Source organism: Schistocerca cancellata, chromosome 4 (assembly GCF_023864275.1).
Source record: "Schistocerca cancellata isolate TAMUIC-IGC-003103 chromosome 4, iqSchCanc2.1, whole genome shotgun sequence".
Classification (NCBI taxonomy): Eukaryota; Metazoa; Arthropoda; class Insecta; order Orthoptera; family Acrididae; genus Schistocerca; species Schistocerca cancellata.
The window spans coordinates 655899898-656044076 of record NC_064629.1 but is presented as its reverse complement, the minus strand read 5'-3'; the positions used below and the strand labels follow the sequence as shown (position 1 = coordinate 656044076).

Below are 144179 nucleotides of genomic sequence, written 5' to 3'. Positions count from 1 at the left end.
GCGATACCTGGGGATGATGCAAAGAGTGATGGCAATGGACAGTAAATGACCGGAAAAAATGATGAATCACGCTGTACCCCATGGCAATTCGATGGAAGGGTTTGGGTTTGGCGAATGCCTGGAGACGGCTACCTGCCATCACGTATAGTCCCAACAATGAGGTATGGAGGAGATGGTGTTAGGTTATAGGGGTATTTTTTGTGGTTAGGCTGTGATCCCCCTATTGAATTTAAGAAAACTCTAGATGATGAAGGTTACGAATACATTTTACGGCACTCTGTACTGAATATTGTAGAGGAACAGTTCGGAGACGATGACTATTTGTATCAGCCTAACAATGCACCATGCCATAAAATAGCATGTGTGAGGCCATGGTTGGTGGACAATAACAGTCTTGAAAGGTACTGGCTGTCCTAAGTCCCAATCTGAGCCCAGTGGAACACTTTTGGGATGAGTCAGAATGTCAACTTCAATCCACAACCCAGCGTCCAAAAATAAAACGTTCTCTGGTTCGGCTCTTGAGGATGAATGGTCTGTCATTTCTCCACAGAAATTCAGAAGCTTCATTGAAACTATACCTAGCAGAGTTCAAGCCATAATGAAGGCGAAGGGTTGACTTAGCTCACACTAATGTCCAAATGCTTTCGATCAGATGGAATGTAATCGTGTCTTGGAGGGATACAACCTGACGTGTGTGCCGGCGGAAGAGAATGATTTTTTCTCAAATACTTCTCAGATGCAGAGTTCCTGTGGAGAACATCTGCTGTTTATAATACCCTATGGTGGACTGATAAGAAGACATCACGTGATCTGCCGAGTTGGTGATGACGTCTGGACGCGATGCAGTATGGGGAGCGTGAGGAAGACCATGAAACCATATACAGGGTGTAAATTTTAAGTTGGCAGACCAGAATAACTCGAAAAATAAGCTTCACACGAAGAAATGTGTAGAATCAAAAGTTGATTATTTTCGAGGGGGACATCTGCTGGTGCTAAAGTTATCCCGCCACCCCAGCCCCCTGGGGGCGAGGCGGGAGGCAAATATTTGGGTCAACGTTTGTAGAACTCTAATTCCTCCTCCAGATATTTGGGTCAACATTTGTAAAACGCTAATTCCTCTCTCTCAAATCCCACCCTATGCGGTGAGAGGGAGAGTTTTAGTTTTAGTGAATCAAAATATACGAAGTAAATAAATATTTTTTATTTATCCGTAACCATTTTCCACACAAAAATGAGAACATGGATTTTCTTGAATTGCAGCGCCAACTACCAAGAACCAAAACAAATGTTTAAGACAAAATGTACGTAGTTTTTTATGTAGAATCTGATTCTGCAATAATAAATGGGGGTTCCCCATTGAAATTTTAAAGTTGCCTCCCACCCCATCCAACAGGGGCTGGGGTGCCGAGATAATTTTAGCACCAGCAGATGTACCCTTGAAAATAATCAACTTTTGATTTTACACATTTTTTCGTGTGAAGCATATTTTTCAAGTTATTTTTGTTTGTCAACTTAAAATTTACACCCTGTATAACCATATAACCAAGGGTGGCTCATAGGTAAAAGTTCTGAGGCAGAGCTGACGCAAAAGGTATGTTAAAATATATTATTCAATAATGTATAACAGAGTTTAAATGAAGGGCTTATTTCAATAGTGGTACAAGTCCATTTTTGTTCATTTTGAGATACAGTGTCCTAAAGTTAAATGAGCGCTGAAAAATCTGCAGTTGAGATACCAGAAATATTCAAGCACATGGCTTCTTGCTAGAGATGAACGTTTCTTTCCGTTTTTTTTGGATCATTAATTTTAGAAGCATTATAGGCAGAAAAGTGGAGGTAATGGACTTGTACCACTACTGAAATAAGCCCTTCAAATCATCAGGGATATTTCGAATATTTTTAAAACGGATTGAAACGACAGTCAACTATTTTAACACTGTAGGGACTGAGTGACATTTTCCAAACTTGTAGTAGGTAGAGGTGCGGTTTCTACGCAGTAGGGGAATGCATGCTCTGCAACGTTCTCTACCGTTGGCCATAAGGTTGATTGCGGTAGATAGTTCCATTTCTCCACCAGCTCAGTTGACAACTACTGGATGGTCATTGGTGCATGTTGTAACCACTCAGGGGTCTACTCGCATTAAGCACTGAAAATGCACGACCGCGCCATCTGTCTTCCATATTAGACAACACGCAGACGAGCGTGAGTAACGGTAGAACCTACGCCAATGACGGGAGATGCACGTTTATGCCATCTGGTAGCCGAATAATCAAACGGCAAATTTATTTACATCTAGGTACCACTAAGCAGCAGTGTGTACTTAGAATCGTAACAAGAAAGGGGGATATTTATCAAAGATGGGCAAATGAGATATATTTGTGTTAATTTATTTAATGTATTTTGTGATGTTGTAACGCGAATTTCTTTGGAAAAATATTATAATTATCTAACAATGTTGCAAACCATATGGAATATGAGAGACAGAGTTTAGTTAAGAATATCACCGTGTAAACGTTTCGGTATTTTTTCTATCACTACGTTTACATGCGACATATCTTCCGGAAGATGAAAACCGAATTTCGGAAACAGTTTTTCCTATATAGAAAGAATCACCTAAAACTTGCACCGTAAACATTGCAGACATTGAAAGTACTATTGATGTGCGGTTTTCACAAAATGGTTTGGTAGTCAGTGGCTCGTACTATTAGTCAATCAACAGATTGTAAGGGACCGATGACCGTAGCAGTCTGGTCCCTTTAATCCCACAAACCAACCAACCAACAGATTGTAATAACACTTGTAAAATGTATTTTTTGTGTAAACATACACTTCTTTAAATGTAACAGCGCCTACTGAGATTAACAAACAATAAGAAGGGCAAATTAGAATATCAGTGATGTTTGCTGCAGGATTCTAGTACTTTACGAGATATTGTGTTCTGAAAGGATCCCACACTGACACATGTACAATACTTGTGGCAGCACACACTAAAGAACAACAAAAGTGCATACGCTGTTTATGAGGATTCTGACCAGTAACGAGACACTTGACCAACACAGGTTGTGTTCAAAATAACCAGCAGGTATGTCCGATCAGGCTGCAGTAATACGTCGTTGCATATCATTGGGTGTAGTTGGTATGTCCTTGCAGACAGCGTCTTTCAGCTTTCCCCATAGAAGAAATTCTACAGGAGTCAACACCGGGAAGCGGCTGGTCAAGGTCCAGTTCCTCTGCGTCCAATCCAACGATTTGGAAAGAATTCGTCAAGACATGCGCAGTGCGCTGACAGCCATCGTGTTGGTACCACAGGTTCCTCCTAGTCTGCAGAAGAACGTCTTGTAGCATCAATGGAAAATGGGCTGTTAGGAGTATTCGATACTTATACACGTTCAGTGTTCTGTTATGAACAACAGGTCTATGAGCTGATGGTTCACTATCCCACACCACACGTTTACACTCCATGGACACTGACGTTCCACCTGACGAAGCCAGCGGAGATTGTCAACAGACCAACAATGCATGTTTCGACCGTTCACCTGGCCGTGGTTGGTAAATGTGGCTTCATCACGAACAAGATACATGGTACGACTGGAGTGCTCTGTCTTAATACAGTACCCATGTACATAAGTTAACACGATTCTCATGAGCGGTTCCCTGCAGCTCTTGACGAAGAGAGATGTCATAGGAATGGGACATATGTCGATGGAGAATGCGTAAGACACTTGCCTGGCTCATGCCACTTCCTTTCTGCATTGGTAAATCCTATTTTATACTCATACCTACTGCTTGGACTGTCACACACTAACTGACTAGCAAGTCGCAAGTCACATCTTGTAAACGACTCGCATTAGAACCCTGCAACAAATGCCAGTGACAATCTAATTTACCCTAATTTTAGTCTGTTAATCTCGAAAGGCATTCTCCCATCTAACAACGTGTATGTTTACATAAGAAATACACCTTATACTGGGCATCGTTGTGATAACCTCCGTCACATATGCGTCTAGTCAAGAGGAGGATTGAGAAGCGTTTAGGGCGGGGGGAGGGGGATGGGGAGGGGGAGATGAAAGACGACAGTCTCATCGTGTGACACGTCCACGGTAGCATTGTAGTGAAAGTTGATGCCAATGTGACATAATACATCTGCCTCACACCTCATATGAACTATGAGTTCCGGTTTGTTTTTCGCATCTACATCTACATGGATACTCTGCAAATCACATTTAAGTGCCTGACAGAGGGTTCATCGGACCACCTTCACAATTCTCTGTTATTCCAATCTCGTATAGGGCGCGGAAAGAACGAACACCTATATCTTTCCGTATGAGCTCTGATTTCCCTTATTTTATCGTGGTGAACGTTTCTCCCTATGTGGGTCGGTGTCAAGAAAATATTTTCGCATTCGGAGGAGAAAGTTGGTGATTGGAATTTCGTGAGAATATTCCGTCGCGAAGAAAAACGCCTTTCTTTTAATGATGTCCAGCCCAAATCCTGTAATATTTCCGTGACACTCTCTTCCATATTTCGCGATAATACAAAAAGTGCTGCCCTTCTTTGAAACTGTTCGATGTATTCCGTCAATCCTATCTGGTAAAGATCCCACACCGCGCAGCACTATTCTAAAAGAGGACGGACAAGCGTAGTGTAGGCAGTCTCCTTAGCAGACCTGTTACATTTTCCAAGTGTCCTGCCAATAAAAAACAGTCTTTGGTTAGCCTTCCCCACAACATTTCTTAAGTGTTCCTTCCAATTTAAGTTGTTCGTAATTGTAATACCTAGGTATTTAGTTGAATTTAGGCTTTTAGATTAGACTGATTTATCGTGTAACCGAAGTTTAACGAATTCCTTTTAGCACTCATGTGGATGACCTCACACTTTTGGTTATTTAGGGTCAACTGCCGATTTTCGCACCATTCAGATATCTTTCCAGAATCGTTTTGCAATTTGTTCTGATCTTCTGATGACTTTATTAGTCGATAAACGACAGCGTCATCTGCAAACAACGTAAGACGGCTTCTCAGATTGTCTCCCAAATCGTTCATATAGAAAAGGACACTAGAGGGCCTATAACACTACCTTGGGGAACGCCAGAAATCACTTATGTTTTAGTCGATGACTTTCCGTCAGTTACTACGAACTGTGACGTCTCTGACAGGAAATCACAAATCCAGTCACATAACTGAGACGATATTTCACAAGCACGCAATTTCTCTACAAGCCGCTTGTGTGGTACAGCGTCAAAAGCCTTCCGGAAATCCAGAAATGTCTCGACACCTTGCTGTTTGAAGCATCGTCCAACCCATGGTTGACGTTGCAGGGTGCCGCGTTTTTGCAACATTACAGAGGAAGGCTGTAGGCACCTTTTAACAAATTTTCACACTTCTGCGTCGGAATGGGGGGAAACGACGGAGTTTCAAAGACGTGACCCTATAATTCTTTTGCACAGTATATATTAGGGTGGTTGTTTGTTAATAAATTGCTCCTATTTCTGAAGGCTTATTCAGTCACTGAAACTCTTCTTTTAATATACATTGTACTTCTTCTGGCGTCTGTTATTTGTACTTTCCTAGTAGCAAAATCCATTTACTTAAACTAGTAATGTGTTTCTCACCTTAATGTCTGTCCTTACTTGTCTGTTCGATTTATCTAACATCATTACTTTAATCTTACTCATGTTTGTTTTTAAGTTTGTGGTTGTCAAAGGCAACAACCAAATTTTTAACACATCCAGTGATAACCCTAAATATTATGGCTACCTACTTAACAGCGGTCGGTCCACCTTTGGAACGGAGTGCAGCAGTGACTGAGCGTCACATGGATTCCTTGGTATTTGTCCGGATGTACGAGGGCTATTCGGAAAGTGAGGAACGATCTGTCGCGAAATGGAAACCACTGTGAAAATCCGGCGAGAATTTTCACAGACGTTTTGGGCAGTGTCTCTAGTATGCCCGTCGATCGCATCAAGACGTTGTTTTCAGTTGTGAGAGCACTGTGATCTAATATAGGTACCTAGAACAACAATGTCTCCCGCCAAGTAGGAGGACATGCTGAGAGGCTTCGCCTTAATGAATGCAGCCCACCTAACACAACTGCCACGCACTTCCTTCTTCATGGAAATTGTCAGCCGCACTCTGCAGGGGCAGTGAAGAAGCTCCTGCAGCCTTTTCGATGGGAAGTGTTCGATCACTCACAACACAGCCCTAATTGGCACGTCCTGAGTATTAACTCTGTTCACATGAAACGCTGGATACGATGACAACACTTGGGCGCAGGCTACGTGCTATAGACCAGCGTAGAGAATTATCAGAAAGCACAGGCGGCTGCCTTCTATGACGATGATGTTGGAAATTTGGTGTAACACTCAGGCAAATGTCGAAGTCGGAGCGGCGACTATGTAGAGAAGTATCTGGAAGGTGTACCTAAATGTGCAAAGAAAACAGTTTTGATTTTCACTGTGGTTTCCATTTCGCGACCTATGGTTCCTTACTTTCCGAACAACCCTCGCATATGGCACCAGTGTTTCGGACAGATCAAGCAGTTCCCGTAATTCACGGGCTCTTCGTTTACTGGTGCGGAGCTGGCACACGATAGTGTCCCAGATGAGTTTCATCGAGTTCATATCAGTCTATTTTTATGGCCAACACATCAGTGTGTGTTCATTATCATTCCCCTCAAGGTTGTCAATGTGCTGCATGAAAGTTATCCTACTGCTAGCTGCTATCGCTGTCGAGGAGGACATCAAGCGTGAAGGGATGGAGGTGGTCACAGAGTCCACACCTGCCATTGTGACTTCGATTAGTACGATAGATCCCACGGAAGCCCAGGTGAATAACCCTATAGCATAGTATAGGCCCCATCAGCGTGCGCCTGTGACCCAGTGGTGCAACAAGAAATGTGAATCATACGACCAGGCGCAATTTTTCCATTCATCCTCAGTCCAATCTCGATTAACCTGTACACAGTGCCATCGTAATTGATAATGTCAGTGGGTCGACATGGGAACATGTGGTTATCATCTGCATTTGAGTCCCATGGACAACAACGTGCGCTGAACGGTATACTCTGGTATACTCTGAAACACTCGTGCGTGCACCAGGACTGTAATCTGTCGGCATATCTGCGACAGGTCGCTGCCTATCCTGCATTACAGAGGGCCTCCGACCTCCACGTTTCGTTGTAGCGATGCAAGGGGTACCAAATTTGTCATAAAAGTCCGTAAATTACTCAACTGATAGCATTTTTCAGTTCAGGTATTTCGTTCATTCCAAGCAAGTATCAATTCGCGACGTCATCGTCCAGACACGAGTTGACAGTAATCTGAATCCGTTTTAGCAGACTAATAGTTTCTTTCATGGGACAAAATTCTATTGATTATGAAATACAAGTTCTTGAAGTTTATTTAGAATAGGAAATGTTTAATTAGTAAGTGTATGCCATAATTTATCTGTTTAATATAAAAGTGTTTTGATTTTTGTATGCACGTAAAAAGTGTGAACTTATGAGCGGCTTTTACTCTTAGACGAGTTACCTCTTAGAGTGCTAAAAGTGCGCGTATACAGTTCGCTGACCAGTGCGGTGAATTTCGTTTTGTGATTTTGAGCCGAATAGAGACAAATCCAGTTTCATTTAGACTTTATGCGAGATGGACACATCACGTTATTACAAAAAGTCGTTTAGCCCATCAGGTAAAATTGAAACCTGCGCCCTCGATTTGAAACACCTTACACGTAAGCGCGTGATTGAGTTTTCCATTAAATCGCGTATAATAATTGCAAACGTGCTTGGACTTAATGCACGAAGTTTGAAATTACTTTTCGAAACAAATACTAATTTTTGATAAAAATGAACCGACAATTTATTCTAAATATCGAGGTTCTGTCTTAATTAGGACACATGTCACCTTGTTGATCACGTTGCTGAGCAACAGTGTAATGCAAATTAAAAAAAAATGGTTCAAATGGCTCTGAGCACTATGGGACTTAACATATATGGTCATCACTCCCCTAGAACTTAGAACTACTTAAACCTAACTAACCTAAGGACATCACACAACGCCCAGTCATTACGAGGCAGAGAAAATCCCTGACCCCGCCGGGAATCGAACCCGGGAACCCGGGCGTGGGAAACGAGAACGCTACCGCACGACCACGAGCTGCGGACAGTGTAATGCAAATCAATTCATTCATTAGAACGATTTGCGACGTAATAAGTCCCATTACACATACAAACTGTTACACGGAATTTGCTGATCGAGTGAGAGTACGACAGTGTTCTTTTTCAGAAATGCAAATAAACCAGAGGTTTTAAAACTTAAATTATGAACTGTTGTGTAACTTTATTATATTGCATTTCACTGACGAACACTATTCTTATTGGTAAATGAACATTAATTGCAAGTAGATTTTGAATACTCACCAACACTGCCAAGCAGCAGTTCACACCACAACCAGTAATAAATGCCAAATAACTGAAAGTGCATTACTTCATTAAAACAGAGCAATCAGCTTCCAATTCTAGGGTAAACGGTACCAGGTGGAATTATTAAAATCTTGTGGAAGTGTAATAAGGTTTATGTGAATACTTCTATCATACATCATTATTTCACATTAACTGGACAGATTATTAGTCGGAAACGAATTCACCCACAATAGATTGTCCCACGCCACTACTAAACTTTTATCGTGACTCTTCACAAGAGATCTCAAGAAGCCGGGATCAAGAAACAAGAAAAGAAGATACATAGGTATATCGTGATGAGGCTTTTATGTCTAACACCTCGTCGCACACTCGTTGTTTCACTGTCCTTCAACCGCTTTTCATAAATGAAAAATTGGAAAATTGTGGTAAGGTCTTATGGGACCGCCGGCTGGTGTGGCCGTGCGGTTAAAGGCCCTTCAGTCTGGAACCGCGTGTTCACTACGGTCGCAGGTTCGAATCCTGCCTCCGGCATGGATGTGAGTGATGTCCTTAGGTTAGTTAGGTTTAATTAGTTCTAAGTTCTAGGCGACTGATGACCTCAGAAGTTGAGTCGCATAGTGCTCAGAGCCATCTTATGGGACCAAACTGCTGAGGTCATCGGTCACTAAGCCTACACACAACTTAATCTAGCTTAAACTAACTTTCGCTGTGGACAACATACACACACACACCCATGCCCTAGGGAAGGTGCAAGGCACCTCAGACCGCGCGGCTACACCGAGCTGCTTTTCATAGATGCTTAAGACTGTAGCACACTAGCAGCCGACCAGGTTCATCCTTTCCGAAACGCCCGTTCTCAGGCACCGTGTCACAACAATCTTCCGTTTGTCATAGTTGCTTATGTTAGTGGATTTCTTCCTTTGCTAGAATGAATCTCCATAGGTCTCTGCTCGGCTCACTTATACCGGAGCGAGCAGTACTACATGCAGTGTGGTTCAGCGTATCGTGTCGCTGGCTGGTGTGATGCGAGTCACCAGTTCGCACTGGAGCACCTGCAATTATTTGTCATTTAATATTTATCACTTCTGAAAGGTTTTCGAAATTTTTGTGTTGGTTATGTTGCATATTCTGAAATATTCGATGTTTTGGGCACATACTTGTTATTTAGTGTTTGGTTTTTCTATATCGGTTAGAATTATATTTTTCTCAACCTAATTGGTTCTTTTATGAGATTGAGTATTGTTCACGTCATCCATGATTTCGTCCGCCTTACTTCCTTCTTCCATATTCCGTTCTCCTTCACTCACATGTCTTCTTATTTCCCCCAGTTTACAGCTCCCTGAAGTATCTTGTCTGTTTCCGTTCTAAATTTCTCAGCTGTGTCTTCATTCTTTAGACCTTCTGTACACCACTTCGACCCAGTTGTACTCTGTTGCTTTTTAAAATTAGTATCTACTTGAGTATCACTATTATGTGACCATTGTCAGTGTTAGACCTGTGTAGAGATTACTATAATTTATTTGATTTCTTTATCTTTGCCTGAGAAGTATATAATCTATTTGTCATCTAGTGGCGTCTCCTGGTGCTTTCCATGTTGTATTAAGAGCTTTAAACCATGTATTAGTTTGTACCATTTCATAGTGTTCCGTAGCGGAGCGAGCCAAAAAAGGAACCATTGCCTTAAACGCGCTGCTTGCCATAACTAGCTGGCGCTGCGTTTCGGCAACCAGCCTGCCTCAGTACACTTAGCACAACCGTTTGGTCAATGAGCAACAGCATTATCGTAGTCTGAGATGGCTCGGAGGCGTTGCAGCAAATGGTGAGTGTGAGAGACACCTAGGGACCCGCTCATCAACAAGCCAGCCCGTACACTTATAGCCAGAGTGAGGATCGAATCAGAGAGTCATCGAGTCGGTGTCCTCTGTAGGGTGGTCTTCCGCCGTTAGGCCACCATCGCACAACCGCCATCCTGACTGGATCACCTGTCTGAGGCTCCAACTGCAGCACCGATGGGACAGCCACTGAACACCGGGCGTCTGCTGACACCAGACGTCGCTAGCCAGGCGCCGAGGCCGGATTTGCATCCCAGATACTCTTCTGTCACTCACCACAACTGGGCAGGTCCACCAGACACCTTGCTAGCAGGATAGCCGGCCGAGATTACCACGCCATCACCTGACACAATGCAGAAACCACCGCCCTGGAATGCATATACCGCGAGCTCCCTCCGCTCCCGAACCGCACTGGGCGTAGCACCTGCAGACGTCTTCACGAGTATACATCGGGAACTGTGTTCCATGGGTTCGACGACGACCACCATATGCCCGCCTGATTTGGACACGAGTGTGCTGTAATACGGTAAACTGTTGGGAAATAAATGAAGGTTTCAAATGTCTTCGAGCTAACTTAGCCTGCCCACCTCACCATTAAAAGTGGTGTCAAAAGTACAATGGTGATCTGATGCACTCAGCAACGAAAGAAAACAATGGCAACAGCAGTCAAACAGTCGTGTTCAACACAGTGATACAAGTGCGTGCCGAATTTAAACTTATGTGTTGGCCTGTATGGTATTTCCTTTCCTTTTTCTATACTTGGTGATATTTTTATTTTGTGCTCCTTGGAACTGGTTGAAAAGATGTCACCTAAGGATATAATGCAACACTTTTCTTGATCAGATTGCACAAATGCTAGAATTAGATAGGGAACTGGAAAGGTAGCGTGAAGAGAGAAGGGAAAGTTGCTCTTCTAACTTGTCCCTACCTGTCCTAGATACCAGCAGAGCCTGGTTAGTAGCTCCTTGGGATGATATTTCGACTTTTGTATATAATTTACTTACAGTTGTAAAGTTGGAGGGATGGAATGACGATCGGTTATTAAGTATGATTCGGTTAAATTGACAAGGAATGCGAGGGTATATGTCATGTGCCATGATAAGTCATGAAATGCTCGATCACTCAAGGACCAGCAGGAAGGACTGGTGAAACGGTATAGGAGAAAAGGTACCTCTAGGAATTATAGAGAGCAGCTCAGTAGTTTAACTCAAAGGGAAGGACACTCCGCGGAAAGTTTCGTTGTCCGAATTAGGAAGTTAAACATTAATGATTTTGAGTTGGCGGATAACGACAACGTCAACAAGGCCATTCTTCAAGACGTAGAGCAGAGGGTTCCAGACGCATTCTTGCGGGGTTTGCCGGCTTAAGTTTCTCCTAAAGTACCACTAGAATTTACAGAGTCTTTAAACGAAGCTGTGGCGACTTTGACAGTTTTAGTAGGAATAGATGTGGTAACCGGAACAAGGGAAAATAAGGTAGATTTAGTGTAGAAATCGTATGCTATCGATGTCGCTATCCTGGCCACATTCGGCAAAACTGTAGAAAACATCATTGTGAAAGGTATAAGCGAAGTGGGCTGTCAGTACAGATTTCCACAGGCACAGGCAGGGTGGTCGAAAAAAATGGCTCTGAGCACTATGGGACTCAACTGCTGTGGTCATAAGTCCCCTAGAACTTAGAACTACGTAAACCTAACTAACCTAAGGACAGCACACAACACCCAGCCTCACGAGGCAGAGAAAATCCCTGACCCCGCCGGGAATCGAACCCGGGAACCCGGGCGTGGGAAGCGAGAACGCAACCGCACGACCACGAGATGCGGTCAAGGGTGGTCGCTGGTTGGACCCCGCACCCAGGCGGTAAGTAAGAAAGGGAATGTCGTGACCATTGTGCAGTGTTCCTAATAAATGTGAGCACTGGTTCCTGTGTGCGGAACCAGTGACAGATTCGTTTTTGACTGGCTATGTAAGAGGTAGAGTGCATAAATTTTTTACTGGATACTGGATTGCTGGTATTCGTAGCAAGTCAGGGGTAATTGGTTTAAGGTATTTAAGCCTGCCTCAGTGTAGATGAAGTGGCATAGATGCGGTAGTATTCATTCGCCCGATTTGTCATACATTAACTTTAGAGTGGGAGGCAAAAACTACCGGACTGGCTTGGAAGTACTTTCTTTAGTTAACAATAGCTACGTTTCATACTTGTAATAAATTTTCTGAGTAAACATCACGCCAAAATCGATCTGGAACGGCGCATAGGAACGCGGGACGGGGGTTTTTAATGCCGGAAAAACCGAAATGCCACAAGGTATACCAGATGTCGGTGAAACCACCTAAACTGCATGAACGGTCTCTTATAACCTCTTCTATAATGCCGCAAGTGGCAGGAGAGCTAGCTTGAGTATATGCAAGAACAGGTTGTCAGTTAATGCATTTCCGGAAAAAATGAGAGTCACCCAGACGGAGTGGTAGAAATGAAATTAAATTTCATGCGTTGGGAGATGTGTCCGCCGCCGCCGCCGACAGTGGCAGCACAGGAAAAATACCCAGGTATAAAATGAAAATGAAGTGTATTGTAACACACACATAAACATTCTTCTCTGACAAAAGTTAGTTTGAACACAATAATTGGGAACAAGTCACATCTTGAATATTGAGAGAAGTAATTATATCTGAATCCCGAAGGCCTGAAAATGTCACAGGAAATTGAAATCCAAAGTCCAAACACTCAGAGTGCTTCAATCAAGAACGAGCAGAAGTTAAAGTACCGAGAGAACGAGAAAAAGTTGAATCCCGAAGGGACACCTAAAAGTTCAAGTCCCGCATATTGCAGATAAAAAACGAAGACAAATATTACAAAGTCCAGTTGCTGGTCAGAGAGTCTCAGGTTGCGAAACTTCGTTGTAGAGGCTATGAACGGTGCAGATCCATAGCTGAAAGCTCCTGGAGGCTAAAGTCGTAGTGGAGGGCGTCATCATCGTAACAGCGGCTCCGGAATGATATGCTGATTGTGGGGATGCTTTCGTAATTGGTGTCTGGCCCAGGAAACTCAGTTGTAATGAATTGCCAACGGTCTAATCATTATGGTTAGATAAGAACATATGTTCAATGAACTGTGATTTCGAAACTGAAAAAAAACCACTTTCAGTCGAAAGTGAGCACTTTGTAATACTTTATTACATTAATGATTCTGTTTATTTAGTTATTTATATTCCAGTTAACCCTTATTTGTATGACACCTTGTCATGGAACATGGCCTTACATATCCGGGAGTGATTAAACGAGAAGTTTCTTGATCTGTGCAGTGAAAAATTTCCAAATGTTCATTACTAAGATTCCCACACTTAATACAAAATTTTCACTGCCTACACAATGAGCAAGACGTATTTGGGGGAAGTAATATGCTGCCCGACTCTTCTTGGAACGACTCTGTTATAATGCCTGCTACTTGAGTTTGTTGAGAATGTCCGTAACACTTTTTGCGTTTTTTGAACTAACTCGAGGCGAAACCACCGGTCTTCGTCGTATCTTCTCACACTCTTCTATTAATAGAACCCGATAAGGATCCTCGACTGACAAACAGTATTCGTGACTCCATAGAACGAATGTTTTGTTAGCCACTTATCTAGTGGACGAATTGCATTTCTTTACGATTCTCTCAATGAACTTCAGCCTGGCATCGGTTTTTCGCGCTACTCGGTTTCTATGGGGTTTCCACTTTAGGTAGCTCTAGACGGTTATATCTAGATGTTTTACCACTGTTATCGTTTTCATTGATTTATCCAGAATAGTTTAATATAACAATAATTTGTCTTTCCGGCTATTAAAGCACTATATGTTAAATTTATTTACGTTGAGGGACAACTGCCATTCCGTACATCAAGTCTCGATGCTCTACAGAAATTCCTGCATTTCGCTACAATTTCCTGGAATTGCAATTTTGTTATGGACAACAGGATCGTCCCTGAATATCCACATGGATTTTCCGATGCTGCCCAGCAGGTCGTTTGTATATGACTGGAGCCGTAACGACCCTAACAACACTCTCTTGTGGTACCCGAAAGTTACTTTTACATGTTTCGTTTTTATTCTTATAGAATTTAAGAGTTACGTTCTATACGTTAAGAGGTGTTGAATCTAGTCACAAAGATGGTCCGATAACACTTAAGCCCGTATTTTGTTCACGAAGTGCCAGCGCGAAACAGTATCGAATGCCTTCAGAAAGGCAAGGAACACAATGTCAACCTTGACGCCGCTATCTACTGACCTCTGGATCTCATAGATGTAAAGAGATAGATGAATTCCACGAGATCTCTGTTTGAAAATCCAATTCTCCTACAGAGGAGAACTTCGTTCTCCAAAAGGATCATAATACTCGAGCATAAAACCTGTTCCATAATGGCGCAACAGATCAACGTCAGTGATATAGGTCTACAATTATATGCCATAAAAGATAATCTACAGGACTACTTCGACCACGGTGCACTGCAGCGGACGCTGAGATGCCCGCAGTGTCTATTTGATGTCATCCGCAGCGGGCGGGATTTGTAGTAAGGAAAGCATTACGTCAGCTTCCATTGTCCGGAAATCACAATTATCGCAGACTGCTGCGGACACTGAACGACTTCGCTGATATGTTGAATGGTAAAATATTATCCCATTTCATCCTGTCACACAATGATGGCAGCGTACGTGTTAGACGCCACCGTACTGACAGCAGTGCAGAACACAGGATCGCTGAGCGGATGGAGTGCTTTGGGGTACCATTAAAACGAAAATACGATCTGGATTTCTATATATTGATAACGAACTGAACGCAAGCCACTGCATCAGAGGGCTTTAGAGCTAAAAATTGCTGTACTACGTTTCAGCGGGACACTGCCCACCCATATGTCATTATGGATGTGCACTTTCACCTGACATTTGGCCCCATGTTCCGAATGTGGTTGACGGCAACCTGTTGGTTGTTGTTTCCTCATGGACTCGCATACAATCCGCTTGGATAAAGAGTCTCCATAACCATATCCGTATCCTCTTCAGTTATTCCTCATGAAGCTTAGAGACGATAATAGTAACACGTGGAGCCTTTATAAACTATCTGATCAATAGTATCCAGACACAAAATAGTGTACATTAATATGGAGTCGACTTTACACTGAAATGAACTATTACGAAATGCAAGCAAATTACTGCAATTATCTTTTCAGCAGAAAGTTAAGTGCAAAACTGAGTGATAGGTCAACATTTTAGTGATGACTTACGCGTTTATTACTTTTCTTTAAGACGAAAATAGTTTTCATTGTGGTAAGAATAACAGCAGACGCTCATCGACTACCATGTTGTTGACAAACATTACAGAATAGTAGCAGCTCTAAGTTACGAAAACTGACAGTGGTTGGGAGAGCTGCTTGCTGACCCCACGTCCCTTCACACTGCATCCAGTGACTATGGGAGGAGGATGACACGGTGGTCGGTCGGTGTCGATGGGCCCGCCAAGGCCTGTGGACGGAATTTACGTTTAGGTTCACGTAATGAACGGCACCTTGCTCTAAATATAGAAAAATGTAAGTTAATACAGATGAGTTGGAAGAACAACCCTGTTATGTTCGAATACAATATTAGTGGTGTGCTGCCCGACACAGTCACCCCGATTAAATATCTAGGCCAGGGGCGGGCAAACGTTGCACGCGGCTCACGAGCGCACAGCGCTGCACGTGTGCTGCTCGCGTGCAGGCGTCGACCGGGGCTGTAGTGACAGCCGACAGGTTGCGGCAGTGTAGTGCCAGGCTAAGCTGCGGACGTTGATGCGAAGCGAGCACTATGTAGTGAACGTTGTATTTCAAGAAACGGAGAAGTGGAGATTTGCTATCTTTTAAAAAGTAATGGGAGAATCATTTTTTCTTTGTGCAAACACGTGAAAATTCGAAATGTTTAATATGTGGCAGTATTCTCGCTGGTCAACGGAAGTTTAATATTGGAGGCCATTATAATAAATTTCACAAGGACGAGTACAATTTATTGTCGGATTCTGAGCGGATGGGGAACTGACTGAGCTTAAGAAGAGCGATCTGACGATACCAGATGAATCTGTCGTAGTTGGCCGGCCGGAGTGGCCGAGCGGTTCTAGGCACTACAGTCTGGAACCGCGCGACCGATATGGTCGCAGGTTCGAATCCTGCCTCGGGTATGGATGTGTGTGATGTCCTTAGGTTAGTTAGGTTTAAGTAGTTCTAAGTTCTAGGGGACTGAACGACCACAGCAGTTAAGTCCCATAGTGCTCAGAGCCATTTGAATTTGTCGTAGTTGCTGTTGTCACGAGAGATCTGCGACATTCTCTCGTCATGTCTCCCATCTAATTGATTTAACATTCTATGGAGCACTGTTTCCAAGTTTTCAGGAGGACAACAATAATAGCCCAGCGGTATGTGCAAGTTATAAGACTGCGCTTAATATAGCGAGAGCTGGAAAACCATTTGCTGAATTAATAAGTCTCGGTTAAGAGCAAACATCAGTGATGAAAATTTACGTAACTGTTTGTGTTTGTCTGTATGTAGAAATTTTGTTCCAGATATTAAACGTATTGTAAACTCCACCTGTGATAATTAAATAAAACGTATCGTGGGTAATAGGTACTCTTTCAAACCATGATTTCTTTCAAGCACTCCTACTAACCTTATTCATTCACTCAATAAAGCAAGCTAGGAAACAAAACGCATTACAGAGGAAGGAGCGAACAGAAGGTATGGTGGGGATGGGAGATAAGCGGGTGGCCAGCTTGCCCCTGTGTGCACGCGGAACACCTGTTAACTGCACGCGTGCAAGTGCACCGCACATGTGCAGGATTCCTGCCCGCCCCTGATCTAGGCGATATCAAATTGAACGAGTACGTAAAGGCGATAGTCGAGAAGGTGAATGATCGAATTCGGTTTATTGGGAGAGTTTTAGGAAAGTGTAACTCATATGCAAAGGAGACGGCGCGTAGAACACTTGTACGACCCATTTTGTACTACTGCTTGTGTATTCTGAATCCCCACCAGGTCGGGATAAAGAAAGACATCGAAGCAATTAGAGACATGCTGCTAGATTTGTTAGCAGTAGGTTCGACCAATACGCGAGTGTTACGGAGATGCTTTGTTAATTCAGATGGGAATTCCTAGAGGGAATACTACGTTTTTTTCACGAAACACTATTGAGAAAATTAGGCATTTGCTACTGACGGAAGAAGAATTATGCTGACGCCAATGTAAATTTCGCAGAAACAGCGAAGAGAAGGTAACAGAAATTAGGCTTCGTTCGAAGTCATATAGACATTTGTTTCTCCTTCGCTCCATTTGATACTGGAACAGGAAAGGAAACGACTAGTAGTAGTAACAAGGTACCCTCTGCCATACATGACCTCAGATGTTAAGTCTAATAGTGCTCAGAGCCATTTGAACCATTTTTTGATATCTTGTTATTGGTTAAGCTTTGTATCTGCAAATCTTTAGTTCATTGCATTTTATCACAGTGAAAGACATTCAGATTTAAAGAAAAGGATAGCTCTGTGGCTATGTGGTAAAGTGCCAATCTGCAGACGTGAATGTCTAGTGTACAGTCGCTAGTTAATTATAACGCTTTTATTTGTCACTTATCACTTTCTTCGTCTCCGGCAGTGTTTGTTAATGTGAAAAATTCCGACTTAATCGTGATTCGGTGTTAATTTTTACCTGTAGGTCTGCCTATAATTTTCAAGGCAAGTAGTTTCATAGGTCGAAGGAAGGCAAGGACATGTAATCTCCAACAGGACCATGTCTAGTAAGGCACTGTGGTGTTCAAACCAACCTTCGGGTTTTTGCGAGTTCTTTGTCAGATAATCATTGTGTTATTTCCGTTAGTCCAGTTTTAGAATTCTTCGAATGGCTCTAAGCACTGTGGCACTTGACATCTGAGGTTATCAGTCCGCTAGATTTAGACCTAGATTTAGAACTACTTGAACCTAACTAACCTAAGGACATCACACACATCCATGCCCGAGGCAGGATTCGAACCTGCAGCCGTAGCAGCCGCGTGGTTCCGGACTGAAGGGCCTAGAACCACTCGACCACAGCGGCCGGCTTTAGAATTCTTTTAATTCATTGTGGTATTCCTGCTATCGAATTTGTTATATAATGATCATTGTTTATTTATTTCTCTTTACCCTTTTACTTCATTAACTAGCTAATTCAGGATAAGATTTTTTCGGAAAGTCTTAATTTTAGAAGTTTTTCCATAATCTATTGTTTGAACAAAACTTATGTGTCAGGGCCTCTCGGTTTCTCGTCCCACTTGTTATAATTTTCCACCGAAATTATCTTTAGTTCTTTCATATTTTATAATAGAGGCTTCGTGCCTATTATACACATGTTGCGACAAATGAAAATCTTGGTTACATGAGAACTGCGTACACCGGGTTACACCTCATTACGTTGCCATGGGAACTGCGGACCGAGCAGGCTTATCGGCTCATCGACTAATCCGACGATCGCCCCTCGACTCTCGCTGTCGAAAATAGCGAACTGCGGAGAGTCATGGAAGCAACCATAGATTCCCTGGATAGCGAACAATTCCATCGGCTACTTGTAGTGGATGAAGAGTGGCGATATCGAAACTCCCACACAGGAAGACGAAAGCCGCATTCGGTACAATATACGAGGCTATTCGGAAAGTATGTTCCGATCGATCGCGAAATGGAAACTACTGTGAAAGTCAAAAATGTTTTATTTGCAATAGTAAGCTACACCTTACAGCTACTTTTCTACACTCCGCCGCTCCGACATAGACCTTTGTCGTAGTGATGTACCAACTTCCCGATACCCTCGTCATAGAAGGCAGCTGCTTGTGCTTTCCACCAATTCTCTACGCCCGTCTACAGTTCGTTGTCTGTGCCAAGACGTTGCCTTCATAGCCTTCGGTTCGTGTGAGCAGAGATGAAACTCAGGACGAGCCAATTACGGCTGTGTTGTGGGTGATAAAACACTTCCCATCGAAAAGGCTGCAGCAGCATCTTCACTGCCCCTGCAGAGTGCAGCCGATAACTGTCCTGAAGAACGAAACGCATGACAGTTATGTTATATGGGCTGCATAATATCAGGCGAAATCTCCCACTAGGCCCTCATACTTGGAGGGAGACGCTATTGTTCTCGGCATCTTTATGTTCTCGCTGAGGGTCAGAACCGAAAAATGCGACGTACCGCGATCGACGCGCGTAGTGCAGACGCGTTTGTGCAAAACTTCATTGGATTTTCGCAGTGGTTTCCATTTCGCGACCGATCGAAACTTATTTTCCGAATAGGCCTTGTACATTGTGTACGATATGCAGTCCACCCAAAATTTTCCCGTAGCAAAAAAGAAACGCACGACAATATTAAGCTCCACACCCTGAAGACGAGTCGCGACAAACACCTTTTGATGACGAACGTCGATGTGAACAACTTATTCTGTTTTCAACACCTACTAATTTGAAGGTACTGAGTGAGGTGTCGCAGATACACTCCTGGAAATTGAAATAAGAACACCGTGAATTCATTGTCCCAGGAAGGGGAAACTTTATTGACACATTCCTGGGGTCGGATACATCACATGATCACACTGACAGAACCACAGGCACATAGACACAGGCAACAGAGCATGCACAATGTCGGCACTAGTACAGTGTATATCCACCTTTCGCAGCAATGCAGGCTGCTATTCTCCCATGGAGACGATCGTAGAGATGCTGGATGTAGTCCTGTGGAACGGCTTGCCATGCCATTTCCACCTGGCGCCTCAGTTGGACCAGCGTTCGTGCTGGACGTGCAGACCGCGTGAGACGACGCTTCATCCAGTCCCAAACATGCTCAATGGGGGACAGATCCGGAGATCTTGCTGGCCAGGGTAGTTGACTTACACCTTCTAGAGCACGTTGGGTGGCACGGGACACATGCGGACGTGCATTGTCCTATTGGAACAGCAAGTTCCCTTGCCGGTCTAGGAATGGTAGAACGATGGGTTCGATGACGGTTTGGATGTACCGTGCACTATTCAGTGTCCCCTCGACGATCACCAGTGGTGTACGGCCAGTGTAGGAGATCGCTCCCCACACCATGATGCCGGGTGTTGGCCCTGTGTGCCTCGGTCGTATGCAGTCCTGATTGTGGCGCTCACCTGCACGGCGCCAAACACGCATACGACCATCATTGGCACCAAGGCAGAAGCGACTCTCATCGCTGAAGACGACACGTCTCCATTCGTCCCTCCATTCACGCCTGTCGCGACACCACTGGAGGCGGGCTGCACGATGTTGGGGCGTGAGCGGAAGACGGCCTAACGGTGTGCGGGACCGTAGCCCAGCTTCATGGAGACGGTTGCGAATGGTCCTCGCCGATACCCCAGGAGCAACAGTGTCCCTAATTTGCTGGGAAGTGGCGGTGCGGTCCCCTACGGCACTGCGTAGGATCCTACGGTCTTGGCGTGCATCCGTGCGTCGCTGCGGTCCGGTCCCAGGTCGACGGGCACGTGCACCTTCCGCCGCCCACTGGCGACAACATCGATGTACTGTGGAGACCTCACGCCCCACGTGTTGAGCAATTCGGCGGTACGTCCACCCGGCCTCCCGCATGCCCACTATACGCCCTCGCTCAAAGTCCGTCAACTGCACATACGGTTCACGTCCACGCTGTCGCGGCATGCTACCAGTGTTGAAGACTGCGATGGAGCTCCGTATGCCACGGCAAACTGGCTGACACTGACGACGGTGGTGCACAAATGCTGCGCAGCTAGTGCTATTCGACGGCCAACACCGCGGTTCCTGGTGTGTCCGCTGTGCCGTGCGTGTGATCATTGCTTGTACAGCCCTCTCGCAGTGTCCGGAGCAAGTATGGTGGGTCTGACACACCGGTGTCAATGTGTTCTTTTTTCCATTTCCAGGAGTGTATATGTGGATGGTACGTTCAAGATTGCCCACGGTATTCCTCACAACTGTTCACCATTCGCGGTTTCAAAGGCAGTGTCTAGTAACACTTGTATTCGTCGACGTGCCTGATAAACGTACATGTTCATACACGACAGCGTTACAGTATGTCAAAATTCTCATGGCTACGACATCCAGCCGAAAGAGGTTTTCATCGATTTGGACATTGCCATTCATGGAGCAGTGAACAGCAGTGAACAGATTTACGTAAGAGGGACTGTCAGTTGCACCTTGCTCATTCTTACATTAAATGTATTCGCAATTGCGAATATGGACAACCATCAGCTGCAGGATGGAATGACGACAGTGGAAATTTGTGCCGGACCGGGACTCGAACCCGGATTTCTCGCTTATGGTGAGCTTTCGCCTTACCATATGGCTATCCTTGCACGACTCACGGCCAGTTCCAAACTTCTATATGTCGCTAACCATGTGTGTTCAATCTGTATTCCTATATCCATACCGTAAATACAAAAATTTTGATTGTTTTTTCGAAATATTGAAATCAATTTTCAATATTTTGACACAGACAGCAAGCTGCAGTCCGGTTCATGGCTCCGTATTTCATCCCGTCTTTAGGATTACGTTTAGACAACGTGTTGAACGGAAAAAATTGTTTGTTTTAGTTGTGCTTTCCATAACTTCAGTTTCATTTGGAACACTTTTACTGTTTGAAACAATGTAATGATAAGTAGATTTCTACCTAGAAGACGTCTGTTTAAGCCAGCTAAATGAGCAGTAAAATCTAGCAAATAACCGAAACGTTCCACCCAGCTGGCATCGTCAAGTTCTGACATAAATTTTGTTTTTGATATCACGAACGATTTGATTTCATTGATTATGCATTAAAATCTTTTTAACATCTGGCCTCGACTGAGCCACGTTACTGCTGTAAAATATACAATATCACCATACTTAGTACCCAAACTTCTGAGGAATTCCTAGAACTGACGATGATTCAATTCCATAGGAAGCTGGCCCGTGGGGTTTCGAATGAAGAAACTGAATTGCGTTAAAGCTCGTCCCTCTGTACCGATCATCTACAGTGGTAGAAATTGCATATGAAATTAAGGAGATTTTTATGAAAGCCCATTATAAAGAGTTTCATGTTCAAATGTGGTTCTTATTTGTAGCAGAAGATATGATATCAAGTTAAATCTGTTACGAGGGTTATTCAGAAAGTAAGGAACGATAGGTCGCGAAATGGAAACCACAGTGAAAATCAAAACTGTTTTATATGCAACAGTTAGCTACACCTTTCAGCCACTTCTCCACACAGTCGCCGCTCAGACTTAGACATCTGTCGTAGCGTTGTACCAACTATTCAAATCCCTCGTTATAAAAGACAGCTGCCAGTGCTGTTTGACAATTTTCTACTCTGGAATGCAGCTTATTGTCTGCGTCAAAATATTGTCTTCATAGCCAGCGGTTCATTTGAGCAGAGATGAACCTCAGGGGTAGCCAATTAAGGGGTCTATTGTGGGTGATCAAACACTTCCCATCGCAAACACTGCAGGAGCATCTTTCGCCAGGCCCTCACACTTGGCGGGAGACGCTAATTTCTAATCCATCTTTACGTTCGCACTGTGAGCTCAGAATTGAAAAGAGCGACGTGATGCGATCGACGGGCGTCCTAGACACAGTGCCCAACGCGCCTGTGCAAAGCTTCATCAAATTTTCACTGTATTTTGCATTTCGCGACCGATCGTTCCTTGCTTTCCGAATAACCCTCGTATAACAGAATTATGGTACTGTTAGATAGCAGACATTGGTAATAGTTGCAATCCACATGAAGATTTTTAACTTCTGCCGACTCATAGCGATCTGAACTATGATGGAAAAGGTTGTTTATCACAATTGTACAGAAATAACACAGAATTTTCTTGTATTTCCCCCAAATTAATTTCATGATACGCCTCTAAAGCTCTAGTTTCGCATTTGCAACTGAAATAGCAGTAAGATAACAGACCAGCGCCTCTGAGAGATTAGCCGTTTATAAGAACGAGATTCTGGGGGTTGAAGTATAGCACTGGTGGCTTTTCTTTTACTTTTTTTTTACCCGTCGTGTGATGGACTCTTACTTCTCGGGCCTCTCTCACTCTTGCTATTGGGCCGCTGGTTGGACATCCTTGCTCTAACGTCTTGATAAATAATGTACAATATGGGTCGTCATCTTTAGACACAATCTGCTACATTATTACTCTTCATAATTTTATGCACGCACTTGGTGGTCCTTAGACAAAGCACACGCGGTACGATCAAGGACGCTAAGGGTAGACCCAGAGGAAAGCTGAGGTATTGATGCTGAATCAGCTTTACGCCTCCAGTCCAGCGGAAAGATGAGACATGACAGATCGCCACTATAGGCGGGCACGACGCGTGGAGGTCTCCATCTTTCACTTCTGGCCCTCTTAGAGACCGGGGTCCTTACTTGTCCCTTGCGGATTTTGAAACACATCCCTGCTGGGATTCTGTCACCCTCGTCCATATGCCGCAGCACCAATAGCTGCTGAATATTCTCCCTCTCCTACCGTTTTCCCTCGTCTGGCTGACGCCTGGGGTAGGCAGATTCTAGAGTGTCTTTGGACGAGTTTGCTTCTACTTCATTTTAATCTCGGGAAATTGATTTAATTCTTGAAACTTCCTGGCAGATTGGAACTGTGTGCCGGACCGAGACTCGAACTCGGGACCTTTGCATTTCGCGGGCAAGTGCTCTACCAACTGAGCTACCCAAGCACGACCCACGCCCCCTCCTCACAGCTTTATTTCTGGCAGTGCCTCGTCTCCTACCTTCCAAACTTAACAGAAGCTCTCCTGCGAACCTTGCAGAACTAGCACTCCTGAAATAAAGGATATTGCGGACACATGGCTTAGCCACAGCGCGGGGGATGTTTCCAGAATGAGATTTTCACTCTGCAGCGGAGTGTGCGCTGATATGAAACTTCCTGGCAGATTAAAACTGTGTGCCGGACCGAGACTCGAACTCGGGACCTTTGCCTTTCGCGGGCAAGTGCTCTACCAACTGATTTACCCAAGCACGACCCACGTCCCCTCCTCACAGCTTTACTTCTGCCAGTACCTCGTCTCCTACCTTCCAAACTTAACAGAAGCTCTCCTGCGAACCTTGCAGAACTAGCACTCCTGAAAGAAAGGATATAGCGGAGATATGGCTTAGCCACAGCCTGGGGGATGTTTCCGGAATGAGATTTTGACTCTGCAGCGGAGTGTGCGCTGATATGAAACTTCATGGCAGAGGTCCCGAGTTCGAGTCTCGGTCCGGCACGCAGTTTTAATCTGCCAGGAAGTTTCATATCAGCGCACACTCCGCTGCAGAGTGAAAATCTCATTCTGATTTAACTCTTCCCAAATCTTTATAACTCACATGGTCTCTTTCATGTTGCTGACGTCAAATGCTTACAAATGGTCAGTATTCTGACCAGGTAGCCTCCTATTTTCGCATTTAGTATCAGAAGTGGCATTGTGCGTATATTCGCTGCTTGTGTGTGATAGCCAGGGCAGGCAGAAGAAGAGAAGTCGCAACTTGTTAGGCAAGAGACGTGGCTACGCATCAGCAGCGACCAGCAGCGCGGACTAGAGCCTTCTTTAAAGCGTGGACTGCGCTTTCGGCGCTCTGCCCCCGTCGCTTCTTTCCGCCGAGCGGCTGAGCGTTGGAGTCCGTTCCGTAACGCCCTCACCAAAATCTCTAGAGGAGGTTGCTGTACGGGGTTTCCCTCTGACAGCCTTCGCACTCGAGGTGCATTATTGCACTGCAAAGTCAGCTTACCACGTGCAGTGTATTTTGATGTTTTCGGATACCAATGGCGATGTGTTTTATTGTTAATTTTACTATTCTTATTTCAGTTTGAATGCTTTGTTTTGCCGTTTTCTTTTACGTTTTAATGCGAGTTTCCTTTGAGAATTTTTAATTATGGTAAATGCCTCACAGACACTCCCATATAGTAAACATTTAGGAAGCGTTGAGTATATTTTACATTTCCGCACAATCAGATAGGCGCATTCTCTGTACAAAACCTTCAACTGCAGGAACCACTACTAGATGCGAACGACAAACTTCTGCCGAAAAGTCCGGTTTAACCATCCAATCAACTGAGACAGTCAATGTGTCCATATCTTATCTCATACAGAATGAACGAGTTCTGCTTTCAGTAGATTTGGGTGCTGCGTATGATTTTTTCCTGGGTTGCTTTATTCCGTAATTTGTGCTAAAACAGAAAAATGTAGAAAGATTTCTGCCGAACACTAGCGACGTGAGTAAGACGTGGTCCTGATTTGATCAGTTTCAGATAAAGATTGTCCGCTGCTCGTGGTCTCGCGGTAGCGTTCTGGCTTACCGAGCACGCGGTCCTGGGTTCGATTCCCCAAGGGGTTAGGGATTTTTCCCTCCCTCAAGCTGACTGGGTGTTGTTGTGTCGTCTTCATCAACATCATTCATCCCTATTACGGTCGGTGGAAGGCAATGGCAAACCACCTCCACTAGGACCTTGCCTAGTACGGCGGTGCAGGTCTCCCGCATCGCTCACCTACGTTTTGTTACGGAGTATGGGACTTCATCATCAATTAAATATTGCACTCCTGAAATATACAGATGATGTAAAAGGACTTCTGGGTTCCATCCTATCCTTCAGGCACGCTCCGACGTCATGGGTGCTTGCCAGAAGGCAAGGGGAACGATACGTTGATAAAAAAGGTACGATATCCACACTGAAGCAAAAATCAGCTGAAGAGTCCTATAATTTTTCAGATTAAGTAACTTGTCTGTCTTATATTCTGAGACCAATAAATAACAATACGGAGTTGTAGGCCTACTCAACGATATGAAAGCTCGCGAGTTTAGCGTTTTCGTTAATCAGACTCACTAGTATATATGCAGTACGCTGTAGATTAGCGCTCAAACGTGAAGAAGTGAACCAGTTTGTATTGGTCCCTGAGGGAGACTCTATATTCGCTTCGTGTTTTCATTTTAGGAGCTCATAAAGCGATTCCTGGCCTAAAAGCCAGCGTGTGCACGAATGTTGCACTAGAACTTGTGGCTGTTGCAAGACGCTCAGTAACCAGAAGACTTTTGGCAACAATGTGAAACTGGAAGAAAAATTTCGGAGTCCCTTAGTGTATAAGGAATAAATGTGATGAACTTCTCTGTCGTTAAAATCATGGAAAATGGGGTGCAGCCCGTTTATCAACTTTTCCGAACTTCCAAAGAAGTAGGCGAACTCGATTACATTCAGATGCTTGGTTAAAGTGTCTAATGCAATTTTCTGACAAAGCCGAATGATAAACTAGTGAATCTACTAGAAGATGGTCAACAAGAGCCGTTTTATGTCAACAGTTGTGTAAAATATTCATTTAGACTTTTTCATACATTATGTCATTTAGATAAATGTATCCATGTCGCTTCTGTTTGTCGTCAACACACTTCCCGTTAGGTCGAAGTCTCGATCTTGTTTTATCTCTCCAGGCAAGAACTTCCGACTACTATCCATTCGCCACGCTACATGTCCCACCAGCCTCCATTTTAATTGCGCTCATAACTACGTCTTACAATCAGTCTGTCCCCTGATACGTTTGTTCCTTGTCCTGTGCCTCCTACTAATTCCAAATATAAATCTCAACATCGTTCATTGAACATCTCTCAGTTTTTGAACGGTTTTCGCATGAAAAGTCCCTGACTCACTGTCGTAAGTCAGGCGCGTAAAACACACAAATTGTAAACATGAAAGTAGTCTACTCTAAACGCTTTATATGTTAAGCATCACAGTGCTAGTTGTGAATGACTCACATGACTGAAAGACTCTATAATTCATATTTTCGCTGCTAGAGAAGCCTTACCTTTGGTTCAGTTGTGAAAAAGCATGTCTTCAAGCTGTACTTTGAGTGCAGAGCCTAGTCGGCCAATCAGGTTGCTTGGTATGGAGTTTCAAGTTCAAATAGAGCTATGTGGAGACACTCTTCCTCTTCCCCTGATCATCACCTGGAACTGTTAACATCGTCCTGCTTGCCGAAGATTTGTCAATTTCAGACATTTTGTCTTTTTTATTACTTATATGCTAATTTCTAATCTGATGTTTTCACAGTTTGCATATCCATGTGAGCAAGGTTAGCTTTCTTCAAATCACGTCTTTGTTTTGAAAGTGCAAGGATTAATACTGGTTTTTCCTTGAGTCATCTGAAGTTGAGGTCACCCTCCTACTATCTAAATAGCACAACGGGGATTGAAAAACATATGGGATCAATTTCCTGCTTTTGTAAATAAGTGGTATTGTACAACCACGTGGTTCGTTTGGAGACGTTTATATACACTGAAGCGCCAAAGAATCTGGTATAGGCATGCGTATTCAAACACAGATATATGTAAATAGGCAGAATACGGCGCTGCGGTCGGCAACGCCTATATAAGACAAAAAGTGTCTGGCGCAGTTTTTACATCGGTTACTGCTGCTACAATGGCAGGTTATCAAGATTTAAGTGAGTCTGAACGTGGTGTTATAGCCGGCGCCGACCGATGGGACACAGCATCGAGGTAGCGATGAAGTGGGAATTTTCCCGTACGACCATTTCAGCAGTGTACCGTGAATATCAGGAATCCGGTAATACATCAAATCTCCGACATCGCTGGAGCCGGAAAAAGATCCTCCAAGAACTGGACCAACGAAGACTGAAGAGAATCGTTTAACGCGACAGGAGCGCAATCCTTCCTCATATTGTTGCAGATTTCAATGCTGGCACATCAACAAGGGTTAGCATGCGAACCATTCAACGAAAAATCATCGATATGGGCTTTCGGAGGCGCAGGCTCACTCGTGTACCCCGACACAAAGCTTTACGCCTCGCCTGGGCCAGTCAACACCGACATTGGACTGTTGCTGACTGGGAACATGTTGCCTGGTCGGACGAGTCTCGTTTCAGATTCTATCGAGCGGATGGACGTGAACGGGTATGGAGACAACCTCATGAATCCATGCACACTGCATGTCAGTAGGGGATCGTTCAAGCAGGTGGAGGCTCTTTAATGGTGTGTGGCGTATGCTGTTGGAGTGATATGGGACCCCTGATGCGTCTAGATACGACTCTGACAGGTGATACAGACGTAAGCATCCTTTCTGATCACCTGCATCTATTCATGTCCATTGTGGATTCCGACGGACGTGGGCAATTCGAGTAGGACAATACGACACCCCATACGTCCAGAATTGCTACAGGGTGGCTCCAGGAACACTCTTCTGAGTTTTAACACGTCCAGTGGCCGCCAAACTCCCCAGACATGAACATTATTGAGGATATCCGGGATGCCTTGCAACGTGCTGTTCAGAAGAGATCTCCACCCCCTCGTACTCTTACGGATTTATGGACAGCCTTGCAGGATTCATAGTCAGTTCCCTCCAACACTACATCAGACATTTGTCGAGTCCATGCCATGTCGTGTTGCGGCACTTCTGCTTGCTCGCGAGGGTCCTACACGATATTAGGCCGGTGTACCAGCTTCTTTCGCTTTTCAGTGTATATTGTTTAGGAATTTTAGTGCCTATTTTTAGAATAATGACTGAAGTTAAGTTAAAATCTCTCACGAATTATTCTCCTTCCTAAGTCATTTTTCAATCCTACTAACTTCCACGTTCGTTTGCTCATGTGATCTCTAATCTTTTGTTAATACTCGTGGCAGGTGCGAACACAAAACGTTTAAAACGTACTGCTTTCAGAAACATTAATATTCTCATAAACTTCCTTGAGGTTTGCTTTCAAATGTAATATTCCTTATACGATAGGTGTTGGAATGTCCAGTTTGGAGTTACATCTTCATTGCACCTGATTCAAGGAGGAATGCATTTACACATAAAGGTGTCAGGAGAGATGAAAATCTTGGTTACAATTTATCTTCATTTACTTTATGTTCAAGGCTTTTTTATTGTTCCGCTGCACTATGAGAGTTTGTTCACCACCTTGTATTTCATTAACTACAGTCACATAGCGTTGTTGTTCATTTAAGGGTCAAATTTCACACAAAGGGAAATAATTTCAGGGCATTAATATCGTAGTCAAAATTTACTACGTACTCGGGTTAAATTCTAACATGTAATAGCGCTTCCAAACTTTTTTTTCAGACTCATCGGTGCTTGGTTTTGAAAATTCTGTTTACCTTACCAAAAGCACCTCAGACCCTTTAAACTCTTCTGCTTATTTCTTTCATTGTCCATCCAGCCATTGTCTTCAACTGACGTAAATGTAAACACTAATCCGCTTCATTGTTAATTTGTAATATTTTATTTTCGATGTCTTAATCACACATTATTTACTCTTATTGTAAAGATTTTCAGGTTAACTTCGATCTAACTCTTCCATTAAATATTGAAGTTTATTTGCACTGTGTAATATCACCAGCAAAACGAAGGCGTGTGAGCGTGGACTACGGCTCCGTCGCCTTCAGTTTATCTTTTCTGGGTATGTAACCGGTCGCTATATTTTTATATAGAGCAAAACTGTAAGTGGACCACATCAGAGTAGTGCGTAACTACGAAATGTTACTGAAGGGCCGGCCGGTGTGGCCGAGCGGTTCTAGGCGCTTCAGTCTGGAACCGCGCGACCGCTACGGTCGCAGGTTAGAATCCTGCCTCGGGTATGGATGTGTGTGATGTCCTTAGGTTAGTTAGGTTTAAGTAGTTCTAAGTTCTAGAGGACTGGTGACCTCAGCAGTTAAGTCCCATAGTGCTCAGAGCCATTTGAACCATTTTTTTTTTTTTACTGAAGGAAATCATCTTGGCTCAGATATTTGGAATCTTCGTATACTCAGTTGAAGGCTTTTAAAAATTCCCCTAGGGCTAATCAAAATGCTTTTGGTGATAAAGGATCTCCTTGCCTGACTACGCCGAAAGTGTATTATTGAAGTATATGTTTTTGAATGGTTCAAATGGCTCTAAGCACTATGGGAATTAACATTTGAGGTCATCAGTCCACTAGACTTAGAACTACTTAAACCTAACTAATTTAAAGAACATCAAACACAGCCATGCCGCCGGCCGCGGTGGTCTAGTGGTTCTAGGCGCGCAGTCCGGAGCCGCGGGACTGCTACGGTCGCAGGTTCGAATCCTGCCTCGGGCATGGATGTGTGTGATGTCCTTAGGTTAGTTAGGTTTAAGTAGTTCTAAGTTCTAGGGGACTGATGACCACAGAAGTTAAGTCCCATAGTGCTCAGAGCCATTTTTTGAACAGCCATGCCCGAGGCAAGATTCGAACCTGCGACCGTAGCAGCTGCGCGGTTCCGTACTGAAGCGCCTAGAACCGATCGGCCACAACGGCCGGCGAAGTATATGTTCTTTAGTGCGTTAACATAAGTTGACTCATTGTCTTGATTCTCAAGAAGTGGCATTATAGATTTTGTTGAAACGGAGTTAAAATTATCTTCAAAAACTACACTGTCTGATAAAAAAAGTGAACCACTCAGAAGAGGGGGGGAGGGAGGGGGAGGGTAGGAAACGAAATGAAACTTTACGAGTTGAGAGAGTTCGTGATGTTATTTCAGTGATTACAATATCGAGTCAAATTTGCAAAGAACTTAGCAGTATGAGCCCACTTACCGGTATGACGTTACTCCCAGTCTGGCGTGGATGTATGCACTGAGTCAGCTGGAAGAGTGTCACAAACCCGTTGTATTCTCTCCTAAAGCAAGGTGGCCCACAACTTTTGTAAGTGATCCGTGATATCCTGGGTACTGGTACTGGCACAGAGTTGCATCTGAGGTTGTCCCATACATTTTCTATGGGGGACAGATGTGGCGATCTTGGTGGCCACGCGAGTACCTCAACATCATGTAGACAGTTCATAGATACACGTACCATGTGAGAACGAGAATTTTATTGTGGAAAAATGGAACCATTCTACACTGTCCAGTCAGATTAATGTGACCACCTTTCAATAACCTGAATAACCACCTTTTGCAGCGTGAGACGTGGAGGAAGAGAGTCAATGAGGTTCTGGAAGGTACCGGCAGGGATGTGGAACCATGTTGATTCCAGTAGTCCAGGTGGGATAGGTTTCCTGGTTGGGGACTCATGGCACGAACAGCCTGGTCGATGTGGCCCCACATATTCTCGAGTGGGTTTTAATCCGTGGAGTTTGGTGGCTAGGGGGAACGGTACACCTGGTGCTTTTCGAATCGCCCGTGTGCACTGCGAGATGTGTGACACGTTGCGTTGTCCTGCTGGGAAATACTATCGTGCCGAGGAGAAAACAAAACATATGTACGAGTGGACATGGTCTCCAAGGATAGATGCATACGTTCGTTGATTCATTGTGCCATACAGAATGACTATATCAACCAGGGAATGCCCTCCGAATTGGTCCTTTCCGAAAATTCTTGCAGGATGTTTTCATTCAGGTGTTTCACACCTTACATGCCAACGACCATCTCTCTGATGGAGCATAGAACGTGATTCATCTAAAAGACTAACTGTCGCTACCAAGTAGACTTCCAGTTGAGATATTGGAGTGCAAATTACAGCCTTCGACGCCGATGAACAGCAGTCAGATGGGTGCATGAACCAGGCACCTACTATGGAGACCCATCACAGCAACGTTCGCTGAACAGTAGTTGAGGAGACACTGCTGGTAGCCTCTTGTTTCATCTAGGTGGTCAGTAGCTCAACAGTTGCAAGTCTCTTCATTCGTACACATCTTCGCAGCCGTCATCCACCCCTGCCATCTAGAGCCCATGGTGTATCACAGTTGGCTCGGCACTAGTTTTGGATAGCGTCAGTTTGCAATGCAGAGTGTATTTTAACTCCGGTGGTCCAAGAACACGTTGTGAACTTAGCTGTTTCAGAAATTCTCTCGCCCTTGGCCTGGAAACCAATGATCATACCCCTTGGATGTCAGATAAACCGCTCAACTTCACATTATGACAATGACTGCACTGAAACTTCCTGGCAGATTAAAACTGTGTACCGGACCGAGACTCGAACTCGGGACCTTTGCCTTTCGCGGGCAAGTGCTCTACCAACTGAGCTACCCAAACACGACTCACGCCCCGTCCTCACAGCTTTACTTCTGCCAGTACCTCGTCTCCTACCTTCCAAACTTTACAGAAGCTCTCCTGCGAGTTTTCTGTAAAGTTTGGAAGGTAGGAGACGAGGTACTGGCAGAAGCAAAGCTGTGAGGACGGGGCGTGAGTCGTGCTTGGGTAGCTCAGTTGGTAGAGAACTTGCCCGCGAAAGGCAAAGGTCCCGAGTTCGAGTCTCGGTCCGGTACACAGTTTTAATCTGCCAGGAAGTTTCATATCAGCGCACATTCCGCTGCAGAATCAAAATCTCATTCTAATGACTGCACTGTTTTCTGTGTCCCCTCGACACGCGTTATATACCCTCCACTTGCCATCCGTGTGTGGTTGCTGCATATTGACATCGAAAATAGGTGGTAGTCACATTAATGTGACTGGACCGTGTACTATTGCATGAGATACAATACATGAGGACACAAAATGTCCGTGATGTACTGTCGTGCCATCGGAGTTCCCTCAGTCACTACCAACTCTGATATGGAGCTACACCCGAGACTCCCCCAAACATGGCCACACGAGTAACACTGATTTGCCTCTCCCGAAAACATTGGAAGAATGGGACCTCTCAAAGGTCGCTGCCATACTTCCCGACGATAGTCATCTGGGGTCGAGCAAATTAGCGATTCATCACTGACCACAGTCTGACACCATTCATTCATTAACATTCTGATCACAGTACCACTCCAATCACAGCCGTTCTGACCAATAGTGCAGGTTGATACAGAATGTTGCACAGAGTCCACTACTTGTTCTCGGATGGTGGACACCGACATCAAGGGGTTACCGTGTGCTTGGTGCACAATATGACAATCCTCCCTTGTCGTGGTCAGATGTGTTCCGCTGGAACTTTGAAGAGTATGCGTGCCCACATATTCCCATGCAGCCAACATCGGGCCATTGTCACATTTGAATGAGCCACAAATATGGATACTGCATTATTCGACCACTGAGTCAGGTACCTCAGTGGTTAGCACAATGGAATATCTTTTGGCAGAACGATGGTTCAAACCTACGTTCGTCAATCCTGATTTATGTTTTTTGTGATTTCCATAAATCGCTTCAGGCAAATGCCAAGATGGTTCCTCTGAAAGGGCTCGGCCGATTTGCTTTCCCATCCTTCCCTAATCTGAGCTTGTGCTGTGTCTCTAATGACTTCGTTGTCGACGGGACGTTAGATACTAATCTCCTCCTCCATGATTTGATTAGCTGGCCAAATGGAGACTCTCAGTGAGACTCCCTTCAAACTCTGCCATGTGCTCATAACGCTTTCAAGACACTAGCGCACACAGCACCGTTGTGTCCTTCACAGTGATCACTCAGCATCTGATGCTGTCCACGCCCCTTATACAGGGTGATTCAGTTCTGCAACACACAATGCCTTCAAAAACCACACACAAGATTTTCATATTCTCCCGCTCGCTACGTGAAAACTGTTAGTGCTAAAGATAAAATAATGATATTTATGCAGGAAATTTAATGTAGTTACATTCTGTACTAGGGTACGTTTCCGCTGGAGGCCACGGCTTTAAAGTTACTGAAGAAAAACTTCTGTTCGTTCTTCTTGAGTAATTCGAAAACTACGGCCTCTAGCGAACATGTACCCTGTAAAAAATTTACCTACATTAAATTCTTCTGCGAAAGGGTCCCATTTAGTTTTTCTGCCGCACTAATACTGAAACTTCCCCCTTTTATGTAAAGAATGACAGTGCTGGAAAAACTCTTACGTTATTTGATACAGAGACAGCTGAGCAAAACTGAACGTACTCAGACATTTCGCTCTTGACTTATTCTGATCATCACTAAAATGACACACAATATTTTTAGCGCAACGCAGTCTGACTTTCAATAACCCCTACAAAAGAATGGCCTTCACTATCAATAACCTATACCTTTCATGAATCACTTACCTCACAGAAATATTTGTTACTCGAACTACTGCAATACAGCGAGCGCCAATACTAAATAAAAGATTCTAACTCCTCAAGGCACTACCTACTGATAGGCATATTTGGCAAATGAAAGATTTTGATAGAGAACAAACATTGTACCGGGTGATCAAAAAGTCAGTATAAATTTGAAAACTGAATAAATCACGGAATAATGTACATAGAGAGGTACAATTTGACACACATGCTTGGGTTTTTATTAGAACCAAAAGAATTCAGAAGATCAAAAAATGTCCGACAGATGGCGCTTCATCTGACCAGAATAGCAATAATTAGCATAACAAAGTACGACAAAGCAAAGATGATGTTCTTTACAGGAAATGCTCAGTATGTCCACCATCATTCCTCAACAATAGCTGTAGTCGAGGAATAGTGTTGTGAACAGCACTGTAAAGCATGTCCGGAGTTATGGTGAGACATTGGTGTCGGATGTTGTCTCTCAGCATCCCTAGAGATGTCGGTCGACCACAATACACTTGCGACTTCAGGTAACTCCAAAGCCAATAATCGCACGGACTGAGGTCTGGGGACCTGGGAGGCCACGCATGACGAAAGTGGCGGCTGAGCACTCGATCATCACGCAAGAGATCTTTCAAGCGTCTAACAACATGGGGTGGAGCGCCATCCTGCATAAACATCGTACGTTCCAGCAGGTGTTTATCAGCCAGGCTGGGGATGATGCGATTCTGTAACATATCGGCGTACCTCTCACCCGTTACAAAACCAGAATCACGCAGTTCCTCGAAGAAAAAAGGCCCGATAACGGTAGATGTGATAAATCCAACCCATACCGTGACTTTCTCGTCGTGCAATGGAGTTTCCACGACAGTTCTACGATTTTCGGTGCCCAAATTCTGCAGTTGTGGGCGTTGACAGACCCTCGGAGCGTGAAATGAGCTTCGTCGGTCCACAACACCTTACTCAACCAATCGTCATCTTCCGCCATCTTTTGAAACGCTAATGCCCTCCGCTTCACTAAATCGCCAGGTAACAGTTCATGATGCCGATAGATTTCGTACGGATAGCATCAGGAGGGTACGCCTAAGTGCCAACCAAACAGTAGTGTATGGAATGTCGGTGCGACGTGCGACTGCACGAGCGCTGACTTCCCCGTGCATAGACGAACCCGCTACAGTCTCCATTTCTTCCTGAACTGTCTCAGCAGCTTTACGCCTTGTGCTTGGTTGGCCACTACGGGGTCTATCGTCTAAACAACCCGTGGCTTCGAACTTCGAAATCATTCTCGCCACAGCTGCATTTGTCAAAGGATCTTTACCCGTTCGAATCCCCTTCCTATGGCGATAGGATCGTAACGCTGAACTAGCACGTTCCCCATTCTTATATTATTGTATTATCATACAGCTTCACTAAAAGCGCCTTTTCAGGTAACGTCAACATGCTGAGACTGCTGGCGCATCGGATTCTCTCTCTCATTACAGCTCCTTTTATACACGATTCTCATGCTCAGTTTTTGCTGTCCATCGCCATCTGTCGGACATTTTGTGAACTTCGTTTTTTTTTTTTTTTGGTTCTAATAAAACCACTTGTCATTCCAAGCATGTGTGTCAGTTTTTACCTCTCTATCTACATTATTCCGTTGTTTATTAAGTTTTCAAATTTATACTGACTTTTTGATCACCCAGTATTTACCTTAATAATGTTCAAAAGTCATCATATATATATCTATCAATTCATGACAACCATCTTTACAAACTTCCTTTTTCTGGCGGACACACGTCCAGATCGTTCGCTTATAGTAACTTCACAAAACTCTGGCATCTCTGTCTCCACATCCACCACTGCTGGAGGCTCACCTCCAACTGCGCAACGCTACGCGCTGTTCCCATCCAACTGCCCAACACTACACAAGCGAATAGTCCAACAATGAGTCCAACCAGCCACTGTCTGCACACAGCGCAGTCAGCGATTTTCATACAAAGCACTACATAGCATTACCAACATAAAACCTAAACAGTCTACTTACAATACTTTGCTTGTACCGAGTGAAAGAATATGAAAATCGTGCACCTATTATTTGAAGGTGTTGCAAGTTACATAAAACCAAGTGTAGGAGCAGCTGTGTGCCCTATCAGAACTGGTCACAACACTAAACACGAACGACGCTAATGCACTCTGTAGCCTTTCTACCAGTCACAGAGAAATGTCACTCTAATTATTTACATATCCGCTAATGGTGTGTTCGTGTACAAAGTTACATTGACATCCGACGGTGTCTTCTTTGTATTTCAATTTTTTTTCAGACAGTACATGGATCGCAGACATAGTGGTAGTTCGTATTCGTTGCTCTGATGCATAATTTCGTTTAGGAAATGGTCTTTGTACTATATTTGTGGTATCCCGCCCACTCGTCTGTTACAGTATACCTAAAGGGTAGTGCTTTCTCAGATAGCTATACAACAAATCAAGCAAATCACATTAATAGTTCTTATTATTACACTAAAGTAGATTGACAATACTTAGCTTTGATTTACAAGAACGTGTCGCAAGCAATTGGCGATATGCAAACAATCAATGTCCTTCGCTGTATACACTATTAATTGCTACACCAAGAAGAGATGCAGATGATAAACGGGTATTCATTGGACAAATATATTATACTAGAACTGACATGTGATTACATTTTCACGCAATTTGGGTGCATAGATCCTGAGAAATCAGTACCCAGAACTACCACCTCTGGCCGTAATAACGGCCTTGATACACCTGGGCATTGAGTCAAAGAGAGCTTGGATGGCGTGTACAGGTACAGCTGCCCATGCAGCTTCAACACGATACCACAATTCATCAAGAGTAGTGACTGGCGTATTGTGACGAGCCAGTTGCTCTGCCACCATTGACCAGACGTTTTCAATTGGTGAGAGATCTGGAGAATGTGCTGGCCAGGGCAGCAGTCGAACATTTTCTGTATCCAGAGAGGCCCGTACAGGAACAGCAACATGCGGTCGTGCATTATCCTCCTGAAATGTAGGGTTTCGCAGGGATCGAATGAAGGGTAGAGCCACATCTGAAATGTAACGTCCACTGTTCAAAGTGCCGTCAATGCCAACAAGAGGTGACCGAGACGTGTAACCAATGGCACCCCATACCATCACGCCGGGTGATACGCCAGTATGGCGATGACGAATACACGCTTCCAATATGCGTTCACCGCGATGTCGCCAAACACGAATGCGACCATCATGATGCTGTAAACAGAACCTGGAATCATCCTAAAAATGACGTTTTGCCATTCGTGCACCTAGATTCGTCGTTGAGTACACCATCGCAGGCGCTCCTGTTTGTGATGCAGCGTCAAGGGTAACCGCAGCCGTGGTCTCCCAGCTGATAGTCCATGCTGCTACAAACGTCGTCGAACTGTTCGTGCAGATGATTGTTATCTTGCAAACGTCCCCATCTGTTGACTCAGGGATAGAGACGTGGGTGCACGATCCGTTACAGCCATGCAGATAAGATGCCTGTCATCTCGACTGCTAGTGATACGAGACCGTTGGGATCCAGCACGGCGTTCCGTATTACCCTCCTGAACCCACCGATTGCATATTCTGCTAACAGTCATTGGATCTCGACCAACGCGAGCAGCAATATCGCGATACGATAAACCGCAATCGCGATAGGCTACAATCCGACCTTTATCAAAGTCGGAAACGTGATGGTACGCATTTCTCCTCCTTACACGAGGCATCACAACAACATTTCACCGGGAAACGCCGGTCAACTGCTGTTTGTGTATGAGAAATCGGTTGGAAACTTTCCTCACGTCAACACGTTGTAGGTGTCGCCACCGTCGCCAGCCTTGTGTGAATGCTCCAATCATTTGCATATCACAGCATTTTCTTCCTGTCGGTTAAATTTAGCGTCTGTAGCACATCATCTTCGTGGTGTAGCTATTTTAATGGCCAGTAGTGTATTTGGTTTTTCTTTTCTGATTTTTTGCTGAAATATTGGATTTAAGAAAGATGGGCACTTATAATTCCCACTGTAGGCCATAGTTAACTTTTAAGTCAATATTGGTAATGACAGGGATGAATGTATTATTCACAGCTTTTCTATGGAAAGATAGACCAACTTCATCTGATTCTAGTATTTTTTATGTTTCAGGTAATATGTTACATATTTGTTTATACAACTGATACTAATACCTGTTCATTTATTGCAGAGATAGGTATATAATATTGTGTTACAGCTCCTAAAATGTGCATAGACAGTACAGTGTTACGTAACATTAGTTGAACTTGATAATTAGCTGTAATATTCATGCCATACATCTCCAAGATGTTTTTATTGTATTGCTATTTACTTATTTTAAATCATTTCTATATTAAAGAGTTTTTGATAAACTTTTGATCGGTGTACAAATATCTTTCCTTTCATTCTCTTTTATTTATGTTGCCATGTTTTAGTTAAACACATCTATTTTACGTTTTTAAGAGGAATATTTAATTGTTGTTAAGTACCACAACAACATGTTCATGTTTTCAGTTAAGATCATATTGAAATCTACAGCATTCGAGATACACCATGTGATCAAAAGTGTCCGGACACCTTTAAAAACATACGTTTTTAATATTATGTGCATTGTGCTGCTACCTAATGCCAGGTACTTCATATCAGCAACCTCAGTAGTCATTAGACATCGTGAGATAGCAGAATGGGGCGCTCCGCGGAACTCACGGACTTCGAACGTGGTCAGGTGATTGGGTGTCACTTGTGTCATACGTCTGTACGCGAGATCTCCACTCTCCTAAACATCCGTAGGTCCACCATTTCCGAGGTGATTGTGAAGTGGAAACGTGAAGGGACACGTACAGCACAAAAGCGTACAGGGTGACCTCGTCTGTTGACTGACAGAGACCGCCGGCAGTTGAAGAGAGTCGTACTGTGTAATAGGCAGACATCTATACAGACCATCACACTGGAATTCCAAACTGCATCAGTATCCACTGCAAGTACTATGAAAGTTAGTTGCGAGGTGAGAAAACTTGGATTTCATGGTCGAGCGGCTGCTCATAAGCCACACATCACGCCGGTAAATGCCAGACGACGCCTCGCTTGGTGTAAGAAGCGTAAACACTGGACGATTGAACAGTGGAAAAACATTGTGTGGAGTGACGAATCACGGTACACAATGTGGCAACCCAATGGCAGAGTGCGAGTATGGCGAGTGCCCGGTGAACATCATCTGCCTGTGTGTGGTGCCAATAGTAAAATTCGGAGGCGGTGGTGTTATGGTGTGCTCGTGTTTTTCATGGAGGGTTCTTGCACCCCTTGTTGTGTTGTGTGGCACTATCACAGCACAGGTCTTCATTGACGTTTTAAGGACCTTCTTGCTTCCCACTGTTGAAGAGCGATTCCGGGATGGCGATTGCATCTTTCACCACGATCGAGCACATGTTCATAATGCACGGCCCGTGGCGGAGTGGTTACACGACAATAACATCCTTGTAACGGACTGGCCTGCACAGAGTCCTGACCTGAATCTTGTAGAACACCTTTGGGATGTTTTGGAATGCCGACTTCGTGTCAGGCCTCATCGACCGACTTCGATATCTCTCCTTAGTGCAGCACTCTGTGAAGAATAGGTTGCCATTCCCCAAGAAACCTTCCAGCACCTGATTGCACGTATGCCTGCGAGCGTGGAAGCTATCATCAGGGCTAAGAGTGGGCCAACATCATATTAAAATCCAGTATAACCGATGGAGGGCACCACGAACTTATAAGTCATTTTCAGCCAGATGTCCGGATACTTTTGATCACATTGTGTACTTGTCAGAACATTATATAGTCACGAATAACAGTATTATTATTATTTTTGACACTTACTTATTCGGTGGCTTCCTAGTCTGTCTGTCTGCTCGGTATAGTTTTCCCAACTGATTTTAAATTAATTTCCCGACGAGCTTGAGACTTGAAATTTTAAACATAACTCAGAACTGGATGACAATGTAGTACTGACTCGTTTTCTTGTCTCTCTGATCTTCCTAGCTCTCAGAGCAAGACTACGACGTCAACGTGAACCCTATACTCAGTAGGTAGCTGACGAGGGAGATTTTCACTTATCCATAAACAATTTTTGTGACTAAAAAGCAGAAAATAATTATTTAAATATAAATAAATTTTAAATATAGCATGTTTTTAAATTGGACGGGAAAATATAAAATAATTTCTCCTACCCCCACACAGGTTCCTGACTGCCACACAAATAGTTTTGAAAATTTGTGATTGTTAATTTTTAATAATTATGAAAATCCTTGTAAGGTTTAAAACGAAAAACCTGGGGTGCATGCAATACATAGCTGATGCAAGAGTAGTTTACCACCTCAGCGTTACCTATCTCATGCACCCCACGTTTGTTGTTTTCAGTTTCAAAGTATTTTTAAGTTTATGAACTCTCTGTATGGGGTTAGGGATTTGCATTGGGATAGGAGAAATTATATTGTAATTTTTAGTCCGACTGAAAAATGTGTTATATTAAAATGTATTTTTAGTTAAATAATTATTCAAAAATTTAATCTACACTGTTGCCTCTCAGACGAGATAGACGCTCAGCAGTCAAGGGTGTTGGATGTACAATCAGACGCCTATGCTGCTGAATAAGCTTTTCGGCACGTTTGCCAGCTGCTAATCCACCGGAAACATTTTATCTACTCTGGTTTCTCCTTTATGCCCTTTAATTAAAAACACAGAGAAAGTAATTTAAATCTGACTTTTCTTTTGTTCCCTGGCCTTATCCTTTGTCTTCACGGGGCCGCCTTGCTAAACTGGATTTGGCAATGTTTGTGGTTGAGGGTGGCCGGGTGGCCTTCCTGCCGCCACCACCCCTCTGTCAGTACCAGTTTCCCCAAACGTATAACATCGCCAGTACACTCTGTGTTTGTGAAAAACATATTCACCATATTATTGGCAGATATTTGATTTGATCTTCCTGCACATATGTGACTCCAGCATCGTGGACCCTCAGTTCACTTTGCTCATCTTACTCGTGAACATCTGCATCAGACATTGCTTGACAGGTGGATAGGATTGAGGAAGTCGTATTTCATGACTAGCTCGTTCACTTGATCTGACATCATTTGATTTCTTCCTGTGAAGTCATGTGACAAGTCTTGTGTATGATGCACCTGTAGATGCTACAGAGCATCTGCTAGCAAGAACTGTCGTTATTTGTGACGTTGTTCGACCTTCATCGGGGTTGTTTTACCGAATACGACAGAACTTTACGCGACGTCATACGGGCAACGTCATTGGGAACACCACTTTGAACAATTATAGTGAATGTAACACGTTGTGCAGACAAACAAACTTATCATACAGTGATGTGTACTTCGACTTTTATCGTCGTCGGAATATCGACGATAAATTTGAATTTTCACATTTTCGTTTATAATTTTTTACTTAATCGTTTCCAGCCCTGGTTTCCGATCTCAGAATGATCCATGGAAGTTTGTTTCATCATATCTGAAAAACCTCATATTTTTTCGTTTCTGATTTTTAAATAATTTCGAAAAAAATACGATTTCAATGTAAATATTAGGCTGGTGCGTAAGTTCGTGGAATTTTTGTTTTGTATGTTGGTATTCCGGTTGTCACTGGTTCGTCTGTCGGTTGTTTGTAGTTCCCTATCGCTATCTGAGTTTACATACTGTCATTTGGAGATAGTGAATGGAGCTGTGGACTAAAGAAAATAGGGCGCCAAGTATAGAAATCGGATCATTTTCGATATATTCTTACGATTTCTTACGGATTTCAGTAGAGGGGTGGGAGCCACGGAGGCAGCCAGAAATATTCGTCCCGTTTATGAGGGTAATGCCATAGGACAGAGGGCGGCAAGAAAAAGAAAAAAAAAAGTTCAAATGTGTGAAATCTTATGGGACTTAACTGCTAAGGTCATCAGTCCCTAAGTTTACACACTACTTAATCTAAATTATCTATGGGCCGTGCGGTTAAAGGCGCTGCAGGCTGGAACCGCAAGACCGCAACGGTCGCAGGTTCGAATCCTGCCTCGGGCATGGATGTTTGTGATGTCCTTAGGTTAGTTCTAAGTTATAGGGGACTAATGACCTCAGAAGTTGAGTCCCATAGTGCTGAGAGCCATTTAAATTATCTATGGACAAACACACACACCCATGCCCGAGTGAGGACTCGAACCTCCGCCGGGACCAGCCGCACAGTCCATGACTGCTGCGCCCTAGACCGCTCGGCTAATCCCGCGAGGCGGCAAGAAAAAGGTTTTCTCGTTTTAAGGAGGGTCGTTTTACATCAGTGACTCTCCAAGTTCGGGAAGACCTTCGGGGTTTGATGAAAATCATTTAAACGCATTAATCCGCAGCGATTCACGTAATTCTAGTCGACAACTGGCAATGTGATAAAATGCGATCCTTCCACTTTTGTGCGACATTTGCGTGCAGAGGGGAGGGGGGTGTTTCAGAACTCGGATGTGTACCGCAAGCGCGTGGCGTATGTGCATCTCTGCTGGCTCGTCATCTACTGGCTCTTGAACAACACCGGCATTCCTGTCCTGTATCGTTACAGGTGACGAAGTGAAATGGTGTCTTTATGCTAACACAAGGAAAAGAAAGGTATGGTTGAGCACAAAAAAAGCAGCAACACCCCTTACAAAGACTTGCGTGCATCCACAAAAGATGTCATGCATCTGGTGGAACAGCGACGGTGTGATGTACTACGAACTGCTTTCCCGGGGTGAAACCATCACTACTCAATTTACTGTCAACGCCTAAGATATCTTGCAGACGCATTCCAAGAACGACGACCAGAAAGACTGAGTGAAGTGATGCTGTTCCACGATAACGCCCGCACGCATTCTGCTAGACTGACAAAAAACACTATACGGGAATTGGGGTGGGAAGTCATTCCGCACACGCCATACGCATTTGATCTTGTGCCCTCAGATTTTCACCTCTTCCGCTCTCTCTCAAACAGCCTTTAAGGAACTTCCTTTCCGGATGAAAATGCGCTCCAAACACGGCTCGACGAGTTTTTCACCTCAAAACTAAGTGATTTCTACAGTCACGGAATCGAAAAGTTATCCCAGCGTTTGCATACTATTTTGAATAGTGAAGCAGAATATATTATTGATGTCTGAAGTCTCTGTTATGTGTATCTGTCATGCTTAGGCACCAACCCAATACTTAAGTCACGCCTTTATTTCTGGGTATTTACCTTGTGAATAACAATGAGCTTCAGTTTCCTTATTAGCTTTTATTTATTTATTTTCTTCATATGGGGAACACAAAAGCAGAAACAAAAAACAGACAAGTACGATTGGGACTCGCACACTGAAAAGTTCTCATGAGTGAGGTTGCAGGTATCAAAATATGTGACGTAAATGGCCGTGTTTCATCTACATCTACATCTACATGTACATGGATACTCTGCAAATCACATTCAATGTCTGGCAGAGGGTTCATCGAACCACCTTCACAATTCTCTATTATTCCAATCTCGTATAGCGCGCGGAAAGAATGATCACCTACATCTTTCCATACGCTCTGATTTCGCTTGTTTTATCGTGGTGATCGTTCCTTTCTATGATGGTCGGTGTCAACAAAATATTTTCGCATTCGGAGGAGAAAGTTGGTGATTGGAATTTCGTGAGAAGATTCCGCCGCAACGAAAAACGCATTTCTTTTAATGATTTCCAGCGCAAATCCTGTATTATTTCTGTGTCACTCTCTCTCATATTCCGCGATAATACAAATCGTGCTGCCTTTCTTTGAACTTTTTCGATGCAGCAGTATTTCGATGCAGCAGTATTCTAAAAGAGGACGGACAAGCGTAGTGTAGGCAGTCTCCTTAGTAGGTCTTTTACATTTTCTAAGTGTTCCTTCCAATTTAAGTTCGTAATTGTATTACCTAGGTATTTAGTTGAATTTACGGCTTTTAGATTAGACTGATTTATCGTGTAACCGAAGTTTAACGAGTTCCTTTTAGCACTCATGTGGATGACCTCACACTTTTCGTTATTTAGGGTCAACTGCCACTTTTCGCACCATTCAGATAATTTTTCGAAATCGTTCTGCAGTTTGTTTTGATCTTCAGATGGCTTTATTAGTCGATAAACGACAGCGTCATCTGCAAACAACCGAAGACGGCTGCTCAGATTGTCTCCAAAACCGTTTATATAGATAAGGAACAGCAATGGGCCTATAACACTACCTAGGGGAACGCCTGAAATCACTTCTGTTTTATTCGATGACTTTCTATCAATTACTACGAACTGTGACCTCACTGACAGGAAATCACAAATCCAGTCACATAACTGAGACGATATTCCATAAGCATGCAATTTCACTACGAGCCGCTTGTGTGGTACAGTGTCAAAAGCCTTCCGGAAATCCAGAAATACGAAATTGGTCTGAAATCCCTTGTCAATAGAACTCAACACTTAATGTGAATAAAGAGCTAGTTGTGTTTCACAGGAACGATGTTTTCTAAACCCATGTTGACTGTGTGTCAATAGACCGTTTTCTTCGAGGTAATTCATAATGTTCGAACACAATATATGTTCTAAAATCCTGCTGCATATCGACGTTAACGATATGGGCCAGTAATTTAGTGGATTACTCCTACTACCTTTCTTGAATATTGGTGTGACCCGTGCAACTTTCCAGTCTTTGGGTATGGATCTTTCGGCGAGCGAACAGTTGTATATGATTGTTAAGTATGGAACTAATGCATCAGCATACTCCGAAAGGAACCTAATTGGTATTACTGTCTGGACCAGAAGACTTGCTTTTATTAAGTGATTTAAGTTGCTTCACTACTCCGAGGATATTTACTTATACGTTACTCATGTTGACAGCTATTCTTGATTCGAATTCTGGAATATTTACTTCGTCTTCTTTTGTGAAGGCATTTCGGAAGGTTGTGTTAAGTAACTCTGCTTTGGCAGCACTGTCTTCGATAGTATCTCCATTGCTATCGCGCAGAGAAGGCGTTGATTGTTTCTTGCCGCTAACATACTTCACATACGACCAGAATCTGGGTATTGGATTTTCTGACAGGTTTCGCGACAAAGTCTCGCTGTGGAAACTGTTATAGGCATCTCGCATTGAAGTCCGCGCTAAATTTCGAGCTTCTGTAAAAGATCGTCAATGTTGGGGATTTTGCGTCTGTTTAATTTTGGCATGTTTGTTTCGTTGTTTCTGCAACAGTGTTCTAACCCGTTTTGTATAGCAAGGAGGATCACCTCCGTCGTTTGTTAATTTATTTTGTATAAATCTCTCAATTGCTGCCGATACTATTTCTTTGAATTTAAGCCACATCTGGTCTACACTTATATTTTCAATTTGGAATGAGTGGAGATTGTCTCTTAGGAAGGCGTCAAGTGAATTTTGACTTAGAAGCTTAAGTTTTTTATACCGCCAGGGGATCGTAGACCTTAGTATCCGACATACATTTCAGCGTCATACCTCTACCCGTTCGTGAGGAAAGGGTCTCTTAACAGACGGACAGGCGGACGGATAAAAATGTGATCCCATAAAGGTTCCGTTTTTACCGATCTCCCTATAAATGGACAGAAAACTGCAATGAATATTAAAATAATTAAAAAATGTATTAATTTTGTGGTTTGTAGCTGTTTTTCAAATACCTTCACATAATAACAACCACTATCGTACTCAATAATCAATTGATTGAGATCAATCTAGTTGAGTTTCTTTGAATAACACTAGGAAATCCAGTTTTAAAAATACCACATGCATCTGGAAAGTGTTATATGTTTACCTCTGTTCAGAGAATATTTCGTTAGATACTTCCAGCAACTACCACAAGACTTCAGCTTGCTTCAGCTACAACTGAGGTTCATTCAATTTGGGAGCCTTCCCATAGTTACGTTTAGTAATGTACTCTATTAGGTTTTCTACACCTCATTCAACCCAGGTCAAATCATCACGTAAGTCGTATAGGAGCTGAGGAGCCGGACCTGTGGGTTTACGTCTTTGTGGCGACACATTTTTCCCGGAAGAGACGCATTGTGTTAGTCTGCTTCGGTCTGTTTGTTATTCGACGCAGTAAAAGCAAAAACTGAAGTGTTAGCTATTTTTTCTTGCGATGGTGACACAATAGGTGAATGAAGAGACAGACTACGGCAGGGGGCTGGAGAAGGGCGGCGGTAACCGCTTTCTTGCACTTTCACTGGACCCCGAGTCACGTCTTCACGGCCGCCGCTTCCGCTCCCAGCCGCGAACAAAAGAATCGCACACAATTAACGCAGAAGTCGGCGGCCGCGCACTCCGTATTCTGCATTTGTAGAATACACGAACGTTCTCATGTTTTCTCTCTTACTCGTAGACAACGCCTGGAAAGTCCAAATTCAAAGAGATGCGCTGCATACGGGGACTTCCGGGAGGCGAATGATTGACTGGGAAATCAAGGGTCAGTTTTAGTGTTTAGACGTCTGTAAACACATCCCAAACACTCAGTGTTGCGCGTATTTGATGTTTACTTCGCCAGCGTAATCAGAAATATCAAAAAGGAAAGATTAGTTGATTTTTCTGTATTTTTTCTGTCTTTTTTGGTCAAGATTATGCCTGAAGAATCCATGACACTGGCTTTATGGAGTACGATAAGTAAACATTTTGAGAACGAACGCCTAACAGCACCAGTAATCTTAAGTTACCTACAGTTTACAATAGTGCTCAGAGAGCTCATGCGTTGAAATTTTCACGGAATGAAACAAAATGAAACAATTTTGTTGATTATTGATAAGCCATTTAGAGTCGACAAGGTGCGCTGAGGACAACTCACTGAATTCAAGGTAATTTCCTACGTTAAAACTCAATTCAGTTAGGAGCATTTCTGCTGCACACTTACTAAATCACAAGAAATGTTCCAGGTTATGGTGATACACTGTCTGACTCGCTGTAACCATGTTGATATGTTCAGGTTATGCCTAAGAATGAAAGCTTTTCGTATTGATATTTATAAATGGTCAGTTTCTACATGTCACAACGGGAGGAAGATGTAGTCCTCATTTTCAGTATAAATGTTGTTCACTTGTTGGTAAGTTTATATCCATTATTGTAATCAGGCTCCCATCGAAATGTATAAAAGTTAGTCCTAAAATCAGATTATCAACGACTGATGGTGATTTTTCGTGTTGCTGCCTATATCGGCCATCAATTAGTAATCACTGTGTCAAAAATGGCTCTGAGCACTATGGGACATAACACCTCAGGTCATCAGTTCCCGAGAATTTAGAACTACTTAAACCTAACTGACCTAAGGACATCACACACATCCACGCCCGAGGCAGGATTCGAACCTGCGCCGTAGCGGTCGCGCGGTTCCAGACTGAAGCGCCTAGAACCGCTCGGCCAATACACTGTGACACAGTCATACCCCATAAACAATAAGTTTACCAAAACATGTTTATGTATTTTAGGTATTTCAGGTATGCTCTGTCCTCTGGTTGTCAATTATGCATCACAGTTACGTGAAAAAAATATGCAAGAGGATTTCGCCAGTGTTAGACGTAGTGTAATAATTTTGCAGATTATAGATGTATCGTGTAAAGCTGACACAGTGCGATACCCACAGTCCAAGATTACACGATGATTTCTAGAAGTCTATGTTAATGAAGCACGGACTAGGATTTATTCCTTCTTTTGATGTCGTTTTTAGGCCACGTAGTATTAATATTCACCGTTTTGGTTTAGTATATCATGACCCGTTCTTTCACATTCTAATACCTGGTTTTACTATGTAACGCCATTCAGCCTCATATTAAAAAATTGGGCTCGCATAATGAAAGACGGTAGTTCAAATCCTTATCCAGTCACATAGATTTAGGTTTTGCGTTGTTTGCCTGTATTGTTAAGATAAGTGCGTAGATGATTGCTCTGAAATGGACGCGGACGATTTACAGGGTGGTTATAATTAAACGTCCGCTACTTGATAGGGCCCCCACGAAAATTGACTGATAGTAGGACAATTAAACTATGTGGAAACATTTACTAGGACATTGTTGTTGTTGTTGTTGTGGTCTTCAGTCCTGAGACTGGTTTGATGCAGCTCTCCATACTACCCTATCCTGTGCAAGTTTCGTCATCTCCCAGTACTTACTACAACCCACATCCTTCTGAATCTGCTTAGTGTATTCATCTCTTGGTCTCCCTCTACGATTTTTACCCTCCTCGCTGCCCTCCAATGCTAAATTTGTGATCCCTTGATGCCTCAGAACATGTCCTACCAACCGGCCCCTTCTCCTTGTCAAGTTGTGCCACAAATTCCTGTTCTCCCCAATTCTGTTCAATACCTCCTCATTAGTTATGTGATCTACCCATCTAATCTTCAGCATTCTTCTGTAGCACCACATTTCGAAAGCTTCTATTCTCTTCTTGTCTAAACTATTTATCGTCCATGTTTCACTTCCATACATGGCTACACTCCATACATATAATTTCAGAAACGACTTCCTGACACTTACTTCTATACTGGATGTTAACAAATTTCTCTTCTACAGAAACGCTTTCCTTGCCATTGCCAATCTACATTTTATATCTTCGACCATCATCAGTTATTTTGCTCCCCAAATAGCAAAATTCCTTTACTAAAAAAATGGCTCTGAGCACTATGGGACTCAAATTCTGAGGTCATTCGTCCCCTAGAACTTAGAACTAGTTAAACCTAACTAACCTAAGGACATCACAAACATCCATGCCCGAGGCAGGATTCGAACCTGCGACCGTAGCGGTCGTGCGGTTCCAGACTGCAGCGCCTTTAACCGCACGGCCACTTCGGCCGGCAAACTCCTTTACTACTTTAAGTGTCTCATTTCCTAGTGTAATTCCCTTGCCATCACCCGAATTAATTCGACTTCATTCCATTATCCTCGTTTTGCCTTTGTTGATGTTCATCTTATATCCCCCTTTCAAGACACTGTCCATTCCGTTCAACTGCTCTTCCAAGTCCTTTGCTGTCTCTGACAGAATTACAATGTCATCGGCGAACCTCAAAGTTTTTATTTCTACTCCGAATTTTTCTTTTGTTTCCTTTACTGCTTGCTCAATATACAGATTGAATAACATCGGGGAGAGGCTACAACCCAGTCTCACTCCCTTCCCAACCACTGCTTCCCTTTCATGCCCCTCGACAAGGACATGCGGAAGAGAAATAGCGAATAAATCATGGAATGAAACACATTTTAATTTTCATACGAGAGGGTAATATTTTGTAGTTGTTTACGTTCCAGGTTACAAACGTTGCTCAATGTGACGACCACCTGCATCCACGATGGCCTGGAATCACACTAGAGATTCCATTTCACAATTGTTCGCAGCGCTTTTCAAATGGTAAAATGTGCTAATCCCTGCTCATCTTGTCCAGACCATGTTGACGTTTGCAGCTGTAATGCACACTGATACATGTGTTTCAACCCTACGTCGCCGAACCACTACCAGTGCCTAACAGCAAGTCATGACACAAACACTACTAACAACGCAAATCCTGCAGCGCACATTCTGAACATCATTCATCAATGTTGGACACCAATGCGGTAAACAGTCTGCTGTCTACACTGGCTTAAGTAGCGAAAGTGTAATTATATGCACCCTGTGCTTCCTCATCTGAATTTGTGCTCTGTCTCTAAGAGTCTCGTCGTCGACGGGACGTTTCTTCCTTCTTTGTTCCAACTTCAAAATTAATGATCGGCTATAATTTGGTAACAACGGCAAATGGAATCTTCTTTCCTTTAGTTCACTCTTTGAGTTATACTGAGGGTCTATGGAATTATGAGAATATTTGTGTTGGGAAAGACGTCAGCTTTGAATAAGGAACAGCAACAATTCGTTTGGTGCTTAACTAGAAAGCTAAGTGCAAAGAGAAAGCGTTAAAGCTCATCTGAACAATGATTCTCTCTGTTCCGCAGGAAACATCTTTGCTTCTTAATGTCACGTTTAGCTGTTGTTAGCCACTCTTTTCATCTTCACGGTCAAACTTTATGCAGGAAGCGTAAGAAAATCCAAAGATACTACATTGAAAACCGATTTTTGTAATTTTCTAGTCATATTTTAGCAGAGTGGAATGATGTAGGGTAAGAATACATCCGACAATTACATAGTATTTTAAATAAAGAATTACGAGGACACCATAAAACTAAGATGTAGGCAAAAAGTAGAAGAATATAGAAAAATATACTATTTTGCCTTCAGATGGTGTACCTGCACTTAAATTCTCTCTTCATTTTGCTTTTTGTGCTTCCTGTTTTAAATGGAGCATTCTAGTGGCGTAGCTAAATGTAATTTCTCAAAATGTAACAATACAGAAGACCTGATACTTGAGCCGCTCATTTCAGTTTCTAAACATTTATTTTTCAAAAAGAACTGAAACATTCTCCTTGTTTTGTGATAATTACAGTAGAGTTACATTGAAGTGAATGTTTTCGATGAATTTGGGAGAGCTATCGGAATTTGAGATCTATTACTTTATTTAACGTTTCTAGCACCTTGTGTTCGTTAGAGTCTAGCAATGTATTATGTACATAGGACAAAAAATTGAGCGTGACACTGTTTAAGGAACTGTCTTGGCAATTGTTTGAGATGATTTGGGCAATGATTTATCTTGGTGACCAAAAGCAGACGTAAACTCCATCGTCTACACTAATGATGTCAGTGTCACTATTCGCATACGATACACTGAAGACAAACACCAAACTAATAATTATATCTGCATTTTGGGAAATCAATGTTAAATATGATTCAGAGCATTTTTATTGTATCCTATGTTATCGTTGGTGTACTCTTACTTGACTCTGCCGTTGTTAGCCACTCTTTTCATCTTCAAGGTCAAACTTTATGCAGGAAGCATAAGAAAATTAAAAGATACTACAATGAAAATCGATTTTTGGAATTTACTAGTCATATTTTAGCAGCATGCTCGACTATCTTCATGTGTCTTTCAGTGCCGATTTTCAGGCTCTTCGACTATGTTCATTCACGTCACGCTTCTGTGTATACGCTGGATGTTACCTATTCGGCAAACTCGTTAGCAATGCCTATTTTCCCAGAATTTTGCATGTAAGGTTATTGTAAGCAGTTTTTTTTTTCGTCCGCCATCTGCAGTGTCCCTGCATCCTAAAAATGAATCGAAACGTTTCTCATTGCTGTACTCTCAACAGACCCTAAGTATTAGTTCCATTTCATATACTTAAGATTGTTACTTCCACGTGTTTGTTTTAGTTTTACATATCTGACTACAGTTGTGACTCATTAATCTTGTGCCGAAGTTCAATAGACTAATACGTTTTGTGAAGTGAACAACTTCATATTTTTCTACAATAAGAGCAACTTACCAATCTTAGCCCCAAGTAATGAATTATTACACTTTTTATCAGACACAATTCGGCTTCATATGGGAAATTCTGACTTACAACTGACATTATTAGCGAATTTATTGAAATACACCATTACCTGAGGAAAAAAGTGAAGCACCTAGAAGATACAGTTGGTTGTCTATGTAAATTCGTTCATGTACACACCATCATCGAGTATGCAAGTGATTACGGTTCCATTTCTCTGGGACCAGAGCGCGTTAGTGTTGTTTGTGTTTAACGTTGTATCAGGCTTGCATTGCGTATAGAACCGGGTACCTAGAAAAGACGGAGAGGCTTCTTGCCCCCGTAGCACTCAGTGGTTCACAACCCCACAACAGGCTACAGCAGTCCACCCACCCCACCCCACTACCGCACCACCGCCCCACACTGAACCCAGGGTTATTGGGGTTATTGTGTGGTTCGTCATACTGGTAAGTAGGATCATACTGACAATTTTTTTTTAATTTGACTAGATTGTAATCAGTGGAGTAACATCACATATCTTCTCAAATCCTTCTGCGTGCTACACTTTTTTGTCAGCCAGTGTATAACACGGGCAGCAACTATCCTGTTGTACTTCAGTGGGGGCATTCAGAATTATGTCTGGATCTTAGGATGACACTCAAACCAGGATAGAAAACTTGCTAGATATCACATATAAATGCGTCAGTGTAGTTAATCGGAAGCTCTTCGAAAATCCAGAAAATATCGTTGTTCTTCACGAGTGTTTTGATATTACGTGTGAACAGCTAGAGCATCAGTTATTTCATTTCCAGTTACTTTGGAATCCAAGTAGCTGTCATGGACGATGCGGTGTTTTCTTCAAGTAGACAATTATTTTTTAAATTCTAAACATCGCCTAGAATAATGGGTAAAGGTATTACTACTTAATAAAACATAAAGAGTAAGTGCTGCGAAGATTAAAAATATATTTTAGCATTATGCTTTAATAAATAAACAATACAGCACTGCTAAGTATTTTACAGGAAGCAATTCTGCAGTCAATCGCTGTCACGATTGTGAAGGGAGTAGGGAGAATACAATGGATGCATCATTACAAAATATAATGAGCAGGTTAAGGAAGAAGAGAGAGCGCGGCGGAAGTGGTGAGCCAGCACTGGGGCGGCGGCGGCGGCGGCAGGCGTCACTGCGCGTAGTCCAGCTCCGGCTCGCCGGCCAATATCCAGTCCAGGCGACGCGGGGGCGCCATGCGAGCACTCGGCCGCTCGCTCTCCACCAGCTGCAACACAGCAAAGTGGCCGCTGCTCTTACACAACCTGCACTAGGGCCAATCAGCGAATTATGCCGAAAACTCAGACTGTAACACACCCTAAACAACTGAATCGATATCTGAGGAGCAACAACCAAAACATATCTCAGTGAGCTACTGTTCCGTAAAAAAAAAAAAAAAAAAAAAAAAGGAATCTTATAAATATTGTATCTTGACATTTGTTTTCAGATATATACACGGTGAGGCAGCTAAGACAGGCCACTCCATATAAGAACACTACTGGCCAATAAAACTGCTACACCACAAAGATGACGTGCTACAGACGCGAAATTTAACCAATAGGAAGAAGATGCTGCGACATGCAAATGATTACCTTTTCAGAGCATTCACGCAAGGTTGGCGCCGGTGGTGACAAGTACAACGTGCTGATATGAGGAAAGTTTCCAACCGATTTCTCATACACAAACAGCAGTTGACCGGCGTTGCCTGGTGAAACGTTGTTGTGATGCCTCGTGTAAGGAGGAGAAATGCGTACCATCACGTTTCCGACTTTGATAAAGGTCGGACTGTAGCCTATCGCGATTGCGGCTTATCGTATGGCGACATTGCTGCTCGCGTTGGTCGAGATCCAATGACTGTTAACAGAATATGGAATCGGTGGGTTCATGAGGGTAATACGGAACGCCGTGCTGGATCCAACGGCCTCGTATCACTAGCAGCCGAGATGACAGGCATCTTATCCGCATGGCTGTAACAGATCGTGCAGCCACGTCTCGATCCCTGAGTCAACAGATGGGGACGTTTGCAAGACAACAACCATCTGCACGAATAGTTCGACGACGTTTGCAGCAGCATGGACTATCAGCTCGGAGACCATGGCTGCGGTTACCCTTGACGCTGCATCACAAACAGGAGCGCCTGCAATGGTGTACTCAACGACGAACCTGGGTGCACAAATGTCAAAACATAATTTTTTCGGATGAATCCAGGTTCTGCTTACAGCATCATGATGGTCACATCCGTGTTTGTCGACATCGCGGTGAACGCACATTGGAAGCGTGTATTCGTCATCGCCATACTGGCGTATCACCCGGCGTGATGGTATGGGGTGCCATTGATTACAAGTCTCGGTCACCTCTTGTTCGTATTGACAGCACTTTGAACAGTGGACGCTACATTTCAGATGTGTTACGACCCGTGGCTCTACCCTTCATTGCCGGCCGAAATGGCCGTGCGGTTCTAGGCGCTGCAGTCTGGAACCGCGAGATCGCTACGGTCGCAGGTTCGAATCCTGCCTCGGGCATGAATGTGTGTGATGTCCTTAGGTTAGTTAGGTTTAACTAGTTCTAAGTTCTAGGGGACTAATGACCTGAGAAGTTGAGTCCCATAGTGCTCAGAGCCATTTGAACCATTTTCTACCCTTCATTCGATCCCTGCGAAACCCCGCATTTCAGCAGGATAATGCACGACCGCATGTTGTAGGTTCTGTAGGGGCCTTTCTGGATACAGAAAATGTTCGACTGCTGCCCTGGCCAGCACATTCTCCAGATCTCTCACCAATTGAAAACGTCTGGTCAATGGTGGCCGAGCAACTGGCTCGTCACAATACGCCAGTCACTACTCTTGATGAACTGTGGTATCGTGTTGAAGCTGCATGGGCAGTTGTACCTGTACACGCCATCCAAGCTCTGTTTGACTCAATGCCCAGGCGTATCAAGGCCGTTATTACGGCCAGAGGTGGTTGTTCCGGTTAGTGATTTCTCAGGATCTATGCACCCAAATTGCGTGAAAATGTAAGCACATGTCAGTTCTAGTATAATATATTTGTCCAATGAATACCCGTTATCATCTGCATTTCTTCAAGGTGCAGAAATTTTAATGGCCAGTAGTGTATATCCAGAATGAGTTAATGCATCGAGATGCTGCTTTCGCAAGTTATGGTGGACATATGACGAATTTCCCAATGTTCGCAAATAATTTTTATCCTTAACAGTCGCTGAATTATGGCACCGACTTTTTTTTTTTCTAGTTGAACCATACAGGGTGATTCAGTTCCCTCTAGCGCTGGGTTTTATGCAACCCGCAACGTCTTCAAAAACTACACACGAGAATTTCATATTCTCTTGATTGCTACACGTGAACTATTAGTCCCAGAGAAAAAAATGAACAGGGCGTTTCTGCAGGATATTTAATGTAGTTAAATTTTATACTGAAATACGTTTCCGCTGAAAGCCATGGTTTTCGAGTAATCAAGAAAAACGCGTTTGAAGGTCACTTCTGTACGTTTTTCTCGAATAATACGAAAACTACGGCCTCTAGTGAAAACTTAGCCCAGTATAAAATTGGAGTACATTAAATTTGCTACAAACAGTTCCTGTTCATTTTTATTGTAGCAACAATGGTTTGCACAGAGCGAGCGAGAGGATATGCAAATCTTGCATGTGTTATTTGGAGGCATTGCAGGTTGAATAAAATCCATCGGTACGTGCAGTTAAATCACCCTTCTGTGGAATTTGAAAGAAACTTCTAGGAGAAATTCTACGACATGACATATATGGGACTTGATCAAACAGTATCAAGATAACAGCGCCGAAAGCTATTGTCCCGCCATCAGGAGAAGACGTTCCACAAACATACTAAATAAGCAAACACCTAACTCAGGTATGGTTCTCGTTTGTACCAGTGCGCTAGAAGTCCACCAGTCTGTGTTCTGCTGTTGTAACAATCAGGTAACTTTAGACATTCACAATGTATGCGATAGTCGAAAAGGTGGATATAGTTTATGGCAAATGTCGCCAGCTGTAATTCCGAAGATATGCCGCCGCCACAGTTGTTGGAAGACAATCCACTGGACATAAAGCAATCGGTGTGGTATCAACAACACGGATGTCCCTCCCATTCCACAGATGTAGTGGCAGACCCTCTTAAGAGAACATTTAGAGAGTATCGGAACGGTCGTTCAGAAAATCCAAAATGGTCTGCACACTCAGCAAACTTAGCACTTCTATACTTTTATCTATGGCGAAAAATAAAACAAGAGGTCCATTAGAAAGCACCGACGACTTCCGAAGTAATATAATGCTTTCTAACACGGGCTTGTGCTGCCGTTAACTCCAGGTGAAATTCAACGTGCCGTATTGTCTCTCAAGAATCACCTTATCGCGCATAACAATACTCAAGATCAATATTTTGAGCACTTAAATGACTATCGTGATAATAAACAGACGAACCGTACCTTATTTACGTGTTTGTTTACATTTAGCATAAGAGGGCAGACGTTTGTAGAACCTCTTCTCCTGATGGTGGACAGTGGTTTGCGGCGTTATCATCTTAATATTATTTGATCAGTTCCGATACATGCTATGTCGTTGAAATTCTCTAAGTAGCTTGTTTCAAATGCCACAGAAAAAGTATATGGTTTCATTAGAAAATAAAGTCAGTGTCGGAATTTGGCGACTATAGACGATAAAAATTACTTGCGAAAGTTTCGCCATATTGTCTGCTATAACTTGGTGAAAACCACACCTCGAAATATTTACTGATTCTGGATATATTTGGGGGGTGTCCTGTATGACTTGGTTCACCCTGTATATGTAACACCTGTTATTAAAAAATTTGTGCTGGAAAGTGGACTCTGACCGAAATCACTTGTGCAGTTAAAAAGAAGTATACAGCAGCTTCACGTGTCACAATATGTCATTTCTAAAGAAAAGTCATTATTAGTATCATCATTGTTATTAATACTACATACACGTTTATATAGTGGTTGGACAAAAATATAGAAACACCGCGATAAATGCATGTTTGCACATAAACGAAGACACTAGCCAAGCCTGCAGGTGGCGCTGTTGTATTTCACCACGAACGGCACCTGCGCAATGCCCTCAATATGTTACATGTTACACATTGCCAGTCGTGTTCAGAACAATGTTGTGTGTAGTTGTAAGTGCATTATGTGGGAACTAAAAGAAGTCGAATGTAGACAAATTGTTGGTGCTCGTATGGTGTGTGCTTCCGAAACCAAGGAAGCCAATGTGTTTCTTGTTTCAAGAGGCAACGTATCGAACGCCTATACTGCATACAGGAAAACGGAAAAACATCATCCGATAAATCAAAACGTGGACGAAAGTGAGTATTGAGTGAATGTGACAGACGAGCACTGAATAGAGTTGTGACGATAAATAAAGAGAACGACAACAGCAAAAGCCACTGCAGAACTGACTGTCGCACTCGCGAAACCTGTCCAGCACTAATACAGCACGAAGGGAGTTTTATAGGGTGGGAATTTCAGGGCGAGCTGAAATTCTAAAACCACACATCCGCGATATAAATGCCAGTAAAAGGAAAACGTGGTGCCGAAGCAATAAAACCTGGACTATGGAACAGTAGAAAGAAGTAATTTGGTCTGATGAGTTTTATGTCACACTATTTCCAAGTTCTGGCCGAGTTAACGTCTGGTTACTTGAAATTGCCACTGTTTTGGAACACGTATTATGTTCGAGTGTAATGACTTTTCTGGAGATTAGAAATCTACTCTGTAGGAATCAGCATGGGTTTCGAAAAAGACGATCTTGTGAAGCCCAGCTCGCGCTATTCGTCCACGAGACTCAGAGGACCATAGACAAGGGTTCCCAGGTAGATGCCGTGTTTCTTGACTTTCACAAGGCGTTCGATACAGTTCCTCACAGTCGTTTAATGAACAAAGTAAGAGCATATGGACTATCAGATCAATTGTGTGATTGCATTGAAGAATTCCTAGATAACAGAACGCAGAACGCAGCATGTCATTCTCAATGGAGAGAAGTCTTCCGAAGTAAGAGTGATTTCAGGGGAGTGTCGTAGGACCGTTGCTATTCACAATATACATAAATGACCCTGTGGCTAACATCAGAAGTTCACTGAGGTTTTTTGCAGATGATGCTGTAGTATATTGAGAGGTTGTAACAATGGAAAATTGTACTGAAATGCAGGAGGATCTGCAACCAATTGACGCATGGTGCAGGGAATGGCAATTGAATCTCAATGTAGACAAGTGTAATGTGCTGCGAATACAGAGAAAGAAAGATCCTTTATCATTTAGCTACAATATAGCAGGTCAGCAATTGGAAGCAGTTAATTCCATAAATTATCTGCGAGTAGGCATTAGGAGTGATTTAAAATGGAATGATCATATAAAGTTGATCGTTGGTAAAGCAGATGCCAGACTGAGATTCATTGGAAGAATCCTAAGGAAATGCACTCCGAAAACAAGGGAAGTAGGTTACAATACACTTGCTCACCCACTGCTTGAATATTGCTCACCAGTGTGGGATCCGTACCAGATTGGGTTGATGGAAGAGCTAGAGAAGATCCAACGGAAAGCAGCGCGCTTCGATACAGGATCCTTTAGTAATCGCGAAAGCGTTACGGAGATGATAAACTCCAGTGGAAGACTCTGCAGGAGAGACGCTCAGTAGCTCGGTACGGACTTTTGTTGAAGTTTCGAGAACATACCTTCACCGAGGAGTCAAGCAGTATGTTGCTCTCTCTTATGTATATCTCGCGAAGAGACCATGAGGATAAAATCAGAAAGATTAGAGCCCACAAAGAGGCATACTGACAATCTTTCTTTCTACGAACAATACGAGACTGGTATAGAAGGGAGAACTGATAGATGTACTCAAAGTACCCTCCACCACACACCGTCAGGTGGCTTGCGGAGTATGGATGTAGATGTAGATTTTAGAGGAAGAATGGCATGAAATTCCGTTGAAAGCCATATAAGACCTGTATCACAGATTCCCAGACAACTGGAAACTGTTTTGAATACCAGCGGTCTTCCTACACCGTATTAGGCATGATAATGTGTTTTGTTTTTTGTGTTTCCATATTTCTACCCATCCCCTGTATCTGCCATACGTATCCTTACTAATTACATACCATGTAATTTTTTTGTTTATCGGGCTGTATTCTATATATTGCACATTTCATTACTTGTATTAATTACGTTTGAAGTTATTAGCTTTATACCGGAAAAGAAATACTGTGAAAGTTGGATAAATGTTTATCAATATTCTTGCCACATCAGATTTGATTATAAAGTCAATCTTCCAAGGAATTCCTCTGTCAAGAATTAAATGTTCCACTAATAGACCATACGATACTGATCTTTATGTTAGTGCGCATATTTTCATCATCCATTCCGAAAGAGAGCTGTTTTAAACACGCTGACAAACTGCCTGTTCGCTTTTGCCTCTAGTTCTTCGATCGACGGTTGTTTGATGACTTCCATGACTTTTCGAGAGCACAAGTGGCTGGCATTGTCAAAGTTTCACCCTCCACTGCTGAACACCAGAAAAATCATCAACAAACGTAGGCCAAAGAACCCAAGACTGAAGCAACAGATAATTTGTCTGTAAGTGGCCACGAATGCCTCAACGATTTTAAGCACGCTGTTATTACATAGGGCTAAAACTCTTTTGCAAATAAATTTGACACGACAAGAATACCGAGAAACATTTATCCAAGAATGTCGCCAGGAAAACTACATCCTTATTGTGAAATTATTTTTTTCTTTATTGTGATTTTATTCCCCTGCCCCATATGGGGGAGGGGAAGGGCTGGCAGTGGCACAATCCGCCACTCTTCAACCGAGTGACATGATGGCTAATAAAAGGAGAAAACTATACATATAAAGGCATTAAAAGGTGGACATAAAAACAGAGTAAGGGGAGACAATGGAGGTAAAATGTAGACTGACACGGAGATATACATAGTGGGACAGTCAAAAAGTCGACATGAAGTTAAAAAATCACAGTTGGCGATTCGTAGTGCACATAAAATACGCTGAAGTCACACGCATAGGGTAAAAGTTGGCCACAATTTTGAAACACTCCGGAACAAAGACACTTTAAAACCACTTTAAGAGATGACTATGTAATTATAATTCTGTAATGTAATTATAATTCTGTATAAGCTGATCTTGCCCAGAGGGGAAAAATATCATATCGCTAACTCGGTCTTTTATCACGAGGTACGAGACGTTCTAGCGTTCTGGCGCTTAACATCTTGGTGCGGGCAGGGAGTGCGTAGTCGGTCTATGTTTAACCACCGCTTACGTTAGTCAGCGTTGAATGGTCTTAGTCGTAGGAAGCAGTAAAATGCACCTACGAATGTTAAAAATTCCTCGAATGGAAGAATATGAATGCAAGCAAACGAGTTGATGTTCACTCCAAGGTCTGGTGGTGAATGACTGAATTATATACGGTGGAGTGGATACGACATGGAACTCATTGTAAAGTCGTGTTGAGCTGCGACACAGCTTGCTTCGGACGATATAAAGATGCTTCAATCTGTTGACTGGAAGATACATTATCTTTTTCAAGTATATTGAGGCACGATCATTTATCGTTACTTTTGGTTTCAAAAAGAGAGCTTAGTATTAGTTCTTTTTGATTATCATATTTGGTGTAAAATGTATTTTGATCACACATTCCTTTATTTTTTCATACTTAATGTCTGCGATTGTGCTCTTTGGCAAAATCTTTATTTTACAGGTTCATTTGCAGTATATTTGCATGCGTCTTCGTGTCACAGTAATACTTCAACTATCGCAGTTTCATTGTGGTGACTAAAGGAAAGTTATTTTCGCGTAGTTATTCTTCTAACATGAGAGCCACATACTACAGTAGCAGTTTCTTGAATGCTTCAAGAGAAGGAATGCTCCTATTTGTTACCACTTCATGAAGGATTTTGATAGGAACACATAGTTATGAGTTTCTTTCTTCAGACCTTTGTAGAATGTTCTTTCAATAAAAACTGAAAAACGAATGATTTTCAGACGTATATTTGTCTAGACTTTTCTCGTTTTAAACTGAAGAACGCACTTCGAAAGTTCCCAAAAGTGTATTTCCGATACTGTATTTTCTTCTAGCCAATAATGGAATACAGAATGGCAAGCCATCGACATCCTCAATCAACTACGAACAATGGGACCACTACGTTAAGGAAATCGGCCTCTTATGGCAATCGGCCTTGCAAGCTCAGATGATGGAATCAAATATATAGGGTGATTCTGCCAAATGGCGATCAGCTGCAGAAACCCATCCCTGATAGGATAAGGACTGTGGGTAGACGGGAAACTCTAGTGGATGGCACATATCCACAACTTCCCGGAAAATCTGAATGCGACCACTTTTACAATTGGAATGTCGTTCACAGTAAGTATCAGTTATACGATGAAAATGGTTTATTTCGCATACTTTTATACTTTCATGTCATTTGGTATAATACGTATAACAACGAGGACTAAATGAGGTGTCCATTCCAGAATCTCATTGAAAACTATGCAAGGAGCTGCAGATTCTTATACTCGCATCGCAGTATATCTGGTTGCTTATGAAATTTATGCACTGTACCTTGGTGGGCCCGTTCCCCAAATTTGGCGCTTTAGACTTTTTTCTGCGGGGAAATCTGAAAGACACTGTGTACAACGACATACCAACTGCACCCGATGATATGCAATGACACACTACTGCAGCCTGCTCGGATATCTCTGCTGAAACGCTAGCACGTGTGCAGCAGTCGTTCCATACCAGACTGGAAGCGTGTATTGCCGCTGACGGTGGTCATTTTTAACGCAACCTGTGATGGTCAGGTGTCTCGTTACTGGTCAGAATCCACATAACTTATGTTGTTCTTTAGCATGTGCTATCACAGGTACTGAATAAGTGTCGGTGTGAGATCTTTTCAAAATAAGATATCTCGCAAACGACTCACACTAGAAGCCTACAATAAACACCATTGACATTCTAATTTACCCTACTTTTAGTTTGTTAATGTCAGTAGGCATTCTTCTATTTAAAAAAGTGTATGTTTGCACAAAAAATACACTTCAGAAGTATTATTACAATTTTGTGATTGACTAACAATACGAGCCCGTGACTACCACTATATTCTGTGAAAACCGCACATAAGTAGCACTTTCAATTTCCGCAATATTTTCGGCGAAAGTTTTAGGTGATTCACCTGGTATAACAGTTAACGTTTTAATGTTTCCATTTCTTAAAAATAAGGTTTAGATGTGGTTCATGACCTCGTCTCGTTGGTGCCGTGGTCTAATTGAACAGACAAAAAAATAAATAAATGAAAATAAATTAATGCGAGTTTTGTAATTCGTAATTACAGTAGAAGTAGACTTTCCTTTCAAACATACAAAAAGGAGCGGCTGTTACTTTCCTGATATCTCGGTTTATCGCAGACACATGCCACTAATAACAATGCTGTATAGTTCCTTAATTATATATGTGTCTCATTCTTTCTCGGACGTAGACAATTGACCTCTTGAAGCAATACGTTCAGGTTTTTTATTCCCAAGACTTAAAAAAGAAGCACGAATTTTTTAGAAATCCGTCGTTTTAGGAGCCAGACAATTTTTAATCCTACTCAACGAATTGTCCTTCACAGAAACACAGAAACAAATTTCAGTGACTTGAGCCACATAGTGTTTCTGACACTCCGACCTTTCGCTGTAAATACAGCTGCTATTGTAGCTTGCAATCACGTGGCAGAAAGGCATCCTCTCGACTACGTAATTCCCAATACGGCTGAATAGTGATTCGTATATAACTTTAATAGGCAACCACATGTTATCAGTGAACTATGCTTTGGCGACTGTCGACCAGCTGAAAGCGGCTCACGGTTGTAATCGCTAAGTGAAAATGACTTTGCATATGCTCTTCTGTAGACAGTAAGTGTTATCACAGTTACGTTGTCATTTAACAAGTACAGGGGACACGCTATTTCTTAACAGCAGCACAGCCTTCACTCCCCCCACCCTTCAGCTAATGATTGGCACGTGTCTGCAATACTGAGTTTAGTTTTCAGCGTCTCTGTGAGTGAACGAAATGACTCGTGTCGAATATCACACACCTTTGAAGTCAAGGTCGCTAATGCACTGTACTTTGGTAACCGTCAACCTGGAGGTAGGAGGTAGACTTCCATTTGGTCATAACGGGTTTAAGATATCATCCCATAGTTCTTGATCTCTAAACTTTGTGTCAAATTGCTGGATTAAATCGTAAATAGCTCTGCAGTGTCTTATATAGAGAGTATATGAATTTGTGGTGTCTGTTCTTTCGGTCATGTCCAAAAGAACAGACAACACGCATTCATATAGCTGATTCGCCTAGATTGGCAATAGATCTGCCTTCTTCATTGCGGATGCACAAGTACGGTCGACCTTCTGCGGAAATCTCAGAGTAGTAAGCATGGACGAAATGGACTGGGGCTGCGGATAGGTGGCCCTCGGCCGTAAAGCGTGGCGAGATAGTCCGCGAAGTGGGCGCCGTAGTTAACGCACCTGCTTGATAAGCAAGAGATCCTGGGTTCGAATCCTAGTCCACTACATGTTTTCGCTGTCGCCGCTGATTCCGCATAATGTCCTGGTGCAGCTGACATCAGTAATGCCTTTCCTCTCTTTTATTCCCCCCTCTACCCTCAATTTACATTATATAGAGAGGGTCTATGTCATTATCGATGGCGAACCCTCCGGCGGACGGAGACTCTTGGTGCTTTCAAGCGAATGAGCACGAAGGAATGATGAGTGTAGTTTAACGTCCCGTCGACAGCGTGGTTGTTAGAGACGGAACATAAGCTCTGATCACGAAAGGAAGGGGTAAGAAATCGACCATGACCTTTTTGAAGGAAACATCCATGCATTTGCATGGAGCGATTTGGTGGAACCACGGAAAACCTAAATGTGTAGGACCGGACGGGGATTTGAGCCGACTTCCTTCCGAATACGAGCCCAGTGTGCTCTCCACCCCATTCGGTTTGGAACAAATGGGCTACGAGCTAGCGACGAGTAGCAACCTTACTCCGCATCATTAAAATAACAAGACAAAGAATACAATATATTTCGCAAGCGAGGGGCACTGAAAGAGCACCTACATGTTCTCGGACGTTCCCTGTGCAAAATCAAGACCAACACTAACTATAAGGGCCAGTCAAATGAAAAACGAACACCCGCCATAACGGGATCCTGGAATGGTTCCATTCAAAGGTAATCACCACATGCATTAAGGTATTTTTCCCTCTGGGGGACGATACGATCAATTCCTGTCTCATAGAAGGCGGTCGGCCGATGAGGATCCACAATCGCACTCACTCTTGCACTTCCTCGTCCGACTGACACCGACATCTACGCATATCTTTCTTCAGGTTATCAATGACATAAAAATTACATAGTGAAAGATCCGGGCTATAGGTTGGATGTTGCAGTGTTTCCAAAAAAATCATGTAAGTGCAGTGGTATCGTCCTCTGCACACGGGATATGTCTAAACCATCGCAGACGGCTTTCTGGCATTTTCTTCTGGCTCGGTGCGACCGCGAAACGTTTCCCTGCAAATTTCTGAGTTGATATAATTAATTAAACTTCAGAGATGCAGTACACTGCTGTCCAAAATTAAAACAACAAACCACTGTTTCCCCGTCCTGTGTCTAATTCACGATATAATCATACAAAGTGTCGATAAATGTCCGTACTATCGTGTTCTGCACGGAAGATGGCATTCTGCCCAACGGACAACCACGCCAACGATGACGTCAGGGCATCTGTCAAACGGGGTAGTATTTGCCGGGTAGTCTCACATCCACAATCGCTACCTACACAGTCACAGATGGTGCAGTATGACACATTTAAGACTCCTACCAGGCTGTCTGCGGTGGAGGGCTATGTAAGAATGGAAGCAAGACAGTCGGAAACTAATGTGGTCCTGTGGCTTGTTTTTCGGATGTGGCGACAGTTTATAGAGATCGAAACTGTATCCCGAAGACCAGGGCGGGCCGACCACGTGTAACATCAGAAAGAGAGAACTGTTACTGGGCTGTAAGGGAAAGACGGTACCGTCTTAGTACTGCACGGCAACTGGCATCTGGCCTCGCAGCATCCAATGCACGTGTTGTAGCGAGGCAAACGGTATACAGAAGGCTTCGGCAGAGTGGACTTTACTGTCGGAGACCTGCTGTATGTGTAGTTCTGACGCGTCTTCACAGAAGGGAAAGTCTAGATTGGAGCCGTCAAAATGACAACTGGATGGTAGAACAGTGGGTCAGTGTTTTTTTCACAGATGAGTCCCGATTTGGTGTGGAGACTGGTTCTCGAGGTATTCACATCTGGAGGGAACATGGAACACAATGTCGGGACCCAAACATTGTGGAAAGAGACTGATATCGAGGATGATCCCTAATGGTGTGCGCAGGGATTATATTGACCACTCGAACACCTCTTCTTGAAACTGTACGGTTAAATCGGCAAGGTTTAAGTGATCTCTGGTGTCGTAACGAGGTCTTGGGATCTCATGTGCGGTTTTTGCAAGTTGCTGATGGACGATAGCCGGCCGCTTTGGCCGAGCGGTTCTAGGCGCTTCAGTCCGGAACTGCGCGCCTGCTGCGGTCGCAGGTTCAAATCCTGCCTCGGGCATGGATGTGTGTGATGTCCTTAGGTTAGTTAGGTTTTAGTAGTACTAAGTCTAGGAGACTGATGACCTCAGATGTTAGGTCCCATAGTGCCTAGAACCATTTGAACCATTTTTTTTTGTGGACGATAATGCTCGACCTCATAGAGCAGGCGTGGTTGATGTTTTCTTGGAAACGGAAGATTTTGCACGCATGGCATGTCCTGCTCGCTTTCCAGATTTGAATCCCATGGAGCACGCCGGATCCACAAGGGAGACGGGTTGCATCACGTCAGCAGCCACCAACCACTCTCCAAGAGTTGCGAGCAGCACTGCAGGCAAAATTGGCGTTATTGCCTCAGAATGAGATTGCATCATTCACAGCATGCCCCGTCGTTTGTCAGGCCCGTATTGCTGCCAGAGATGATCACACCCCATACTGAACGCATTAACCAGTTGTCATAATACGTGTGTGAATCCGTCAAGTTGGAAAAAAACGAAAAACATTTTTGTCTACCGCTGTGCATACTACAGTTGTTTCGTTCTGTGTTGTTTATATTGTTGCTACTTTACTATCCTCTATTTATACAGTTTTGTGGCAAAATAAACGCAATCTTGCAAAATTTCCGTTTGTTGCGTTAATTTTGGACACCAGTGTAATACTGAGGTTTTAAATGTTAATTGTATTACTGCTGCGAACAGCTTTTCCTTAATGTAATTCTTGATGTTTTTTAAGTGCAGGGTGTTTAAATACAAATTTATCCGGTTTCACAAGACTATATCGTTACATGAATAAAGATAGAAACTCAGAATGGATTTTAACTTACGAGTCGAAACTAAAAGTTTACCTTGGGGCCAGTTGTAAACTGATAGTTTAGGCGGCTGCCGGTAGGGGTCTTCGGCTGCAGCTTGCTCGCTCGCTCATTTACTGCCCAATGTGCGAGAACGTTGAAAACTTCATTTTTCAACAGGGAATAGAAGCAACGCACTGGCACCTGCACCTGCACGTAACACGGAGCTTCCAACAACTTTGTGTAAACCCTGACACCGCTTAGTTGCACCAGTGAATGCAGTGACTGCAGAAATGCCCGCATAAGAATGGGACTGGTTTGATTATCGTCAGGACGTTTGTCGCGCGTCTGGTGACGAAAGTCTGGACATTTGGGAAAGGTTAACTTTGATACTGAACGCAATTGTAAAACGTTTCCAGCGATTTATGTACAGATATTTCCTTCTGAAACTGAATGGTTATTTTGAAAATAAGAACTTCGCAGTCGGATGCTTAATTTAAAATTGATCCCAAATTTCGATGGTCATTCATGCAGAAGAAATAGTTTTGTCCAATCGGGTGAAACAGTCCGTACTCTTGTAAACCTATAATTGATAATTGCAGTTTTCTTTTTTTCTGTCATTATATAAGTGCAATCTGTACGGATACTGCAAGCAGCGCTTTTTACACGAATTAAATAAATAAAACTGCGCAAGAACTTATGAAAGTCATCCACACAACTTTGGTTCACCACTTCACATGCTATGCTGAAAGGAAAAAACGGTTGCTACTTTATTAATTATGAAAAGCGTACATAATATCATGCAAGTGAGATATCAAGTTCGAACAAGAACTTATTATTAGCCATCGTATAGATTATTGGTCTTAATTTTAACAGTTGCTTAAAAATGTAAGTCTAAGTCATCTGTTCGACGTAACTCCTACGTTAAGCAAATAATAAGGAGGAAACTTCCTGCCATAACTGAAATGTAACAACGGCACGCCGTTAAGCCGCCAGAAAGCTTGGAACTTACAATTTCCCCATAGCCTCTCCACAAAATGCTACTCACAGTCTGAAGGTAGTCCGAACAATGGGATCTACGTTTATATAGTTAGTCAGGTAACCAGTACCATATGGTATGTACTGATATATTCATCCTTCTGTACCATATCAGTTTAAGGACGACACATATGCAATCTTTGATCATGCTTATCTGTTTGCTGCCTATTCCCTGTCCTATGCACTTTCAGAAAGAAAGGAAGGATAAGGTTTAAAGTGTTGACTGCGAGAAGATCACTAAAGACGGAGCACCACCTGGATTGTATTAATATTTGGAAAGATATCAGCCGTGTTCTTCTCTAAGGAACGATCGCGGCATTCGTTTTATTCAGTTTAAGGAAAGTACAGAAAATATAAACCTAAATGCCTGGAAGTTTGAACTCTGCCCCCTGCGAAGGCGGTAGAGTATACTAATCACTACATCAGCACATACGGAATGTGCAGTTTTATATTTCATGTTTTCTTATTCGGTATGTAAGGAGATGTAAAGTTTTATATGCAACGAAAATATTGAAAAAACAGAGATGTATCTTAAAAACCGGAGAGGTAGAATCAATTTGTAAACTACAAAACAAACGCACTGAAAGCGGAAGTGGTTCAACGTTGTGTAAGCCGATGGTAAGACATCTTGACCAGGTCGGTGCGTGGGAAGTGGTGGGGAGGGGACGAGGGGGAGGAGCCTTCGCAGTGTGAATGTGAATTTGAGAGCAGCTCTTCCACTTGATGTCGTTGTTGCTCACATCATAACGAGAATTTATCTCAGGAAGTATGTACTATGCAACTTTCACTGTCTCAGCAGTAATTTGTAATTCATATTTCCCAGGAGATGTCTACCAAACCGTACGTTGGTGCTCCGTGAGTTTCCCTTTGTTCACAGGATGATATCAAGTTCATTGTGACACTAAAGCGTTCACACACATCTGTAGGTGTAATGTGTGGTGTTGAAAATGCAGAAAGAATAAGCAGAATGCTACTGCAGGACAAAAAATATTATTTTTTTTAGTTAGTACTCATTACTGATAGAGAAATGTAATTTAATGATACATTACAGTCATTGGGGCTGTTTCTTTGATCAGTCTCTAGCATTTCCCATTTATCCACCACATATTACCTCAGTTATTCTTTTTTTTCGTCTGTGTACGACTCGCTTGTAACCGTGAGATATGAAACATTGACTAACACACTGGACCCGCATTGGAAAGGATCGGGGATTAAATCCCCGTCTGGTCGTCCTGAGTTAGATTTCCTGCTGTTTCCTGACCTGTTCTTGCCCGATGAGTGCTTGTGGCCCTTCGGTAATATCCTCGTCGTCCGCGGGACGTTAAAAACTAATCTTTGAACTTTCCTTCCTTCCGTAGGTAATACCGGTACTTATCTCATTGCTCTTCTCAGAATTTTCTCTATGTTTCCAATAAATACAACTCAGAGACAATTTCAAAATCAGGGACAGTATTCAGAAGCGTTAAACGATGTGTTTCTTAGCCACTTCCTTAATGGATGAATTACATTTCCTCAGTATTCTCACAACGAAGCTCAGTCAAGTATGTCGCTTCTCCTCGGAAAGAAATATGTGGTCATTCCCTCTGAATTCCTTCCGGATGGGTAACCCATAATGTTTGACTAGTGTGTATGTTTTAATTACTTTACCGGTGATGATGTAGTTACACAAGAGCTTCAATGGATTGGAAATAACAGCCAACTAGTTGCAAAATACAGGATTATTAAACCTTGACCATGGTTTCCACAGTTTCAAAACTGTCTTCTTCAAAAGGTATTGCAGTTAGAATCACATTAACTATATCCAATGTGGGAGTCGTTGACTCTATCTAGTACATGTGCGTGTCATGCATTTAATCACACAAGGTGGGGCCTTTTCATCCGTTTACGAGCGTTGCGTTCCGTTTGATGACAACGCCAATTAGATTACTTTTGGTTACATATAGCGACAAACTATAACCCTTAGACCATATGTTCATCATCTAGAGATGTTGCTTCATTTAGTATATATTATTATTATTTATTAAAGTGCCATCAGCCTTGCAGCAGTGGTAACACCTGTTCCCGTCAGAGTACCGAAGTTAAGCGCTGTTAGGTGTGGCTAGCACTTGGATGGGTGATCGTCCTGGCTGCCGAGCGCTGTTGGCAAACGGGGTGCACTCTGTTCTTGTCAGGCCAATTGAGGAACTACTTGATTGACAAGTAGCGGTTCCGATCACAAAAACTGGCAACGGCTGGGAGAGCAGTGTGCTGACCACATGTCTCTCCATATCCGCGCCCAGTGACGTCTATAAACTGAGGATGACATGGCGTTCGGTCGGTATCGTTGGCCCTTCCAAGGCCTGTTCGGATGAAGTTTAGCTGATGTGTTAATATAATCCTCCTGCATACTTGGTCATCTCTGAAATGCCTAAGACCCTTACTGGTATTGTTTAAGTGGTCGTTCATATATTTTGAAGACCAAATTAGGTACACAACAAATTCATGAGAATTATTTACAATACGTCAAATAAAGTGTGCACTGTAGGATACAATGGTAACAATGAACTTACAATAAAATTGTTGAGCTATTTGCTCTTACGTGGCATAGACCAGATAGTTTGGCAACAGGTAACACCAAAGCTTATTTGCATTGGAAATACACTCCTGGAGACAACCCTGCAGTATATCTAGCTTGGATCATAAGCGAAATGACCCCGTATGTGGATGTTGAGATGACAATAAAATAGATAATTAAAGCGAAACGTCTATTTCGGCAGGGACACCTACAAATGACGAACAGAAGTAGACGACTGAAAACCATATATGAGTGAGTACTTCCTGACAGGGGGAGTCGATGGCGTCCACCTAGAATCTAGTATGAAGGCTTTTGTGATGCGATGGCTGAAACAGCAATACGAGAAGAAGAATGTAAGATAAGAGGGTATACAAATTGTAAACGCTAACTGATACCTAGACATCTGGGCAGCAGAACTACGCTCTTAGTGTCTAAGAAATTTGCTGCTTAATAACTTTATCTTAAAATTTCGGATTCACTCAGTGATCATAATATCATAATACAAACCGTCTAATTTTATAGCGTCGACGCCTTTTTGCATTAACTCCTTTCTCGCGACCATTTTATTAACACAGAGAGATGCAGCTTTCTTCTTTTTCCGCTGTGCGCCAAGCACGTACACAACTTTCAGTAGGAATCTCTCCAGTTTTGCGGCGCACTTGGCATGCAAATTGCGATTAGTCACAAAAATGTTCAAACAGATCTTAAGACCTTTCTCTCGGGAGTAAGTGTCTAAAGCGTGACGGCTGATTTTGCGTACGGTCTAATTCTATACTGATAAGAAAGGGGAAGGCAGTACTTTCGCAGGAGAAATTTCTTGCGATGACTGCAGAGAAAAATGCTCAGGCAAGAACTGAGAGCGGGAGGTTAATCGGTTTTCCACATTAACTTCAAGGACACTGTGCCGGAAAGGAAAGGTGCGCTTAAGGAAAACGAAACTAAACCATCCCATCTAATCAAAGGACAAGCGCATCGAGGTTATGGGATTGCTGTATGTTACGATGAAACTGACTGATTTTTCAGAAAATCTCATTTACAGGTTGTACTTCAAATGTGCCTCTAACAAATAAAATTACACATACAAATATCTCTGCAAGATTTTACTTATAGACTACAAGTTATACTAAAATATGAAAGTCTTGCATATTAAGAGCCTACGCTAGCTTGAGCGTATTATTAAATGGCACAGCGACTGTTTTCATTTGTAGATCAAACTCAAGCACACGCAAGAAGGAGACTGTGGTTTGTCTGGGGTGTTTTCCTTACTATCGAGGAGAAGTCGTGGGCATAACAATGATATTAGTATCGGAGCTTTGAGTATGATGTGGAAATGTATCAAGCCTTCTGAGTGTGAAGATCGATGTTGGAGATACAAGACACAGACTTAAGATAATCTCGGGGGAACGTTTTGCAGCACGAAGTTTTTTACATGTATCACGGGCACAGGTGTACCACCAAAGAATTTACGTAGGTAGGAGGACTAGAACGAGGTCACCTTGCCTTGTGAGGACTTATTGTTACAAAGGCTTATAGTAGCAGCCAGTAAAACAGCATGCTTACTACACTGACCTCCAACACCTAACCTTTGAATGAAGTAGTGGTTCTTTCAAAGCATGACTAGCATAAGAAAGGAAAACTCTACCCCAAAATGTTGCAAACATGCTTTTAGTGCATCGAAATTCATTGATATTATTTTAGTGTTCTGCACTTGCACCACCTGAACGTTACCTTTAGGCGCTAATTTGAAGAATATAGTTAATATCGAAGCACGTTAATATACTGTGGACTACTAACTTCAGAGATCCACTGAGCTCCTACGACTGAATTTCATAAATGTGATGACACACTCCCGTATGATAAAGAAAGACTCATTATTATATTGTAATGTTCAGTCAATACACAGGCTTTCTTTATTTTGACACTGAAGCTACAGATGACTGCACACGTAAAGAAATTGTATAAAATTCAGAGAATACTTTAGACAGTCGGTAAATTATCATATCAGTTAGAGTAAAATCAGATGACATCAAGCTCCATCTCGTCACGAAACTCTTGGCTCTAATATATTAAAAGAGTCATGCCCTTTACTAACAAAATTTTAGAGTTCTTAGAAGAAAAGTGGTAATCATCCGGCAATGTTATTTTTAAACGACAAAGATGAAGTGTGATATAGTCTCTAATGGGACGCTGATTCCAGAAGGGTAGGAAAGAATCGACCGTGTCCTTGAAGAAACCTTCCTAGCATGCGTCAGAAACGGGTTTTAAGTAAACTACGAAAACTCTTATCAGTATGACCACTCTTGCTTAACACTTCGTAAACATTGGGTCACATTGCTCAGTTCCAGTTTTGGTTACGCATCCATGCATCAGCTAATATAACGGAATCCCGGTAAACATCTACAGTGATAATGACTCTCTCGCCACAGCAGCGACAATGAAACTTCGTACCTGTTGGAGGCAGTCTAGAGGTTTGCTGGAGGCAATAGGGTATTGATTTTACGAGGACTGGTATGATGTTGCTAATACGTCTTCCCCGTTAATGAAGCTGCTGTAATGAGCGACGCACATAGCTCAGGTTTCTGTTTTGCAAGAGGCAGAGATGTCTACAGCTAGCGAGAAAACCAGCCCCAATGATAACCACTTCTCCTTCTTTTACTTTTACATTTGTCCCGTTTCTACAGAGGCCCCAAATTCTCAACTGTTGCGTTTCTGAAATAAAATGTCCGCACTTTTTGAACTGCAAGCTTGCCAGCCTGTCTTCCTCTCTCAATCAGAGCTTAACTGTAATATAATCTATAGAGAGGGACTACCACGTCTTGAATTTGTGTCTGCATACGACTTAATCACTTAGCTACGTGGTTCTCTATTGTCATACACCTAGATGGTTATAGATTTGGCACAGAAGTGGACTGGAATTTGTTTCATGTGCTAGAGAAAATCTCCAAGCTACGTTTGTTCCACATTAACTTAGATAACGCAAAAAGAGATACTTCCAATAAACATGTAATTACCAAGCAAACATCCAATTGGCAAGATATAGGTGAAGTAAAACAGAATATTGTCTACTTTACAACGAAGGAAATTATTTGGAGACCAATTAATAATGCATGGAAAGCAAGCGGATCCAAGGTGAAGAATACATAAACGATTCGTCGCAAGATACCATCAATGAACAGTAGTCGGGGACGGAAACTAGACCACAGTGAAGGGGAGTGACGAACAGTGACAAGGATTGTGACAAAGAACAGTAGAAATAATGCGAGACATGTGATTTCGGAACTCAGTGGGCATCTCGAACAATGTTCTATTACAGTGGCAATCCTACGAAAGACATCTGAAGGAAGACAGGTGTGCCGGCCCTGTGGCAGAGCGGTTCTAGGAGCTTCAGTCCGGAACCACGCGGCTGCTGCGGTCGCAGGTTCGAATCCTGCCTCGGGCATGGATGTGTGTGATGTCCTTGGGTTAGTTAGGTTTAAGTAGTTCTAAGTCTAGGGGACTAATGACCTCAGATGTTAAGTCCCATAGTCCTTAGAGCCATTTGATCCATTTTGAAGACAGGTGGTTGGCAGAAGCTAAGACAAGAACGTGGTAATATGAAGAAAATGGCACCAAGAACATACGACATGGACTGTGATGACATGATCTGATGAGGTCATTTTACACGTAGGGCTTTATATCTGCTCTCGGCTTACGGAAGTAAATTGAACACTACATCCACGACTTACGCAACATTCTCTAGTCGTGTGCGTTAGTTCTACACAGTTGCCCTCAAACCTGAGGGATATCTCTTTGCCATACTAATCAAACATAAGTGATTCAATTACTTTTAATGTCTGTGCGTTATCTGTATAGACGTGTTACACAAAAAATACATACACTTATTAAAATTGTCTAGTACCCTATTCGGCATTCACAATAAACTTAGCCTCTCTGGAGACCGATTCGTATAAGTATTAAGTTGGTGTCAGTGGAATTTCATGCCATTCCTCGCAAGTAGTTGCTCCAAGTCTGCGTGAGATGCTGGATGGGGACAACAGACTCTTAACTTATCTGCCAGCGCAGACAACAACGGTTAAATAATATAATACGTAAGATGTTAGTTGAAGCCTGTTTAATACGTTGAACGCCACGAGGCCGACGGCGTCCTCAGCAGAGCCTCATGCCTGAAATCTGGCTGTGAAACATCACAAAGCGTGGGGCAGTCAACATGTTAATGCCACGTGTCTCTACCAGTAGGCTCAACTTTTATTCCACTGCTTTGTTTGGTAGCAAATATTTTCATATGAAGCTTATATCCTATCATGGCAGCAAACACAGTAGCTCTAGATATCCCAAGTAGAATTTAATGTTCATATCAGGAGTGCACCAATTAAGGGGACACTAACAATTTGCCCAGTCTCGAAGATTATAAGTTGCGATGTGACGGTACATCAGTAAAACATTACCAAGATAACAGATGTTCTGGCAGAAAACTTTTAGTGATGTGGTGTTTAGGGATGTTTTAGTGATGTTGGCTTGTAGAAAATAAAGTAACGCTAAATCACAGTAAGACAATTTTTACAGTTTCTGAAACACAATTCAACAAAATCTGGCGTTCTGATAACATACAATGGGCATATGAGTAGTGAGAACGAACAGTTCCAATTTTTAGGTGTTCAGATAGATAGCAAACTGTCGTGGAAAGCCCATGTTCAGGATTTTGGACAAAGTCTTAATGCTGCCATTTTTACTATTAGAACAGCATCTGAAGTAAGCGATAATTCGACACGAAAAGCAGTCTACTTTGCTTATCCTCATTCACTCATGACGTATGATATTTTATTTTGAGGCAAGTCTTTCTATTCTCAAATGGTATTTTTGGCTCAGGAACGGGCGGTTCAGGCAATAAGTGGTGTAAGTTCGCGAATCTCTTGTCAAGCCCTGTTCATTAGTATGGATATTCTGACATTGGCCTCTCAGTATATATATTCCTTAATGTGACTTCTGGTGAACAATATGAGATTATTTCCAAGAATTAGCAGCTTGCACTCAGTTAATACTACGCAGAAATCCAATCTGCATATGGATCGCACTTCCTTGGCTTTTGTGCAGAAAAGCGTGCCGTATTCTGCTGCATTCATTTTCAATAAAGCTACCACAAGAATTTAAAAATCTTAGCAGTAATCCACGCGCTTTCAAATCCAAACTGAAGAGTTTCCTCATGGGTCACTCCTTCTATTCTGTGGAGGAGTTCCTTGAAAAATTAAGCTAATTCCTATATTACATTGTTGATTATGGTTATATAAACTTATAGCTTGTCGTCTTTTTAGGAACCATAAACATTTTATTTTATCTATTATTACTTTTCTGTTGTAATTTCATGTACTGCCACGTTACATGACCATGAATATTTGCTCCTATGGACGTAGACATGCATAATAAAAATTAAAAATACGAAGGGAAAATCAAGTACAAGACAACAACGTCAATGCGTTACCCGTTAGTAAGTAAATAGGCTACGAAAATTACTTGTTTGCTACATTTTTTTGTTCAAATTTGTTAGGTAAAAGTATGAAGATGGTCTTAAGTTGTTAGAAAATTCAGACTGCAACTTACATCGTTGATGAGGTCGCGTAGCCGATCGAGACGGTCTTCCAGGGAGGCGGAGCTCCTCCTAGTGGGCAGGTATCTGGCCTGCGCCAGGCTCATCACCAGCATCACGACGACAATCAGCACCAAAGCCTTGCGCTGCGAAAACATCTGCAAACAACAAATACCGTCTAAGCTGTGGTACGCAACCTGAATGAGATTTTTCTGTGAATGCTATAACAGACATTAATTACCGTCAAAGAAAGTACAAGAATTGCACAACACTGAGCAGCTGACTCAGAGACAGCTCGCTAGTACCCCATGATGTTTCAGTCTTGCAGTCGGATGACGTCGGCATCTTGCCACGATATTTCGGCTGATAACTATTCAGCCATCTTCAGGTGAGTTTTACTCTTTAACTCATTGTAAATCTTACATGAGGACTGCTGAATGGGCCGGCCGGTGTGGCTGAACGGTTCTAGGCGCTACAGTCCGGAACCGAGCGACCGCTACGGTCGCAGGTTCGAATCCTGCCTCGGGCATGGACGTGTGTGATGTCCTTAGGTTAGTTAGGTTTAATTAGTCCTACGTTCTAGGCGACTGACGACCTCAGAAGTTAAGTCGCGTAGTGCTCAGAGCCATTTGAACCATTTTTTGACTGCTGAATGGTTGTCAGCCGAAATACGGTAACAAGATTACAACGTTATCCGGCTGAAAGCCCGAAACGTCGTGGAATACTCATTATAACGGGAAAATGTTAATAATCACAGCTTCCTAGTGGTGCGTAGTCTTCCTTCATTCTAACATGGTGGCTGCTCGTAACGGCATCGATTCACAAGAGGTTGAAAGTGCTGTACTGATCCAAGAGTGCTGAGCAGCCGTCAGCTACTCAAGGAAATTGGTAAAAGCAGGGTGCGAGGTGCATGTACACCTCACAACAGTATATCTGTTGTGGTCATAATGATTGCGTTTACATGACCTACGAGTTTTAATCAAAATACTCTGATATAAACCGGGAGCTTGTGACGGTATATTGTTCCTTTTGCACTTGCGGGTACAAGCGAACAAACAGATGCACTTTACGTCTCAGAAGATGACGAGAACGGTACTCTGCGACGAAAGTTGCAGGATGTATCGTGAGTCCCAAATACGAGTAAGCTTCCTCCATGTGGTGATATCACGACACTGCTCACCCGCTGCCACTAGAGATATACAGGGTGGTCAGAATTAGTATGGAAAGCCTGTACGATGTTGCAGTGGAGGTTGTGCTGAGAAATAATTGTTAAGCAGAAAAGTCGATACATTGCGCTGTTATTTAGCATTGAAGTTAGCCAATCAGGTCGTCGCGCGCAAATTCAAGCACCTTGCCAGAGACAGTGTCACCAAACTTGTTCTACGTATGGTTTCCTCAAGCCGAACAAACGTTGCTCTGGCTCACGTAGCTTACATTTATCACTTTCAAAAAAGGCACATTTGCACAGGTAATGAGCATCTGACAAGTGGTAACTCACAGACCCACAGATGTCTTGGCATTACCGCATTTTAGTACATGAAGATGCTTGAATTTGTCACGCACAACGACCTGATTGGCTAACTTCAATGCTAAAAACTTCGGAAACAGCACAACGAATCAATTTTTTTTCTTAACAATTATTTATCATCACAGCCTCCCATGCAATACTCTTACAAGCTTTTCAGACTGTTTCTCACCTCCCTGTATAGCCGCATGTGCGTTTCTGTCCACCCTGGCATCGTCGTGTACAAGTACGATTACTATGACGCGTTACTCTAGGTGACCTCTAGCCATGCATTTAGGATGGAATGGTTGTTAATTATTACAGTACCTGTACTTCTTCCAGCACGCTTGACGGGAACAGGCTACTACCCGTTCACGCATATTTGATCGCAGTACCGCTTGAACACAGCAACCTCTTTTTCCAGCAACAGAAAATCTCAGCTCGTTTCAGTGTTGCTACGTGAACACACAAAATTGTCGGCTTTGGTTAAACATTGGGTAGGTCGTCCAGGACTTTTTGTTTGGAGAATTTGTTTTCCTGTATCAGGCACGAATAATGAGTCTCATAGTAAAGTATTTATTGTTCATTCGAATGTTTCATAATGGTGATGAGCCAGCAATTTAACGACGTAGAACCATAATCATTCACACCACTTAAGATGGCTTTAATAACCTATAACTAGAGTATGATTTATATTATGTACTCCCAAGACATTGCTGAAGTCTGATATGTAACACGTGAAAAAGAATGTGACCATAAAGAAAAAATATCTGATGTAAGTGACCTGTCAGTCTTCAAGGTATGTAAGGGAGGTCCTCAAACAACAAGTTTATTAATAGCATTGAGTTAGTCAACCAACAAGTTACAGAATTAATTCAGTTTAAATACGATAGTATGGTGATCATTTATGGATGAGTTCAGGTAAGAGGAAAAAATTATGTTTAATAATAATAATAATTTTGAACTAAGTAAACTATACGTTTCAAACTAAATTTGTTCGGAAAAGAAAATGAGAAGCTGTCCAGAAGAAATTTTTGTCAATTTAGCTTTTAAATGTGATACATGTTTTATACATGGTCCAGTCACATAAATAAGACCAGCGCTTATGTTCGACGTCAACGTGAAATAACCACGCACAAACAGCAGGTCGCAGCAATAGCAGTGAACGGCATATAGGAGAGGTGTTTGAAAAGTCCGTGCAAAACTAAAAACTACTTACGTGTTTGGGGTAAAACTTTTTTATTTTTCGACATAGTCTCCTTTTAGACTTATACACTTCGTCCATCGCTTTTCTAATTTGTTGCTCCATTCCGAGTAAGAGGAATTGTCCAAGTCTGCAAAATAGCTATTAGTTGCTGCAATCTTCTCCTTGTTTGAATAAAATATTTGTCCCGCCAGCCATTTCTTCAAATTGGGGAACAAATAGTAGCCCGATTTTTTACTGTGAATACTGTGAATCGTTCTGTTGTTTCTCGGCTGTGGCGACAATTTATAGAGACCGAAACTATATCCCGAAACAGGCACAGGGCCGATCTCGTGTGACATCAGAAAGAGAGGACCGTTATTTGGCTGTAAGAGCACAACAGTACCACCTTAGTACTGCACGGCAACTGGCATCTGACCTCGTAGCATCCACTGGATGTGTTGAGTACCACCTTAGTACTGCACGGCAACTGGCATCTGACCTCGTAGCATCCACTGGATGTGTTGTATTGAAACAAACGGTATACAGGATCCTCTGGCAGAATGGCCTTTATTGTCGGAGACCTGCTGTATGTCTACCTCTGTCGCGTCTTCACAGAAGAGAAAATCTAGAGTGGAGTCGTCAACATGCCAACGATTTGGTGTGGAGAGTGCTTCTTGAGGGATTCGCATCTGGAGGGAACATGGAACACAATTTCGGGACCCAAACATTGTGGAAAGAGGCCGATTTCGAGGACGATCCCCAATGGTGTGGGCACGGATTATGTTAACTACTCGGACACCTCTTCATATCATTGCACGGGTGAACTGGCAAGGTTCAACTACTGTCAGGCATCGTGATGAAATCTTGGGGCCTCCTGTGTGGTTGTTGCGAGGTGCTACAGGCTCAGACTTCGTACTGATGGACGATAATACTCGACCTCATACAGTCTAGGTGCTGTTTTCTTGGAAAACACGCACGCATGGCGTGGCTTGCTCGCTCTCCCGATTTGAATCCCATGGAGCATGTCTGAGATGCATTATGGAGATGGGTCGCATCACGTCAGAATCCACTAACCACTCTCCAAGACTGGCGATCAGTTATGCAGGAAGAATGGGCGTTTTTGCATCAACATGAGATTGATGCCATGATTTACAGCACGCTCCGTCGTTGTCAGGCGTATACTGCTGTCAGAGGTGGTCACACCCCATATTGAGCACATTAACCAGTTGTCGGAATGTGTGTGCAAATACGTTAACTTGGAAAAAAACTAAGAACATTTTTGTCTAACGTTATGCACGTTGCAGTTGTTTACGTTCTGTATCCTTTACCTTGTTTCTACTTTACTATCACCTGTTTGTACTGTTTCGTGGCAAAATAAACGCAACCTTGCAAAATTCCAGTTTGTTGCTTTAATTTTGGACTCAGAGTATTTAGGTAAATCACGGAAAACCTAAATCTGGATGGCCAGAGGGGGATTTGAAGAGTCGTCCTCCCGAACGTGAGTCTATTGTGGCGTTACTGATTCCAGTTATGCCACACCTGCCTGAGCCTTAATCTGAGAATGACTTGTATGTGTTATAATGTTGGGAGACTATAAGATTTTTTGAATACATCTGCCATCTTTTGTTTCCGAAATTATCCTTTTCTCTGCTAACAATTACATGCCTTCTTGCTCCCGGAAATATGTTACCTACATAATTCTTTCTGTGACTTTTTGACTATTTCCGTTCCATTCTTAAATACTAGAGATTTACGTAATTTAGCCGGCCGCTGTGACTGAGCGGCTCTAGGCGCTTCAGTCTGGAACCACGCGACTGCTGCGGTCGCAGGCTCGATTCCTGCCTCGGGCATGGACGTGTCTGATTTCCTTAGGTTAGTTAGGTTTAAGTAGTTCTAAGTTCTAGGGGACTGATGACCTCAGATGTTAAGCCCCCTAGTGCTCAGAGCCATTTGAACCATTTTGTCTTATAGAGCGTACTTTTACCCATTCTTGTTCGATGACGACTACATTGTTTGTTAAATCAATGTTCATCTGCCTAAGTACCGATATACTCTTGGCAGTTACATTTTTCAAGTTGACGTATTCTTAATTTTTTATCGAATATGTTCTTCGCTATTACATATTATTATTAGATACTTTAAAACATTACAAACATTTTAGTGTATATTGCTTCAAACTTTATAATAAAATTATGCTGTTCAAAATTTAATTATTTACTCAGAAAACAGCAAAGCAAGAAAAACAGCTCTCAGGATTGTTTTTAGTTCAGGTGGATACTCGTTAAATAAGCTATAGACGTCTAAAAACCTGTGGTATAAAACAGTTCTTGGTTTCATATTCAGCGTAATCTGTGCAATCACTTGGGGTAGTTTTAGCAATCAGAGAAAATCTAAATGAAGCTAAATAGTCCTCTCTAACGGGATTAAATTAGATTCCTTTATATTTATGAACAGTATTCGAGAGGAACAGATTGCAGTCACCACCCTACCAACCTGCTTTACATTTTTGTAGTTTTCCATGGGACTGCGGGTCTAGTTTCCTCAACAAGTCCAGGGTAGAGTCTTTCATACCCCTGTACCAGTGCTCCATTTCTAATGAACTCAAAGTATAACAGTGACCCTCATTTCTTTTCACGAAAGAAGACTACTACTCATTACCACGAAGCTCCTTTCCTGATGAAAATCCGCTTTGTGCGAAAAAGAAATCATTTCTGCACCATAGGTACCGTGAGAAATAAAAGCGAGTAGATAGTAATGAAAGAAATAGTTACTCTTCCTCAGATGAAATGTTCTGTAGGAAAGGTGATTAGAAAGCTTGGGAGACAGTAATCACGAGCACATTCGCTTCGCGAGTTTCTGGTAGCTGGAGTCTGGAGAAGGCAGTGAGAGCGTCCGCAAGAAAATACGCCTGCCTCGAGCAGAGAATTTAGGTCTGCACTTAGCAACCTCCGGAAGATCCATTTCCTCTGCAAGCCGAGATTTTCCATAAAGTACTCCCGTTAAGTACGCTGCGCGCCTGGCACGTGTTTGCGAATGGACTACTACTGTTATGCGCTTCACTAAAGGGTTTTGACGAGTGTAATTAAGAGATGTAAGTGAATTAGGCAGCGTGCATGAGGAAGAGCAAATAACGTATAATGACGGATCTGCAGCACTGCTAGAAATTTAAGCTATCCTCGAGCGAAGTGGCACGAAGCTGGAAAAGGGAACCACTAATGACAATGAATGCACTAGCTTCAGCCTCGTATTCTGCTTTACTACTGCATCCGGCATCTCTCTAGGCTGACTAGATGTTTTAAGATAAGCTTTTTGCCATGAGTCCACGAAAACCTCTTTGATGATTTTGACCATCAACAATGGAATGTATGTTCTCATAATCCCAAATGTGCTTATTGCAACTGCTCATCACCGACAGAATTGAAGTAAGTCTTATGTTTGAATAACATATGAACGTAGAAGGCAGAATCATTAACATTCTGAAGATGATTTTCATATTTCGTGTAGGGCTTAGCGTCACAGACGTAAACAACGAGGAACAATAAATGCTTGGAAGTAGAACAACAACTGATTACGTTTTGAGTACAGTGCATCACGTACTATTACCAATGTGCGTCACACATGACACAAATTCATTAATTACGAATTAAGAAGGTATGTTCCTTAATAAAAAAATAGGCCCTGAGTACGATCTATCGGGATTCAAAATTTGTTGATGAGGTTACGAAAGACCTTGTGGATCGTGCAAATGATCCAGCGATAACTAAATAAATATTTTTCAGACGCATACGCCTGGGTCAAGACGTACATCTTTCTGTATTGTAGGGAACAGCCTGTAGATGGCAGTCATTCACTACGTTTCATGACGAGGGTGGGAAGGAAATAGTGTGCGTGACGCCGGAACAACTGGTGCTTCATTACTACTGGAATGACAACGGTACCCTTATCACAAACGATAGATCTGAATAGATCTCCAGGGCACTAATTCTAAATGAAAGAATCTATGTTTGAATGTAATTATCAAATTACTTGAAAAAAGAAAGAAAAGGTAGTAGAATCAAAACAATTCTGACAGCATTGTTTCCATTAGAAACCATTTCTTGGAAATATCACACTTGTTCAAAGAGTTAAAGCTATTTAAAGGATTGTATTAAAAAAAACTATCGCATAATGTAAGGTCTGAAAAAACAGAGAGTTAACAAGTTATATTCTGTAAATTGCTCCGAAGACTATATAATAAAATCTGGGAGAAGCTTCCTTCAGGGGCTCACGTGCGCCTGAAGGATTATTCACTTCGAAGAGTATTGTAAAGCTACGCACAAGCACAAAAACTGCCACAAAAAAGCTAGAAGAAAGTAATATTCTTCTATCTTTACGACCATAGTGAAAAATGAAATATATATTTAACAATGAAAACACAAAACTACTGATATTATAAAATATTTATTTATTTTGTGGAACGATAATCGGAATACAAGGCCATCATGAGGCAAATCTTAAGAAGCTTTTGAACTACTCTGTGAAAGGTATTACGCACGTAACATGAGTTGGGATTGTCACAGAGCAAAAATCAACTTTGACAGTCAAATCATGATATAGTGAAAAACGCTGAAGTGTGAAGGGATGTGGGTGAAAAGATTGTTTGCGATGGTGAGCCAAATTAGGTTACGGGTCCAAATTCTGTAAGAACTAAATAGAAACTTGCCGTTGATTCATATTATTAAAACATAAGACATCGCCTTGTGAAATATAATGTCTGCGAATCATATTGTGTTATCTATATCTCGATAGATTTTTGAATTTATTTCTGTACGAGCAGTAAATCGTACAAAGCCTTTTACTACAACCTCTTAGACATTACAGCACCCTTAAAACTGTGAGATACACTAAGTAGACTGAAAGAAACAAAAAGAATAAATCACGAAAATACTTGAAATAGAAAAACCAAAAATCAGGAACAATTTTCAACAGATGATACGCAAGATTCGTCAGTGTTATCTGAACGTACTGACTACACGTTCTCACCTTTCAAAAACTTGCAGTATTACATCTCTCCCTTTAAGTGTGATTTTAAGTAGTAGTCTTGACGATGTTGCCAGTTCACATTTGACCGAGCGAGGTGGCGCAGTGGTTAGCACACTGGACTCGCATTTGGGAGGACGATGGTTCAATTCCGCGTCCGGTCATCCTGATTTAGATTTTCCGTGATTTCCCTAAATCGCTCCAGGCAATTGCCTTGAGGGTTCCTTTGAAAGGGCCCTACTTCATTCCCCGTCCTTCCCTAATCCGATGAGACCGATTACCTCGCTGTTTGGTCTCTTCCCCCAAACAACCCAAACGCCCTGTTCACATTTATTTCTGATACACACTTATAAAATATTTTGTAACATACACACATTCCTTCAAATGCCTCAGAAAATCGTGTGATTTACTCTGAGTTTGTAAATCCCCAAACAACGAAGCTCGAGTTTAATGTTTCTTCAAATACGAGGTCATCAGAAACGGATTGCCAGCTCAGTCGGGGAGGAGGAATCGGCTTTGTACGTATGTATGGAACCTTGAAAATCAAATACTTGTACCAGGTCCTGCCAAATACGAATGCAGTGTCTTGACCACTAAGCGATTTTGCCAAGTCTAATGCGAGGCAGTGGCTAAACATTTCCCGTACACTATCTGATCATAAATATCCGGACATTAATATAGAGTGTGTCCATCCTCCAGAGACGTTAGTGATGTTGAGCGCTGGATTTTTGAGCGAAGTCAACGTTCTAACTCATCTCAAAGGTGTTCCACCGGTTTCATCTCGGGACTCTTGGCAGATCAGTCCATTTCAGGAAGGCTTTTGTCCAGGAACCATAGCCTCAGAGTTGCCGCTTTGTGACAAGGTGCATTGTCATATCGATACAAACCATCATCGTCTCCAAATTGTTCCTCTAGTGTAGACAGTACATAATACTGTAAAGGTGTTTATATCCTTCCGAATTTAGCGTTTTCTCGAGCGCAATAATGGGACAACATCCTAAACATGAAAAACACCCTCACACCTTAATACCACCTTCTTTATACTCCACTATTAGGACTACATCTGAAGACGGGTAACGTTGTCGAGAAATTTTCCAAACCGAGACGCTTCCATTGGATTGTCAGAGGGTGTAACGCGAGTCATAACTCCAAACCACTCATTATTCAATGATCCACTGTCCAGTGGCGTTGCTCTCTATACCACCCAAAGAGTTACTTGGCTCTGATTACAGAAATGCGCGGATTATGAAGAGGATCTCAAACATTGCACCCCATTCTTTTTAACTCCCTACGCACAGTCTTTGCGCTAGCTGCACTGCCGGTAACACTTTCGAACTCGCGAGTGATTCCTTCCGCTGATTCCATGCGATTTTTTATAAACACAATCCTCGACTATGCCTATCCGTCAGTACATGAGGTCTGGCTGATTTTTGGTTAGCTGTGGTTGTTCCTTTATGTTTCCATTTCACAGCACATCACCAACATTCAGCTTGGGCAGTTTTTGAAGATTTGAAATGTCCCTGATGAATTTGTTAGGCAGCTGAAATACAGTGACGAGTCCACGTTCGGAATCAGTGATCTCTCCTGACCTACCAATTCTGCTGTTACTGCTTGTCTAGTGACACAAAAAGAGAAAAAAAACCTCCCTGCCTCCTTTATGTTGGCTGGACCGCCTCTCGTGACATCTGGTGGGCAATTCGGCATTATATAGAATCCTGATAATACTCTTGATGAGGTGCTTTACACTCAGCAAATGTAGTCAGGCCCTTGCAACCTCCTGTTGATCACATTTTCAGCTAATCTGTGTTTCTGCCTGAATGACCAATGTAAAACTTACCACATTCAAGACATGTAAATTCTACGCAATTTACTGTTGCCTAGTCCTCAGCTCCTGGTCTTGCGGTAGCGTTCTCGCTGCCCGCGCAAGGGGTCCTGGGTTCGATTCCCGGCGGGGTCAGTGATTTTTCGCTGCCTCGTGATAATTGGGTGTTGCGTGTCTTTCATTATCATTGGCTCGCAAGTCGCCGAAGTGGCGTCAGCTGAAAAGGACTTGCAATTTCGGCGGCCGAACACCTCGCATGGGGTCTCCCGGCCAACAAAGCCGTACGATCATTTCATTTATACTGTTGCCTAATAATTCAGCTGGTTAATTTCTGTAAAGACGATAGTCACTTACTGCCTGATGACGGGCTCGAAAAACGAAAACCGGTTCATAAAATAAGTAACGGTATTATATAACCACATTTTGCGATTTCATTGTTAATCATGAAATTTTCTACCAAGCATAGAGACAAGATTTCTTAAACTTTATAAAATACACCGTTTTGGAGATGAAGAGTCAAAAGTTTACTTGCATAGATCAAATATGTGCTCCAAATACTCTGTCTGAATGATAAACAAGTAACCCAAGCTGTCATCGAATTAGAGCACCTTTAGTCTCTGCACAGCGGTTCGGTTAAATCGTGCCTTTGGCTCAGTGCCAGGCGGAAATTTTTGCAGTTGCTACACGAGTGCTGAGACCGTAGGAAGTGAATTACGAAAATGGGTCGGCAAAGTACGAACAACGCTGTGCCATTTAATTTCATATTAAGCTTGACTGATTTATAAAAAGTTACAAAAGGTTTATTGAAAACATTCCCTACCCAGGACACAATTGTTCAGATGGCACAAATCCTTAAAGGCAAACAGAAGAAGATGTGGTAGACGAACAGAAAGACGTTAACCTCATGAAAGAATGATAATCTGGACAGAATGACGTGTCTTGTGATGTCAAGGTTTCGATTGACGGTAAGAATGATCAGAAGTGGTCACGCGTTTAACGTTCATTAAATTTCAGCACAGGGTTTGGACATGAGAAAAATGAGTGGGAAGATGATTTCCAAAGAAACTCTCCATCGAACAAAAGAACAACCGGACGAATGTGAGCCTTGATCTTTAGCAGGAATCAGAACTGTTCATTCGCGTTATTAAGATGAGGAATCAAGGGTTTTCGAATAAAGTTCCGAGACGAATGTCGGAGAGGACACTTCAAACTCCTCCCGTCCCAATAAAGTGACAATAACCAAATCTAAAATCAAATCTACTTTTCTTTACAGTCGATAGACCATCCACAAAGAATCTGTGCGAAATATTAATAAAAATTTTTGAAAAACTCAGGAAAAGGGTGTCATTTGAGCGACTGGACGACGTCGTACGTACTTTCTCTGTTGACCAATCGTGAACATGGGACAGCGGCCGGTCAGATATTTAGCAAAGATAAATCACCAGACAGCCGTATGTTTTCAGAAGTTATTATTTTATTTACAAGACTAATTCCGGCATCTCATTAATATAATCTTCGGGCCTCTGTACATACCTTGTATAGAGAATCAGATACATCGATGCATGCGTAACCGGAGCTATCAATACCTGGATTCCGTGAATTTTTTGTGGAGAGCGTACTTAGAAGACTTGTCAATAACTCCGCACCTGAATGCTGCACCAAGACAAGGCGTTCTGTGACACGGGAACTTTAGGTAAGAAGTAGCATTTCTGAAGCTTCTCAGCCCCCTTATTCGTTACTTCTCCGTACCTGTGTTCTCTCCTCGCTGCTCTAGCTGAAAAACGGGTTGAAACGGCGTCAAATAGGTACTTCTGGAAGTATCCGAAAGAGCGTAGTCAACGAGATGAAATGTATTCCAGCAGAAGCCTTGCGCAACTGATACGGAACCTAGAAACAACGCCTCCATCCCTATGTAAGTGTGAAAGAAACGATTTTAGGACAACAATCTTGATGGGTAAAAAGAATAAAATTCATCGTTACAAAAAAAACTGTCACATTAATCTTCTAATAAACTTCGTACTATGGCACATATGGTAATGACTTTAAATTACTCACTTTCGACAAGATACTGAGACATCCGTCTGTAGTGAGGCTCTAAAAGCAATGCAGGATATTGTTAACCGTTTCGTGAAAACTGAAGGATATGTCGGTATCGTATCCCTTATACTGACAAAATATTAACTATAGATTTCCCTGGTTGGCTGATAATGTTATAAAAGGTAAACTGGGAAAGCGAATGTTGGTCTGAACAGAGCAGATCTTTTCTAGACGTCACCCTGCTGATGGGGGTATGCCATTCCCTTCATCGATCTCTGAACTCACTTACCCAGCCAGTACAGAGGGACTAACAGTTTAAGGTGGATACGAATGTGAAATTATTGCCAGAGCTGAAAGAAGCGATGTAGAAACTTAGGTCCTACAGATTTACAGTCTGGCCCCATCTCAATGAGCCATCTAACCTCACCGTAATGCTATACTAACAGATAAAAAACAAAGTTTCACCCTGAAGTTTAGAACTCAGTCGACTATGAAGTCATTATCATAATTTTCTGATCGATGAAAATGTTAAATTAATTGGTTGAAATTACCTTCTCGTAATCCACGCGAGATGGTTAGACTGAAAAGATGGTAAGGTTATGGAGAATTCTTTTTAATTAACAATCTGAGAATGGACTTCGTCGTATTTCATTTGCTATGCGATAAAGCGCATAATGGAAATTATCTTGGTAATTTAAAATAGAGACTGTGAATTTGACTGACTAGCATACGGCAAAAGACACGAACATGTGTGGTTTTAAGTTACGTCTTATGTCACCCTGATTTGGAAGGATAAACAAATGTGAGTAGGTTTCAAAAAAGAAAAACAATCTCGCTGCTAATGCTCACATTTGTTCTTTCCTGGGGCGGCAGGGACACATGACGCAATAAGCTGACGAGACTCTGAGGAGGGGAAGCTGTCAGAAGACAGTTATACGCAAGATGGATGCGGGTCTCAGGGACGGGTCCTGCTGAATTACAGATTTGAGTTCTTTCGATCGATAAGCTGTACTGTCACCGTGGAGCTACTGCCAGCGAAGAAGCCTCACACCACACTCACGGATATGAGGTGCCTCTCTCCTTCCGAAAGCAATATCATTTCAAGTGCAACGGACCTCGTAAACAATACAGGACTGCTGCCAGGGCTGATAATCTTGCTCGTTCGTCTCGAACCCTCCAGGACACGCTGCTGCGCACTCACTATAAAGGAATTCCGCTATTTTCCTAATTTCTGATTCAAAAGATTTTCTGGCGCGCAAATAGGTCGAAAAAATCTTCTGCATGGTTTCAAAGTAGCTTTGTTGCCTCGTAAAGCAGAAGAGGCTAATTTGAATACCGCTTCGAGAAATCGTATGGGTTGAAAATGTGTTTAACGATGAAACCAATGACAGATTTGCGTATGTAGGTATATGATGACAATTGTAAATATGTAGAGGATAAGGAAACGCATGTGAACACACAGGATGGTTCTAAGTAAAGTGCAGCTACTTAACGGCGGTCCAGTGTGGGTTGCAATTATTGTACGACAGCGAAACTTAGTAGATATGCTAATGCGCTAATGCGGAACCGATTCAGGCTGGAAAAAAAAATTGCTTCCAATTTCGGGCACCAGGTGCAAATCTGGCGCTGTACAGCATCTCGTCGGCGTCTGAGCACTATGGGACTTAACATCTGAGGTCATCAGTCCCCTAGAACTTAGAAATACTTAAACCTAACTAACCTAAGGACATCACACACATCCATGCCCGAGGCAGGATTCAAACCTGCGACCGTAGCGTTCGCGCGGTTCCAAACTGAAGCGCCTAGAACCGCTCGGCCACACCGGCCGGCTCCGGTGGTCATATTGAACAAACTGTGTAAGCGGCGGTTAATGATAAAATCTTTTCTCATTTGCTTGACCTTCTCTGTCCACGTCCTGTTGCTAATCAAATACACATGGAAACATTTCTATATGTCTTTCATACATTCACAGCTTTGTACTTGGTGGCCAAAATCTTAACTATGTTTTTCTAGCGTAAATCGGTACCGCATTAATGCATTAGAATATCTACAAAGTTTCTCTGCCACTCGATAATCTCAGCTTACACTAGATCTCTGTGAGTAGCTGCACGTTAATTATAGCCACCTGATGCGTATAACGCAGTTTGGCGTGGAAATTTGGAAATTTGTGCTGCTGCTAAGGTCATCGGTCCCTGAACTAACTTAAGCTAAGGACAATCACACACACCCATTCCCGAGGGAGGGTAGCCGAGCGAACCAAGACAAGGTGCCCTAGACCGCACGGCTACCCCGCGGTTTGACGTGGAAGAGAGGAAGTATTGTGTGTTAAATGACGCCGACAGTGAGGTCAGTGGACGTAAAAGTAGACCCTGACATGATTATAGACGATGCAATAATGCCGATGCTAAATACAAGTACAGTGTGCCATCTCTCCCGGTGCTGACACCAGAAACGGAGTATCAGCTCCTGTTGTAGCTCTAAATACTCTTGACTAAACCATCTTTTAAATTATTATAGTAATCGCAACTTGAAACGCTTGAGAACAGCACAAAGTTGTATATTAGTAATACAGGTACTGAGAGACGCCTTCATTTTAGTAAGCCAGTAACTCTATCACACCAGAAATCCTTACTGATATTCAAGGTATTTCTGTTTTAGCTGGAGTTGAATGTCCCACGAGACCAGAGTCTTTTTGAAGGAATCATCCCAACATTCGACTGAAACGATTATTCAAAGCACGAATAAACAAGGTCTGGCATGGAATTAAGCCTTATCCTCCCAGAACGTGACTCGATTGTCTGAATGCATGACGATCACAAGAAATAATTTATATGTTTAAAAAGCAAATACGAAACGTCTCAAGTTGATCTTTAGAGACTACTCACCTTTAGGTGGGAAAAAGCACGAAGAAAAGAAGTACGCGATGAGCGAATTTGTTGGGTGAGTCATTTTAAATCGTGGTTTCTGGTAAGTCAGTATCTAAACGGTAAATAAGTGTAATACAGACGACTTTAAAAAGGTGGGAAGCGAGGTTTTTTATGAGGCCGCTGATCCTTATACGAGATGTTGTGTGGATACGTACCCTTCTTTTTTCTTAGTACTTTAAATTAATTCCTTCTTCAGCCGAATAACAAATGAAAACATACGGGTACGATAACGTTTGTAAATTGTCTAACATTCAACCAAGAAAATGCGAGTTTCCTTTTTGTGGTGTTCTGTTGCCATTATTAGCAAGTCTGTTTTAAAAAATGGCGATTCAGCATCTGCTTGTCAGAACTGTGTCCTGTGGGATGTAATTCATCCCTATCTGCGAATAACAACAACATTAGAACTATACAGTTTATTCTACAAGAGACAACCACAGTAAATTACAATTACCACGAAACAATTAACTATCATTACACAAGGTACAAAGCGATTCCTTAAACAAGCTCTGACAAATACTTCATTGGTTCCTATAATAAAATCTAGGGATTTCCTGACCGCTTTGTAAAGAAGACGGTGTATACTGCAACATTATTTTTAATTGCAATTATTATTTTCTAATGTACAGATATATTCACAAAATACAAAATAAAAAAATACGGCCCTCTGTTTTAGTTGGGTAGTGCTGGAATGAAGTCCAGTTTTACCAAACGGTAGAAGACCACTTAAAGCACACGAACCGAATCTTACATGTGTATTGTCCAAACCCCACTGGTAAAAATGATGATAACGATTATAATAACAATAATAATGGTAATACATAAAAACCGATCTAGGTGTTAGAGAGCAATAAAACATGATAAAGGAGAGGAAGGAGAAAAATGTAGGAGTCGGAAGCTACATTTCAAGCAGCTGGGACACAGCTAAAACGTTAACGGGTTTCTGTCACTAGTTCCCTGACAACTTTTGCAAAAATCATAGATCAATACAACATAGCAACAAATTTTTAAAAAGAGCTTCTTTGATCATACAATAAAGTGAAACCAGTGGACTTTTCAGAAAGCAAGTTGCAGAAAAGAGACTACCGTTCTTTCTTCATTCGTTGCTTGTTCTCAATGAATCTAGGACGTTTACTCATTTTAAAAAGAACAAAAAAGAAAGTACTTCAATTCTCATTAGAGGATCATTGTAATACTTGTCAGGAATGAATAAGAGAGTTGAAAAACAATACTAAGTAATGATAACTAAATTTAACAGAAGGGAATTTGTGTCCCTCGCGTCATCTTTGAGAATTCTAATCTGCTGCCTCCATCTATATCAACACATTCACCTTTTCGCACATCAGAAAACAACGTATTATCTGGGTAAGTTTTATCTCCTTCACTTAACAGACCGTCATCAACTGTAACTTACCCTGCGCTCTTCATCCAAAACGAAAGTTGCAACCCACCTCCTTACTGTCCAACTGTCGTCCTACCTACCTCTTAACATCTACGTCACATCTATCAGTTCCTAGCCATATACATATGTATCCACCTTCGTTTCATATAACTTCCTCTTTAATCAAATCCGCGTCAACCTGCCAGGATTCCATTTGCCATGATTCATCATTATTGTTTTATATTCTAAAATTTGTTTGGCTTTTAATTATATTTAATCAGTGTCGGAGAGCGAAAGTCTGGCAGCTGGCACCGCATTCCAAAAAGCAAGAATGTAAATCACAAATAAATAATAAAAAATACAAAGCATTCTTTCTCCTGGCAATGTTCCAGTGCAGCTGATTTTCTGTTCTATTCCGCATCGATGAGGCGGCAAATATTGAACTGTTACGAGTGTAACGTGGTGCTACGTTTTTGTTGGTGCTTAATGAAGTAAAAGGATGGGAGACAGTGAGTACGTGCATCGCATGCACAGCATAAAAACATGGAAAAAAAATTACGATGGTTCTAGTAATACTTCTAGCAGTTAAAGAATAGAATAGTCCTATTATGGCGCAAAGGAATGGTCGACTCGAATAAGCAATAAATTCTGTCTTTGCGCTTTTTGCTCCAGTTCGAAAAAGGAACCGTAGTTAGATGGAGACTGCTTCTCCATCAGTTGGTTACAGCTTGCAAGGCTGGTGTGTATGGGCCGTGACAAAGTTATAGCCAGTGTGATAGCGCGCTGCACTAATGTGCAACTAGCCGACCCAGTTCCCTAATGCGGCTATAGAAACGAGCATAAATTCCATCGCATCCAGTGAAATAGTGTTCTGCCAGTATGAAACACAGCTGATGCGATCATCAGGGGATAAGGGCTTCCACGTTTTAAGACGAATACATCAAGACGAAGAAAATACGTACTTAACTGTCTGCGTGTGCTGAATGACTCGAACGAAATGGCTAATTCACCTCAGTTTATGAGTGTATAACTTTATGCGTCTGTAAAACTGCACTGCAACCGCGTTATGAAGAATGCTTTCTTTCTGTGCACAGTTATTTGTTCCTCTTTCTGTAGCTTTGTAGCTACAGTCTGGAACCGCGCGACTGCTACGGTCGCACGTTCGAATCCTCCTTCGGGCATGGATGTGTGTGATGTCCTTAGGTTAGTTAGGTTTAAATAGTTCTAAATTCTAGGGGACTGATGACCTCAGCAGTTAAGTCCCATACTGCTCAGAACCATTTGAACCATTTGTAGCTTTGTAAACAGATTTACAGTGACATCCCTAGTTGCTTACATGGATGTCGGCACACTACATTCTGAAGTAATCAATTATCACTTTGCAGCATCTATCTGTACTGCCAATCAAAAGTATTTTTTTTTTTGAAATTTGTGGTAAGTTCCTATGGGACCAAACTGCTGAAGTCATTGGTCCCCAGGCTTACACACTACTTAATCTAACTTAAACTAACTTACGCTAAAGACAACACACACACCCATGCCCGAGGGAGGACTCGAGCGTCCTAGGGGGAAACCGCGCGGACCATGGCAAGGCGCCTCAGACCGTGAGGCTACCCCGCGCGGCTAATCAAAAGTATCCTGAAACTTACGCGATACGGAATTGACCATTAGATGTCACTAAAAGGGGAAACCACCACCATAAAAGGAGGCAGGGAGTACTGTGTTGTTAGGGGAGACGTAGCAACAGCGTAATGGATCGGTCAGGAGATGTCAGCAACTCCGAACGTGGACTAGTCATAGAATGCTACGTGAGTAACAAATCCATTAGAGACATTTTAAATCTTCAAAAGCTACCCAGGTCGAATGTTGGTGATGACTAGAGACCGGGTCATATGCATTTGAATGCTGCATGTGCGTTTGCATATTTGGCTCCTTTACACAGGGTATTGCGTATTTTAGCTAAAAACCAGTGACGATGCATATTTTCGCTCTACGTTTACAAAATTTTAAAAGTTTTGACGGGCGGTCTCTAGCTCGATCTAATTTTAATGCCTCACAGATTGACTGCGACCTAGAACTGCCTGCAGTCACTATCCGAGAGGCCACCGCCTAACGAAATCATTACAGAAGAGGACAGAAACATGCAGACATAGTCAATGCTCCTGTGCCCGCGCCCCTGGTTAATCACCTCCGCTGTAATACCGTACGCGTCGCAACAAATTAAACTACGCAAGCTTTTGTTCGCACGTCCATTGTTTCAGTTTGGCCTTCTATTTACTTGTAAACAGTTGAAAGTGTTTACGACGTGTAGTGTGTAAAGGGTTGTGCGCCATGCTTCCCGAAAAATGAAACGTCGTTTTGTGAATAGCTGACAATCCTGGAACATTTACATATGACGGTATTGTTTTATACTGTCGGATTTGCGAGAAACACGTGCCATGCCAAAAAAAGTTTCAAATAGACCAGCATGTCAAGACAAGTCTTCATATCGCAGGAATGCAGAAGAAAGGACCACGACAACAACTTCTGACAACAGCAAGGTGCAGTAGCAAGGGTTTGTCCAAAAGTAACCAAAAAAGTCGGTTTAACATTGATGTATGTGAAGCATTCATTGCAAGCAATATTCCTCTTCACAAACCTACAAATACTATCCCCAAAGGCTTCCTACGCAAATATTGTTAAATCAAAATATACCAGATGAATCAACATTGGGTAAAAATTACATTCCGACAGTTTACGTAAATGTTCTGGAAGAAATACGCGATGAACTCAAGGACAGCATTATCTGGATTTCAGCTGACGAAACTACACACTTGTGACCGTTACATTGCAGATTTAATTGTTGGTGCTTTAAAAGAAGAGTCTCCTTCTTCTAATTAGCGGTCTGCAAAGAACTTGAAAAAGTAAATCATTCTACGATCGCCAGATTTGTGAATGAGGGTATCAGAATAATATTTACAGAATCTTCTGCAGATGAAAGGGTGTTTGTGTTCATTTCAGATGCTGCTCCCTAAATGATCTAAGCAGGAAAAGCCCTCCTTGTATTTTATCTCAATTTGATTCGTGTGACGTACTTTGCTCATGGGGTACGTCGCCTTGCTGAAGAAGTACGTTCCACGTTTGTGAATGTAAATAAACTGATTTCATTCACAAAGAAAGTCTTTCTAAACTCTCCTTCTCGCATCAAGACCTACAAAGAAAAACTACCAAATGTGGCTTTACCTGTTGGGGTACGTGGGTCGAAGGTGTTTTGTTTTACAATGAAGATTTCGAGGACACTAGACGGGTGGTAAATGACTTCAGTAGTGTAGAGTCTTTGGCAATTTGCCAGTGCAATGAAGCTTTTAATGATTCCGGTGTTAAAAAAGACATTTCTGTGATTAGCACTCATTTTTCCCATTTACCTGCAAGTATTAAAAAGCTTGAAACTCAAGGTTTGGCGTTGAATGACTCTGTTCAGTTATAAAGCTATTCTATTGAACTCATTGTCGGAGGTATTCCCGAGAAAACTTAAAGAAAAGTTTGAAAAACATTTTAAACAATAACTCAGGCTTTGAACCCTATTGCCAAATTGATTGTTTTATTAATGGGATGGGTGAACATTTACCAGAAACATTAAGTGCAAACACAGCACTCAAAATCAAATACTGACCAGTTACCTCAGTTAATGTAGAACGGTCCTTTTCTGCTTATAAAAATGTTTTGAGTGGTCGAAAACAGAATCTTACTACCGAACATTTGGATTAGTACTTGATGGTTTATGTTTACAATAGTAGAAAGATGTAAAATAAATTGTAAATGATGCTTTGGTACAATAGTATTAATTAAAAGTTAATGTTGTTAAAAAATTCATGATTGTATGTTGTTTTTAAATAAAGTATTACAGAGTTGTTGAGCTTATCCCTCTGCGTGCGATATATCTCGAAGTTGGTCCTGTACGTATAGATTGTTAGGTTGCGACTGACTCACAGCGCATCCGCTTGTTACTGACAACAATAGCAAAGAAGGAACAATCCTTGAAACACGGTATGCGTCCCCATTTTGCAAATTTTTAGAAAATAATCCCAGAAATGCCCCCTTCCTAAACGCTACCAGAAAGTATTCAGAAAATGATATCAGTGTTCTAAATGTACCGATTTTTCGAGTGGCCAGTACTCTTTCACGTAACTGATATGCACAGGTTCGACTTTGAGATATAATGCACGCACCGTGTTTCTTTATTATTTGATCTTGCATATTTCTATACTTTTCATGCATTTTTAAGCATTTTTCATGCATTTTTGCACGCATATTTTAAGATTTTTATGATGCTTATAATTCGGTCTCTAGTGATGACATAGTGCGACACCCATCTCCAGTCCCTGCCAGCTACGCTCTTTTTAAGACCAATGTTCTCACACGACGCTACATGGCTGCCACTTACACACCATTCCTTGTAGCCACGTTGGACAGTTCACGCTAAACATTAACAAATCTAGAAACTTCATTCACGATGTCATCATGGCCACGTCCATAAACGATAGCCCTTTTCTGCCATTCTGTCACCACCTTACGTTGCTGACTCCATTCGATAGACCGGCACGTAAACATCGCTTCGCTACCATGACATTCGTGAGTGTCAGAGGGTCTCACGGTCCTTTGGTTTCAGATTCCTCAGATAAGCTAGCTCTCTTAACTTAGCGTAATATCATATGTATCCCGCAGTCTGGAGCAATATTCCACCACAGCTCGTAGATGATTTTTAGAGACAATCACTTTCGTAGGTACTCTAAAGTTTTTCAGTATCTTAGCAACGAAGAGAAGCAAATTACTTACTTCAACTATAATTAAGTCTATGGGGAAGTCCCTTTTCATACTAATATGACAAGAGTAACTCTATTTGTAACGTATTACTCTTTCATAAAAGGCACGAGATATACAAAGACGGCTTGCAGCAAGTTTTAATACGAGACTTTTTACTAGCCAGACATATAAGCACTGTACAGGGTGACCAGAAACAGCCCGAAAAGCTTGTAAGTGTGTTTCAGGGTAGATTGCGTTTATAAATAATTATTAAGACAAAAATTCGATACGTTGCGCCGTTGCTTAGTTAATTAGCATCGAATTTAGTCAATCAGACGTTGCGCGTTCAAGTGCAAGTGGTTGGCCAGATACAATTAGTGTCAGTTGTTCTCATAGCGTAGATGACAGCGCGCGAAACTGCTCAGCCTTTGGCTCGGGTTCGATCCTTACTACCGTTCTATGTCCAATTTTTGTATCTCTCTCCTGTTCGGTCTTAGGAAACCAAACGAAGAACAAAAAATGGTTCAAATGGCTCTGAGCACTATGGGACTTAACTTCTGAGGTCATCAGTCCCCTAGAACTTAGAACTACTTAAACCTAACTAACCTAAGGACATCACACACATCCATGTCCGAGGCAGGATTTGAACCTGCGACCGTAGCGGTCGCGCGGTTCCAGATTGTAGCGCCTAGAACCGCTAGGCCACACCGGACGGCAAACGAAGAACACGTTTTACGACAGTGTCTTTGGCTTGCCGCTTGAATTTGCACGCGCACCAATCTGATTGGCTAACTTCAATGCTAGTTAGCTTGGAAAAGGTGCAACATATCGAATTTTTTTCCTAATAATTATTTATCAGCACAGTTTACCCTGCAACACCCTGACAAGCTTTTCAGACAGCGCAGTTAATCTCGATAGATATGTAACATCTAATAGCGAGGATGTAACTACGCTGCGCCGTGCAGAATTCGCCGTCAAGTTTAGGATATCATTTACTATTTTTGCGAAAAGTTTCACTGCGATCTACGCTATATGCTGCATTATGGTACTCATTATTCCACGAACTATTGACTGCCGTTAAAAGAAGACATACAATTCCTTTAAAATACATAGATACTTCTATATCGGTGTAGACGAAAGAGTTACGAGAATTAAACACAATAATATACTAGCCCCTTTTAGTGCTATCATTTGTAATTTTTTTCTTATCTCGAACCACTTTTAAACTGTTAAGTGTGTCCATTTTACACGGGACGTTCTGCATAACTGTGTTATCTGTAAAAAGTCTGAGTACCAACTAAGACTATCCATCAAGTCAATAGGATAAAAAAAAGACCAATAGTCCAATCAGACTTTCCTGAGGCACACTCGAAATTGATTCTGTATCTTAAAGAGTCTGCATCAAGCACACAGAAAAATAAATTGCGTTTCTTTTTATGGTAATACTTTCCTCGTGCGTAGATCATATAATCTGCTAAAATGCTGAGAATAATGTTCATGTTACTCGCCAAACTATTAGCATGAAAGTTTGGGGTGGTAGTTGAATCGTACATTCTTCTGTCACATTTTAATTTCTGTTGATGACTTCTATTATCCATTTTTTATTTGTTTTTTACGATTACGTGTGGAATTATCAGCGACATTCCTTATCGCATGAAGTGTTAACTGGCCGAGGTGCAATACAAAGAATAATTCCCGCAGTGGAACCTAAAACGAAAAGATCGGACAGACTTCCAAGAACTGGAGCCATGTTCTAGCGCTGTGTCAGTTCAGTGCGTGCCGGTTTACGCAGGCGTGAGGCAGCAAGAAACGGGAGTGTGGTGTATCGTTGAGTTGTGGACATCTGGCGGCGCGCCAGACGAAGGGGCAGAGAGAAGGATGTCGGCTGTCCGCCCATAACGCCGAGGGCTGCGCCGCGGAATGCTTTCTTCACCGTAACCAACAAAAATGACGCTAGAAAAAACTGAAATGATGTTTCTCAGTCTATTCTAGGGACACATAAAGACGACTAACAACTGCTTATTTAGAATAGAAATATAGTGGATGGAAAAAATTTACTTGTCGGGAGAAAGAAATGAGGTTGCCTTCCACCGTGTGAAAGGACGTGTCAAAACGATTGCAGAGAATCAGTAAATCGCAAAATGGGAGAGTCTAACGGAAATGTGGGTTATTTCAATGCGCCACACAAGAGCATATCTCATCATAAAATTTGTTACTGTATATTGCGATCAACTTGTAAGTCTGCCCCGCATTAGGAGGTTAATGGCAAGGATTCTGTATTTAACATCGAATACTATAGATAAAACTGGAAAGGTATACTTCGCCTGCTCGCTCTGGATTCAACTTCGAATCGCAACTGGGATTTGAGAGCATGTATTACATCATTCCGAAGCCAGTGTTGAGGCCAATTATCATTACTACGGCACTAAATCCTTCGGAGACACTAACCGTTATCTGTTATTCGTTTTTGATAGTTTGAGAACACATGTCAGATGAAACAAACCGCCTAATTGTTAAAAATTCAGTCTTTAATAAAGCTTCAGTCTTTAATAAGCATGTTCTGCGGAATAGGTAACAGTTGAGCTTCAGGTATAATAGAAGGTGTATTATTCGATAAATGTGTGTGGGTGCAGTTTTTGCAGATTGATTCCGGTTACAATGTACAGTTTACGTAAGAGGCGTTACTGAAGGATACAGTCTGACCCGCAGTATTGTTAAGTTGCTAAGTGACAGATATTTGTGAAATTCTTAACGAAATATCAGAGTGCTCGAAGAGAAAAACTTATACACTGACGGAAAAAAATCACAACACCAAAAAATAATTAATGAGAGTAATGAAATTTCGGGAATACATTTATATAGGCAACATACATAAGTGATTACCATTGCAAGCTCACAGGTTAATGTAAGTGCGAGATCAACAATAGCAAATCTGAAATGCTGGTACACTAATAACCGGTGTAATCGCCAGAATCTTGAATGCAAGCATGGAAACGTGGATGCAATGTGTTGTACAGGTGCCAGATGTTAGTTTGATGGATGGAGTTCCATGCCTGTTGCACATAGACGGTGAGTACAGGGACTGTTAATGCTGTTTGTGGATGGCGCTGGAATTGTCGTCCGATGATGTGTCATACACTGATCAGCTACAACATTATGACCACCTACCTAATGGCCAGTATGTCCACCTTTGGCACGGGTAACAGCGGCGACATGCCGTGGCATGGAACCAATGAGGCCTTGGTAGGTCGCTGGAGGGAGCTGGCACCACATCTGCACACACAAGTCACCCAGTTCCCGTAAAGCCTGGGTAGGAGGGCGATGAACTCTGTCGTCACGTTCAATCACATCCCCAGATGTGCTCGATCGGGTTCAGATCTGGCGAATTGTGGGGTGGGGGGGAGGGGGCAGCACATCAATTGGAACGCACCATTACGAGGTGCATTCAAGTTCTAAGGCCTCCGATTTTTTTCTCCGGACTGGAAAGAGATAGAAACATGCGCATTGTTTTAAAATGAGGCCGCGTTCATTGTCAACACGTCCCAGAGTTGGCAGCACCGTGCGTCAGATGGAATTTTACCGCCAGCGGCGAGAATGAGAACTGTTTTAAATACTTAAAATGGCGACGTTTTCCTTACTTGAACAGCGTGCAATTATTCGTTTTCTGAATTTGCGTGGTGTGAAACCAATTGAAATTCATCGACAGTTGAAGGAGACATGTGGTGATGGAGTTATGGATGTATCGAAAGTGCGTTAGTGGGTGCGACAGTTTAATGAAGGCAGAACATCGTGTGACAACAAACCGAAACAACCTCGGGCTCGCACAAGCCGGTCTGACGACATGATCGCGAAAGTGGAGACAATTGTTTTGGGGGATCGCCGAATGACTGTTGAACAGATCGCCTCCAGAGTCGGCATTTCTGTGGGTTCTGTGCACACAATCCTGCATGACGACCTGAAAATGCGAAAAGTGTCATCCAGGTGGGTGCCACGAATGCTGACGGACGACCACACGGCTGCCCGTGTGGCATGTTGCCAAGTAATGTTGACGCGCAACGACAGCACGAATGGGACTTTCTTTTCATCGGTTGTGACAATGGATGAGACGTGGATGCCATTTTTCAATCCAGAAACAAAGCGCCAGTCATCTCAATGGAAGCACACAGATTCACCGCCACCAAAAAAATTTCGGGTAACCGCCAGTGCAGAAAAAATGATGGTGTCCATGTTATGGGACAGCGAGGGCGTAATCTTTACCCATTGCGTTCCAAAGGGCACTACGGTAACATGTGCATCCTACGAAAACGTTTTGAAGAACAAATTCCTTCCTGCACTGCAACAAAAACGTCCGGGAAGGGCTGCGCGTGTGCTGTTTCACCAAGACAACGCACCCGCACATCGAGCTAACGTTACACAACAGTTTCTTCGTGCTAACAACTTTGAAGTGATTCCTCATGCTCCCTACTCACCTGACCTGGCTCCTAGTGACTTTTGGCTTTTTCTAACAATGAAAGACACTCTCCGTGGCCGCACATTCACCAGCCGTGATGCTCTTGCCTCAGCGATTTTCCAGTGGTCAAAACAGACTCCTAAAGAAGCCTTCGCCGCTGCCATGGAATCATGGCGTCAGCGTTGTGAAAAAAGTGTACGTCTGCAGGGCGATTACGTCGAGAAGTAACGCCAGTATCAACGATTTCGGGTGAGTAGTTAATTAGAAAAAAATCTGAGGCCTTAGAACTTGAATGCACCTCGTACGTTCTTCGAACCACTCCATCACACTCCTGGCTTTGTGACCTGGAGCATGATCGTCCTGAAAACTGCCACTACCGTCGGGGAACATGATCGTCATGAAGGGGTGTACGTGGTCTGTAACCAGTGTACGATACTCCTTAGGCGTCATGTAGCCTTGCACGAGTTCCAGTGGACCCATGGATGTCCACGTGAATGTTCCACAGAGCATAACGGAGCCGCTGCCAGCTTGTCTCCGTCCCGCACTACACGTGTCAGAGACATGTTGGCCTAGAAGACGACGGATTCATGCTTTCCCATCGGTGCACCAAACACTCCTAACGATGGGCCTCCGCAGCCGGCGGTCCATGCATGTGGCAATGTTAACACCACGTCATCGGCAAATACCACTGAAATGGGCACGCGACCATCGACACTGGAAGTTGGTGCAGTGGCAGAGAGTTGTGTGTTCTGATCAATCCCGATACCTTGGTGCACTGTTGTTCAGACACACTTGTACTCTGACCAGCACTGTAGTCTGATGTTAGTTCCGGCTCAGTTCGCCGCCTGTCCTGTTTTACCAGTCTACTCAGGCTACGACGTCCGACATCTGTGAGGAGAGGTGGCCGCCCAGCCCCAAGACGACGGGATGTGGTTTCACCTTGGTTTCGCCAGTTGTCGAAGACACTCACCACAGCACTTCTTGAATACCCGATAAGTCGTGAAGTTTCCGACATGCTCGTGCCGAAACTCCGCGCCATCACACTCTCCCTCGGTCAAACTCAGATAGATCACGACCCTACCCCATTCTGCACACGGACAGCACGCTCACCGGTACTACATGCACCGGGCGTGTGACTGACTAGCGGACATTCCTCACCGGCCGGTCGTAGTGGCCGAGCGGTTCTAGGCAGAAGGGTTGCACTTATGTCTTTGGCCCCGTCCTTGCATGATCTGTTTCCGGCCGCAGCGATGTCGGAGATTTGATGTTCTACTGGATTCCTGACATTCACGGTACACTCCTGAAATGATCGGACGGGAAAATACCCACTTCATCGCTATCTCGGAGATGCTGTGCTCATGGCTCTTGCGCCGACTATATCAGCACGTTCAAACTTACTTAAATCTTGATAACCTGTCATTGTAGCAGTGGTAACCGATCCAACAACTTTGGCAGACCCTTTTTGTGTTATATAGGCTTTGCCGACCACAGCGCTGTATTCTGCATGTTTACATATTTCTGTATTTGAATACGCATGGCTATACCAGTTTCTTTGGCGCTTCAGTGTGTGAAACTTTATCGGAAAATTTCAAAAATCTTTTTTTCATGAATCAACTTTCCATCACCTGATGATATCACTAGTTGTTGACAGAAGAGGAGAGACAGAAGAATCGCCGGCCACTGTGGCCGAGCGGTTCTAGGCGCTTCAGTCCAGGACCACGCTGCTGCTACGGACGCAGCTTCGAATCCTGCCTTGGGCATGGATGTGTGTGATGTCCCTAGGTTAGTTAGGTTCAAGTTGTTCTAAGTCTAGGGGACTGATGACCTCAGATGTTAAGTCCCATAGTGCTTGGAGCCATATGAATTTAAAGAGACAGAATCAGTCGAGGTGTTCTCGTAGATCTAGGATGATGTCGGATAGTCTTAGGAAACATATATCTGTATGCGGAAGACGATTTTAAGATGTTGGCTCTTGATGTCGAGTCCTAAGCTCTTTGTCGCACTACCCTGCTCATGCCATTTTTTGGACGAGTAACTTTTGAGTTTTAATGTACTTGTGAAGTGGGAATGACGAACTGTTCCCGCATTTAGTACGGATGCATTTCTCTCTCCTTTTCTGTTGTTACAACAACGGAGCTAGTGGATAACCATCGGTCACTGCTACAATACGTTTCCTCAGAGTGTAGACAAGAGGGTGGTCACCCTTATCAGTCACGTACGAAGCCCTGCACCAGTAGAATGGCTGGAGAATATTTCTCGAACCTCGGCGATGTTTGGCCGAGTCCCTTAGGGCCGCGCCTCGCAGGGCAACGTGCCAGTTGGCTACAGTCACAAAAATCAAACCTCATGCGATTCGTATCTCTCCTCTCTTTACGCTTGCTCACAATCTAGCAAATGAGATTTCAGTTTGAATTACAAACAACATCGGTTCAATTTAGTGCAAATTCGGCATTGTAATCCGAAAATATGGCTCAAAGCGATGGTAGATCGTGTGATGTCATTGACGGAAGTGGTTTTGTGTCTAATACATGCCATGTTACTGAATTACCTCTTGCGCCGCCGGTAGGCAGAACACATTCTCTTTTAACAAGACCGTATAATATACTGGTGCAGGCCGTAGTGACCGAGGGGTTCTAGGCGCTACAGTCTGGAACCGCGCGACAGTTTCGGTCGCAGGTTCGAATCCAGCCTCGGGCGTGGATGTGTGTGGTGTCCTTAGGTTAGTTAGGTTTAACTAGTTCTACGGTCTAGGGGACTGATGACCTCAGCAGTTAAGTCCCATAGTGCTCAGAGCCATTTGAACCATTTGAACCGTTACAGCCATTCGGATAAGATGCCTGTCATCTCGACTGCTAGTGATACGAGGCCGTTGGGGAGATAGCGGTTCGAATCTCTACCAAGCCATTCACATTTTGGCTCCCAGTGATTTCGCCGGCCGGTGTGGCCGAGCGGTTCTAGGCGCTTCAGTCAGGAACCGCGCGACCACTACGGTCGCAGGCTCTAATCCTGCCTAGGGCATGGGTGTGTGTGATGTCCTTAGGTTAGTTAGGTTTAAGTAGTTCTAAATTCTAGGGGACTGATGACCTCAGATGTTAAGTCCCATAGTGCTTAGAGCCATTTTTCCCAGTGATTTCCTTAGATCAGGGGGCGTTCCTTCAAAGAGAGCGCATCCCTATTCTTTCCCAAGCCAAGAGTGTGCTCGGTCTCTCATGACCTCGTTGTCAACGGCACGTTAAACCCTAACCTTCTGCTTCTCTACTTACATGTCGTGAAAGACAGCCATACCTGCACTAGATGAGTAGAACATGATATACCGTCGCCATTAATGAATTTATATTACAACTGAAAATACCTTCGAGATATGCAAATGAGATGTGTCCACTTGGTATAACACAAGTAAACTGATGCGGTAACATGAAGCGGAAAGAATGCGTGTATGATATTGTTAAGAATGCTGTCTTTGAGACCCACATAACGAGAATTAAGTTCTTCTGGCAAACCAAGTCTCATTGGGAGAAGCGTCTGCGCAGCAAGACTTCGAATCGCCGAACACACACCGAGAGTTGCTCATAGTTCTCTGTGGGGGTTGAGGCCGATCTAAACTGGCCGCTTCGTACACTGAATAGTTCGCTGTTGCAGATACCCATGCACGTGACAATCTCAGTATGTTCAAATGTTGTCTCCTTTGTAATAGATCAATATCTAACACAGCTTATGTCAAGGAGTTCACAGTCAGCGAATTAGTTTCGAAGCGTTTCATACAGATTTCCCTTTCTTTACATTTCAAGTCATATTTATGTGTTGCCTGACAGGGGGAACTAGCCTAAAATGACTTACCACTCCTGTTTGGATGTACTGTGAATGCATGCGATTTTCTTAGATATATTTTATTTATGCCATTGAATGCATAGAAGTACACTACATGAGGACGCAACACAAAGGCAATTAATGGACAGAAATTCCTTCTGAAGCCAGTATCGCTAAATACTGTTTATTTCACGATGACTGAGTTCGACAGAAGCTTGCTGTCATCATTTGAGCTACAAAAGTAAGAAAGTACAAATAACATTTCGTAATGCTCTAAAGAACAATTTACCTAACGTTGGGTAATATGTAGCAAGTAAAATACAAACCTTACTCAACATTTGAAAAATTGCTCTTCTACAGTGTTAAAAATTCTCCTTTTAAAGTTATTTATCATTTGTTACTATTGTAGATCAGATGATGACAACAAGCTTCTGTTGAAACCGGTAATCGTGAAACAAATAATATTTAGTGATCTTAGTTTCAGAAGAAATTTCTTTCTATTAATCACAAAAAAGGTTCAAAGGTTTAAATGGCTCTGAGCACTATGGGACTTAACATCTGAGGTCATCAGTCCCCTAGAACGTAGAACTACGTAAACCTGACTAACCTAAGGACATCACACACATCCATGCCCGAGGCAGGATTCGAACCTGCGACCGTAGCGGTCGCGCGGTTCCAGACTGAAGCGCCTAGAACCACTCGGCCACACCGGCCGGCCTCTATTAATCGTTCCCATCACATAATAATGTGTAACCTACACAAAAACAGTCATTGAATGCCTCGCATAAGATATTATATGGTTTGAAAAACTCAGAAAATATGAAATATTGGGCTCATACGACAATAACATGACAACTCGAGAATACAAACCATTACAATAAAGACAACTGCATCCTTTAGATCATGATACACACTGAAGAATTCCTCCTAAGATGCTCTTTTAGCGAGGACGGCAGTTCTTAGCAGTGATAGTCTCAGTGATCTTACTTCTTCAAATTTCTGTTTCATATCTGTTAATTTTGAGTCTTTCAGTTCGAGAGACCATTGTTTACAGTGACTTACTTCCTATTACTAATTTTAAACTTGTTAGAGTTACCGGCTGCTAGAGCGGGAGAATGATCTTTAAATGAAACTTACTGTAGCTATTTGCTGAATTTGTCAATAAACTATACTTCTAAGATCGCAAGTGTTTCGTATTTTTATTTCAGAGGATTGGAAGAAAGAATAGAATTCAACAAAGCGGTCATTAGAGACCGAGCACAGACTGACACTGGGGAAGAATGGGAAAGGAAAATTGTCCGTGCTCTATCAAACCATCTGTCTCGACGTTCGTAAAAAGTGATTTAGGAAGAGCACGGTAAACCTAAATCTGAATGATCAGACGGGGATCTGACCACCGTCTTCCCAATTACGAGTCCAATATCTTCACTGCACCACCCTCTCGATTATTTTTGTTTGCACTGGGTGATCAAACACATCTAAATTGATGAGTTAATGCTCAGTTCCATTAAACCAATGATGAGCACACTACTTTTAACAAATGTTGAAATCGAAAGAACGTCCAACTCATTTTCAACTTTTTTATCAATGATAATTGTAGTAATTTCAGTAGATGACGTAGGGTACCATTTTACCAAAGTTTATGATATGTCATTCTACCCAAGGATTCCTCGTTTATACTTTAAATCTGATCGTATTATTTCGAACGCTTATAAAGCGAATATTACTGGAGCACTGACCAAATCAGTGTTTTCCATTGTACCGATATTTTAAAAACAATAATGTCGAGAAATTAAGAAGACAAAGAATAAATTTAAGCATTAACTACGCATTACTACAACAAGTTTTATTGCAGTATACTACGTGGTAACTACATCATCTGTATATATTCTGTGATTGTAATTAATACTTTCCACACGGTCATTGGCATACACTACATGAAATGAAGCGACCTTTGTCCCCATACGATAGATGTTACGGTAGTGCCTGCGGCTTACTTCCCGTACATGATAATGTTATCCTTTCTCCATATCAAGAAGTCTCAAAAACAGTCGTAAACTTTGACAGAAGTGTAGCATACGTGTGTAATTTCTTTACCAGTTATGCTTCTAGACCGAAAACTTACACAAATCTAGAGACACCGAATCCACAAGGTAATGACTATGAACTGATATAAGGATATCGCGTTGTGGATGGCACTAATGATGTATTCCAAACGAATCAAGTTCAAGTCTCCAAAGTCAGCTGGATTTGCGTAGGACTACATTAGTATCTGAGTAATGAATGCAAAAGAGAGTAACAAAGGTCTCGGCAAATACCACAACAGTAGTTTGAAAAGACCTAATTATCTCGTCTCATTACTTGGTCGCGTCTTGTGACTACTGCTCGTAGTATACGTCCTCTCCGAAGATTTGCGAGCGTGCTAGTGTTCATTGATGGGAAAGCCATTACCGAAGCGGGGTAAGCAAAGCTTTTGTGCGGCGTGTAGCTCATCTCGGCGCCAGACATCTCGTCTGTCGCCGAGCGCTAAAGCAGTCGCGGAGGGAGTGGATTTACGCCCTTCTGGGGCCGCGTCGCGCCACAGCCATTCCATGCGAATGTCTGCTATTGCGCAGTTTTAAGAGCAGCATCAGATATTTTATACTCCTAGTTTTGTTCTCTGCCTGTAACAACTCGCAGTCGCTCGAAACAGCCTGCAAAATGTGCGTTCGACGTCCAAAAAAATTTAGTCGAGCAAGAGCGGAACGGGTAGTCGGTGTCAGAGGTCGGAGGTGGATGAGGGAGGATCCTCCACCTTCCAAGTAGTGACCGGAAGGTGATCGCCAACACCATTCAGTGTTTACGGGGGTGACGTTTACTAGAGACGGAATAGGTTGATCGCTTCACAAATCTCACGTAATTAGTCACGATTCATATAAAGAAGCCGCCTCGAATACCACTTCACGTAATTAAAAAAAGAAAAAAAAACAGTGAGGACTGACGAACAAATGGTCATTTATTTTTACGTTGGCGGGAGAGACTTATGAAACAAAATTAAAAGAAGCGACGTTTCCTGGGCATTGAAAACATCGGATGAAATGAAAAGGAGATGGACAGGAAAGTATCCATCGTCAGAAACACTTCGTTATAGATTTACACCTTCAAAATAATAAAAAATAATCGAGATCTATAAACTATTAGCATGACAAATTGCCTATTGGTTTCTTTCTCGAGTTCTTCGGTCGATGTTTGACGATTTTTCTAACGTTTCGCCAGCACCAGTGGCAGGGATTGTCAAAGATGATAGCGACTAGCAGTGGAGGATGAAGCTTTGGCAATGCCAGCCGCTCATGGTGGCGAAACATCAGAGAAAGCGTCAAACGAACGTCTGCCGAAGAATGGTTCAAATGGCTTTGAGCACTATGGGACTTAACAGCTGAGGTCATCAGTCCCCTAGAACATAGAACTACTTAAACCTAACTAACCTAAGGACGTCACACACATCCATGCCCGAGGCAGGATTCGAACCTGCAGGATTCCGTCGGCCGAAGAACCCGAGACAGATGCGGACAAGCAATATGCGAAAAAGTGACTACGAAAGCCATAACAATTTTTAACTATTAACATCTTTCTGACTCGATAAAGTATATATATGTTTGTGTGAAAATTTGAGTTTGTTGTAAATGATCTCTGTGATCTAATACCTGGCCAGCAGTCTCAAGAGTACACGTCAAACCGAGCGAGGTGGCGCAGTGGTTAGACACTGGACTTGCATTCGGGAGTATGACGGCTCAATCCCGCGTCCGGCCATCCTGATTTAGGTTTTCCGTGATTTCCCTAAATCACTCCAGGCAAATGCCGGGATGGTTCCTCTGAAAGGGCACGGCCGACTTCCTTCCCCATCCTTCCTTAATCCGATGAGCCCGATGACCTCGCTGTCTGGTCTCCTTCCCCAAACAACCCAACCCCCCAGTACACGTCAATATGGATGTGCGACACTACTTCTTCATTAGTGAGCATGTTATTTACTTAATGTGCTATTTTCTATGACTCATCAACATGTAACCCTCTAAGTAACTGTATATTATGTTGGGTACAATCGCGTTAGCAATAGCGCTGTGTTAAACTGTTCATCGATAGTTGTCTGGCGGCTGATTATTTTTTAGAAAAATCTGAATATTTCGGTAAAAAAAACAAGCATAATAATGCCAATATGTAAACAAAATTTCCAGAATTGCACAGTCTACAGGATAACACATCTCTCATTTATCTATTATTGTCTTAATGGGATTATTTCCAAACACGTTTTATCGTTAACAAGCCTGTTAATTATGTGGGTGTCACACTAAAATGTTGGGAAGGGGATAATCAGTTGTTAGATATTGAGAAGCAAAGTGACGTTTTCCTTGTGAAAGAGTCATCCTGCGTCGGTAAAACACACCATGATCCAAAAAATTTCGGGAGTGCAGCAGACTTTTCTTCTTCTAATGTTGCCGCCGAATATCTTTCGGCCATGTTCAGAATGAACCACCAGAGTTAAGCTACATTAAACGTCCCGTCTTTTAAACCATAGATCTCTTTGGTGGGTCGTTGATCGGAGGCAAAGGAGGAAGGAATGGTTAGGGTTTAACGTCCCGTCGGCATCAAGATCATTAGAGACGTAGCAGAAGCTCGGATCGTTCCAGGGATGTGAAAGAAAATCGGCCGTGTCTTTTCAAAGGAAGCATGTCTGCGTGGACCGATTTAGAGAAATCACGGAAAACCTAAATCTGGATGGACGGACCCGGAATTGAACCATCGTTCTCCCGAATGCGAGTCCAATTTGCTAATGCTGAAAAATAGTATGCATAAATTGAATCTAAGACTACGTGGTCGGTTCATGTATCATCAATGTATTAATATTACAGGATGACAATTACTGAACTATATGGTTCAAATGGCTCTGAGCACTATGGGACTTAACATCTGAGGTCATCAATCCCCCAGAACTTAGAACTACTTAAACGTAACTAACCTAAGGGAATCACACACATCCATGCCCGAGGCAAGATTCGAACCTGCGACCGTAGCGTTCGCGCGGTTCCAGACTGAAGCGTCTAGAACCGCTCGGCCACACCGGCCGGCACTGAACTACATATCTACATCTACATCTACATTTATACTCCGCAAGCCACCCAACGGTGTGTGGCGGAGGGCACTTTACGTGCCACTGTCATTATCTCCCTTTCCTGTTCCAGTCGCGTATGGTTCGCGGGAAGAACGACTGTCTGAAAGCCTCTGTGCGCGCTCTAATCTCTCTAATTTTACATTCGTGATCTCCTCGGGAGGTATAAGTAGGGGGAAGCAATATATTCGATACCTCATCCAGAAACGCACCCTCTCGAAACCTGGCGAGCAAGCTACACCGCGATGCAGAGCGCCTCTCTTGCAGAGTCTGCCACTTGAGTTTGTTAAACATCTCCGTAACGCTATCACGGTTACCAAATAACCCTGTGACGAAACGCGCCGCTCTTCTTTGGATCTTCTCTATCTCCTCCGTCAACCCGATCTGGTACGGATCTCACACTGATGAGCAATACTCAAGTATAGGTCGAACGAGTGTTTTGTAAGCCACCTCCTTTGTTGATGGACTACATTTTCTAAGGACTCTCCCAATGAATCTCAACCTGGTACCCGCCTTACCAACAATTAATTTTATATGATCATTCCACTTCAAATCGTTCCGCACGCATACTCCCAGATATTTTACAGAAGTAACTGCTACCAGTGTTTGTTCCGCTATCATATAATCATACAATAAAGGATCCTTCTTTCTATGTATTCGCAATACATTACATTTGTCTATGTTAAGGGTCAGTTGCCACTCCCTGCACCAAGTGCATATCCGCTGCAGATCTTCCTGCATTTCGCTACAATTTTCTAATGCTGCAACTTCTCTGTATACTACAGCATCATCCGCGAAAAGCCGCATGGAACTTCCGACACTATCTACTACGTCATTTATATATATTGTGAAAAGCAATGGTCCCATAACACTCCCCTGTGGCACGCCAGAGGTTACTTTAACGTCTGTAGATGTCTCTCCATTGAGAACAACATGCTGTGTTCTGTTTGCTAAAAACTCTTCAATCCAGCCACACAGCTGGTCTGATATTCCGTAGGCTCTTACTTTGTTTATCAGGCGACAGTGCGGAACTGTATCGAACGCCTTCCGGAAGTCAAGGAAAATGGCATCTACCTGGGAGCCTGTATCTAATATTTTCTGGGTCTCATGAACAAATAAAGCGAGTTGGGTTTCACACGATCGCTGTTTCCGGAATCCATGTTGATTCCTACATAGTAGATTCTGAGTTTCCAAAAACGACATGATACTCGAGCAAAAGACATGTTCTAAAATTCTACAACAGATCGACGTCAGAGAGATAGGTCTATAGTTTTGCGCATCTGCTCGACGACCCTTCTTGAAGACTGGGACTACCTGTGCTCTTTTCCAATCATTTGGAACCTTCCGTTCCTCTAGAGACTTGCGGTACACGGCTGTTAGAAGGGGGGCAAGTTCTTTCGCGTACTCTGTGTAGAATCGAATTGGTATCCCGTCAGGTCCAGTGGACTTTCCTCTGTTGAGTGATTCCAGTTGCTTTTCTATTCCTTGGACACTTATTTCAATGTCAGCCATTTTTTCGTTGGTGCGAGGATTTAGAGAAGGAACTGCAGTGCGGTCTTCCTCTGTGAAACAGCTTTGGAAAAAGGTGTTTAGTATTTCAGCTTTACGCTTGTCATCCTCTGTTTCAATGCCATCATCATCCCGGAGTGTCTGGACATGATGTTTCGAGCCACTTACTGATTTAACGTAAGACCAGAACTTCCTAGGATTTTCTGTCAAGTCGGTACCTAGTATTTTACTTTCGAATTCACTGAACGCTTCACGCATAGCCCTCCTTACGCTAACTTTGACATCGTTTAGCTTCTGTTTGTCTGAGAGGTTTTGGCAGCGTTTAAACTTGGAGTGAAGCTCTCTTTGCTTTCGCAGTAGTTTCCTAACTTTGTTGTTGTACCACGGTGGGTTTTTCCCGTCCCTCACAGTTTTGCTCGGCACGTACCTGTCTAAAACGCATTTTACGATTGCCTTGAACTTTTTCCATAAACACTCAACATTGTCAGTGTCTGAACAGAAATTTTCGTTTTGATCTGTTAGGTAGTCTGAAATCTGCCTTCTATTACTCTTGCTAAACAGATAAACCTTCCTCCCTTTTTTTATATTCCTATTAACTTCCATATTCAGGGATGCTGCAACGGCCTTATGATCACTGATTCCCTGTTCTGCTCTTACAGAGTCGAAAAGTTCGGGTCTGTTTGTTATCAGTAGGTCCAAGATGTTATCTCCACGAGTCGGTTCTCTGTTTAATTGCTCGAGGTAATTTTCGGATAGTGCACTCAGTATAATGTCACTCGATGCTCTGTCCCTACCACCCGTCCTAAACATCTGAGTGTCCCAGTCTATATCTGGTAAATTGAAATCTCCACCTAAGACCATAACATGCTGAGAAAATTTATGTGAAATGTATTCCAAATTTTCTCTCAGTTGTTCTGCCACTAATGCTGCTGAGTCGGGGGGTCGGTAAAAGGAGCCAATTATTAACCTAGCTCGGTTGTTGAGTGTAACCTCCACCCATAATAATTCACAGGAACTATCCACTTCTACTTCACTACAGGATAAACTACTACTAACAGCGACGAACACTCCACCACCGGTTGCATGCAATCTATCCTTTCTAAACACCGTCTGTACGTTTGTAAAAATTTCGGCAGAATTTATCTCTGGCTTCAGCCAGCTTTCTGTACCTATAACGATTTCAGCTTCGGTGCTTTCTATCAGCGCTTGAAGTTCCGGTACTTTACCAACGCAGCTTCGACAGTTTACAATTACAATACCGATTGCTGCTTGGTCCCCGCATGTCCTGACTTTGCCCCGCACCCGTTGAGGCTGTTGCCCTTTCTGCACTTGCCCGAGGCCATCTAACCTAAAAAACCGCCCAGCCCACGCCACACAACCCCTGCTACCCGTGTAGCCGCTTGTTGCGTGTAGTGGACTCCTGACCTATCCAGCGGAACCCGAAACCCCACCACCCTATGGCGCAAGTCGAGGAATCTGCAGCCCACATTGTCGCAGAACCGTCTCAGCCTCTGATTCAGACCCTCCACTCGGCTCTATACCAAAGGTCCGCAGTCAGTCCTGTCGACGATGCTGCAGATGGTGAGCTCTGCTTTCATCCCGCTAGCGAGACTGGCAGTCTTCACCAAATCAGATAGCCGCCGGAAGCCAGAGAGGATTTCCTCCGATCCATAGCGACACACATCATTGGTGCCGACATGAGCGACCACCTGCAGATGGGTGCACCCTGTACCCTTCATGGCATCCGGAAGGACCCTTTCCACATCTGGAATGACTCCCCCCGGTATGCACACGGAGTGCACTTTGGTTTTCTTCCCCTCCCTTGCTGCCATATCCCTAAGGGGCCCCATTACGCGCCTTACGTTGGAGCTCCCAACTACCAGTAAGCCCACCCTCTGCGACTGCCCGGATCTTGCAGACTGAGGGGCAACCTCTGGAACAGGACAAGCAGCCATGTCAGGCTGAAGATCAGTATCAGCCTGAGACAGAGCCTGAAACTGGTTCGTCAGACAAACTGGAGAGGCCTTCCGTTCAGCCCTCCGGAATGTCTTTCGCCCCCTGCCACACCTTGAGACGACCTCCCACTCTACCACAGGTGAGGGATCAGCCTCAATGCGGGCAGTATCCCGGGCAACCACAGTCGTAGTCCGATCGGGGGATGCGTGGGACGAGCTGGCCGTCCCCGACAAACCCCCATCCGGACCCCCACAGTGATGCCCATTGGCAACAGCCTCAAGCTGTGTGACCGAAGCCAACACTGCCTGAAGCTGGGAGCGAAGGGATGCCAACTCAGCCTGCATCCGAACACAGCAGTTGCAGCCCCTATCCATGCTAAAAACTTGTGCAAAGAACGTCTGAACTAATCTACAGAGAGCTCAAACAAAACGACAAAATTGAAGCGGTTATTAAAATACAAGATTGCCTAGTAAATGCAGTAATGCTGCCACTTGTGCACTGCTGACACACTGCTCGGCGGCGGAAGGAGACTACGCGATTTAACACTATTCGAGTACTAAAACGTGATGCTACAACTCTCAAATACTATAATACGCCCGAAATTTATGTGGTAGAGCTAGGAGTATACGACTTGCTGCTGCAGCTGCTTATCCAACGGCGGCAGGGAGCACACTGACTGACCAACCGACACTGGCCGTTCAAAACGAAAACAGATGACAGACGACTACGCGAATTTACACTATTCAGGTACTAAAACGCGATGCTACAACTCTCAGATACTATAATACGCCCGAAATTTATGAATTAAACAATGCAAGTACCAAAAACACGCAAAGAAATTAAGAATTAAACTATGTAACAAATGAGTGAGCTAGGAGTATACGACTTGCTGCTGCAGCTGCTTATCCAACGGCGGCAGGGAGCACACTGACTGACCAACCGACACTGGCCGTTCAAAACGAAAACAGATGACAGACGACTACGCGAATTTACACTATTCAGGTACTAAAACGCGATGCTACAACTCTCAGATACTATATGAAAAAAAGTAAATTAGTTAAAACTAAAGCGTACACACACTTTATTTAGCATGTAAACGTCACTATAGATAATCGGATTTAGGTTATGACATGTTCAATACGCTTGCCGCCATTGGCGATGATGTGGCGCAGGCGAATTGAGAAATCATGCATTACCCGCTGAAGTGTCGGAACATCGATGCTGTGATGACATCCTGAATGGCTGTTTTCAGCTCAGAAATGGTTTTGGGGTTATTGCTGTACACCTTGTCTTTAACACAGCACCACAAGAAGGAGTCTCGTGTGTTCAGATCCAGAGAATATGCCGACCAATCGGGCCCCATGCCAGTGGCCTCTGGGTACCCCAGAGTCAGAATGCGGTCCCCAAAGTGCTCCTGCAGGACATCAAACACTCTCTGTCATCTCTCTTGGACGCCTATGTGCTACTTACGACAATTCTGTAAGGCCTGTGTGTTATAGGCAACTGTTAATATTACCATTGTTTGCCTTGATGTTGTGTCCTAAGATCCGATGATTGCGGCTTTAGTTTCACCGAAACCGGTAATCATGGAATACTAAGAATTCCTGCGATCTTTGCTACCAGTTTATTGTTTTACAAGCATCTAGATCGCTCCCACATGAGCATAATGTGATCCCTACAAAAACGTATCAGAATTTTGTTCAGGGTGTCCAGCGAAGGAGTCTCTCGTTTCAAAATTAAATATATCGAAAATGAAGATTGATAGACGAGTGCAACAAGAGCTATGTTTATCGTGAAAACTGTAAGAATTTTATACAGAACTTTCGAAATAGCCGGAAAAGTAGCTTACAGATGCCGATGTAATCTCTATTTGTAGTGCTTATAAATAGTGCGCTGCAGACCAGAGCGATCATTTCCATTGTTGAAACGTGAGAGGAAGTTGGGGCACCGAAGAAAGAGGTTGAAATCATGTACTGAACAACGCGAAGGATTTGATGTTGGCTGCATTTGGTTCACATATGAAGCACACTTCCACCATGCAGGTGGAGTCATGAATAACCAGAACTGGCGAATATGGGGTTCTAAATATCCCTATTTGTGTGAAACGACATCACAGTATTCTCCCAAAGTTATTATCTGGTCTGCAGTGTGCAGCAGAGGTATTATTGGCCCTTTTTTCATACGAGAAACGATCGTTGGAGGATCGACCAGTCACAGAGTGGTTCACGCAATATGGAGCGAGATTACATCTCACCGAACAGGTGTTTCGCTTTCTTGCGGAATACTTCAGCAGTAGTGTCATTGCGTTGGATTATTTCAGATTTACTGGCACCATGATGGATTGGCCTCCATATTCAACCAATGTGACTCCTTGTAACTACTTATTATGGGGCACATTAAAAAATACTGTCTAGCGATACTGTCTAGCAGAACCATCCCACCATGTTGAACGAGCTTGAATGGCAATGTGTGTGGCATCTGCATTCGTTTCCGTTGAGACACTACAGGATGTGACTGAAAATTTCGTCCTTAGTTTGCGCCATCACGGTACTGCGGGTGGTGGACATTTCGAAAAGATTGTGATGTGACTTCAAAGGCTGCTTGCACAGGACGAGATTAATTATGCACGTGATACTGAAGCAGCTTCATAGCGTACAGGGCCATATGTTTTCAGATTTTGGTACTATTTCGAAACTACTGTATAAAATTCTTACAACTTTCGCAATAAACATACTTTTTGTTGCACTCGTGTGTCGATTTTAGCTTTTGAGATATTTAATTTTGAAATCAGGGTCTCCTTTGCTGGACACACTGTATAATCTTCTCTAGCTATACGCATTCTCCAGTCGTACGTACGGACGATCATAAAAATGTCGGGTATTGCGTAGGGACATAGTGATCCAGCTGATGTTGCAGTTGCTCTGGGGTTTCTGCTGTAACAGATGCCGCTGTATCATGATCCACACATGTTTAATGTGGAACAACTTCATTGTTAGGGAAATTGACGAATATCTTGGTTTGTGCAATGGGAAATGCCAGAAATACGCGCATGTCAATTTTTCTTCTTGGAAGAAGACGTTTCCCTGATGATCGATAACGGCTACAGAATTAGCGGTGTGATATTGCGGCTATATATAGCCTTGGGTACAGATTGGTCTTAACACGTTGTACTGTATGTTTCGATGAGAACCCACATTGGAGAACAAATTATTCTTGTTAGTTTATTTTGTTGAGTATAAATAAAACTCCTAATCGAGGTACACTGCAGAGTAATGGAAATGATGCATCAGAGTTTCAAAATTAGAACCTGTCATATAAATACGAGTTGTATCATTTGTTGGAATGTAACGAAGGTATATTACAATTGGTTAAATTTATGATAAAGCCCTACATTTATTCACCATACTTTGAACAAAAGAAATGACATCTTACTATCACAAATCAAGATTTCAGCATACCACTTGCCCTGAATATTAGTTATGTGTGACTTTTGGACAAATGGAGTCTTGGTAAGCAGAATTTCAGTTGGTCTCCTTGATCACCTCATAACCAGGTGGCAACTGATGGATTGAGTATCGCACGGTGTGTAGCTTAACAGGCTACGTTGGATGGTGTCAGTATCTGTGTCAGATGCGGTGACACGCTTGGTAACTGCATACAGACCAGTCTGGATCAGAAATTTGTATGCAGTAACTCCCACTGACAGTCATTTTTTATATTCACAGTCAAAGTCTTCGCCGACCTCCAGCACAATTCTTCCATCATATCTGTCGAACACGACTCCTTCCCTGCAGAAATAGAAGCTGAAACATCTCATGTTAGGAACAGAAGAGAAGTCTCCCACAGCGAGAGAACAAGCAAAATTGTTCCTTTCTCTTCTAACATGGCTTTTAGCAAAATATCACCCTGGACATCTTCTTGCTTTTGATTGGCTAGGTAGTGTTTTGAGCTCTGCCATTCGTGTTCGTCGATATCAGCATTCATTACTCTTGCGTAATGTACTCATTCCTCACGATACTTGCCAAAAAATCAGCATCTAAAATTAGTTTAGAGCAACGCTTACGTTCGTTGATATCTCTGCCTAGCATCTTTTCTTAGTGTGAACATTCGATCACCTGCTGTCTACCAACAAAATGGCCAATCCAAGCCTTATATACGCTGTAGCTTTCAACCGCTACTGACGCTTATTGCCTAGTATAAAGTCTTTTTCTAGTCATGACGCTTATCGCCTGGTATATAGGTTTTTTCCTATACTTGAGCACCTCTACCAGTGCAGATATACCACAACGTTCTCCATTTGTCATATACTCAACCGTGGCTCTTCTTCTGATGTGGTCATCCAGGCGTGAATCTGTAAACTATTGGCGTCTGGAACCATGACGACAGCCATATGCATATACCTTAGGCCACAGGGAAATACTGAGCTACAGTTCACATTTCATGTCATAAATCGTAAGAAATGCGCTTGTCAACAGTGACCAGGCATTGTATAATGCTTAATAAACCAGAAAGATAGTTGAAACAACAGGCCACTATTTCAGAAGGTCAAATAAAGCTGTTTTGGGTTCAGCATTTTCTTGTTCAGAACATGGTTCACTCGTTGTCCGCGGTATAGCACTTCAAAATTAGGGCTTTTTCTATACTCCGCCTGATCCCTTACATAAATATGGTGTTTCTAAAGAAGGGTATGTTGAGGTATTAATTTTTCCATTATTCACTAGTGTGTACACATAATTCCGGACCGAGCGAGGTGGTGCAGTGTTTAGCACACCGGACTCGCATTCTGGAGGACGACGATTCAAACCCGTGTCCGGCCATCCTGATTTATGTTTTCCGTGATTTCCCTCAATCGCTTCAGGCAAATGCTGGGACGGTTCCTTTGAAAGGGCACGGCCGACTTCCTTCCCCATCCATCCCTAATCCGATGGGTCCGAAGACCTCGCTGTTTGGTCCCCTCCCCCAAAATCAACCAATCAACCAACTATAATTCTGATAATCAGGGCTTCAGATCATTGGGATCTGTTAACTACGAGCTAAGACCCATTTTCTCACTCACTCTAGAATTTTCGCTGAAGTTAATAATAAATGATCTTCCTCATGAGATCTCTTTGCTGAGTATATTTTTTGAAGTAGCTAATTGTATACAGTCTCAGACATTGGAAACAGTATATTCTATCGAGATTATAGAGGATTTGATAAATGCTGTATTATCACTTCGTAGCTCTTATATACTATCTTCAGCAAGACACTATACAGAGTGTATCACGGCCGACTTCCTTCCCCATTCATCCCTAATCCGATGGGACCGAAGACCTCGCTGTTTGGTCCCCTCCTTGGTTGGAGGAATTGGCGAATCGCTCAACATTTGAACATTGGTGTTGCCACCATTCGACGATGATGGTAGGGATGGGTGTAACACGGTCGAACACAGCGTCAAGAAGGATGCAGTAGACCTAGAGACACGAGAGAACGTCGGAAGCGAGCATTCGTCAGAAAGACACTCAGAGCCCCGCGTTCATCATTATTATCGGTTCGACGTGCAACTGGAGTTTCGTTGACCACAAGAACCGTTAATAGGTGGCTCACAGAAAGGCGTCTCAGCTCACAGACGCGATTGCGCCAACAGCCATCTCTGTACACCAACATGTCCGTCTGCATTTTGTTCGGGCACATTCGGCCTTGAATCTCAGTCACTGGCGAAGAATTGTCTTAAGTGATGAGTTTCGCTTCTAACTGAGCACCGATGATCAGCAAAGACGTGTCTGGAGACGCCCTGGACTATGGTGGGTACCAAATAACCAGGAGTAATCTTCTGGGAAGCCATTTCATTTCACAGCAGGATCCCTTTGGTTGTCATCTGCGGCACTTTTGCAGAACAGCAGTACATATCGACGATACTCTACGCCATGTTTTCTGGCTCTTCACCACAAGCCATCCTGGGCTTACTTTTCAGCAAGATAATGTCCTTCCGCACAAGGCGAAAGTTTCTGCTGTTTGTCTTCGTGCTTGCCAAGCCTTTCCTCCGGCAGCAAAGTCACCGAACCTCTCCCCAATTGAGAACGTTTGGAGCATTATGGCAGGGCTGTCCAACCAGCTCGGGATTTCGACGATCTAAGGCGCCGGTTGAATTTGACACTATATCCATCAGGAGAACACCCAACAACACTGTTAATGATTGCCAAGCCGAATAACTGCTTGCATAAGTACCAAAGGTAGACCAACTTGCTCGGTTACTGATGCTCATCTCTTGAATAAATCATCCAGTTTTTTGAAATTGTAATCGTTTGTCTGTATATGTACATCATATCCATCGATTTCCGTCCCATTCGGATACTCCTTCGTGGTGCGTCGTGTGTATTTTTTTTTTTTTTTTGGAATGTATTTCATAGTTAGTACAAAGGCATTTGGAATGTAAACTTTTCGATTAAGTCCACATCTATTTGGACTCAAATTTCACCGATGGCACTCTCTAGGACAATATTTCATACTGAAGTGTGTGGCGGTTGGTAACCATGTTTTCGCAATTATTTCGCAAACGGCTCGTTTGTGGACCCATGTGTATTGTAACATGTTTTCTCTCACTATTTTACACTTCCTTTTTATTGTTGATTATGATATACCCTGCACAATGTTGACAATGAAGATAGCTATCAGAGTAGCTGACTACTTATCTGTTTCATTTAGGTCGTCTGTGATTTCCCAAAATAACTTAAAGTGAATGCCAGGAGGTTTCCTTTGGAAATACCATATCGATTTCCCTCCCCATTCTTCCATAGCCTGAGCTTGCGCTCAGTTTATAAATGACGTCCACGAAGGACGAGGTAATATGGCAGCCTGCGTTGTTGGTCGACATAATAGATTAGCACCATATGAAATAGCTTGGAAGAAATTGTATACAACTTATGATTTGGACTATTGCATATTTAGGGCAACATAAGCAGCAACCGCTGCAGCAGAAAGTTTTTTGGAACTAGAAGTATTGTCCTTTCTGCTGCTTTTCTACTGCCATATTCCAACAGAACAATGCCTGGTCACATATGTCGAAGAATGTGGATCCTTATTCCAAGATCGATGACTATTACCGCTTCCATAGCCCTTCATCAGCCGGACATGTTGCTCATCGAATATGCCGTTTTCGCTGACAAAATCTATTTAATAGACTCGAAAAACATCTCGGAACCCTTTTTTTTTTGCAGCTCGGCCTCCCGAGGTCAGTGTCGAACTCTGTGCACCGACTCGAAAATTAAATTGGTATATTACAACAAGGCTACATTCTAAAACGCATTTTGACCTGCTGTGTTCACCTATTCATTATCATAGGCCGCCACTGTAACGCGCCAAAATTCTCTTCATTCACGCCTGCTGGCTTGTATTGTTTCCCTATACGCTTTAAGCCACGACCGCATGGTGAAGCTCAGGAAGGCCATTGTTTAACTCGGTTTCCATTCCCATCAGTTCCATATCTCTTCACGAGAAGTGATTTGATAGCGTATAGCGTGTTTCCGATGAGGTATGGCTCATGACTAAAGTGGCAAGGCTCCAAGCGAAGTTATTTACGCATCGGAACATCGGTTATCATACAGTGAATGACGTCCTTACAGACATAACTAACTGTGTGCTACTTCGTCTGCACTCCCAACACATGTGGCATAAAATCTAACATGAAACACCCCTACAAAAAACTCCTGAAGAGACGTTTAAATGTTGATCCTAGATGGAACTTAAATATTTTCGTCTGTCCACTTTAGACAAAAGGTGTCCCCTTTACTACAACTGTCCTGCAGATAATCTACTGATACTGTATGCCATGCCCCACAGTACCCTGCAGCGAGATATATTTATGAGATTGTCAAATTCTGTGTTCGAATATGGGGACAAAGGTCGCTTCATTTCATGTTGTGTATGCCAATGACCGTGTGGAAAGCGTTAATTACAATCACAGAATATATACAGATGATGTAGTTACCACGTAGTATACTGCAATATCCTCACCCACATCATAGCTATTAGCAGAATGGCTTCTAGGTGTCTCTCAGATGTTGCATATCTGGTGCCGGAAGTGTGCCTCTGTGATTTATGACAAAACTGTCGTTGCATTTACTGTAGGAACAAATTGTGAAGGGTCGTTATTGAGGAGTATGCTTAATGTTGTGTAGTGTAGACATACGTAAGGGCACCAACAAACTTTTGATTGTGAAACTAAAAGAATGCGTTTCTTTTTTTAAAAAAAGCAATCTAATAGTAAACTAACTCCGAATCTACAATCATGTCCGGACGCTGTGCTTTCAGCTATATGCGTGTAGACTACCATCATCACAAGTTACCATAACGCTTCTAATTGTCCGGCTTTTGTACAGGTGCCTATAACGACTGCGTATGCCATTTGGAGAAAAGTTATTTGCCTTCCTGGAATACGTCTAGAATGTGAAGAGGAAAATTTTCACTTAATATTCCAGTAATATTACGACTTTTGCCACTTGCCAAAGTAAACTGTGTCTTACGTAGTATTTCATACGTGCTTGTACTGTACATGATTTGAGCTATAGCTGCGAATTCCATGAACGGTTTCCGTTCTGTGAAGTGTTACGTAGTTCGCCTGGGCGGCGTACACCTACGCATACTAAGTGGGGCAGTTGTTCTTCACTGTTATCTAATAGACTAAAGAGAAGTAAACAGTGTGAGCAGTGCAGCATTCTGCTAGGGGGTCACAGCTTGGTAAGCAGCTTAAATCGCCTTAAAAATATTGCAAATTCCACAGTGTTGTGGCCTTTCCCATGGGAAATCGGAGTACTACTGTAGAGTATGCTAGACAATGAAACGTGCATGTATGGTTGTAAGACCAGCGTTTCGCATGGCCTCTCTGCTAAGGTAACACTGGGCATTGCCTAGACGAAGATTAACCCTGAATTACTAAACTCTCGTCGTAATTTACGATTGCAGTTGGTACCAATGCGCGGTTCCCGCCAGTTTGGTACTGTCAGTATAGTGTGTAAAACAGGAAAATTTGTACTTATTTTGTATGTGACATGCCATTGGAGACCTTATAATTGTAATTATCTAGTGCACAAACTATAAACTAAGTCGTACTGTAAATAAAATTTGAAGTAGTAAAATTTACGATGGTTTAGTAACAATGTAACATTTCCCCCTTTAGTGTCCCATAGCTAAAATTCATACCGATATCCACTGTTGCATCATAACCTATGACCTTTCTGTTCCGACCGACAGACCTTAGGGAGCATTTACTCAATTAATTCCGTCAGCCTTCTTGCTCCTTGTAAACCGGGGATAGTCGTCCAGGTCACATCTCCTATGATTCGCGTAATCCCTTTAGAAGATATTTCTTGTATGATTTTCTAATTTGCAGGCTTTAAAACTATAAGTTACTCTAATGTGATTACAGGTAACCAACAAAATTACATTTTCTGTGAAACAAACTAGAAGAGTTATACCGGCTGACCAAAATCATGCATGTTAAAAAGTACGATGCGTAATCTCAGCTTAAGATTAAAGAGTACTCAGTCAGTGAAATCGACTGTATTTCATCCCTTCCGTTTTATTGAACTAACATTATTTCTAAATTTAAAGCCATGACTTCAGTTTGAGAGCAGAAGCTAAGCACATCCACCTTCTTGCCACTGGAGAAGGAACCATGTAAGCATTGGCCGTAGCGAGGTAAACAGATAATCAAAACAGCAGCTATACTACCGGAACCACAAAATTTGCAATGCACTGTGCAAAAAATTAAATCTAACAAGGCCGGTTCACAGGGCTACAAACACCGCAATGTACCCAGTTTATGAAACTCAAAATAATCAGCAGTATAAGGTGAAGCGTATTTTCCTAAAATATAAAACAAACAACCATGAGTGAAGTATCGTGTTGTTATTTCCATGATAGGAAGCAGTTTGTTTTTTGTTTTACAAAAGTAATACAGTCTCAGAAGCAACACTGACAGCAATGGATAATTTTCTTTTTTTAAAGAAAGAAATTTATTTTGCATCATAGTGTATGTTCTTATACTAGTTTCGTGCAGAGTGCGGCTTCTGTAATTTACAGTTAAGTTCTTAAAGCAATTAAATATGCAAGCATTGGCTTCTGACGTGAATTTACTTCTTAGCCCCTCTTTGCGTCTCGATATGCAAGTCATTCCAGATCTCGAGTCTCAGCTGCTTCATTTCATAGTTCTTCTTGGAGATTTTGTAAACAGTACAGTAGAGAGAAGCCACCCCTCAGCAAGCGAAGATGATGCGAGCGTACCCCAACGGCTCTGGACGACTGTAATACTGCATCTACGTTCCTCCCCTTGCATTAAATCCCTCTGATGTTGAGATCTGTTTTTAATACGACTATGGAAGCCAGTCAGCTTGTTATTTGTAGACACTGAAAGCAAAAATCCTGTGCTGTAAAAGCTCAGTTTTCAGGTATCCACAGCGAACATTAGCAGAAGAAACTTCGTCGAAAGCTAGGAGCTGCTACCAGATTCTCCTGTAATGGACAGGGTGCGCGATTTGGTTTGAATCCACCTGTCGCAGGTCGATATCAGGCATTTGATTTATGAGTAGAGTGCTAGGAAATCCTAGAAACGCCAAATAGATGAAGAGCATTTCTGTGAACTTTAGATCTAACTGTCTAATATCAAATGGTGCCGCTATCTTTCTTGTTTAGTAAAGTAATTGATACTGACGATTCCGCAAATTATGAGACCAAAATGAGTAAAAGTTGGACACCGAAATGGCAAGGTGCAGAACTAGTGCTGCATGTGACCCAGCGCTTTCGGATTGCGTGGTCCATAGTCTCTGAAAGGTTTCTACCGGAATTAATTTATCAGTGAAGTTTAGTACGAATATTGCTCTTTTATATTACAGGAACAATAAACATGATCGCGCTGTACTGATTCTGATTCTTTATTTGTATAGTTTGGTGCTCCCTAGGCGACAGACATATTTAAAAAAAAGGAAAAAATCGAAACTCTGCACTCAAACGTTAGGCAGCAGACAAGGGTAGCTCGTCTCCGCCCTAGGAGTGATCTTCAAAAATGAAACGAAAATCCTTCCGTGCCATACAGAAACAAGTAAAATTTCAGTATCTGTTTTGGGAGAGACAAAACATATAATGTATACTGATTAGTAGCAATCAATTTCAAAACCATTTGACGTAAGTTTCCAAATTATTTCGCTCTTCTCCGTGAACGTAATATGGGTTACTGTCATACAGTAACATAGTAACTCGTTTCTAAATCCAAGCCTATCATTCACCGATACAACGAATCAACTGGAACGGCTTTAGTGTACAGTGATATTTTGTAATTTTGAAAATAACCACTCGTTAGGAACGTCGTGTACCGCAATGAAGACACGCCTATCGAAACGGAAAAAGTGAAATATTCCGAGCTAGCTATTAGTCAACCGTGTCATTATTAGTTAACAAATAGTAGTCTTACGAAGAAGCGAAACAGTCTTACGGAAATATAGGATTACTGGCTTTCCTTTGCCCTACGTGTCTGTCCTTCACGAAAGCGACGATTGCAAAAGGCACGAACCTGTGATATTTTGTAACTATTAGCTCGGTGAGTGCTGCCTCTAATGAAGGCTGGTGAAGCGACTACAGGCAGCAGCGTTGGCAAGTAAGCGCGCGGTTCCCGGACCTACCTCTGCTCGGTGTGGTCGGCGGACTGGGCTGCGATGGGCGGCGCGCTGGGGACGCCGGGTTATATAGGCAGCGCGTGGGCGACGCGCCGCCCCCGGGCCGCGCAGGCGCCGCCGCCGCCTCCGCCTCTGGCTGTGGCTCCACCGCCGGCGCCGGCGCCGCCCCCGACGCCGCCGCCGCCGCCGACGCCGCTCGCCTCGCCTGGCCAGCAGTCACCTCTTCCTGGCCGCGACCGCAGTGCGGCGCCAGCCGGCGCAAAAAACAAAACCCCCGGCACAGGCGTCAACTGTTGCTGCGCTACAAGCTCTGCCGACTTAGCCCGCATCGCACTTCGGCTCAATCGTCCTCATTAACATTCCTCGTCCGTGCCTCGGCAATAATCGCGACACCAGACGCGTAAATAAAATACACACTTTTAATGAATGCGCATAATATCTCGTCACTAAATTAATCTCTTTTAATGGAACAACATTTGGATATTGTAGTTACTTCTCGGAAGCCCAAAGAGGTTCTTGTCTTTAAATTTTATGCTGCGCGCTCGTCGCACTGTACATTCCATTTCATCCCTCAAAGCACTTATTGTGTACTTATTAAATAAACTGCGTTCGTACATAATAAATACGAATCTTGATGCGTAATTAAATAATCGCGAAAATACACGTACATTTCGGAGAGACGTGCTACGCCACTAGAGTTTAAAATTGCAGCACCATAAAGGAGGCGTGCAGCAAACATCAAACTGGCACGAAGAGTACTAGATTTCTGGATGTGTAAATGATAAGCGCTTTTTGAATAAATGCACGATGTGGTTACGTAATCTACATTCGGTATATAAGGAAAAATTATGCAGCAGGTTTCTAATTGGGAATTCGCATTTGATTATTCGTCTTTTGTAAGAAAATCGTATTATACGTAATGTGTAAAGAAGGAACGTCTATCAGCACGTGGCGTAATACGACAACGGCGGGATCGTGGCCTGACAACAGTAGGTTTGTAAAATGGAAGTTTCACGGCCGGAAATGTCACAAGTAATAAAATATTCCAAGCTACTATGCAGTGGTCATCACTGATTTTCCATTAAAACCTAACTTTTCGTCTCCATCTGCGGAGGACATGTTCAAGGGGGATCGTAACACTACAGTTGATCGTTCTGCGATATTCCTCCTCGTGTCTGTCGGGATCCTATGAATGTCGTGGGAATACGGAACTGACGTGTTAACTAGGGCGATAATCAACGCTATGCAAGACCTTAACAACCCCATGCGTAGAGACGTGTTGTTCGCTCAGCTTTATAGGATCGTGCAACCATGTGTTGCACATTGAGCCAACGGCTCTGCCTCGTTGCATACATCGGTTCTCGTCGGATCTAGGTACGCCGCCTTGGCAAATTTCCTTCGTATCTACAAGGAGAGGAGGGACGTTGGCGTGAAACCCCTGATCACTGAAATGCAGGAGGATCTGCAACGAATTGACGCATGGTGCAGGGAATGGCAATTGAATCTCAATGTAGACAAGTGCAATGTGCTGCGAATACATAGAAAGAAAGATCTTTTATCATTTAGCTACAATATAGCAGGTCAGCAACTGGAAGCAGTTAATTCCATAAATTATCTGGGAGTAGGCATTAAGAGTGATTTAAAATTGAATGATCATATAAAGTTGATCGTCGGTAAGCAGATGCTAGACTGAGATTCATTGGAAGAATCCTAAGGAAATGCAATCCGAAAACAAAGGAAGTAGGTTACAGTACACTTGTTTGCCCACTACTTGAATATTGCTCACCAGTGTGGGATCCGTACCAGATAGGGTTGATAGAAGAGATAGAGAAGATCCAACGGAGAGCAGCGCGCTTCGTTACAGGATCATTTAGTAATCGCGAAAGCGTTATGGAGATGGTAGATAAACCCCAGTGGAAGACTCTGCAGAAGAGACGCTCGGTAGCTCGGTACGGGCTTTTGTTGAAGTTTCGAGAACATACCTCCATCGAGTAGTCAAGCAGTATATTGCTCCCTCTTGCGTATATCTCACGAAGAGACCATGAGGATAAAATCAGAGAGATTAGAGCCCACACAGAGGCATACCGACAATCTTCCTTTCCGCGAACAATACGAGACTGGAATAGAAGGGAGAACCGATAGAGGTACTCAAAGTACCCTCCGCCACACACCGTCAGGTCGCTTGCGGAGTATGGATGTAGATGTAGATGTAGATCACCAGTCTTTTCGCCATTAAATTCCAACCTATTCGCAGTGTCACATGCAGTGGGGGAATGTGAACTATTGATGGTGGTATGTCCATATGATAGGGATGTTAAGCTCGGCGGCAACGCATGGTGTTATTTGAGAAGAGTAGGCTACGAGTCAGCATTATGTTTCACCCTCTCCGTTCTCTTATCATCATCCAACCCAAACATGACACCAAACCACATATGAGGGACAGCCAAATGAAAACCGAACTCCCGCCGTAACGAAACCATGGAATGGTTCCAATATTAGATACGAGCTCCCAGGTGGATGCCATTTTTCTTGACTTACGGAAGGCGTTCGATAGAGTTCCGCACTGTCGCCTGATAAACAGAGTAAGAGCCTACGGAATATAAGACCAACTGTGCGGCTGGATTGAAGAGTTTTTAGCAAACAGAACACAGCATGTTGTTCTCAATGGAGAGACGTCTACAGACGTTAAAGTAACCTCTGGCGTGCCACAGGGGAGTGTTATGGGACCATTGTTTTTCACAATATATATAAATGACCTAGTAGATAGTGTCGGAAGTTCCATGCGGCATTTCGCTGATGATGCTGTAGTATACAGAGAAGTTGCAGCATTAGAAAATTGCAGCGAAATGCAGGAAGATCAGCAGCGGATAGGCACTTGGTGCAGGGAGTGGCAACTGACCCTTAACATAGACAAAACAAATGTAATGTATTGTGAATACATAGAAAGAAGGATCCTTTATTGTATGATTATATGATAACGGAACAAACACTGGTAGCAGTTACTTCTGTAAAATATCTGGGTGTATGCGTACAGAACGATTTGAAGTGGAATGATCATATAAAATTAATTGTTGGTAAGGCGGGTGCCAGGTTGAGATTCATCGGGAGAGTCCTTAGAAAATGTAGTCCATCAACAAAGAAGGTGGCTTACAAAACACTCATTCGACATAAACTTGAATATTGCTCATCAGTGTGGGATCCGTACCAGATCGGGTTGACAGAAGAGATAGAGAAGATACAAAGAAGAGGAGCGCGTATCGTCACAGGGTTATTTGGTAAGCGTGATAGCGTTAGGAAGATGTTTAACAAACTCAAGTGGCAGACTCTGCAAGAGAGGCGCTCTGCAACGCGGTGTAGCTTGCTGTCCAGGTTTCGAGAGGGTGCGTTTCTGGATGAGATATCGAATATATTGCTTCCCCCTACTTATACCTCCCGAGGAGATCACGAATGTAAAATTAGAGAGATTCGAGCGCGCACGGAGGCTTTCCGGTAGTCGTTCTTCCAGCGAACCATACGCGACTGGAACAGGAAAGGGAGGTAATGACAGTGGCACGTTAAGTGCCCTCCGTCACATACCGTTGGGTGGCTTGCGGAGTATAAATGTAGATGTAGATGTAAAAGTGATCAGCACATGCGTTAAGACTTTTATCCCACTGGAGGGTAAGACGATTAATTCTTGTTTCATAAAACGCGCCCACTCTTGCACTTCCTCATCCGACTAAAACCGACGACCACGCCTGTCTTTCTTCAGGTCGCCAAAGATGTGAAAGTCACATGTGAAATATCCTGGCTCTGCAGAGGATGTTGCAGTGTTTCCCAACCAAATCGCTTAAGCGTAGCCTGTTTGGCAGTGGGGGCCGGCGTCATCGTGCAACAGAATGATTCCGTCCGACAGCATTCCTGGGTGTTTTGGCTTTATGGCGCGTCGCAGTTTCTGTGAAGTGTCTTCACAGCGCTGCGCATTGATCCTGGCTCCACGCTCGAGGAACGCGAAGAGCAGAAGGTCCCTGCAGTCGAAGAAGGTCATCATGACCTTACCGGAACTTGTGTGACCGGCTTTGGGTTTCTTTGGTAGGGTAGATGTGGGATGTTTCCACTGTTAGCTTTGCCGGTTGTCGGCAGGCTGTCGGATGGGATGACCCTGTTGCACGATAACGTCAGCCCCCACACTACCAATCGGACGAAGATTACACTTCAGCGATTTGGTTGGGAAACATTGCAGCATCTTCCGTACAGCACTGATTTTTCACCGTGTGATTTTCAGACATTTGGCGACCTGAAGAAAGATGTGCGTGGATGTCGGTTTCCGTCGGACGAGGAAGTGCAAGAGTGGTCGCAGCTATGGATGCGTCAGCGGCCGATCGCATTCTACGAAACAGGCACTGCTCGTCTCGTCTCCTAGTGGGATAAGTGTCTTAACGTGTGTGGTGATTACATTTGAATGGAAGCATTCCATGTTCCCGTTGTGACGGGTTTTCGGTTTCCATTTGACTGCCCCTTGGGTTGGAGTTGTTTGGGGTAGGAGACCAGACAGCGAGGTCATCGGTCTCATCGGATTAGGGAAGGACGGGGAAGGAAGTCGGCCGTGCCCTTTCAAAGGAACCATCCTGGCATTTGCCTGGAGCGATTTAGGGAAATCACGTAAAACCTAATTCAGGATTGCCGGACGCGGGATTGAACCGTCGTTCTCTCGAATGCGAGTCCAGTGAGCCAGTGGCACCACCTCGCTCGGTGACTGCCCCTTATACACCCATTACAGCCATCTACACCTTCCAGATACGCTTAAACACACAACTCTCACACTTTGCGAAAGAAAGGTGCCACTGCGCGCGAAGGATAGAAAAGCCTTTCCAAGTGGACAGCTTAACCTACCCTTCGGAGTCTCCCAGTCAGCCGTGTCCTGCGACTTTAGTTACTTTTACGCCCTTTGAGCCGGGATGTGGCGGTAACACTTTGTCTTTTGAGACTAATCCCGAATCTGCGTGCAGCATTACGATGGATATATCCGTATGTAGGGGCACCTAGAAGAATAAACGTTACCAGTTGCATTCGCCATCGTCACACGTGTGCTCGTCATTCAGTACACAGCACTAACACCGGTAATTTGGACAGCTGACGCTACATTTCTGTTGTGTTTCACCTGCTAGCTGTAGTCAACTTTGTCTCTGTGACGTCACCTTTCAACAAGATGACATGAGACGGCTTGCTCTCAGTGATGGCCTGATCTAACTCAATACACAGTGTGTTCGACCGTTGCTCTTATCAGTACATTCTCCAGATCATTCATCCATAGAAAACATCTGGTCACGGGTGTACGCCACCACTCGCCAGCTTCTGCCACTGATGAACTCTGCCATGGAGTTAAAAGCACCATGGAATAACATACCCGAATCTGTCATCCAATTTCAGTTCCACTCGATGCATAGCTGGGTTAGAACCTCTCCGTCTACAAAGTTTCGCATCCAATACACCCAAAATCACTTACAAATTTGATCACATATTCTTTCTACTGAGCTGTATATGCAAAATAAATGAAATATGCTATTTTGTATTACTGTTTTAAGGGCTAAAAGTGTTATTTATCCTTACTGCTTTCTTAACACTATTAGCAACGCGCGATCGACTACACTGTAGCTGTAATATACGCAAGTAAAGTGAGAGGTGGGGATCCGTGCTCCTCGGTGGCTCGTTACAGAATAACAAAGAAATACCTTCACAAAAAGGAAAAACTTTGTGAAAAGCAATCACTAAAGGAACCACATAAAACATTGAGTCATGCAACAACCTTCATACGATACAGGCTCAGTTTTATCCTAATGTGTTTCAGTGTGTTCTTTCAACACTCGATGCAGTTCGTAACAAACGTATAACTGTTCAGTGCGGGTACTGCTCAGAACGCTGATCACCATGACCACGGCAGAGTGGAAAGCGACGCGCGATCGACTCTCTTAAACGCCGAAGAATCCCTCGATTTTGGCGTGTTACTTCCGTGACTGTGACAATCCTGTCAAATAAGTCCCTGTGAGTATCGACCGGGGTCACATAAAGCGCAATCTTCACATGCTCTCAGGAGAAGGCTGCCTTGATGTTATGCCTAGTGGACGAGCGAACAATGGAACAGGACCACCGCGACCAGTTCATTGCTGTCGAGAATGTACATCGATATCGTTTCTCACATCGAGTGCAAAGTGTGCCAACGCCCCGTCATGTTGGAACCACATACCGTCGACATTTGCATTGGTGTGGAGATGTTTCCGGTGCAGTTTAGATAAACTGGGGCAATAAATCAAACGAAATACAAATACTATGAAACGAACCACGGGAGACCACATGCGTCTTGTATCAAAATACTCAGAAAATACCCATTTACAAAGTCCGAAATTTTGTGCGTGGAGTTCGGATTCACTCTGCCAGGAGTGACATGATTCTTAGACAGATGGTGTACAGGACTTTCCTTCCAATTTTAGGGGATGTTTTTTTAAAAATTTTATTTTCTACCATTTACAAATGACGGGTCACATTGTTACTAAGACAGGTCATATTTTTATAATATGCAGTTGTACATAAACAGTGTGTGACAGTTATCTGATTTCTTCTTATTTTTAATAAGGTTAACAATATTACGTATTGAATCTTGTGGACTTAAAAGTAATTAAGAAAAAGAAATACTTAAAATTAAAAATTTACACACACACACGCGCGCGCGCCCGCAAACACACACATACATCAAGAAACGTAAATACTTAATATTAACAATATATATATATAATATATATTCTTAATCTTAAGTATTTCCGTTTCTTAATCACTTTTTAAGTCTACACATATAAGATAATTTACTTTCAACCAAGACATGATGGTAAACACCGAACGGAAAAGCACTCCAGGAGGTACTCAAGGAGTAAAAATCCTTCATCGCTGGAAACAGAAATGCAACTAGGTCGTCGCAGTCTGTAGAGCCTAGAACACCATGTAAGGAAGACTCGGAGCTTCCTACAACTTCTCGCATACGGCCTAAGAAGAAACATCTGCTAGGCACATTGAACATCAACGCCCTACTATAAAGACTGGGAAACCTAAACGATTGAGGGCTGTATTAAACAGACGCAACATACTCATATTAGCACTTTAGGAAACCAGATACGGTGACGATAACGCATTTGAATCAGAGGCCTAGAGGATCTACGAAGGAAAACCGGCCATAAAGAATAAATTGAAAGTCACTATGCTTGGAACAGCTTTCATGGTTAAACGGAATCTAACAGAATCCATAACGAATTTTGCGTCCCCATCGGAGCGAATATCACTTCTCTCGTTTAGATCAGCAAACAAGAGCTATACCATCATAAATGCACATGCACCTACCAACAATGACAACAGAAAAAAACAGAAAGATTCGAACAATTTTGGGAGACACTAGAAAATGAAACATCAAAAATTCCAAAGCACCACGTGAAACTACTCGCAGGAGACTTCAACGCACAGATCAGCAGACAAGAGAAATACAAGGCAACAATAGGAAATTTTCCTGTACACAAACGCACCAATAAGAATGGAGAAAGACTCATCAACTTCTACAGACAATTTGACTTAAAACTAATGTAACTTTTTCCTGGGAACTACCAAGGAGAAAGAAGACCAGGTCTTCTCTTAATTCACATTTAAGCTCCAATCAACTTGATCATGTGGCAATAATCAAACAAAATCCCATAAAGAAATCATGAGCGTAAGGGTCACAAGAGGCCTATGCATAGATTCGAAACACTTTTCAACAGAAATTAAAACAGAATTTCAGCCTAAAAGACCAAACACCAAAATTAAAAGAGTCCATAGAATTGACACAAAATTCCTGTCGGAGAACAGGAAAGAATTCATTAAAAAGCTTCACGCAAAGTAAGAAGATAATAAACTGGAATTAAATCAGAGAAGAAATGACAGAAACGGTGACAGAACTAGAAAAACCACGAAGAAGAAGTAAGCATAGGCGGTGGAATAAGATACGTGACGAAGCGACAGAGCATAGACTAACTGCCGGCCGGTGTGGCCGAGCGGTTCTAGGTGCTTCAGTCCGGAACCGCGCTGCTGCTACGCTCGCAGGTTGGAATCCTGCCTCGGGCATGGATGTGTGTGATGTCCTTAGGTTAGTTAGGTTCAAGTAGTTCTAAGTTCTATGGGACTGATAACCTCAGATGTTAAGTCCCATAGTGCTTAGAGCTATTTGAACCATCTGAATAGACTAACTGCTTGGAAAAAATGGAACCCCTGCAAAAAGAAAAGAGACTGGAACACATTCATTGAGATCAGAAAACAGACATCAAAAATTATTCGAACAGAGAAACGGAAATATGACAAAAAAACGATTAGTGAAAATAGATAAAAATTTCAAACAGAACAACGCTAGGGACTTAATAAAAGTTTTCAAAGAAGAAATAACAGGTTACAAGCCGATGAGCCTACACTTCAAAGATTCAGCAGGCAAACCGACTCTACCAACAAGAAAAACAGCTTTGAGTTAGTAGCAAAATACTTGTAAAATCTTTTAAACTGCGAGGAACCAACACAACGACTAATTTTCAGACAGCCTCGAAATGAAAACCCACCATCCGAATCACCATCACTGCATGAAATTCAACAATACATTGGCCAGTTTAAAAACAACAGAGCACCAGGTGAAGACGGCATATTAGCTGAGGTGTGGAAACTACGATGGAAGCGAGCAGCTGTAACCATTTAAGATGGTATTAATGATTGCTGGGAGAAAGGAACAATACCGGACGACTGAGAACAAGCCATAATCCATCGGCCACATAAGAAGGGTGACAGGACAGACACCAACAATTACCGAGGCATATATCTTCTTCCAGTCATCTACAAAATTATGTCTAAAGCTCCGCTGAATAAGATAGAAGATCAAGCAGAACACAGAACTGGCGAGTACCAAGCAGGGTTCGGAAAAAATAGATCGTGCTCAGGGGAAATTTTTAACTTGAAAACTATCCTCAGGATCAGAACAATGCGGAACTTTGACACAGCCATTACATTCATTGATTTCAAAAAAGTACACGATTCTGTGGACAGACGGACAGTATTCCTAAGACTGGAAGAAACAGGTATCGACAAAACCACCAGACAATTAGTCGAACAGACACTCACAGACACAAATTCAAAAATTAAATTTCCAGGACAAGTTTCTGAACCCGTCAGAATTAACACATGTGTTCGGCAGGGCGATGGGCTCTCACCGATTCTCTTCAGTCTGGTCTTAGCTAAGGTCACGAGAGAGTGGGACAAAGAACAGAAAAACATTGAAGGAATTCATCTAGGACAAGGACGAGGAAGATCTGAGGTGAAATTTCTCTACTTTGCAGACGATAATGCAGTAACTTCTAAAGCCAAAACGGATGCATAAATAATGATAGAAACAATTCACAAAACTGGAGCTACAATCGGATAGCTAATATCAGATGGGAGAACGGAATGCATTGAACATAAACACAACACAGAAAAATATATACAAACTCTACACAGAAACATCAAAAGAGTTGATAAGTTTAAGTATTTGGGAGAATGGATACAATCAAATGAGTTAGATACACTGAAGTGCGAAAGAAACTGGTATAGGCAAGCGTATTCAAAGACAGAGGTATGTAACCATGCAGAATACGGCGCTGCGGTCGGCAACGACTATATAAGCCTGCAAGTGTCTGGCGCAGTTGTTACATCGGTTACTGCTGCTACAATGACAGTTTATCAAGATTTAAGTTCAGATGGTTCAAATGGCTCTGAGCGCTATTGGACTTGGCTCCAGAATGAGATTTTCACTCTGCAGCGGAGTGTGCGCTGATATGAAACTTCCGGGCAGATTAAAACAGTGTGCCGGACCGAGACTCGAGCTCGGGACTTTTGCCTTTCGCGGGCAAGTGCTCTACCAACTGAGCTACCCAAGCACGGCTCACGTCCCGTCCTCACAGGCCTACTTCTGCCATTATCTCGTCTCCTACCTTCCAAACTTTACAGAAGCTCTCCTACGAAATTTGCAGGAGAGCTTCTGTAAAGTTTGGAAGGTAGGAGACGAGATACTGGCAGAAGTAGGGCTGTGAGGACGGGGCGTGAGCCGTGCTTGGGTAGCTCAGTTGATAGCCGGCACGGTAGCTCAGCGTGTTCGGTCAGAGGGTTAGCTGCCCTCTGCAATAAAAAAACTGAGTGAATGGATCAATAACGAACTTCAACGGGCGTCAGGGGACGTCCGCCACGAACAATTGCAACGAACTATAACGAACAAAATGAGACTAAAAAAAAAAAAAAAAAGTTGGTAGAGCACTTGCCCGCAAAAGGCAAAGGTGCCGAGTTCGAGTCTCGGTCCGGCACACAGTTTTAATCTGCCAGGATGTTTCACTATTGGACTTAACATCTGAGGTCATCAGTCCCCTAGAACTTAGAACTACTTAAACCTGACTAACCTAAGGACATCAAACACATCCATACCCGAGGCAGGATTCGAACCTGCGACCGTAACGGTCGAGCGGTTCCAGACTGAAGCGCGTAGAACCGCTCGGCCTCTCCGGCCGGCAAGATGTAAGTGAGTTTGAACGTGGCGCTATAGTCGGCGCACGAGCGATGGGACACAGCATCACCGAGATAGCGATGAAGTGGGGATTTTCCCGTACGACCATTTCACTAGTGTACTGTGAATATCAGGAATCCCGTAAAACATCAAATCTCCGACATAGCTGCGGCCGGAAAAAGATCCTGCAAGAACTGGGCCAACGACGAGTGAAGAGAGTCATTCAACGTGACAAAAGTGCAACCCTTCCGCAAATTGCTGCAGATTTCAGTGCTGGGCCATGAACATGTGTCAGCATGATTTGCCGATTCCTCACACACGAGATACCTGGGCGGTGGGACCTCTAATACAAACGTACGTAATTTCCTATTTTCTTTTATTCTTCCTTCTTAAATGCAAAAATCTTGTTATTTTATAAATTTTTTTCTGAATTTATAATATGTCAAAAAGTTATAACACGTCATTACCTTTTTTCTACCTTCCTAAATTCCTAACTTTTTTTTGTTACTGAATTTGGCCAGTAATAGACCGCTTAGCACCTAAGACAAAAGTACAATCTTTTTCTTTTTTTCTTCCCAGAACTTCTTCATGCGTTAGTTGATGCATACGTGTCATTCAACGATATCATCGATATGAGCTTTCGGAGCCGAAGGCCCACTTGTGTACCCTTGATGACACAAAGCTTTACGCGCGGCCTGGGCCCGTCAACACCGACATTGGACTGTTGATGACTGGAAACATGTTGCCTGCTCGGAAGAGTCTCGTTTCAAATTGTATCGAGCGGATGGACGTGTACGGGTATGGAGATAACCTCATGAATCCATGGACCCTGCGTATCAGCAGGGGAATGTTCAAGCTGGTGGAGGCTGTGTAATGGTGTGGGGCGTGTGCAGTTGGAGTGATATGGGACCCCTGATAGTCTAGCTATGACTCTGACAGATGACACGTACGTTAGCATCCTGTCTGATCACCTGCACCCATTCATGTCCATTGGGCATGGACTTCGGCTATTCCAGCAGGACAATGCGACACCCCACACGTTCAGAATTGCTACAGAGTTACTCCATGAACACTCTTCTGACTTTAAACACTTCTGATGGCCACCAAACTCTCCAGACATTAACATTATTGAGCACATATGGGATGCCTTGCAAAGTGCTGTTCAGAAGAGATCTCGAACCCCCTCGTACTCTTACAGATTTATGGACAGCCCTGCAGGATTGATGGCGTCAGTTTTCTCCAGCACTACTACATTAGTCGAGTCCATGCCACGTCGTGCTGCAGCACTTCTACGTGCTCGCGGGGACCCTATACGACAATAGGCAGGTGTATCAATTCCTTTGGCTCTTCAGTGTAACACTACGAGTAAGGAAAGATCGAGGAAAATGGAATCGGCATACAAGATCACCCAAAACTGATATAATAAAATATTAGTATTATTCCAGCCAAAAATTAAACGCTACGCAACAGTAATTAAACCGGAAGCTCTTTACGGATCCAAGTGCCTAACATTGAATAACAGAGGTGAATAAGAAGAGCTGGAGAAGAAATAAAGGAAAATACTCAGAAAATCTTTAGGACCAGAAAAGAACAAAGATAACAAATGGACGAAGAGGAGAAATGAAGATCTATGTAGAAACAATTACAGATACAATAAGAAAGAGGAGATTAAAATTTTACGGTCATATGTAAATAATGATTAACAATAGGCTAACGAAGAAAATTTTTAACTTCATTTCCAAATTAAAAAACACCACGGGATGGCTGAAAGAGACAAGAAAGAACTTGAGAAACTTAACGTCCCAGAAAACACCGTACACAACAGATCAATACTGCAAAATTACTTGTCCAACAACAAAATTCACCAGAGGCATCAGCTAACGCATGAAGAAGTTCTGGGAAGATAAAAAGAAAAAGATTGTACTTTTGTCTTAGGTTCTAAGTGGTCTATTACTGGCCAAATTCAGTAACAAAAAAAAAGTTAGGAATTTAGGAAGGTAGAAAAAAGGTAATGACGTGTTGTAACTTTTTGACATATTATAAATTCAGAAACATTTTATAAAATAACAAGATTTTTGCATTTAAGAAGGAAGAATAAAAGATAATAGGAAATTACGTACGTTTGTATTAGAGGTCCCACCGCCCAGGTATCTCGTGTGTGAGGAATCGGCAAATCATCCAGCCTGCCACATTCGAGGTAGCATACAAAATATATATCTAATATTCATTTGATAGATTTATAGGTACAGACGTTTATTTATATTACTGTTGTACTACATTCTTTGCAGGTCATATGTGTTTTACACGAGGCGTAATCGGTACATTATTTGTGTATCTTCAACTTCGTAATTTCTATGTGTTGTATGCATGGTTTTTGCGTGGTGTATAAGGTGAAACTTTCGCCAAGCATAATTATACTGTGTATATATTTGTGAACACTCTATATCGTCCAAGAGGTCAGGTTGAAATAAACTACATTATAAATATTAAGAATGAGTAATGCAAAAATAATTAAGGTGAACCGTTGTATATAACTGACACTCACAGATACAGTTACATCAGATTAAAGGAAGGTTCGTTGGCGTCAATTATATAATTATTACAGTTGCATCATGGAAATGAAGTACTCAAAATTACAGTATGCGTAAAGACATTAAAAAGCATAGTACACATATGTATAAATTTTATATGCATCATTAACAAAAAAGTAAAGCACCCAGAAGGCATGGTTGGTTGACAATATAACTTCGTATACATCCACACCATGGGCAGGCATGTAAATGATTAGAGTTGTAACGCCTTTCGGCAAGTAGAACTCCCACCATAGTGCATTAGTGTTGTCCGTGTTTAGTGTTGTTGCCAGACCTGATAGCATATACAGTAACAGGAGTGGGAACAGTTTCAGGTGTTGAGTGATCCCTGTGAAGAACGCGGTGAGGCCGCGTATTCGTATGAGACACTATTTTCAGCACTTGACAAGTTTCAAAGCGGCTTTATTGTGGGCCTAAATTTGGCCACCTAGCGACTCGTGCAATATCCAGATTTGTGGGGCATTCGGATGAGACAGTGGCACGATGTTGGACTGCTTGGAAACGTAAGAGCAGGCATACTCGTCGCCCATGTCTGATCTTGCCAAGGGAAGACGGCCATATTGTGCATCAAGGAGATCGTAACCCCTTCCCATCTACGCCTGCCGTCTGACATCAAGAAATGGACACCCTTCGACTTTGTGTGACAACCCGCACCCTTCTCTGGCAGTCTATCGAGGACAATGGGGCAGCAGCTGTACGTAAAGTACTTAAATTATGAAAATTGAAACCAACAGCTGTACTGTAAATCAAACGTCGTTTATTCAAAACATGCTACTAGTTTCGACGCAAAAAAGAGTTATCTTCAGGTCTCAAGCGTAATCTGCCATTTCAGGTGTTGATGGCAGATTATGCCATTACGTTTGAATTACAATAGAGCTGTTGATTTCATTTTTCACTATCCAAGGACTGTCGCACCATTGGTCTAAGACTAGCAACAGTGGGACTAGGGCATTAGGACACTCTGCCGTTAACACCACAACACAAACTGCTGCGTTTGGAGTGGTACCGTGACGGGGAACATGGAATGATGACCAGATGTCTTATTGCGTTCATTGATGTATAGCGGTTCTGCTCTATCCAGGCTGACCAACTACGGAGAATATGGCGGCGAGCTGGGGGAGATCTCATTTTTCCATTGTTTTGGAAAGATAATGTGATGTCGCTCTTGGCATCGTGGTGTGGGGGGCCATCTAGTACGACTTCAAGTCGCGGCTGATAGCGACAGAGTGCTTTGACAGCACAGCGGAGCATCACGGACATCCTGCGTCATCATATGTTACCTCTCATGCGACTGTACCCAACAAAAGAAGTTCGTCCACACATGGCACGTATCTCTGTGAATTGTCTGCGTCATGTTGAGGTACGCCCGCGTTCAGCAAGATCTCCAGATCTGTACCCGATACAACATCTGTGGTGAAAATTCGGGCATCAAATCCATCCCATTGCCAGTGTCCAGTACATCAAGAGACCAATTACAACAGTTGCGGGCAAGCTTCCCTCAGGCGATAGTACAACAGCTCGATGATACACTTCCAAACCGAATCATTGCATGAATAGAGGAAAAAGGTGGTGCAACGTCATGCTGATAACTGGGCTCATATTGTCCGGTTCTTTGGATATTTAACTCATTATTGCAACCTCTGAAATAACATCATATACTCCCTCAATCCGTGAGGTTTCATTTATTTTCCTCCTTCCCCTCTGCGTGCTTCACTTTCTTTGTAAGCAATGTTTATACACAAACCTAACATGTGTACTTATACATGTATCCATTAACATATACATTTTTCTATTAGTCAGTAAATCCACAAATTAACAAGTCATTGCACTGTTCTCTAAATAGTTTCACTGTAGTCGTATCATAAACTGACGACTGACTCAGTTGATGTTTATTTACGAGTTCAACAATATTGCACAAAAGTTAGAAGAATAGATCGTAGGCTCATCGAAGGTGCATATCTCATAATGACTTTGTCTTTGTTCGTGGATGATGAACGAAAGTACTAAGAGCCGGCCGAGGTGGCCGAGCGATTCTAGGCGCTACAGTCTGGAACCGCGCGACAGTTACGGTCGCAAGTTCGAATCCTGCCTCGGGCATGGATGTGTGTGATGTCCTTAGGTTAGTTAGGTTTAAGTAGTTCTAAGTTCTAGGGAACTGATGACCTTAGAAGTTAAGTCCCATAGTGCTTAGAGCCATTTGAACCATTTGAAAGTACTAAGAACAGTGGAAATCATATGGACCGACAAGCCCTAAAATATTCATGCTAAGCGTATATTAGACTAGTGTAATCGCCTGGTGACTAATATTTTGTCCTGTGAGCTACGCTAACTGATTCAGTGGAGGCGATCAAATGCTTAAAGATTCGCTGTTTTTAATATTGGATAAATTTGTTGACATTGATTATCAGTTTTAAATCATGAAGGGCATAAAATATTTCTAATAGTAGCTACGTTTTAGTTAGTGTGGTACATCGATCAGCAGAAGGGAATCTAACGGTCGCAAAGCGAGAGGAGGCTGCTAGAATACGAACACTAATGTTTGACCAGGTCGTGATGTTACTTCGATTACATTTAATGTGCTATTTCCGGCCAGTCTTCGTGTTTTAAACTGCGTTGTTCGGTGACAGTAAGATCCACACTATGAAGCACAACCCATTACAGAATAAAAATTCCCCATGACAGCTACGGTCTGGAAGTGGACAGACGCTTTTTTCTCTTGTGGAGATCTGTGGAAGCTATAGATGGGGAAACGCTAGTACATTTCTCTTTACCTATAGGGGGCAACGAAGTCTTCCTCCTTACTTTTGCAGAATTTTCTGATAAAAAAATTTGCATCTCGTCTAGCGCCCACTTAGGTTCGTGGCTGGGTTTAGGACATTCTGTCATTAGATGCGTAGTAATTTATCTGTACACACTTACCTGACTACACAAAGGTGAGATCTAGCACGATGCTTACCACTCACATCATGAGTTATTCCCCGGAGCACACAAAAGATGGCAGCCAAATGTAAGTGGTATAAGTGGCAGTCAGATGAAAACAAGTCTTATGGGGAAAAAGAAAGCAAACTGTTAATTATTTCAAAATGATAAGCTGTTAATTTATTTATCCCGCTGTGAGACAGAGCGGTCAGTGCCTTCATCGACACATTTTTGCGGTTTTCTACAGGACTATGATTGGACCCAGGAGTGCATCTCTTTGTTCGAAGCAAATTGACGGCCACGAAAGTCTTTCTTCAGGGCTCCAAAAATGTGGAAATTGCATGGGGAGAGATTGAGACTGCATGGAGGATGTTTAAGCGCTTCCCATAGGAACTTCTGCAGTGCAGTGCAAACAGCAGTACGTGGACGCTTCGCAAAAACTGAAGCTCGCCACCAAGTCCGAACTCCCACTAATGATGACGGACGGCATCATTCTGTTGCAGGATAATGTCCGCCCACATGTTGCCAACGTTGTTTCGACCACGCCAAAGAAGTTTCGCTGGGAAGCGCTTATACATCCTCCACGCAGTCCCTATCTCTCCCCATGCGATTTCCATATTTTTGGAACCTTGAAGAACGACATTCTTCGGTGCACGCCTGGGTACAATCATGGTTACGTAGGAAACTGTGAGCATTTTTCCATGAAGACATTGACCGTCTTGTCTCACAGTGGGTTAAATTTATTAACGTTTATGGCGATCATTATTACTTTTTTCCATCTTTCTCGTTTTCATTTGGCTGCCTTTAATAGAAACAAACTCTGCAATGTCGGCAAAAAACGTTACGGAGTGGTATGCAACAGAACAACCAGTTGTATTCAGTTCGAAGAAAGAAAAACGGTAAAGAACTCCTAAGTATGCCAGCAAACAGTATTTTCGTAAAACTAATTTTTTGTTAATTAATTGTGAGATGATAATGATATTTAAATTTGTGGCTAGAATTAATATGTGGACGAAAATTATAGAATATATCAAGGTTATGGTCCAGAGTGACGTGCTTCGAGTTATGCCTGCAAGAAGTTAATGATGGTTGCAATAATAACACTTTTACGTTCAGCTGGGAGGACGCTGGGCTAATCAATAATTTTTTCTCATCTGCTTTATCTATAGTTATGTACGAAATTATTTATGTTTTGGAAAATCGTTGGGATGACGTCTTACTTCACAGTTATAGTCTCTGACAATTTAAATCTGTGTCCTACTTGGCTTTCTCCATACTATTAGAAACATTAAAAGAGGTACAGAAGCGTGGGACGGATCCATGGAAAAATTTTACTGCAAAAATAATACTAAAATATTTCTGAGATTCTACTGTATCTCATAGAAACATATATCTAGACAAAAGGATAGAAAACCTTTCAGGTACTCATAACCCGCAGAGGGTAATGAAATAATTTTGAACGAACATCACTGAAATCAAACGTGGAGATACTTGTTTTTTAGATATTAAATTTGCAAACAAACTTTCTTCTGAAATGATAGGTAAACTGAGCGGCACATACTCCGTCAGTTATCAGAGGTTTCCCACAACAGCTGCTTGTATCGCCAAGCAGTACTTTAATGTGGACGATGGTAAATGCAGTTCCTTTTCCAAAAAATGAATTATTTTTACCAGAAAGTTAGCCTTGTTATTCTACCCCACGTTCTTCTGCTTTCATAATATGTTGGTCGGTGCCAACGAATTTATCGAATATGAACATAAAATGGATCTCTCAACCAACATAGAATGGTATCTCTTCTAAACAGTAGATAATCTGTCAGTTACTAACGAATATTAACAACAAAGTACTGACCCATAACAACAAAAACTGCCATACTCTTTTAAAAATCGAAGAGTTCCATGATTTTTTCAGTCTTACGCAAAGACTACTCTCATTATATTCACCAAAAGAATCAACTACTTCACCGTTGGGTACGGGGGACTGCATAATTCTGTATCACTCTCTGCCGATGGCCTCATTCGAGGAGTTCTGCAAAATCCTTGGCATTAATGTGTGTCGAAGTCGAACACAATGAGTGTTAAATGGAGCATTTCTTCCCATAGACCTAAATTAAAATCCTCTCTGTTTTCCAGTTTAAAATGAAGCGTCATTTTAAGAAACAGTAATCATATTACATTTTTACAAAGATATCGAAACACTTGTTTTGTGTTCGTTCTCGGTTGTTTTTCTCAAAGAAATGTATCGCTTGTTCCATTGGTTGACAAAATTTATTTGACACTGTCACTCAGACCGTCAGAGGAAGAATAAGAATAAGGGATGTTTCTGGCTAGACTAAAATTTCGCCAGTAGGCCATTTTAGAAGGGGAGAAAATTTCTATACAGATACAATGTGCCACTCGACAGTTCAGGAAAATCTTCGAAAAAAAAATAAAGGACTAGTACCCTATTGCAAAGTCAGTATCTCCACTGTAATATAATGCTTTAGACCTTCTCGTAGAAAGGAGCAACCAAGATGTTACTAATGCAGAACAGACGTAAAGAGTTCAGTAGCATTAGCTCTCTATCTTGCCCTTGTTGAATCAGACTTCAGTCCAACAAATAAGTGTATAATAATTTCCAAACAGAGTAAAAGCGACGTTATTGTAAACAAATCTAGAGCAGAAAAGTAATTAATAGATTATGTTATTTGAAACGCGTATCTGTTTTGTACGAGCTGTAAATAAATAGTTGCCAGTATTAAAGTTCCAACCCTCGTATAGTGTGTTCCAACACCGTGAATTAAATCGAAGAAAACTATTTGAGAAATAGCGAACATAGATTCAGAAAATATCATTCTTGTAAAACATAATTAGCTCTTTATTCTCACGAACTAACTAGTGCTATCATTTGGGGATGTCAAATTGATTCCATACTTTTAGATTTCCAGAAGGCTTTCGATACCGTTCCTCACAAGCGACTTCTAATCATATTGCGTGCCTACGGAGAATCACCTCATTTATGTGTCTACATTCGTGATTTCCTATGATGAAATAGTTAATAGTTTCGTAGTAACTGACGGAAAGTCATCTAGTAAAACACAAGTAATATCTGGACTTCTCCAAGGAACTGTTATAGGCCGTCTGCTGTTACTGATCTATATAAACGATTTAGGAGACCATATGAGCAGCCCTCTTTCATTGTTTGCAGATTATGCTGTCATTTACCATCTCGTGAAGTCATCAGACGATCAAACCCAACTGCAAGATGATTTAGACATGGTATCTGATGATACGAAAATTGGCAATTGACTCTAAATAATGAAAAGTGTGAAGTCATCCACATGAGTACTGGAAGGAATCCGCTAAATCTCGGTTACATGATAAATCACACAACTCTAAAGGCTGTGATTTCAACTCAGTATTTAGGGATTACAGTTAAGAATAACTTAAACTGGAACGTAAATGATAATGCTATGAGAAAGCAACCGAAAGACTGCAGTTTTTTGGCAGAATGTTTAGAAAATGCAGACGGTCTACTAAAGAGACTACCCACACTACGCTCGTTCATCCTCTTTTGGGGAACTGTCGCGCGGTGTCGGATCCTCATCTGATAGGACTGACAGACGACATCGAAAAAGCTCAAAAAACGGATATCTCGTTTTACATTATCGTGAAATGGAGAGAATGTGCCACGGATATCATACGCAGACTGGAGTTGCAATCTTTAAAACAATGGCGTTTTCCTTTGCGGCAGGAT

General features: G+C 42.7%; 1 protein-coding gene across 1 annotated transcript; it reads right to left on the bottom strand.

Annotated features, from left to right (window-relative positions):
- Positions 1-52492: 52492 nt before the first annotated feature.
- On the bottom strand, positions 52493-124434 carry LOC126184825 (uncharacterized). Its single transcript, XM_049927408.1, has 3 exons — positions 124376-124434; positions 75219-75362; positions 52493-52814 (listed from the first exon to the last, which is right to left on the bottom strand). The coding sequence occupies exons 2-3, from the start codon at positions 75360-75362 to the stop codon at positions 52719-52721; spliced, it is 240 nt and encodes a 79-aa protein (XP_049783365.1). The 5' UTR covers positions 124376-124434; the 3' UTR covers positions 52493-52718.
- Between the last annotated feature and the right edge of the window lie 19745 nt (positions 124435-144179).

Coding starts and splice junctions, on each gene's coding strand:
- LOC126184825 (XM_049927408.1), bottom strand. CDS start 75,362: ATGTTTTCGCAGCGCAAGGCTTTGGTGCTGATTGTCGTCGTGATGCTG. Junction 52,815..75,218: donor TACGCGACCTCATCAACGAT/GTAAGTTGCAGT, acceptor GCTGTGTTGCAG/CTGGTGGAGAGCGAGCGGCC.